Source organism: Rhipicephalus sanguineus, chromosome 6 (assembly GCF_013339695.2).
Source record: "Rhipicephalus sanguineus isolate Rsan-2018 chromosome 6, BIME_Rsan_1.4, whole genome shotgun sequence".
Classification (NCBI taxonomy): Eukaryota; Metazoa; Arthropoda; class Arachnida; order Ixodida; family Ixodidae; genus Rhipicephalus; species Rhipicephalus sanguineus.
Genome location: NC_051181.1, coordinates 138,723,956 through 138,839,270, shown reverse-complemented (window position 1 = coordinate 138,839,270; position 115,315 = coordinate 138,723,956). Strand labels below are relative to the sequence as shown.

At 47.7% G+C, this 115,315-nt stretch overlaps 2 protein-coding genes across 2 annotated transcripts; one reads left to right on the top strand and one right to left on the bottom strand.

Moving 5' to 3' along the window:
- The first annotated feature begins 15,410 nt into the window (after positions 1 to 15,410).
- On the top strand, positions 15,411 to 16,621 carry LOC119396539 (pyridoxal phosphate homeostasis protein). Its single transcript, XM_037663794.2, has one exon. It carries the CDS (start codon positions 15,727 to 15,729, stop codon positions 16,492 to 16,494), a length of 768 nt encoding a protein of 255 aa, XP_037519722.1. The 5' UTR covers positions 15,411 to 15,726; the 3' UTR covers positions 16,495 to 16,621.
- A 1,483-nt stretch (positions 16,622 to 18,104) lies between these two features.
- Positions 18,105 to 111,135, bottom strand: LOC119396537 (plexin-A4-like). Its single transcript, XM_037663792.2, is given in 37 exon segments — positions 18,105 to 22,462; positions 23,521 to 23,595; positions 23,717 to 23,792; positions 25,661 to 25,873; positions 27,546 to 27,715; positions 28,342 to 28,431; positions 28,557 to 28,654; positions 29,386 to 29,482; positions 30,272 to 30,375; positions 31,449 to 31,767; positions 32,583 to 32,649; positions 32,749 to 32,826; positions 32,984 to 33,043; positions 33,846 to 33,976; positions 34,753 to 34,895; positions 36,293 to 36,542; positions 44,184 to 44,360; positions 45,839 to 46,096; positions 47,188 to 47,281; positions 47,956 to 48,147; positions 48,774 to 48,910; positions 49,048 to 49,177; positions 49,545 to 49,723; positions 50,393 to 50,574; positions 51,441 to 51,534; positions 51,685 to 51,792; positions 51,910 to 52,041; positions 52,958 to 53,072; positions 53,816 to 53,909; positions 54,242 to 54,404; positions 54,964 to 55,093; positions 55,793 to 55,893; positions 69,334 to 69,462; positions 86,344 to 86,526; positions 108,982 to 109,386; positions 109,388 to 109,960; positions 110,819 to 111,135. Coding segments are annotated over 37 exon segments (5,937 nt in total). The 5' UTR covers positions 111,107 to 111,135; the 3' UTR covers positions 18,105 to 22,360.
- Positions 111,136 to 115,315: the final 4,180 nt, after the last annotated feature.

Sequence of the window (115,315 nt, the reverse complement as noted above, 5' to 3'; positions counted from 1 at the left end):
GTACGTCGTCAAACCCTTTCCACTAGACACGTGTGGCACATACCCGTTTACCACGGGCCGCGGTGTACGGTTATGCGCCACAGGTGATTGACAGTTTATATCTACCCCAAGAACGACGAGAACAGACATTGTTAACTTAAATGCTAGAGCGTTAAGGAAAACCAACATCGGCAGCGTTGACTCAACGAATGGAAAGAATGAAAATTAGGATCCCAGCAGGAATCGAACCCAAGCATTCTGCGTGGCAATCAGGTATTCTACCACTGAGCCACGCCAGGTCTATAAATTGATTTGGAAAAACAGCCTACGCAGGCGTAATATCGGTGCAACGTCAACTGTGGTCGTGGTGCTGGCTATCTAATTTTAGAAGAAAGCAATAAACACTACATAATACTCCTGCGATGTCTACTCCTACGATATATACAGGCGTCATATCAGATTAACGTCTGTAGTTCCAGTGTTGGCTCCGCTTTTATAGCAGTCTAATAAACATTACGTTTGTATTCCTATGATTCAGCAAGCTATATTGAAGCATTGCTCGACCCCGGAGGAATACATTAACGAAAGTTACATATGATATCCACATCACCGCACCGTAAAGTGCACTTAGTCCGCCAGAACGACGCAGTGTCCTCTTCATTTCTTACGAGGCTGGACGATGGCCTCATGCTGACCGAGGATGATGCTAGATTGATTGACAGCCGCTTTGTAGACTATGCTACGTAGGCCACATACGCCCAGGTAGTCTACAAATACGACAAACACCATCCACTGATGTTGGTCTACGTAGCACTATCCAGGCCTACCAGTATAGTATTCTAGTACACTATACCTACCAGCCTCGATGGCCTATATATATTCGCACTTTCCAGCACCTATAAGTGGCGCGGAGAACGTTTCAATATGGCGGGACGAGAGGTGATGGAAGCGACACGAAAGCGTGCACGTCTCGAGAACCAGGCGGCTTACGAGCCTCTGGTATCTCTAAGCGCGATCCTTGACCTTGCCAAGGAAACACAGAGATGTGTTGTCGAAGGAGAGGCGGCGTTTAACGCTGGCCATATAATTTGTGGAGTACGCGAGACGACAGGCGCGGCCGTCCAGGTGGTGTCCCTCTGCCTGCAGACAAGTGCCATAAAAGGCCCGCCGCATAAAATAAATGCTCAAGTCTGCAACGCAACCGGTGCCGTAAATGTCAGTATTTCTTCTTACGTTTTGTAATCTATATATGATGTACGAGAATTGACACCAACCAGCGGTAGCGCTTGTGTGTAAACAAAGCGCCGTCCCCCCCCCCCCCCTTTTGCGCTGCCTAAAATGTAGTGTGTGCGTTCACGGCGAGATACATGGTTCCCCGCGCCGGTATGGCTGTGAAATGATTGTTCAAGAGTGACACGGAAGCAGTTATGCAGTGGCGATTCAGCAGATATGAGCGCGATGATGAGGTATGCCAATACCCAGCTTCCCGCACGATTGGCGTTTTCCCGTGCCGTGGGGTGGTGGGGAGACACTGTCACTTCTTCATTCTATTGTTATAAAAGTAGCATTATGTTGCTTAAAGCTTCCCGGATTCATTATGCATGTGGCAGCTGTCGCATTTTACCCCGCGAAAATTACCACAGTTTTAATGTCATCTGCATGCTTAGCATTGATTTCTTTATCTTCAGGGAGAATGCACATGCAAGGCCGGTCTCTCTGCTCAATGCAAACATGTGTTTGCCACACTCGTATATTTGAACAGGTTAAAAACCTTTTAACGACATGAATTTATCATATTTTGTTGGTTGTCTTCTACTATGTGCACCGAGGGACTAACAGTGAATGTGTGCGATATGCCGTACTAAAAGCTTCAATGTAAAAACAAACATAGAGGCATCACTGCAATAAAAGGAAGTGAAATTGCATCTGGCGTTTGTTGTTGCACTCCCAACCATGACTTTTAATAACATGTTTCTACTTAAGTCACATATTAGTTGTCCTTGTTGAAGTACACACGACCATTTGCTAACTTCTTTCCCAATGCGGAGCTTGATTGTCCACAACTTCCGTCGTTTTTTCTCTTTTGGAAAGCGGTGCAAGCTGACTTTTCCAAATATTGCATGATTTGTGCATTGTGGCACACTGCACATGCGATTGTCCATCGCTCTTAGCCCGTTTTTCTCCGTGGCGCACTACTACGACGCTCCGGCAGCCACACAAATATGCACACAAACGTGGCGAGTTGTTGTTGTTGTAGTGGTTCTGGGGGGGGGGGGGGGGGGGGGGGGAGACGCTAATTTCTGCAGCCCTTGAGGGAGCACGGCGCAGCGTCTTGGGGAAAGGGGAATGGGAAAAAAAAAGAAGGAGGTGGGTAGATACCACCACCGTCTCCTGCCTTCCGAAAAAATCCGCGCGGTGGCGCTAGCGCATCTGGAAAGTGCGAATACCTCACCAACGCGAAGAGTGGCTTCAGGTTCCGACATGTCGCGGGCTCTGTCGACAGACAATTTGTCGACGAAATGACCGAGGCATCCACGAATTCCAACAGCTCTACTATACCACATACTTCACTACACATGCACCCCTCGTCACCACGATCACGACCGGATCCTATAACAAGTCATGACCAGCTGCTGGTGCTCACTCATCACGGTGATGATGTCCTTGTTCAAGAACTGTCAAGCACTTCTTGTACACATGCACACGGGTTCGTGAAACGTGCGTGCGTTCTCGGGACACGTATAAGCACTACATGTCAGCTTACCGCTTCTGGTGTTGGTGATACCCACGTTGCCATTGGCAGCGTTACCCAACCGTAAACAACTGGTTATATAACACATATGCGGCTCTTCAACATATATAAGTGTGCGCATAAAATTTATGCAAATATTTAGCGTCATTTTGTAACGTGTCGCTCAGCAAAAAAAGTTACGCCACAGTCACCTACCCGCCGCATGCTTCGCATAACATCGACTCCCACGGTACGTGGGATCTGCCGAATTTTTTTTCCCTTAGACTGTAACGCACGAGAAAACTTTTATTTTATCTCCAACCAAAGTCACGTAAACACGTAGAAACTCGACGTTTCGGAACTGGCTTGGTTCCTTCCTCAGAGGGGACTGCGGCGACTTTGCAGCGGCTTCTTCTAGGCACTCGCGCTGCCGTCAATGACCACAGGCTTTGCCATGACCCCACGCATACACTGGGGGCAGGGTTCCGAGGGAACGATTGATGTTTTGAGCGGTTCGCTGAATATGCCTCAGTTTATTTACCCAACTAGACAGACTTGTGTCTAATGTTTACCTTCAGTGTAACACATGTAGTGCACTTTCCTGCTCCTACATGTTTGTTTATAGTTATACACTACTGCAGAAGAATCGACATTTGGGCAAGTTGGAATTGGTTATGCATCTTTGAAATAGGCAGCGCAAAAACAAGGATGCGAGAAAAAGTACAACACACCACACAGCGCCTCTGTGGTGTGTTGTACTTGCTCTCGTGTCCTTCTTGAGCTGCCCATTTTAAAAAAAAGTATACTACCGATCGACAGATCATGCACTTGATCGATCAACTGAGCGATTCATTGGCTGATAAGGTGTTCGTCGAACGCAGTTACGATGCAGCTGCCTAAGAACAGGTGTAAAGGGTCGTCCAATCTAAGGTGAACATGACATTAGTATTCAAGGCCTCACAGAAGCTGATGTTAAATACATAATTCAGAAAATCTTTATTGCGTTTATCGATACCATGATTAGACATCATATAACGTACATTTAACTCGTGAGATGGGATAAACATTCCAGTTTTACCGGCTCGAACACTAATGAGGGTTTCACCTTAGGTGCTTCAGCGGCGCGCTGCAAGTATCGAGCTGCTTCTAGTTCTTCGTGTGGCATTCCAATGTCTTGTTATCGCATTCATTGCTTCGCCCTTGCGGCGAAACCGGGACTTTTTTGCAATTTTTCAGTGACTCGTCGCTTTTGAATAAAATTTCTTGTAGATGCTATTTTCTCGAAAGTGGTAAGCCTTTGCAAATCTCGTTTTTGCGATTTTTCAATGTCTCGTCGCTTTTTAATAAAATTTGTTGTAGATGCTGTTTGTCGAAAGTGGTAAGCCTGCAGCCTTTGCAAATCTCGTATTTTGCGATTTTTCAATGTCTAGTCTCTCTTGAGTATATTGTAGACGATTTTTCAATGTCTCGTCGCTTTTTAATAAAATTTGTTGTAAATGCCTCTTTGTCGAATGTGGTAAGCCTATAGCCTCTGCAAATCTTGTATTTTGCAATTATTCATTGTCTCGTCGCTTTTGAATAAAATTTGTTGTAGATGCCTTTTTGTCGATAGTGGTAAGCCTTTGCAAATCTCGTATTTTGCAATTATTCATTGTCTCGTCGCTTTTGAATAAAATTTGTTGTAGATGCCTTTTTGTCGATAGTGGTAAGCCTTTGCAAATCTTGTATTTTGCAATTATTCATTGTCTCGTCGCTTTTGAATAAAATTTGTTGTAGATGCCTTTTTGTCGATAGTGGTAAGCCTTTGCAAATCTCGTATTTTGCAATTATTCATTGTCTCGTCGCTTTTGAATAAAATTTGTTGTAGATGCATTTTTGTCGAGAGTGATTTTTCAATGTTTGGTCATTTTCTAAATAAAATTGTTAATAGATGCTGTTTTGTCGAAAATTCGAAGCCCTTTTTCCCGTCTAGATTTAAATCTACATTTTCCGTCTACATTTTTCCGTCTACGTTTAAATGCATTTAAGCCAATGAAGCGTTGGTGCTACACTCAATGGTTAAGCGCAAGCCTTCGGACCGTGAGGGACTTGGTTCGAATCCCAGTGTTGCGATGAAAGTTTTTGTTTTTTTCTTCAGTACGACGCATTGATATGGTTCAGATTCATTCGAGGCAAGCGAGCGTTGGTGCTTAGGGGTCTTTCCGACCCCTATATCCCCACCCCTGTGCAGGGTAGCAAACCGGTCATTCGCGCCAGGTTAACCTCCCTGCGTTTCCTTTTCATCTATTTCTCTCTTAGCTGAAGTACATCGTCGGGCCTCACCAGACATGTGGCATCAAAGGGCGATCTATTGTCTTAAACATTCATAAAGCGCGGAGCATACTGGAATATTGTGATTTTTCATATGAGCAGGTTGCCATATTACAGTTAGATCTGGAAAAGGCTTTTGATTGTGTTGATCACAAAATTTTGTTTGCTGTTTTAAATCACGCTAACCTCGGTTCTGTCATCTGCGAGGGAGTGGCCCTGGCGTACCGAAACTGCACGACCAGGTTGATAGTAAATAAGAGTGTGGGGGCCCCCATTAGTGTGCAACGTTCGGTTCGGCAGGGTTGCCCCCTCAGCCCCCTGTTATTTTGTATTTATATTGAAACCTTGTGTTTGAAGGTAATCAACAACAACAGAATCAATGGTTTCCGGTTACATGCAGCTGAAGTCAAGCTGCTTGCGTATGCAGACGATGTAGCCGTTTTCACAAAGGACCAACACAGTATAGAACTGGCTGTCAAAACTGTGCGTGATTTCAGTCAAGCTACAGGGAGCGGTGTTAACTGGTCCAAGTGTCTAGGGCTCTGGCACGGATCGTGGCCATCGAAACCAGACCACTTTGCTAACGTGCCCTGGGTGACGACCCCGGGCAAGTACTTGGGCGTCCCGCTGGAGTGTTATCGCGACAGCGATCACTATTGGAAAAGTCAGGCTAAGGATACGCAAGAGAAAGCAGAGAAGTGGAAAGCAGGTGCCCAATCGATCTTTGCCAGAGCCACTATTTGCAACCTGTTTTTCATCAGCAAGCTCTGGTACGTTATGCAGGAGCTGCATTGCTCACGGACTAACGTGCAAAAGTTCCACAGTATATTTGCCACGTTTGTCTGGGCTTCTGGGTTGGAACGGTGCAGCCGTACCAACTTGTTCCGACGGGTAAAAGACGGGGGGCTCGGACTGGGTCACCTCTTCTTCCGTCAGCTCGTTAACAGGTTTTTGTTCTTTAGGGATGTCACTGATCCTTTCTTGCGCACCATATGCCAATTGCGATTAGGTAGACTGCTGCCTGAGTATGTTGTCTCAACTGAGGAGTGTGTAGGAGGGATTGGTGGCTTTTATAAAGAAATAGTGTCGAGTGTGAGATTTCTTACCGTACGGTTTTCGAGAGAATATCTCGCCAATGTGAAACGAAAGGAACTTTACTTTGCTCTTTGTGATGTTGTCTTGCCTATGCCGTTGTATAGGTCATTGTACAGTGGAGGCCCAGGTAGCAATGTGTTAAAGAGAGTTAAAAAAATGCACGTGCAGCCCGGAACAAAAACATTCTTCTTTAAGGTTCATTCAGGAGCGTTACCGGTCAAAACTTTTTTAGAGCGAAAGGGATGCTTTTTGCCGTGGGGTACACACTGTTTAATTTGCAAGATACCAGAAACAATAGATAATGTTTTCTTGCATTGTTGGGAAGAGGTTTATTTTTGGGACGTGTTTACAAAGAACTATCAAGAAAGACTTACCTCTGGACCCGTACGGCATTAGGTTTTTGAATGTCGACAATGAATACGGGGTTCCTCTAGACACCATCATGCTCTTGGGCCTCCACTCTTTGTGGCGATCGAGAATGGCGGGTTATCACTTTGATAAAGATGCTCGGCCTGCACGAGCCTACTTTAGAGAAAGTATTCATTTGTTTCTAGAAATTCATAAGGCAGCACCGGAACCACCAGAGTGGCTCCCAACAGTAGAGCCGCTGGTGACATTACGCGAATTTTAATATGACGAAACCAGCGTGATGCTGGTTGACAGCTCAGTCACCGTATGTACTGTGTACATTGGGTGTTTTTACAAGTGTTGATTGTAATATAGGTTGTGTACCTAAGAGAGGTAATAAAGAAAAAAAAAGTTGGTGCTTAGCTGAATGGTTAAGCCGCTCGCCTTTGGAGCGTGTCGGCCTGGGTTCGAATCCCAGTGTTACGATGAGTTTTTTTCTTCAGTACGACGCGTTGATATGGTTCAGATTCATTCGAGGCAAGCGAGCGTTGGTGCTTAGCTGAATGGTTAAGCCGCTCGCCTTCGGAGCGTGTCGGCCTGGGTTCGAATCCCAGTGTTGCGATGAGTTTTTTTTTTCTTCAGTACGACGCATTGATATGGTTCAGATTCATTCGAGGCAAGTGAGCGTTGGTGCTTAGCTGAATGGTTAAGCCGCTCGCCTTCGGAGCGTGTCGGCCTGGGTTCGAATCCCAGTGTTGCGATGAGTTTTTTTTTTCTTCAGTACGACGCATTGATATGGTTCAGATTCATTCGAGGCAAGCGAGCGTTGGTGCTTAGCTGAATGGTTAAGCCGCTCGCCTTCGGAGCGTGTCGGCCTGGGTTCGAATCCCAGTGTTGCGATGAGTTTTTTTTTTCTTCAGTACGACGCATTGATATGGTTCAGATTCATTCGAGGCAAGTGAGCGTTGGTGCTTAGCTGAATGGTTAAGCCGCTCGCCTTCGGAGCGTGTCGGCCTGGGTTCGAATCCCAGTGTTGCGATGAGTTTTTTTTTTCTTCAGTACGACGCGTTGATATGGTTCAGATTCATTCGAGGCAAGTGAGCGTTGGTGCTTAGCTGAATGGTTAAGCCGCTCGCCTTCGGAGCGTGTCGGCCTGGGTTCGAATCCCAGTGTTGCGATGAGTTTTTTTTTTCTTCAGTACGACGCGTTGATATGGTTCAGATTCATTCGAGGCAAGCGAGCGTTGGTGCTTAGCTGAATGGTTAAGCCGCTCGCCTTCGGAGCGTGTCGGCCTGGGTTCGAATCCCAGTGTTGCGATGAGTTTTTTTTTTCTTCAGTACGACGCGTTGATATGGTTCAGATTCATTCGAGGCAAGCGAGCGTTGGTGCTTAGCTGAATGGTTAAGCCGCTCGCCTTCGGAGCGTGTCGGCCTGGGTTCGAATCCCAGTGTTGCGATGAGTTTTTTTTTTCTTCAGTACGACGCGTTGATATGGTTCAGATTCATTCGAGGCAAGTGAGCGTTGGTGCTTAGCTGAATGGTTAAGCCGCTCGCCTTCGGAGCGTGTCGGCCTGGGTTCGAATCCCAGTGTTGCGATGAGTTTTTTTTTTCTTCAGTACGACGCGTTGATATGGTTCAGATTCATTCGAGGCAAGCGAGCGTTGGTGCTTAGCTGAATGGTTAAGCCGCTCGCCTTCGGAGCGTGTCGGCCTGGGTTCGAATCCCAGTGTTGCGATGAGTTTTTTTTTTCTTCAGTACGACGCGTTGATATGGTTCAGATTCATTCGAGGCAAGCGAGCGTTGGTGCTTAGCTGAATGGTTAAGCCGCTCGCCTTCGGAGCGTGTCGGCCTGGGTTCGAATCCCAGTGTTGCGATGAGTTTTTTTTTTCTTCAGTACGACGCATTGATATGGTTCAGATTCATTCGAGGCAAGCGAGCGTTGGTGCTTAGCTGAATGGTTAAGCCGCTCGCCTTCGGAGCGTGTCGGCCTGGGTTCGAATCCCAGTGTTGCGATGAGTTTTTTTTTTCTTCAGTACGACGCATTGATATGGTTCAGATTCATTCGAGGCAAGTGAGCGTTGGTGCTTAGCTGAATGGTTAAGCCGCTCGCCTTCGGAGCGTGTCGGCCTGGGTTCGAATCCCAGTGTTGCGATGAAAGTTTTTTTTTTTCTTCAGTACGATGCATTTATATGGTTCAGATTCATGCGGGCTGAGAAAGCATTGGTGCTTAGCTCAATGGTTAAGGTACTCGCCTTTTGAGCGTGAAGGACTAGGTCCGAATCCCAGTGCTGCGATGAAAGGTTTTCTTTTTTTTCTTCAGTACGACGCATTTATATGGTTCAGATTCATGTGGGCTAAGAAAGTATTGGTGCTTAGCTCAATGGTTAAGGTGCTCGCCTTTTGAGCGTGAGAGACTAGGTTCGAATCCCAGTGCTGCGATGAAAGTATTTTTTTTTCTTCGTCAAGCCTTATCGTGGGTGATAAGGCCTCAACTTTTTCGACTGCTTTTGGGTGTCTGTTGTGACGAAGCCAATGCATCAGGGGACCTTTAACTCGGAACGAACGCATAGGAGGCCCAACGCTGCAAAGGGCGACCCTGATGTTTTGGCTTCACGGCAATAGACGGCCAAAACCAGTCGAAAAAGTTGAGGCCCTTATCACCCACGATAAGGCTCAACTTTTGTCTGACGTCACACCCTGCAGCCGTGGGCCTACTCCACGTTCATTCCGAGCCAAAGGTTCCCCTGATGCCTTGGCTGCACCGCAATAGACGGCCAAAACCAGTCGAAAAAGTTGAGGCCCTTATCACCCACGATAAGGCTCAACTTTTGTCTGACGTCACACCCTGCAGCCGTGGGCCTCCTCCGCGTTCATTCCGAGCCAAAGGTTCCCCTGATGCCTTGGCTGCACCGCAATAGACGGCCAAAACCAGTCGAAAAAGTTGAGGCCCTTATCACCCACGATAAGGCTCAACTTTTGTCTGACGTCACACCCTGCAGCCGTGGGCCTCCTCCGCGTTCATTCCGAGCCAAAGGTTCCCCTGATGCCTTGGCTGCACCGCAATAGACGGCCAAAACCAGTCGAAAAAGTTGAGGCCCTTATCACCCACGATAAGGCTCAACTTTTGTCTGACGTCACACCCTGCAGCCGTGAGCCTACTCCGCGTTCATTCCGAGCCAAAGGTTCCCCTGATGCCTTGGCTGCACCGCAATAGACGGCCAAAACCAGTCGAAAAAGTTGAGGCCCTTATCACCCACGATAAGGCTCAACTTTTGTCTGACGTCACACCCTGCAGCCGTGAGCCTACTCCGCGTTCATTCCGAGCCAAAGGTTCCCCTGATGCCTTGGCTGCACCGCAATAGACGGCCAAAACCAGCCGGGAAAGTTGAGGGCCATATCACCCACGATAAGGCCTAACAATAGGCGTGCGCGGGGTTCCCCTTCAGAGGGGGGGGGGGGGGGCGAAGGTTCGTCGCAGCGCCCCCCCCCCTCCCAATTATGTCAATCTACGGCGCTGGCATTGCGCCCCCTCCCCCGAGTCGCAGCGCCCCCCCTCCCTATTATGTCAATGTGTGGGGCTGACCATGCGTCCCCCCCCTCAAACCCCCCCCCCCCCCCCGTTGCGCACGCCTATGGGTCTAACGAAGAAAAAAAAATGATGCTTTCATTGCAGCACTGCGATTCGAACCTAGACCTTCACGATCAGAAGGCGAGCGCCTTAACCACTGAGCTAAGCGCAACCACGTTACTGGACCGAATTAATCTTAACCGTATAAATGCGTCGTACCGAAGAAAAAAAAAACTTTCATCGCAGCACTGCGACTCGAACCTAGACCTTCACGATCAGAAGGCGAGCGCCTTAACCACTGAGCTAAGCACAACCACTTTACTGGGCCGAATTAATCTTAACAATATAAATGCGTCGTATACCGAAGAAAAAAAATGCTTTCATCGCTGCGCTCGAATTCGAACCTAGTCCATCGCGCTTTGAAGGCGAGCACCTTAACCACTGAGCTAAGCACGAAAGCTTTGTTGCCGCGAATTAATCTGAACCATATCAATGCTACAAATTAATCTTGGGTGCATTTCTGATGAAAACGGTAAGCCTTTGGAAATCTGGAATTTTTCGAGTTTTAGCGTTTCGTCGCAATCCGACAAAATTTGGGTGCATTTCTGATGAAAATGGTAAGCCTATATATAGCCTTTGGAAATCTATCTTTTTTTCGATTTTTCATATTTCGTCTCAATTCGACAAAATTTATTTTGGGTGGACAACTGATGAAAACGTAGCCGCATTTGGATATCTGGTATTTTGCGATTTTTCACATTTCGTCTCAGTTCGACAAAATTTATTTTGGGTGCCTTTCTGATGAAAATGGTAAGCCTATAGCTTTTGGAAATCTGGCATTTTTCGATTTTTATCATTTTGTCGCAATCCGACAAAATTTTTTCTTGGTGCATTTCTGATGAAAATGGCAACCTTATAGTCTTTGGAAATGTGGTATTTTTCCATTTTTTAACGTTTCGTCGCAATCCGACCAAATTATTTTGAATGGATTTTTCATGAAAATGTAGCATTTGGAAATCTGGTATTTTTCGACTTTTTTAACGTTTCGTCGCAATCCGAGAAAATTTGTTCTTGGTGCATTTTTGATGGAAATGGTAAGCCTATGGCCTTTGGAAATCTGGTATTTTTCAGTTTCTCAACGTTTCGTCGCAATTCGACAAAGTTTATTTTGTGTGCATTTCTGGTGGACAGGTAAGCCTATGGTCTTTGGAAACTGGTATATTTCCATTTTTTAATGTATCGTCTCAATGCGACAAAATTAATTTTGAGTGCATTTTTTGATGAAAAGCGTAAGCCTATAGACCTTATGCAAAATCTGCTGCCATTTAGCGGCCGCACAGTAAACCACTTTACACCCTTAAGGGGGTTTTGCCGTGTCTATAACTAACACCCTTAACCCTAGGAAAAGGGTGTTTTCCCGTATCAAAACACCCATACCATAGGGTGTTTCCAATGGCCTAAACACCCTTATCACTGAAAAATGTGAAAAAAAATCTACCAGTCAGAGAACATGCAACTACAGATGACATCAGCATAGAAGGTGTACGCACGCGCCACACCGCACACACAACAAAGCGTATCGTAAAATACCACATGGACGGAGCGCTCGTGCTGCACAGCCTCACTCTGACCATCTGGTATATATGCTATCCATAGTGTGCCGGTGGAGATATTTCTGTTCCGTATAAATGAACATTAAATATTACAAGAATAGGCGTAAATTTAGGGTACGCTTGTAGATAGCCCTAAAAGAGACATATCTTTTAATCTAAACTCGCCGAAGAAACAACGACATTTTAATCAGCGAGTCCCAGTTATCATCTGGCACGCTGTGGTATGGGCGATGGGTGTTTCGATAACACATAACACCCTTAACTCCTAAAGGGTGTTTAGTTAGAGCATTACCCCCTAAAGGCTGTTTTGGGGAAGGAAAGCACCCTTACACCCTAATTTTTGCAAATTTTGGTTAGGCAAAAGGGTGTTTTGCTTGCTTGAAACCCCCTTAAGGGTGCAAAGTGGTTTACAGTGCGCCGTGCGCATTTCCGCCATTTGAAGGCTAAGCGCGCTCGGCATGTGCACACACGGAGCGTACGTATCGACGTGTGGCTAGTGTGGCGGCTGAAAGAAACGGCAATGCCGACACATTTTCGTGTGCCGTGTAGCTGAGATTGAAGAAATTGGGATGCTGAAAAAAAGTTTGCAGGAAACTAGCCTCCATATGTTATAAGATTTCCTTGCGGCCGACGAGAAGCGGCGCAGATCGTTCCGTTGCTCCGGCTACTGCTTACGACTAACGCCGCGTTTCCGTTGGCCGTTTTTAATAGATGCGGTATGTGACAGCATCGGCACTCATCAGAGAACACTCTTTCGTGTCATTCCGGAACGAGACAGTTTTCGTGCAGTGTACTTGCAGGCACAAAAACCGGCTTCGTTTAGCTCCAAAGCTGCACCGCGGCTACTCGCGCGTGCTTGCGTAGTTGGTGACACCATTACTTTGTTTATCACATTGCAATAACAGTTACATGTTAGGTAGCTCGTGCGCGTCATCGATTCTCATCGAACGGACCGCACATGTGTCACATTCGACCGTGGGTGCGACAGGTCGCGGGATCGAATCCCGGCCGCGGCGGCCGCATTTTTGATGGAGCCGAAACTGCTTCAGGCCCGTGTGTTACATTTAGGCGCACGTTAAAGAACCCCAGGTAATCGAAATTTCCGGAGCCCTCCACTATGGCGTCTCTCATAATCATATCGTGGTTTTGGGACGTCAAACCCCAACAATCAATAATAATAATAATAATAATAATAATAATAATAATAATAATAATAATAATATATATTATTATTATTATTATTATTATTATTATTATTATTATGAGGCTGCGCTATCGTTGGTTACGCGCTGAGATAGTTTCTCCAGCGTTCAGTCGGCGACGCAAAACTGTCTTGCTGCAACGGGTTGAACTTGTAAGGCGCCAGTAGGTCCCGAGAGCGACGATGAGAGCGCGAATATTCTTGGCAGATCGTGTTATGTACGAGTCAGGCCCGTAGCCAGAAATTTTTTTCGGGGAGGGGGGGGGTGGCACTTGCTGAAAACCTTGACTTTTTGAGAAAGACACCTATTTTTATTATTTATTTTTGGTAAAAACACCTACTTCACCAAAATTTCGGAGGGGGCCCGGGCCCTTAGCCCCCCCCCCCTGGCTACGGGCCTGGTACGACTATACATGTCGGAACGATATTCAATAAAATACCAGCTAATCGGCGCCTACTTCTTGGAGCAACTAACGCTTTTCATGTTCACTTGTCACGTGCGTGAGAAGCGAACCTTTCTTACATTTTAACCGTGCGGTAATTATATGCAAAACATACATGGGTGACTACAGAAGCGAAATATTTCTTGTTTCAAAAATAACATACAGGTCAACGTTTTATTTAGAATAAGATGCACAATGCATTAGGTCGACGTAGGTTGTCCCTTATGAAATACTCTTTGAAATAGGTCTTTTTGTCATCGCTGTGCCTAGCCGCGTCGCGCGCTAATGCCTCCTCCCAACCATCCTACACTGCATATTGCACTGCACACTATTCCGATAGCTAACAACGCTTCATTCGCTACATGGAAAAGACAACATTTATCACCAAGCGCAAAGCTTCATTCTCAACGACGACAGACGTACATGTAACTCGGTGACAAATTTGTACCTTCTTCTCGTTGCGAGGCAGTTATTCACACGTAATAATTGTCAACGTAAAAACTAGGAAATGCCGGTCACGTGTACAGGTTCGAGTGACGTTTTTATGCCCCGACTGCCGACTATAAATACAGGTACAAGCAAGAAGTTAGAGCAGCGACAGCAATACGATTCGGACACAAGCCTCAAACATGGCGCCGAATCGCTAGCTTCGTCAAACCTCCGGCAGATGGCAGCAATCTTGCGCCGCGAGATCGGGCTATAGGTGGCAGCACCGTCGCCGCGCTTGTGTGGATAGGCGGTCGGTGGCGCGTATACAAATGTACGCAGCGGCGCTTCTCCGTAGGTCGATTGTCGGCGAAGAAAGTGCATTGACTGCAGCCTAATGGTGATGTATGCCTCCAATGCCACATGGATTCACGAAACCGGCCAACGTTCCTATTACGTGTGAGAGAAGCGCAATCTGCCAACCAATGGGGTACTGGCCTTTGGTGACATTCGTGTTCTGCGCTGTGATCGATGTTTTTTCTTTCTTTATTTGCATGTGTTTAAATTGTGTTTCGCTCCTACCACAACATAAACAATGTTGCGCGACTGAGCCAATTAAGTATTTAATTATTGCTCTAGCGGCTATAAAAAAAAGAAGAGAAGCTGTATTTCTGCATAATTAGATGAAGTAGAACTTTGTGCACCCTGCTTTTCTGTTTGCACGAATACGCGTATTGCTATAAAAATGCGTGTCTTCAGGTCTTTTTTACCGCTAACCGGCATCTGCAGACGCTAGTTCATGCTTTGCAGTATCACAAGGATTTCCAAATCGCCAACACTTCACAAGATGGTGTCGCTAAAATTCTGCATTCACACCTCGAGATTTAGTACTCTTTTTTCGTTTAGGACGACGCCAAATGCACTATGTGATGTGCGTGAACGACAAAGTGGTACCCACATTGAAATGATTTTGGCGAATGGACGGTACGATGGTTAGACCTAGCGCCATACCGACAAGTACATGCACTCATTTATTAGAGTGCACGCAAGTCTCGTAAGGCGAAACGCCTATGTATACCGTGTATGCATACGTACGCGCGTTTGATACTGCGCTAGCACAACGGAATAAGTTGTAATCTGACGACGTGCATGACGTACGCACACATGCGAACACGGTGTGGCTAGCAGACGACGCAAAGATCCATCCACACCGCGGGGTCTCGTCCGCTCGCCGCTAGGTGCCGCGATTTTTTAACGTTTGTCGCAATCCGATAAAATTTATGCTTGATGCATTTCTGATGAAAATGGTAAGCCTATAGTATTTGGAAATCTGGTATTTTTCGATTTTTCATTGTTTCGTCGCAATTCGTCAAAATTTATTTTGGGTGCATTCTTGAAGAAAATGGTTAAGCCTATAGAAAATACGAAGTCTTTTTTGTCGCTTTTCTTTCCAACTTTCGCAACCGATATGAATCCGTCTTTTACATTTTCCTCTGACAAACATTTGGTAAGTGGGCGAAGCTTTGCAGGATGATCCGGCTGGTACGATCGGGTTTACTGGAACTCAAGCTATGAAAGCAAAGTGCAGAGCTCTTTTTTTCTTAGCATCGCTTGCGACGGCAGCGCTGTAGCCGCCCCTGCTTCACTAGCTCTACTAGCGCCTGAGTGCTACAGTGTCACTACGTGGCACTAACATACCGGCTTTCGCGGGTTTTGAATCACGGAGGATATACGTTTTAGTGAATACGAACATCGTAACGTACGCAACGGAAGAAAAGAATTTATGCGATGGTGCGAACACAGTGCCAGTTGGATGTAGGTGTTGTGTTACACAGCTGCTGGCGGCAACGTTGCTTAATGCAGGAGATGCACTTTTAGCGTGGGCCGGATCAACAACTGCGGTCTCGGAACTGCAGTGCGCTGTCTTATCTCCAGGCTGTTTATTCCGGTAGTAATTGCTTGTGGCGTTCGTGCTGTGCGTTCGGAAAGTGAATGAATTTCTTCTGAATACTTATGCGAAGAATAATGAGTGAAGTGGACATTCCCAAGGCATTGCAGCTCGTGCGCGAGAAGATAACGGCCGCCTCTGCGGGTTTGGCTGGCCCAACACCACGCCTTGTAGCCGTGAGCAAAACGAAGCCCAAGGAGCTTGTGATCACTGCTTACAACGAAGGTCAAAGACATTTCGGTGAGAACTACATACAAGAGCTTGTAGAGAAAGCAAACAGCGCCGAGTTACTGCGCGACTGCCCAGACATCAAGTGGCACTTCATCGGCCGCCTGCAAAGCAATAAAGTACCGAAGTTCCCAAAGATACCAAACTTGTTCATGGTGGAGACATTGGAATCGCAGAAAACGGCTCATGCCCTGAACAACGCTTGGGCTGCGAGCGGACGTTCACCACTCAACGTCATGGTTCAGGTGAACACAAGCGGCGAGGAGCAGAAAAATGGCATCGAACCGAAGGATGCGAGCCGGCTTGTAAAGTTTATCGTAGGAGAGTGTCCTAGTCTAAAGTTCGCCGGCCTGATGACCATTGGCATGGCCGAGTACGACAAGAGCGGCCCAAATCCAGACTTCCTGTGCTTAGCGAAATGTAAGGAAGAACTTTGCAAGGAGCTGGGGTTCAGTGCGTCGGATGTGGAACTCAGCATGGGCATGTCTGGCGACTTCGAGGAGGCGATTCGGATGGGCAGTACAAACGTTCGTGTCGGCAGCACCATCTTCGGGCACAGAAATTACGCCCAGAAAACGCAAAACCTGGAAACTGAACAAAATTAAGACGAATCGCTGCCTCCGGCACCTTCACACGGATGCGATTATTATTACTTTGTAAGTGATTGTCGTCCCTTTTGCAATAATAAATAGTGCGCACCGTGCACGGTATTGCCTTTCTTAATTTTAAGTATACGAGCATCATCCCCAGAAACATGAATTAACAGGGCCATTTCTTTTACTTGTACATTGGTGCTACACGGCCAACAAAATCTTCTTTACCTTGATTCCTTGCAATGCCGCACATGCATGAAAGGTTGTATGCAAAATATGTAGGCTGCTTCATTACAAGATACATTATTCATGACGCGAAAAGGTGCGATTAGAAGGAAACACAATAGAAGGACACAGGACAACGCCTTCTATTCTGTGTGCAGTTTTAATCGCACCTTTTCACATAGTCAATCAAAACAAACTTGCCCAACTTCTTATTGCGCTGGTACATTATTCATACAAGAAATTTTTAAGACTTTAAAACCCCTGCCATTACAGTGCATCTTTCTGGTCAGTCTCTATGAGCTTTATTCCAGTAGCACAGTACTCATTTTTCGGTTTGTGAGCCATTAAGAAAGTGCTACAAAAAAAAATATTTTTTTTACATTGTATACGAAAAATGGTATCCTCCAGCAGGAGTTCTTAGGGTACCCGCCATGGCGGTATAATGGTTAAGGTGCTCGACTGCTGAGCCGAAGATTGCAATTGAATTCCAGCCACGGCGGCTGCATTTTTGATGGAGGTGAAAATGCTTGAGGCCCGTGTACTTAGATTTAGGTACACATCAAAGAACCACAGGTGGTCGAAATTTCCGGAGCCCTCCACTACAGCGTCCCTCATAATCATATTGTGGTTTCACAACACTAAACCCCAACAATTATCATCATCAGGAGTTCTCAGACAGTTTAACTGCTTGTCAACTGGTTTGTTACCACTGCCAGGGAAGGTAAGACTTCATCACGTTGCAGAATAATCCCTAGTGAATGAAGTGTGAGAAAGCAGTGGGAAGAAAAAAAAACCGATATTTTCTTTCCAACAAAATTCATGTATGCGTCCATGCATCTTCGAAGTGCTCCCCGCAAAACTCGTTACCTTTGCACTTGGTCCTTCAGTAACGAAGCAATCCAACACCATTCCCATTCTCCATGAAAGCATTTAGACAAACAAAACATACATATGCCATTCTTTGATAATGTGAAAGTGAATCATGAATGTAACATTTAAATCTTCCTTCAGACATTTCATCGACATGTACTTACCAGTAGTCAACACGCCTAATAATGCAGCACCTGCAAACGCTGGATTCTAAAAATATCCATGGTAACATTTTTCAAATGCAGCAAACTTTAGAAAAGGTATTAAGCTTGTAACCTTCCTATGTGATATAGCTTCACTGAACTCATTATTTTGAGATATAGACTGACTATTTACTGAACCACTGTGTTCTTCACTGCATACAGTGAAGAACATTCTTTCAGTTTGCAAGCTAGTCCACACATGCCGTGCTGGTGAGTAAAGGAAATCACCGTTCAAGTCAAAATGATAGATAAGATGCTGCACAAGAAAAAAGGAAAGGCTCGGTCTTTAATGACTCACAACTGAGAGACAACAGTAAACGCACAGCAGTTTTTCATACACTGTTTTAATGAAAGAAATCACTTGAGCAAGATAGTGAATTCTCTAAACCAATACCATAATAAAAATATGTATGCTATAAATATGTTACAAAGTGAGTTTCTTGTACAAAAGTCTGGTTGCTTTGTTTTCACACCTTATCCTTAGCACACACGTCCTTTCTTCATCTGTATTTTTTTTCTTGTTTTGTTTACAAGTGCGACTGATCACTCACGTCGCGCAATGGGTACACATTCTCGCACACGCATGCATACACGCTCACATAAAATGTGGTAGCAGAGAAAAGGGGGAGCGCAACGTAACTTCTTGTCACATTCTTGACGTCTGAAAGAACAGCATCTCCAGAGGTCCGCGAAAATTACATACACACCACGTAGATTCAAAAAACGACACATTCAGAAATGGGTGCAAGTGGCTATGTACAAAAAGCGGGGCTCGCGCAGAACGCAGCCGCTTCGTGCCCTGTTGGCTCCACGGTAAGTGCCTGCCTAGGTAGTGCAGCAGCTTCAAGACAGTTACGAAGGAAAGGGGTTGCTTCGGAAGATGTACAAACACTGTTGCGACAAAGTTACGGGGTGCGAGACTTGCCGGAGAAAAACAAAAGCACCGGTTGGACAAATGAGGTGTGTAGAAGCTGAAGTAGCAAACAGGCGGGTTGCCCGACCTCCGCGCGAGGAGAGCTTAGGTTGAGAATGCCTTCTGTGACAATCATTTAAACATTATTGGCACATGGCTAAGTTGGGATGTTATTTTGATTGAACAATGGATACTGGTGCCACCTGTGCTGATGGGGAATGAAAACGTTATGACTGAACACAAAAAGGAGTAGGCTGCCAGCATTATTATGCTCAGTGAAGCAATTGAAAGGAAGCAATCTCTTTACACGACTGTCTGGCAGGCTGCCAACATTATGCGTTTTATGGCCGAAGCCCTTTCGAAACAAAGCTTCTTCTGTAGTGGGAGCTCCTTTAAAAACACGTGCTTGTTAAGGTTTGCTTCGCATGCAGGAAATAGAATACTATACAGGGCTTTGGTGCCTAGAGACAAGTTGTCTATCGTGTTCACAAGAGGGCCTTGCCTGCCAACATCATAAACTGGAGGCATGCTTGCCAGACCACAAAAAATAAAATGGACAATCTGTTGTAAAATAGGAATCAATAAAATCCCCTGAACACATTGTCAGACACAAGAACCCATGAGTGACTACTGAACGACTGTTATTGCAACAGTCCTGTTAAACTATAACTGAAAGAAATTCTAAAAACTAAGAAATGCTGGGTACTTCAATACTTTCAGATCCGGAAATCAAGATTACTTCGGGATACTCGCGAGTGGAGTACTATATTTTTAATGTTTTGTTTTCTGTGTGAGTAAATGCCAGTTATGGCAGTGCCATCTGTTAATCAAATGGTAAACGCCGTTGGCGGGGATATTTTTAGAAATACTTCCAGTAGGCGGCTCTCGGACACAGCCAACCTCATCACTACTACACTCGAGACTTAAAATGAATGCGGATGAGAAAGAACCTTTTTTTTTAAAGCCCGTCCCTGGCTTTCTTCCTTTTGCCAATGAGCAGGCAAAAAGGAGCTTTCGCAACAGCACCTTTGCAGTTCTTTATGTTTGTTTGTTAAGCCTAGTGAGCAGAGCACACAGTGAAGTCCAGCTTTCAATCTCCTCAACTCCACTCACACACGCACACACACAACACTCAAAGAAGTTTTTTTTTCTCGCGATACCGCGCAGCACTAGTTGACACAGTTTTTCTGAAAACAGTCCCGTAGCAGTTCTTTGCTAACTTCCAGAAGACGATGCTGTCAATCCTGCGGTGTTCTTCGGCGGAGTGAGCACGCATCCGCACACGCACACAACACACGCTCAGTCACGAGAGTGGCCTTGAAAGGCAAGGTCCGCACATGAGTGAGAGGTTTTGGCTGAGCCTTGCAGGTGCTGATATGTAGGTCTAATAGACGTCATATCCACAGTGCAGTGTTGAGGAGGTGGGGAGGGAGGTTGGGGGCAATCGAAACACATTCAACACGCACAAGTCTTGAAACGACACATTTCTTCCCGACACAGTTTCACGGCGCATCTCCGAGCCACAAGGCTACTCGGATGCAACAATGTTAAGTATTCCTAAATGACAATCTAAAAACCGAAGGCCTAATTCTAAAATGCAAAAAAAAAGAAAGCAAAAGAAGTAGTCATTACCACAAAATGTCTTTCTACAAAGTACTAGACTGAACTAAAAAACTAACACAAAACAAAATTAAAATCACATATGCCTTAATATTAAAGCAGGGCTGACACCAGTCCCTCTGGCAGTATTGTTAATTCACATAAAACAATTTCGTGCATGCAATCACAGCCTGCATTGTCTGGGTAAAATAATCCTTTTCTTTTGTATTTGAAAAAAAAAATAAAGAAAAGACAATCACTCTGAAAGAATTATTTTGGCGTATGACCTCAACAGTCTCTCCTACGGCGTTAGATAGTGGACAATCACGATATATAGCACTCAAACTAGCGCCATCTCCTTCCTAAAAGAAATGCACAATTAACCTAAGTAACAATAAGTCTAAGTGGCACAACGATGACCATTAAAAGCAATAAAAAAAAGACGAAATCTTAACAATGCTGTTCTTACGAGCAGCCTTTCACCTTGTGTACCTCGCAAAATTCGGAGCGCTGTGTAGAGCTGCGCGAAAGCAATATGGGAAAAATGAGTTCCTTTTTCTCCAAAGAGCCCGCTAGGATTGAGAGAGAAACGCAGTTCTGATGACACAGCTCGCTTTGGTCAATAGTGTTATTACTGTGCCAACTCCAGCAGATGGCACTCGGAACGATCAGCAGCTGTTCCACAAAAGGTTACAGACTACTGAATCAGCACTGTGTGAAGTGTCGGAATCTGGCAAAGTACAACTGCAGCTACGAACAGGAAAGCTCTTGATTAAGTCTTCAAATCAATTAAGCTATGAAATAGGCCTTAAACTTGATTTAGAACTTACACAAACACTACGGCATGTCTGATCATTAGAATACTCTGCCCGATGCCAAGTGCTCATAGTTTGTGGTAAACAAAAAAAACAGGCCCTTACATCTTGACGTGAACGCATCGTCAAACACAACATGACGTCACACATTAGACCTTCTTCTCGCTGCTTGCATGGTCTTTAGAAGTGCAAGGATAGCTAACTGCCAAACAGTACAAGGTAATGAGAAGGCAAGCTGTGGTCAATGTTGCCACCTTCATTGTGTGATACATGGTAATGATTTGCTAATCTGTTTGTGAATCATTACACATGCACTTTAACCAATGTGATGTTCATTACAAAGGTGCAAGCTTTTGCAGTCAAGAGTAACAGCTGTATGCTTGTTCCGATCTCTATATTCTGTCTGCCCGTGTTGTAATGTAATGTTGATAAAGTACAAACATTTACGTGAGGAATTCACAGTCGACTGGTGCCATACAAGTCATATAACATGCGACATGATGCTTCGCACTGCAGTTCAGTGTAAATTCCTCCTCCGATCGATGTTACCTGCAGACCTTATGAAAACCAACTGGAATATCAGAGCCAGCGCAGCTGTTATGTCTAAATGCAAAAATGTGCACCTGATAAACGTCACTGCAATAAGATTGCGGGCAGGACACCTCTGGCTCGGACAGCTGCAACCACACGAGATACAACACACACACGAAAAATAACAGTGACCTTCAGAGCGTTCAGATCTGCCTACGTGGCAAGTCACACCATGTCGTCAAAACTGCCGTTTGCTCTCGCTCCTATGTTGGGGCTATCCAATGTCACTGACGACCCCGGTCATGGCACGGCTCGCACACATCATCCGGCACGGGAACCACAACACAAGGAATGAACGATGTCATTGTAGGAGGCGAGCGAGACCACTCTGTGCCTTGTGGCCCTTGCGTCGAGAAGGGTGACCTAAGGGAGGCCTCGGGGGGAACGGCACGGAGAAGTAGACCTTGAAAGAGGGTCGGGGGCGATCGGGGGGGGGGGGGGTCAATGTTGCGTGGCATTCAGTGGAGGGTTGACACACACCATCTCCAGACGCTCGCCGGAGAAGGGGCCGGGAGAAACCAAAAAGCGCCGCCGCAGTGGGAACGCAGGTTGCCTGCCGGGGACCGAGTGGCAAGCACGACGCGCGCGGGCGCCGCGGAGAGAGGAGGTGCTTGTTGAGGTCCTTGCTGGCGTCACACGTCCACCGAGTGCCAGTGCAACCGTCATGCTTCCGACTCCCCGTTCATGATGGCATTCACCTGGGTCAGCTTCCGGGCCAGCTTGTTCTTCTGGGAGAATTCGTCCTCCTCTAATGTCTGCAGCAGCTGTGTGACAAATGAGCAAATTCAACGGATTAGCTACGATGCATACTCTTTCGTGCCTATATATATAACTGCCAGGGTTTTACGTGCTAAATCGATGATATGATTGTGCAGCACACCGTGGTCGGGGACTCCAAATAATTTTTACCCCCCCCCGGGGCTCTTTAACGTACACCTAAACATAAGCACATGGATGTTCCTTGCATTTCGCCCCCATTGAATAGTGGCCGCCATAGCCGGGAATCCAACATGCCCTCAAGCTTAGCAACGCGACACCCTGCTAGTCAAGGTACCACGGTGGGTACTGCTTCCTGCCTGTGGCAAAATTAATGCAATCACGTAATCATAGCCGCCAATGTGCAAAAGAGAGACAACTGCAGACACTTTCTTAGTCTGTGCTGAGCATACACTTCTTGTGAGATACACATCCACTGAACACACGTATGCCTATTATTTTTTAAAACTGCTAGAAGCAGTTTTAAAAACAGCTCAAGAAAATGCTCTATGAAGGTGTCACTCAAACGCCTATTGTGTAACATCTTAGAGATGTTGAACAGTTCTAGACATTCTTGTTTGTTCCAGCTATTCACAGACATCTAGAAAATATTTTAGTTCAGTGGCATACAAATTTTAGCATCGATTATTTACATTTAGATGTGGCAGCCAGCCGCAGCAAATTTGCAGCTGTGGAGACTTTCAGGCAACACATTAATTTTATATTGCAGTGCCTCTTTCAGTGACTATCTGTGTATTCTAAACACCGCCTGGCTTCGAGATCTTGTCCGTATATAGTTGCTCACAGCGGGCACCCTTACAGTGCCCTTTCACATTCACAACACTTCCAAGTCACAAATTGATAAACTAGGTAAACTTTTTCACAAATGGAGTTCACGTTTTCAAAACTTGACGAACATTCATTGAAAAAAGGAAAAAAAAAGCTTTATCGTAAAAAAAGGAAGTTATCATACAACACCACTCAAACTACTTGTTTAGTTACATTTTCGTGCCACTTCTATAAATGAGTGGAGGGCTTAAACATGTTTGCAACGAGAATAACTTACTTGATCTGTGTACTTGTAGGCATACTTGTACAACTCGTGCAGAGCCACATTTGTGTTGAACTCGTGAGCGTGAAGCTGTAAGCAGAGCAAGAAACAAAGTGAGCAATTACACTCCATAGCTGCCTCATTAAAATTTGCCTTGCATAAATGCTGAACAATTAGGCTGGATATACAGAAATGTGATTTTTCAACGTACCCTAGACTCTTCTGCGAGCATGGCATTCATGTCTTGATCACTGATGGCTGGCATCATTTTGATGTCCTGATAATACCTGCAACGTATCAGGAAAAGCCACATTAAGTACAGAGGAAGAGTAAATTTATGATGAAGCAGGTCGTACACTTTCAATGTAAGAAAGCTTTAGCGCCAAGCTAACTTCACACTTTTTCTTCATTGTTCAAGTATAATATCTGGAACAACTGAAACGCTTGCCCTTGAAAAACAATACGACTGCTTTCGGTAAAATTCACTGCATTCAACTAAGAATTTTAAATTCTGAACACCAATGACATGAACACCTTTATTTAAGGTGTCATTTTTTTAATGAATATTGCAAGGAAAGGAAGTTAATGTGTTATGTTTTGCCTGTTTTGACAAAAAGCATATCATAATGATATAAACGAAGTCTCACAGCATTTTGCTTGCAAAGCACCTTACTAGTTTTCAGTTCTTGTTAAACAGTTAAATTGACAAAGTCTGCAATGTCTCAATTTTCTTTGCCTTTGAACATCGTACTAATCGATTCCCTTCATAGCATTTTGACAGCTGTTTACACTGGAGTTGCAGGGGTGTAAATGAGAAGATCTTTTCTATTCTTTATTACGGTTCGATAATTTAAAAAGAAATAAACGAAAAGAAAAGTCAAATGTAGTTTTAACTTTAATTTTAAAAAAGTAGGGCAGTTTCGCATTAGTGGTGCCAAGCCTGAAGGAAGTGCGGAGCTGGGCAGCCTGATTTGTTTCTCTTTAGCATTCTCTTCCTTTCTTTCATTTTTTCTCTCTTCTCTGTTTTTTTTTCTCTTTTTTTTTCTCGTTTCATTTCTTTCTCTCTCCATCTATTCCTTTCTCTTTCTATCTTTCTTCCCTTTTTTCTCGCTCTCTCTTTCTCGCTTGCTTCCTCTTTCTTTCTATCTTTTTCTCTCTCTTGTTTCTTTCTCATTCTTTCTATGCTAAGCTTTACTCTCTGCCCTCCTCCTTTCCCTCCTCCTCACCATCACGTCTCTCATCCTCACCCTCGCTTCCCTTTCCCACACCCCTGCTATACAATACAAGGCTATGCTATGCTCTGCTAGCGTGCCTGGATAGCCGAGTGGTTACAATCCTCGTCATCGGATTGTGGGTATGCGGGTTCAAATCCTGCCTCGCCCAGAAATTTTTTTTCACCAAGAATATTTCTGTTTATTTTGCTTTCTTTCTCTCTCTCTGTGCTCGTTCTCTCGCCCATCAGAGTTATTGCATCCCAGGCCGGACAAATCGGCGCACGTGTTCTGGAAGCGAAGCAGAAGGTGACGAAGATGAAGAAGAGGTTAAAGAGAGTAGGTGCCGGTTCATGATGATGATAGTTTTCTGTTCATGCGTCACAACCCAGCGGCAAGCTTAAACAACTCTACTGCTCAAAAGAAGGGGGAGTGAAGGGGGTCATCATTATCAGCTCATTGGATAGTAAACAAAGCGATTGCTCTGTTCCATTCTGATTTGATAGTAATTGTTTGAGTGTACTTTGATAGAAAACAAAGGTAAGATGGTAGATTAGAAATAAAATCCAATTAATGTGGTGCCACCCCAGAAATTTTCTTAAGGTGGGTAACCAGGTTTAGAAAACGATGTTATTGTATATACTGTATTTACTCGATTGTAATGCGAAGGTTCACTTTTCATTGCATCCAAGAAGAAAAAACAGTAGTTTTGGTATTTGATTGCAACGCGAGTGTCGACGTTAGGTAGCAAACATCTGGAAAAAAACGCGCGTTACATTCGAGTAAATACGGTAAATCTATTAACCCCTTAAGTAATAGCCCATGAGGGGTCTTTAAGGTGACAAACTGAAAAATGAAAATGAACTGATTACACATTTCTAGCACATGACATCAGAGTGACCTGACCAGTTGACTAACGAAGATGCGTGAGCGCATGCAAATACCTCTCCACCCAGTCCTTGTAAATGGGAATGTCCTTGGCATAGAGCAGCTTGCTGCTGGGGGAGTCCTTGCCCAGCCGGTGGTCGGACGTTGAGCAGGCATCCATGAAAGTCTGTGCCACCACTGACAGGCACGAGTCCACTATGTTGGACTTGACTATGTCGAACACAAAGTTCGGGTTCTTGATCAGGTTTACCCAGAACCGCAAGGGAAGGCTGCAAACCGAAAACCGTAAATTGGACTCAGCTGCTGCACTCGTCCTCAAAAGTGTGAACATCTACAAGATCATACGAATCTGGATTGCCATATTTACCTATTTCCAAATTGTACATGTTAACCCCTTCTGTGCAAAGCTGTAATCCTGAATTCTGACCAAAAAATGGCAAAATTTTTATATAATGTGCCTCTTTTGCCCATCATGGTTATATTCCTCCACACAAATGAACATGCTCCTGCTTTTGCTTCACAAGGAGATGTGTGCAGCCATCAACTATATGTGCAAAGTGTTGAGACAAAGCCAGCTGCCATGGATGGAGCTAAAATAGGGGGTTGTGCGACACAATTACACATGCCTAAGAGATATCTTAAGATGTTGTAACGGCAAGAAACTCTAAGTTTGGACATGTTATGCTAGCTTTGAACTGTACAAATACTGCAGATTTTGACCTACACAAGAAAACTTCTTACACCGTGACTCTGTCTCACGAACTGTTCCAAGCAACAGTTCACTAACACAGGAAAGCAACTGCAACACTCAAGGCTTAGATATGTTAAAGAGTCTACTGTAACACAAGCACACTTTGTGTCTCAAGCTCCTGTCAGAAAAATCACTCTTCGCTTGCGAAACACCACAAGGCCACATTGATTTATTCCAAACCTTTGCCCCACTGAAGGTCCACGAATCACGCAGCAACTCATACGTAAATTGAAAATTTCTTTGACTACAACTACATACATGCCTGTCAAGTTTTTTTTTTTTTTTTTTTGCGACAAAAGTATAACTGGAAAAGTGCAGAAAGATGCCCAATTACGAACTGCAGAAGGGGAAGCAATAAATTCAATGAAAAAAAAAAAAAAACAAGTAACATGCACGCAGCACTTGCCATGTCAAGTGCTACGTACAATCGTTAACGTATTGTGTATGCTCCCATTTTCAGTGCTATAACATAGAATTTAGCTGGCCTGGGTGGGAAACACTGCTATGTACTCTGAGTGAAAAAAAAAAAAGAAAAAGGGCAAGATGGATTCTGGTTGTTGGCTATGAATGTAGGATCGAGATCGAGAAAGACAACTCAACTGTTGAACTAAGATTTAATGAAGACAATTTTGCTGTTCTAGCAGCATATACAGTAGACTCTTGTTAGACAGAACCTGAAGGGACCAGGAAAATATGCTCCATTAAACAGGCGTTTCTTTTACTGAGAGACGAACAGGGGTGCAGAACTGAGGTGCAAAATCAATCATATTAGATAGGCAGTGATTCCATTTAAGCAGCAATCTGCCTTTTTCACGAAGCCATGGCACATGGGCCCTTCCCTAGCGGAAAAGTCGCGAATGGTCTCTTCATCTCGAAGGCTTTTTGTTCGGGCAATACAGGTCTTCCCGGTCCTGATCAGAACCCTACCAAGACGGTAGAGGACAGCACAGGAAAATGTAAAAGGCGGATTCCATTTAAGAGATTTACGTTTGCTGAGAGTCTACTGTGGTTAGCATTAGCTGACATTAGCCAATACTGGAGGTACGCAATTAAATACAGTGGGCTGAGACACTGCCGTTCACAAATCATGGAAGGAGTGTTCACTAAGATATGCTCTTTCATGAGAAATTAATACATTCACACCATGACCGATTAGTACTGCAGACGCGTTGCGGCAAGGGACTACTGACCTGTTGGACTTCCACGTGTGAACCACCTCGGGGTCGGTAATGCCGTGCTGTAGCGCCTGGTCATCCAGGAAGTCGAACATGTACTTGATCGCCAGTGGCAAGGCACTGCCGCGGTGGGCCGTGCTGAAGATCGTCTCAAACAAGTCGTCCACAAACTTCTGCAGGGTGCCCTACAGGAAGGAGAAAAAGTGTGAACACACGCAACTGTCAGTCGCTGCTAATCATGAGTTCACACCAGTGTGTTTCATTTAGCTGTTCATTTAGGTTGTGACAATATATGTTAAAACTTCGAGTGCTATGGACAAGCTATATTGAATGTGCTACGCTGCCTCAATAACAGATGAGCTTGTCTAGGCACACCAGTACACTGCTTGGATGTTTCAGTATCACCTCCTGGTGCAAGCATTTTAGACGATGTAAGTGGAAAGACAGCTTGGTGATAAATTCAAGAGATACTCGGACTATATATTGGACTACGTATGGTTCCTGGTCAGTCTAGCACACGAGGCTGTGAGGGAGTTCTACTTGAATTTCATTCTTCTAGATATAGCTTATCTTGTCTTCATTCACACGCTGTTTCTGCTTCTAAGAAGGACTACCTGGTTTCTCTTGTCATCTACTGCACATGCTGAGCTTGTGCTTGTCCTAAGTACTTTCTCTTGTGAATGTATCGAATTATTTGTGCTATCTATAGTTTTAAAGAGCTTTGGAAGTTTGCTCCATGATGCAAGCATTTCTTACTAGGAAACATAGGTTCAGAAGATATACCAAAAATCAACAAGGAATCCAGTTTTACCTTTGTGGCCAGTAGCCTGGTGAGGTAGATCTCAGAGACCATCTTGTTTCCACGCTCCCCTTCTTTGTTCTCACCATCATGATGCTTCACCTACATTGGGCGGTGCGAGAGAAAAGGAACATCAGGTGCCTATTTGTACAGCAAAAAGTAATAAAAACTTTAAGTGGAATGCAATATGCAGAACACGTGCAAGCGAGTGTAAGCAAGGTGCTCACCAAGTGCCAGTACTTGTAACCAGTCTCTGGATCATGGTTCAGTGGAGAAGTTGCCCGGCTGAGTGGTGGGCTCGTTTTCAACGAGAAGTTCAGGGTCTCTGTTTTAAGTGAGAAGAAAACATTTTCACAATGCTGGCCAAGACGTTATACAGTTTTCAGACTTTGTTTTGACACAACAGACTAAATCTGCAGAAGCAGTCACTACAGCTGACAGCCGGGATAGTCCTTAAAAATTTAACTATGCATTCACTGATTTCAAAAGCAAAGACACGATTAAAGCTTGAGTGTGACTCAAGTCAGTGTGACTCAAGCCAGTGGCCAGTGACTCCGCCTTTGGAGAACACTGCAGAGTGCACGAGAGGGTAGTGATGTTCGCCATTGGATCGTGCGTATGCGGGTTCAACTCCCGGGTTGTCAAGAAATTTTATTCACCAAGAACATTTCTTTCTTTCTCTCTGTATTCGTTCTCTCACCCACCCAAGTTATTGCATCCCACGCCAAACAAATCGGCGCAGCGGAAGAGTGCGCACTGGGAGCATATATTTGGGGAGCGAAGCAGGAGGAAAGGATGAAGAGAGTGCGCACCGGCCGAGTTGTTGTACTGCATGTGCTAGAAAGGTAGAAGCCGTTGATGATGATGATAGTTCATGCAAACACGTAATGGCATAACAAAACGCATAACAGCTCCGTTGTAAAATAACAACAATATTGTATCAATAAATAAAGTCTTGGGATTCTTAGCTGTTCACAAAAGAACAATTTCTCGCAAGCTTGATTGAGAGGGTGATTTGATTTGTAGGGTGACAACGGTCACAGCATATAAACTGACCATATTTGTGAGACTTCTCCATCTTCTCGGACATGATGGAAAGGTTGTACATGGACGACTGCTTGGGAACCAGGGTCAGGTTTGCCCCATCATTCACCTGTCATGAAAACATGCAAAGCCATCAGGCATAACTGCAAGACAACAGCATATGCCCCTGCATACAGAACAAGCTGCCTGCTACCCAGCACTATTGTGGACAAAAGAAACATAAACAGGACAGATATGAAGTGACACACCTCTCACATGTATAAACTTAGGAACACAATTTTGCATTATTACATAATCAAAAGCCAAAGATAACACAGCATGCATCTCAGGATCATGCATTTCAGTTAGCTGTAGCTACACTCAAGCCTCGATATAACGAACACGGATATATAGAATTATCGGTTATAACGAAGTAAATGAAGAATAGTGTTGTCATATATACAGTGTTACACATAAACACATAAACGTTATAGCATATTTTCGGATACTATAACAAAGCTATTATCGTGACAGATGTGACTGTTATAATGAGGTTTGAGTCAGGCCCGTAGCCAGGAATTTTTTTCGGGAGGGAGGGAGCCCACTTGCTGAAAACCTTGACCAATTGAGAAAAACACCTATTTTCATTATTTATTTTCAGTAAAAACATCTGCTTCACCAAAATTTCGGGGAGGGAAGGGGGGCTAGCCCTCCCTCCCCCAGCTACGGGCCTGGTTTGAGTGTAGTTTCATGTTTGCTTAAATGTTACTCAAGATTAGTGAAATAGCTGCTAGAGCACACATCACTAGTGATCGCACATATCTTGATGGTGCGAGAACACAAACTCATGCACGTGTTGACACACATAACTAGTAGCAAGGTGTGTACTGGTTTGATAGAACAAGAACAATTTGCTAACCCTGTAGTGGGCCAGGGTGTTCATCCTCTTCCATTCCCCTTCGGTCTTGGTTGTAGAGTCTTCGTCCGATAAGATCAGGCGCCCTGAATTGCCCGTCCTCCATTCTGCACACAGAAAGTACCATGCAGTGTGACTGGTTTCTAAACACTACATTATGTGCTGAGCCTGAAGTTGCTAAAATCAATGTGCTCATAAAAATAATGAATAGCACTGTGAATAGTTCTCAATTGTGCACATATCTGCTCCTTTTTGCAAGTCGGCAAAGAGAACAGCATTATAGAGGAGAACTGCTCATTGTGAGACAAGGGAGCATAGTAAGGAAGCAGAGCATATAACAACATTTAGTAAACCGGCAACCTGCACCTTAGTTTATTTTTTTAGATTGGCCAGCTTTGGTAGAAGCACGGATATTGGAAGTGATGACACAAAACTGTTAGGAAAATGGCAATCGTTCCAAGGACTAGCACTTTGGTTCGTAAGAAAGCCCACACGATGAAGGGATGCACGCTTGTAATGTGGAAATGCCTTTGCTACACATGACATCGGTGGTGTCCTCTTCCCGTCCACATCTAGGAACTCTCTGCCGCAACCTCCACAAGACGTGCGATGTCTTGGTTACAGATGGTAAGATGCAGTAATTCTCTTATCCCTTGCCATGTGCTATAATGCACATAGAGATTGTAAACCAGAAAAAGGAAAATAAGCGATACTGGCCACTGCTCGCTGTCTATAACGAATTGCCATTACAATCCAGAAAGTTTGCAAGTAAACAAGGAAAAAGTAGGTCCTCATTACAGACAATAGAGACCACAAACTTGTTAGCGTGTAGGGTTCCCCATTTGAGGTAGGGGGGAGGCAAAGGTTCATTGCAACTTGCCCCCCACTTCGTTTGTAGTCCAAAAGACAATGTGCTTCACAGGGGATGAAAAAATGAAAATGAGGCGATTACATGCTTCACACAATGGCCTGCCCTTGGTCCCTGGCTTCTCAGAAGTAAAGATGGGAAGTAAAGAGTTCTTGGAATGCAACATCAGGGGTCTCCGGCCGCCTTTACTGTCAAAAACCTCTGTGACCATAAACCTGCTATTATGACCATAACCCCCCCCCCCCTTGCTTCCACTCCATGCTCATGCCTATGTATTCTACGTTAGAAATAGTTCCCCAGAGGAGCACGCACCCAAGTCCAGGTCATCCTTGCTTGGCCGCTGGGAGGAGGGCATGTTCTTGTAAATGGCGTCCAGTCCTTTCTCCTTCACCTGGGACACAGTGTCACAGTCGAGGACCTTCACAGGCGTCTCGTTGTTCTCCCCGAGCTCGTAGCTCAGCTGTGCTATCGAGACGTAGGCCGTCATGCTCTTGTAGTCGATAGACTGCCGGATGAGCTTCTCTTCCGAGAGGGAGTAGCGTGCTTCGCTTGTGATGGCGTCCACTGGGCCCTTGTCCACTTGCTGCTTGATGGCGCGGTACAGCACAAACAGCGGCTCTCCCGCGCACTCCTGTGTCGAGGAAACAAAGCGCGTCACCGACACTGCCACGCAAGTGATGCATTCCCACAGATAATACGCCAACTTGAGAACTGAGAACAGTTTACCACAGACACGTGTGGACGGCACAATATCAAGTGCATCGTCCATATGCAAATATGCCACAGCCAAATTGTAAACGTAAACTGACAATTTAAAGAAGAAGAAATCATTACAAACTATATAGTGTGTTGGAAAAAAAAAAAGAATCACAGGAACGAGGACACTGTGAGCATTGGCATTTGTTAGTGTGGTAGAACCATCGTGCCAAATATTAAAATCCAATGTGAAAGTGCATCACTGTGAAGATGTAATGGTACATCTTCACAGTGATGCTGCACCGAAATGCAAAATTCATGTTGGCATAAAGCTTCACCGCACTTCTACAAAGCTACAGTAGCAGAGATGATAACTATCAAAACAAAACATGATTGCTCCTGAGGCTCTTCAAGTATGCAGTAATTGCATTAAGTTAACTCTCGCACAGATTTGATGATGTTGTGGTCGGTTATATTTGCATAGGCACGTCTGGAGAATGCTGTTCACTCTCTCAAAAGTTGTTTGTGTTGGTCAGTGATGAGCATGAAGACAGGGTACATTTTGTTGCAGCGAACGGAATAATGTCCACCTCATTATACCAAATTAAAGGAGGGTAGACAAAAGTGGGTGAGTTAATTTTGAGGAAATAAATTTTAAGTCTGCATAGTCATAGGCTATCATGTAAGCACGAGCTGCGTACGAGTATGCAAGCGTTAAATATGTTCAATGGAAGAATCAATGCTGCTTACCCGTAGGAACTTATAGAGCAAAAATGTGAACCACGCTGAAAGCATTTTCTCCGCTACGGACTCGGTCCTGCAAGGAAGAACAATAAAAGCATTGAAAACATTGCCATTCAGAGCCAACTCTTCATCTGCAATGTCTTGTAAATGTTGCATCCATCTGATTACATACCTTCGTAGAAGTAGCTTTGGATGACTTTTGCCTTCTATGCACTTTTCAATGAGTTCCGCTAACAGTGTCTTGAGAATGCTGTTTAAAAAAGAGAGAGAGGGTGGGAGAGACAAGAATGGGCTGTTTAGTTTTGCCGAGAGTTTTAAAGAAGCTACAAGAGACGGTGATCCCTGAATCTATCAGAACTGTTAGTTACGAATTGATAAGAGTTATGCAGACACGAGGATGGACTCACTCTGTGCAATACTCCATCTTGCCCTGCAGAGTCACCATGATTAACGATGCAACGCTCACCCTGAAATAAAGAAACATTGACAGAAAATGTCAATTACAGGATGATAGTGCAACAGACAAATAATGTTCCTTAAGTAAGCGAAATTAATGGCTTGCCTTGTCTAAAAATAGCCTAAAACAAGTGAAACATTTCAGTCAAAATCCCTGTGAAAATTTGCCTGAACTCAATATACTTTGCTTTTGCATATTATAACACCAAACGAGCAATGAGCCCGACACAGTTATTTAAAACTTAACAGCGCTATGTTTGCTACAAGGCACTTTAGCAATGCAACTAGTTAATCACCATAAAAATCACATGAAGTACACGAAATACTCTTCAATTGGCCCACAGACTCCATCAGACTTCTACATTACGGTTCTTTTATTGTACACTAATACTGTTGTGTGTTTACTCTTCAAACTGCCTTTGCAGCAAACAGAAAGATTAATAACAGCTTTCTCACTGTGCTCACCTACCAAATTTCATCCTTAACCGTGTTGTTACTTTCAACACTGAAAACAGGTTCTAAAGCACTGTGCAAAAGCAGTATTGTTACAGTGTCCCCAGATCCACATTCTATACCTTTTTTTCTCTATCTTTTGCAGAAATTTGAAACAGGTTTTTGACCGTGACAGCGGTACAGTATACAATGCCAGGCGGAAAAGAAATCTCCACAAATCACAACACAGTCACATCATAAAAGTCTGCATCACCCACATCACGTTGACAAAACGATTTGGTGGCACCGCCTGACCAGAAACCGGTGCGCAAGCGTTCTTTTACGAAACTGCATTCAGAGTCGAGTGAGAAGTATGCTCACCTGTCACGCATTGAGAAGTACCGGTTGGACTCTAGAGTTCGGATGAACAGTAGGAGAAAGGTCTTGTTCATGACGAGCTGGCCAAAATACCAAAGCCCCTTCTCCATGTACTGTTTCTTCACAGCGTCGATCTAGAAAGAATGAGATACCACATGACATTGTCACTACTTGGACCCAACATGCAAGAGTTTCTTGCCGGATATTTATTATTACTGGAGTCTCATTCATGTTCCCGATTCATTCATATAGCAGCAGCTATATGAATGAATACTGAGCTTAAATGCTCTGTTAATTATATTAGCCCGACAATAGCCAGTTTCTTATATAGTATTAGGGCGCAACGATTATTCCCATGGAGCTTACAGCGTTGGCAATGATATGGCAGTGCCTTTCGTGTTCTTCGATATGCAACAACAAATGGCCCTCAAAATGAACTTTGTAACAAGCTTTTAAATCTGCTCCTCGAAAAGCTCCATAATTTATTGTTACGTAACAATTAATTCTTGAGCTATGTTATCTTGAACATTCATGAGTGAGACCATGTCGAGCTGGGATTTCACTAATGAATGTTCAACATAGCATAACTTTGGTCCAAGTGAGTTTAGAACATCTACTGTTGTACTGCCCACATTACTGATTCCAGATCATTGTGATATGCTGATTTACTTTGTAACTCACTCAGTTCAGGAAAAATCGTGCACTCCAAAGACACATGAAATATATCATATTTTAAAATCCACATATTACACTAGAAAAATAATTGCGTATTTGAAATCAGCACACAAATATACTTAAGCTCACTAAGTTTCGTAAAAATCGACCAAGAAATAAAAAAGTTTTGAAGAGCCATTTCCGAGGAAAAGCCATTTGTACGCGACTATACAGCTAGCAGATGTGGCTGGCTGACCTGCATGTCTCGAAGCACAGGGTGATCCTCCACATTGGGGAACAGAACTTTCATCGTGTATGCCCTGTAGTCCAGGAATGGAATGCCCCCTGCTGTCAGGTCGCTCGTGAGGTCGGTCATCTCAGTCTGAAGCTCGGCAAAGGCTGAAAAGAAAACAAAAAATATGAGTTAGGTCGATCAACACAGCTCGAAAGTTGGTTACGGCAAAAACCTGCGCAATACGAAGACTTAAGAAAACAAGTGAAAACGAACACGTGGCTTCTAGAAGAAGACGTGGTCATAATAATTGTTGGGTTTAATGTCCCCAAAACATGATATGATTATGAGGGATGTCGTCGTGGAGGGCTCCGTAAATTTTGACCACCTGGGCTTCTTTAACGTGCACCTAAATCTAAGTACACAGGCCTCAAGCATTTTGGCCCCCATCGAAAATGCGGCTGGCACGGCCGGGATTCAATCCTGTGACCTTCGGGTCAGCAGTCGAGCACCATAACCACTAGGCGACCGTGGCGGGTAAGAAAACCTGGTCAGAATTCATTCGAGGACAGCTGTCAGAAATAAGTTAATGTTCCAGTAGGTTTTCCAGAATTTTCCCGATATATTTTAAATTCCATATAAAAATCTTAAACAATGGCTGCACATGGTAAATAATTCCAGTTTGTATTTGATGGTTCACTGTCAAAGCGAGCACCTAATTAGCATTCTGCCATCGCAACATTTCACTTGTGCAGCTATGACTTGTAGATCATATTCGCACATATGCATGTTTGCATGTAACTTTGTTAGCTAATTTTTCTAAACAAAGAAAAACTTGTATTGTAGCTGTACATTGGGTATTCTGAACCAATTATGCATGCCAATATACAGGTTGACTTGAAGAATGCTACCTTTATTTTCGCAGCCATGCTACAGGTGCTGCGTCGTTGTGGGGGGCTTATATATACTGTGTTTGCCCAGCTCCAGGCCTACATTATTCTCAAGGCAGACAATCTTAAAAGGACATCAGAGAGAGAAACTATTTTTCTCATATTATTAAATTACTCTCTCACAATACAAAAATCACCGTGCTTGCCACAAGAAGACACTTGCTAAGCGAGATAACGTGCTAAAAGAAAATGCGGGTGGCTACACCACCTTGAAATTCCCGCACCAAACATCACGAATTCATAGATTTTGACTGCACCTACTAGGTCCTATGTAGTTCCTAATCGGCAAAAATGAAGTACATTGTCCTCTGAGGGGGCCATAGACTTAACATACCAAGCTTCATGAAATCTCGTTGAGCCAAAGTCGCCAAAATACAAAAAATGCACTTTGAAATCTGTGATGTGACATGTAGTGATTTTGACAAGAAATTTAGAAATGAAACTTCGACCTCGATTTTCTCCTCCATTAATAAACCTACGATAGAGAAATTAATGACATTAGAGTTATCAGGGTACAATTTATCAATCTAAACCGATTCATTGTTTCACTTGAGTGTCCCTTTAAAAGCTAGACTTTGCTGGCATCTTCCGAGAACTTCGCAAGACGGACTCGCCTTCTTTGCACTCGCTGGCCACGCGCAGCTCGAGCACATCCATCTGCTCCTGCATGGTCTTGAGCACGCGGCTGCTCTCGGTAGACTTGCGGCGGTATGCGATGAGGATGACAAACACAATGACCACGAGTACGCCGACGCCCACGCTGACCCCAATGATGGCCGGCACAGGCACTGCACTCTCGGGCCCCACGGGGATGTCATAGCTCAGCCGGCCAATCATGAACTTGAGCTTGTCACCGACCTCCACCTGCGTGCGTTGAGTACACTCAGTAAGGCATGACAACAGGGTGACGATGAATGCAGCTACTAAGGTTGCAATATGGGTCTGTTGGTTTGCCATTAAACTGCACAAGGTTGTGCGACTGAGACACAAACAGAAGGGAGACACTATTAGACACACAAAGTGCAAACATACAACAGCATAAAACTGTTATAAGTTTGCACTTTGTGTGTCTAATCGTGTCTCCCTTCTGTTCATGTCTCAGTCATGCAACTTTGTGCATACGTAAGGGGCTATTGGTTTTGACATCTTCAAAGAATGCACCGAGTTAAATCCACAAAATAAAGAAAAAAAATGAGAACACAGGTGTATAGGACAAAGTGTGTTCTGTGGACCTGCATTCTTGCCTTTTTCTTCCCCTTCGATTTGTGAATTTAAGTAACCTCATTCTTATAAAATATCGGAGGAAAGAGCCATATTACAAAGGCAAGCCAGAAATGCGCGCAATAGCAAAATGCTGAAAGCCATCTTGAAACGGGTAGTGAGCACCATTTCATGCAGCTGAAACTGCTGACTGCACAGAATGTCACCTGTGAGGGTTGCCATGAAATGTAGTACTCAAGCTGTATGACACTTATAATATGAATACGGCTACAATAGTTCCTTTTTATGGAAAACCAGTGTGCTGAAGTGAAATGTGAAAAGTTCTAACGAAAAGTGCATGCATGCACATGAGTGTGCACACATGCATTAGCATGTGCAAAGCTTAAATCACTCTCAGCAACATATTATGCAAAATACTATGATGCAGTCATAAATACCACGCTTCAACTTTCTAAAGAATCCTGAAATGTTATGAAATGCTATGAACACATCTATCTTGGAAATCCACCCAACAGAAAAAAAAAACGTACAGAAGAAAAATAAAACTAACCCTAGTAGATGTTTACAGCTACAGTGCATGAAGCTCATGCAGTAATTCATAATCTGCTTGCACAGAAATTTGTGGCAAAAACACTCAGTAGGACAAGCATTCAAACTAATGGTGTTTATCTGTCAGACCTGTTTCTCTATCTGGCTATAAAAAGAACTTGAATCGAAGCCAAGAGGAAAGAGGCCCTAGACTACCATGAGGAAACAACTGGTGTGATGACCCTGACACATGTTGAAGTGCTTGTTTGCCACTAGAAACCTGCTCTGCTCAAAGACGCAAATCAGTACCAGCTCTTGAGATTTATCAGCCAGACATATACGCTGCCAACAAGGGTGAGCTAGGCTGTGCTACTTGTGCTATCGGCCGAGCTTGAGAGCTGCCTCTGATACGGACATCAATAATTCTGACCGGCAGACCCTACTGCAGTCACAAAGTAAAAGGTCTCACTAGCAGTTGGAAGTGCGCAGCAGTGAACATTCTTCAGGACTTAACAGCCATGTAAGTGATTTCCCCATGGAACTGCCTAAAGAGGTAAGGCATCTCAACTTTTTTGCATCTGTTTTTGCAGGCATTGCAGCTCATGAAGTCAATTCACATGTGATGTCAACAAAATCGATGGGTGAGTGCCGATTTCAAATGACGTTCTTGGACAGCTAATTTCAAATGGCAAACTTCTAAGCACCTAGGCACGAAGGAGAAACTTTGACAGCTTATTATTAACGTTCTGAGTGATCATGGAATATTTAAACTGCGTAATGCTGGTAGCAAAAGTGATAATTTGCTCTGAAACTGAACTAGTGCATCATAGCATATTGCATGCATGGTGAAGAGATGAAGCATCAATGCATGCTGTCCTTCTAGTAGAATGCATGTTTTTTGCCATGTGTACACACAGCAAGGGGTAGAGATTAGATGGATGTTGTGAACAAAGTACCACGAAATCAGGTGTAGGCTCAACTCGCCAAGACATTTGGCATGTTTACATAACATATTACGGCTATGTTATTTGAGTCCGATGAAACACTGATGCATAATCTCTATACACAGGTAGTTGGCACATAGTTTATTTTTGTAAGTGCAAAGTTCATTACTGACAGTGGCAAACACATTTCAGCTGTGTGCACTGTGCTTAAGTTGTACGTATTTCACTGCATGTCTGAAAGTGTACAGCTTTACCAATATAAGCCCTAAAACTATGTTTCATGCTGAAGAAGTGAGCTTGCTATACATACTTTCAGAAAATGTTCCCAAGATTCACGTAGCACAGTTAATATGAAATGTGAATACCAGGGCCATCTTCACGCACGTTTACAGAACAACGTGTTGCAATTTTAGCTAATAAGCATGCGTAAAGATGTCAACGAATGGAACAATGGAAACTTCACAATGCTTGCATACATGGCTTTGTTGAACATTTGAAACTTCATATTTGTATGCTATATAACACTTAGTTTTTGCTAGTGCTAGTCTCATTTAGAGATGTCCTACTACCAGTCACTTACGTATCTATCGCAGCAGATAGGTGCGTCACGCACATTTGAATTCCAGTGCTATTTGTAACACTTCAATGTCGCTCATCAGCAGCAATACTGTTTTTACTTCAGCTGTACCCAATCTTAGGTCATCGTATCTTTAATATCATCTAATCATTTAAAATGATATTTGAAATAAACATTTGGAAACTAATTACTGTTCCCAGCAAAACGGAAAATCTACGTGTACAAGGCTCTAAATAAACGTCGCGACTATCTACGAGCACCAGTGCAATCTCTCTGCACCACTTTGGCCCTCCCTTAACCATGCTGCACACTAGACCTCTATTATCAACATTATACATTTAGACTCCAGGCAAGGAGTCCTTATCATTAGTGAAGAAACCTACGTCTGTGATTTGATAGGTCACACTGTGCTGTCCCTTACAAAAATAGATTTAGACAGTCTATGGACTGTCTAAATCTGCTTTTAGATAGTCTATAGGCTGTCTAAATCTATTTTTCTAAGGGGTGGCTATGTAAATGGGCAAATTCTACTACTTACTGAAGCAGAGCCTAACCTGTATTGTCAGATAAGAAATATTCTCTTTAGGTGTTCTCGTACATTACATACACTCTGAACTTCTGAACCAAGCTCTCTATCAGTTTTCCTTAGGGTGCGACTTGTAGTAATCAAAAGTGAGCATTCGGAACATGACTGGGAACAAATTTTGTGGTAAGGATACCCAAGTGCTTACTCAAAACTTCGATGCTTTGTTTTGTAGCAGAGTACAGGCCTAACTTGCGTTTCGCAGTGACTAATGTCTTGACCATATGCATGCGATTCCTCATAATGCCACACCTTCGTTGTGTGGACTCATGTGTAGACAGTATTGAGGCACATTTCTAAAGTTGTGATGCCTACAGTAAACACTGGTGTCCGCATCAACTGACATCAGCTTGTAACTGTGCTGCTTAGTCTTTATTGCTTCACTAACACACACCACACCACATTTGACACACACATGACGGTGTGCTGTTCACGCATGTTATGTGCACATTTAATGGTTTCACATCCCCTGCGCTTGAAATAAAATGCACAATTTTAGCCCGTTCTCTTTCTTTTAGTTCCAGGAGTGCTACAGTAACTTGTTACGTCTCATGGAAAGCTTACGTGATCAAGAATGTGGTGGCCTGTACTCAAGGAGGAGAGGTAGTATTTATGTGTGAATATACTCATATGTGAATAAAGTCTTTATTTCTGAGTGCTTGTGCTTCTTTCTCTATTTATTCAAAAATGTTCAGCAGCCAAGAACAAAGAGTGTTGCAGGCTGTATTTGTATTTGTACAACCTGTGTTTCGAACCAGATAATGCAAGCAACAACACAGTACAAAAAGAAAAAGCACACATTTTATTTCCTTTACTCGGCAAGCTCTGGGAGCTTACCTGAGTGATCTTTCTCAGGATCCAGGCATTAAATGTATGTGCACTCAAACTAGTAGCCTACAATAGCCTTACTGTGTGCTAGAAACACACTCTAATGTGCAGACAACTAAAATAGAAATTAAGAACTAGACAAGAACATTGTTCTTGCAGTAGTTAAGGACCTTTCTGCTACTGATCCCTGTATCATTCTGGTGTGGAAAAAATAGTGCAGGTTGGTTCAAAAGCTGACTAACCTTTTGTAGTTTAGTGACGTTAATTTATAGGGGAAATGCACGTTCCTCTGGAAGTGTTAAGAACTGATGGTAATGACTTAACTGGGCAATCTCTATGCTGGTGAATAAGGAGATAAAGAACTGCACAAAAGAAATAACCCAGATAGGGAATCATCAAATACTGATGAAGCTTTGTTGCCTGCCGTTTTTAAACTGCGAAGTTTCATTTACATGCGGTAGTTTTAAAAATTTATGAGGGGACACAAGTGGACACTCTGCTCTACTTATGTGTTGCAAGCAGCTACATTAACTCAGACTCATTGGGGATGTTTCCATGTGTACTGTAATGACAGCACGGGAAGTCTGCTTCACTGAGTGTAAAGTTTAACGATTGCCTGAAGTCTGTGTTGTACACTGATAACCTCATGCACAATGCCTCGATGGTCAGTTCCACGTTAAAAATACTGATTACAAAGACTATCACTGGTAACTAAGCCACCAATTTTAGGTGTTTCTACACTTTATTTTCGTGCACTATCCACGAGAAAATACGGCATTTTCAGTTATTTCACTAAGTTTCGATCTTGTTTCTGGCAATCTGACATGCCCAACCATACCATATACTTGTAACTACTTGTAAAGAACATTCTAAAGTTTGGTGCCTCATGCTATTTCTTACTGCTGATGTAACGCCAGTGCTGTGCTGACGTTGAAATGAAGTCAACTTCTGTTTCAAGTTGACTTCATTGAAATGAAGTCACTACTGCTTCAACTATGCTACGTTATGTCACGTTTCTGACAATACTGGCAAATGTCACAAAGCCAAGAGTGCAAGCATTTATTTCGCACAAGTTCAAGGAGTATGTCGGTGGAAACCAAAACCATTGTTTTCTTGTTATACTTTATTGAGTATCAAAGAGAAAAAAACAAGACATGCAGACAAATATATAGGAAAATGCAAAAAAAATGCTGAGAAAGAATGTAGGATGACATCCCTGACACACTTTCAGGTTGTGCCGTAGAATTAATATACCAACACCAGTTGTTGCATTAAACCTTGCTCTCATTTGTTTTCATCAATGTTCCACAACATCTGGGAACTTGATGGCCTTAATCCGGTGACATCAGTGCAGACAGTGCAGTGTGGCCACGCAGACGCCAGCTGCAGGAGTCTCTCCAATGAGGATGCTACCTTGACATTTCCGAAACGATGTCTTCTTTTGTTTCACAATCTCGCTACAGAATTGTTCCACAGTGACCCAAATCGGCGTCAAACATACTTTCTTGTGATCAATCCCGCACTAAGGCATTCAACTTACGTGTCTTGTAACGTGTCAGTAGAGGCCAGAGGGTGTTTGAGTTGTGATCACTAACGTATGCAAACATACCGTGACTATTACGCGTTCCATGAATTGGTTATAGCCCTTTGTCAGGTATTGTAATGAGTAAGCGAAAGAATTATGCTTTCAAAGCTGCACAATAAAAAGCCTCTGATGTACTGCACAGTGCAGTAAGACAGGGAACATTCACTCCATGATCAAAAGCTAAAAATGTGTTCCAAATTTTGTGTGTAACGAAATTCTTGGAAGCAGGTGGTTCTTGTTCGTTCATGTACAGTTAAAGAGTATTAGCACAAGGGCAGTGCCGTGTTGTAGTCGTACGAGGTTTATGTTCCCTGCCACACCAGACTGCGTAGTATGCATCACGACCACGTGGACCTAGCGTGGCTGTTCTTTCTAGCTGTTTTGTGTCTCATCGGTTGTGGAGACGGGGGTGGTTGTTGGGATTTCGCTGACGTAGCTGAGCCAACCGATCATGAACTCGAGATTGCCGTGCGTCACCTGAAACAACATGTGCCATGCTTTCACACAATTCACCGGACCAGCAGGTCTGCCAAGGCAGTGCAAACCGATGCAAGCATCAACTAGTGTCCGAAGGCCTACTGCAGAGAGAGAGCAGGGTTTCCCGCTTCAATAAGACCAAAAGAAGGAACCAAGTTGTGTACTGAGTGGTTTGCAAAATGAAATGAAATGATTGCGAATGTCATGAGTCAGCAATGAAAAAAGAAGGGGCAAAAGAACTAACGTAATGACAGTGTCATAAAGGCACTTGTGGTCAGAATATAGCTCAATCAATTTAGCCCAATCAGGCCTGCATTTTTAAATGGCGAGTGGCTCCTTTGTGCAAGCTGTAGAAGGAAGCCAATCGCAGTAGTGTGTAACAGGCAGGGAACATTTTACATTTCAGTTCTGAAGCAATGCCTTGGTTACTATTTTCATTTTATGTAGAGCTGTGCAAATAGCAAAATTTTGGGTGCGAAGCGAATTCGAATAATAAAGATTGAGTGCGAATCGAATCGAATAATTTCGAATAATTTTCGAATATTTCTCAAACATTTTTCGAATAATTCGAAGTGAAATTACAGAAGAAGTTGCAGAGAATCCCTAAGTATGTTCTTGTGAGATAGCAACATGAAAGTGTTTCTTTTCGCTAGGTTGATGAAGCGCTGGTGGGGTCATGTTTCATAGTTGCCTTTCTTATCAAGAATGAGGCAATGTAGAGGCCGAATTGTATTTATGTACATGATTTGGTGCAACCAAAGTGTTGCCAACAACACTTTACACGTGATAGGCAGAGATGCCATTTCCTCAGCCTCTCCTTTTCTTTCAACTTCTGTGGAAAGCCAACTGATGTGGCAGACAAGGGTGTGCTCTCTTCAAGTCCGGAGTTCCAAATCTGCCTCGTAGACGTCGATATATAAGAACATCTGAAATTTTGGATGCTAAAAAGATTCGGCGTCCAATTTTTCGGACTTCCTGCCCAAATTTCAGGTCCAAAACAGCATTAATTGAGCCCCCAACCCTGCCACATCTTTCATCTCCATATTGGAACCAGCGTTTTCTTGAGTTAATACATTTGCGACCGTAGCGGAGCGTGAAAGGCAGCTTTGCCGCAATACGGGGGTGTGATGAGGTGAAGCATATTGAAAATATAGGGACCACTTTCAAACGGACGTCGACTGTCTCTTGGCCAAGTTCGACCGTAAAGGAGCTTGAAAAGCAGCTTTGCCGCAATACGAGCGTTATGAGGTGAAGCATATTGAAAATCTGAAGGGGTCACGTTCAACCGGACGTCGACTGCATTTGTCTTTGGGAAGTTCGAATAGTTCGAATAGTAAAATTTCAGTGCGAATCGAATCGAATAGCAAACACTATTAGAAAAATATTCGAAATTTCGAATATTCGCACACCCCTAATTTTATGTTCTTCCCCTCAGTTTTACAGCAACTTTGTGAGCCAAACTCACAAAACAATCAAATAAATATTAGGATAATCTCTAAACTAAAAGTTGGCATTGCAAACAATGTCTTGACGGCATATCATGCTACAGTAATGTACTGCAGAGAAAGAAAAATTTGTTTGCACAGAGCTTTTTCTTATAACGTAGAGAAGCATTGCTCACATCAAAGCTGCAGATTAAAGAAAGGGTACCTTTTTCGTGTAGACAGAAAAGCAGCAAAAAAATGATGCAGGAAGATGTGTTGATAGAAGATGCGAGAAAAGAATGGATGAGAGAAGCGAAAAAAGAAGAAGGAGAACGTACCACGACTTGTGGGATCTGGTTACGGTCAGGGTTGCCATTCCTGTCCTGGGCTGGCGGTTGGTCCGTCGGTGGACGGCAGGTGAGTTGCACCCGCGACAGCGAAGTCACATTACAGATGCTGGTCCCAATGCGCACAATCACGTCAGACTCCTGGCATGCCCGGTCCAGGTTGTTACCCTGAAACAATCGGGAAATATTCAAGAGCTCTTAAGAAACGAAGAACGGAAGAGATTGGGAGAAACGCTTTAAGAATTAAAGAAAAGAAAATTGGCGCAGTTGGCAATAGTGGTGCAAGGCTGGGACCAACAGTGGAGCTAACGTTCGGACTTCTGAGGAAGAAGCTGCCGTCCTGATCCTGCGTCCTTGCCCCACTTAAACGACACGAGTTGCGCAGGAACATGTCACATCAATAGTGTTACGTTATTTTACATCACCTGGCTAGTAATAATAATAACAACACCAACAACAACAAGAACAACAACGACAACAACAACAACAACAACAACAACAACAACAATAATAATAATAATAATAATAATAATAATAATAATAATAATAATAATAATAATAATTTGTTGGGGTTTAGCGTCCCAAAACCACGATATGATTATGAGGGACGCCACAGTGGAGGGCTCTGGAAAATGACCACCTGGGGTTCTTTGACGTGAACCTAAATCGAAGTACACGGGCCTCAAGCATTTTCGCCTCCATTGAAAATGTGGCCGCTGCAGCCGGGATTCGATCCCGCGACCCTCGGGTCAGCAGTAGAGCACCATAACCACTAGACCGCCGTGGCGGGTTATCAGATGGCTAGTGTTACACGATTTTGGTGGGAACATGTCACGTGACTAGTGTTACAAGATTCTGGCAGGAACATGTCATGTGAGTAGCGTTATGAGATTTGGGCGGGAACACGTCACTTGACTTTTCGTGTACGCTACGTGGGGTTAAGGGGAGCATAAACAGCTCTGCTGTTAAAAAAAATAAGCACCGCAGTAAGTTTTAGCTGATGTGCGGAAAGTATAAAAAATGATCACAGTAAGCCACTAACCTGTAAAGTTAAGATGAGCTGCTGACCGTAAGCAAACTCTACAGTAGCCTCTATTAAGGCTGGGTCAGCGATTTCTAAAAAATTCATCTTAACCGTTAGTATTTAAGCAGGTACATATTAATGAGCTTACCCTGCTACCCTGAAGTCGTCAAAAGCTCGGGATGCTACGACCTAGGGACTACAACTAAGCTCCTTTTTATTTACAGCAAATTTCATCTATAGTTGTAATGAAAAAAATTATAACAAACCAATTACGACAAACTGATTTTTGTAAGGTCATTCTTCACTTCATTGCTTCGCTCCCCTCTATTCAGTGAAAATTAGAAGCAGTGACAGTTCCACAATATTTCGAGTGACGATGCAGCCTGTGGCATTGCTCGTACTAAGTGTACGGTCGCTGCACAAACCAAATTTGGGTTTGCCCCTTTTCTAGTATACTTTTAACCTTTTATATATGATAGCCTACCAACACCAACCCACTTCCAATCTCGCGAAGTTTCCGACCAGAGAAGCTTGAACAATATTGTAAGCACTGTTAACGTACTTCATCGTTTTCATGGATTGCAATGTTCACAGTTGGCACACCACAGTGCATGCCACTCACGTTGATGGTAAGGTAGTCGCTCTTGTAGTACTTGATCTGGTCCTTCTCCGTGAAGGGGAAATACTCAGGGTCTAGGAACATCTGGAAAGGTGGGAAGCCCTTTGTGGACCACAGATTTCGCACTTGCTCGACGGCGTCCATGCGGAAGCCGTACTCCAGCTCCACGGGGACGTCTGGGTTGCCCCCGAAGGAGAGCTTGTCCTTGGGGACCGCCGGGCTCTTGCATTTCATCTGCTGGGCCGAGTCTGGGATGCATCTCTGCGTTGTCGTCAATACAAACACAACAGTCAGGCAGGATTACGGATCACACTTAACAGTGACGGCCAGTTCTCAGAAGAAAGGCAGCGTTTAGGTAGTTCTCAGAAGGAACGTAGATTTTTAAAGGGACACTAATGATAACTTATTTGAGAAGTGTTAGTAAATTAACTTTTTACAGCACCAAAAGGTGGCTCTTACAATGAGAAGAGGCTTCTCTAAGTCATAAAAAAAGATGCAAATATGGTAGTGCAGCCATGAAGTTCCTGCCACTGTGGTGTCATCAATTTTTAAGGCTCGTACTCGGGCCAAGATTAATTGTTTTTCGTTAAAAAACATTATATATGGTATTTAAAAAAGACAGCGAGAGAGAACGAGATTGAGCTAAGATGGTTTCAAAAACTTTCGTTGAACCAGTGAAACCTGAACGTGAAAAAATAAGACATTCGTGATGACATACTGATGCACTGACCCTGTGTTTCGGCGCAGAATTGAGTGCTTTTATTCAGTGTTTCATTAAAAAGCAGATTCACTTCACTTACAGAGGTGGCATTGACCTTAATCTGGATCTTAGTTAAACTAATGCCCTTTCAAGCAGTGTTTTATCCTTTTTTAGCCATAATTTTCAACCATGTTTGTGAGTATGAATTGTATGAAAGTCTTTTGAAACCCTAGTAAAAATCTAATTTTCCAAAGAAGCTTGAATGGACACTTTGCTTGTATGCCCCCACACTTAGAAGAAGGTTATGCCACCTGAGGCACCTAATGAGAAGCGTATACTATATCAACGTGTACGAAAAAATGAGAAACCATGTCATTGCTGTGAAGATTGTGAATGCTGTACAGCTTACCGAAGCAGTGCTGATTTAATTGCACTGTTAACCACCTCCCTTTAATCTTCGATTATATGTCATACCTACTGAATGTCTCAAGCTGTACTGTCCGTTTACAATTACACCCTCATTTGTTTCACACAGTGCTGCCTTTATGGCCAACCATGGTTTCACGCACCACAAAGAGAAGCCAGAGTCAATACTTACTAAGAAAGACGAAGGTGAGAAAAAGAAAAAGGATGAGATAGTGCGGCCACTCACACTGTAGTGTTCCTCGCCGTCGAGAGTGATGTACATCATCGGCTCCTGAACTGCGTTCAAGTTTCGACCCTTGACAGTCACCGTGATGCCACCACTGCAAATAGACAAATCCTGTAAGTACTCACTTTATAACTTCACTTCTACAGAAGAAAGTAGAGACCACTGCTTGAATGTCTGTGTGCAAGAGCCTACATTAATGCCAATCAAAAGATAGCTAGTTTGCCAGCAGCTAACGTCGTTTGTGTAAAGCACCATTGAGCCTGCAATCTTGTTCCTTTCTCTATCATAATGGAATGGCCTGAAGGAACACGCCACATCAAGTGACCGTTACAAGTACATATAGTAACCTGTGCAAGACTGTTGCCATTTGGTGTTTCTTTCCAACATCAGCTGTCACTGAATCATTTAGCATCAACACAGGGTAAGGCAACAGATGAAGCCGAGGCAAACTTAGAAATTCGGACATGTCAATGTTGAGCTGGCCCGACTGATGCTGGTGACAGTAAAAATGCTGAATGTGGGTCTTTAGTGAGCCGTTGACATGCTTCTTAAAAATTTCACAGCACAGCTACTTGACTTGACCATGCAAAGATAGAGCATAAAGTGCCTCTAAAAGGTTAGTTACAACCCAGAGCAATCAGCCTAGCAGTGTACTGTGCATTACTATTCTTGTTTTTCCAGCCAATTCATAAGTTTTGCTCTATTTGCAAGCTTGAGGTCCTAGCATCTCTGCAAGACTGTGTGGCCTATACAGGAGTTGGCGCTCACCTTGGAATTCCTCGTGGGACGCTGGAGTGCCTGGCAGAGCCAGACTCCACCTTCTCAATCTCGGGATCCTCGACGTAGAGGTAGATGTAGTCCTCAAAAAGACGCAGCCCTTTGTCAAACTTGACCCTCACCTTGCCCTCGTTGAATGTGGTGGAGGCGCTGGTGTTGCAGCTCACCACGTTTGGCTCCCGCCTGCCCGGAAAGAGAGGAGAAAAACCACTCAGCGTTACTTTTGCTGAAGTGCTACACACAGTGAAATCTACAGAGCACACATTAACACTGAATGCACGGATACGGTGAAGGTGAATAAAATACCACAGACAGGAAGCTATGTGCAAACAAAAAATGTAGTACAAGGTATAGATGTATACCGCAACACTAATACGCTCTGAGAACAAGGTGAAGGTTTCAGCAGGCTTAAGACGTGAGCACACTGAAACACATACCCGAAAACCACACTAACTTAACTTTCAAATGATTATCTTAAGAGCAACGCTATGGGGGGTATTACATAAGGGGTGGGCGTACAAATATCCATATCATGACATGAAATGAGCTCTTGCGCCTTCGATGAAAGCCTAAGGACCAGCAATAGCAGCATGTAAGCTTGAAGTTCCTGCAGCTGCGTTTCACAATTTCCAGAACATTACTAAAATCAGCTACGAGCATGCTTCAATACTCGGCTAAGTAAGCCAACACACCGACTTCAAGCACCTTTCCTATCGTTTGGGCTGTTCCCTTAAAAAGGCGTTGCCTTTACCAACTGACTTGGGCCTTAGGCACCAGGAAATGGGTCTCCGTGTAAAATCGCAACTTACGTGATGATTTGGCAGGGCATTCCCCCAACAAACGCTTCAGCATGACTGCCAGCGTCCATGTGCAGACCCCAGATGAGCAACCTCGTGCCTCCAGACTTCGGCCCCTTGCTCGGGTTTATCGAGGTAATTCGTGGGTTCTGTGAGGACATTTCAATGGAGCATGTAAAATGACATGACCACTGAGGGCCAACAGTGCGCAGAGAGAGACTTTTCAACACGATTAATGACGGTCTCTTTTAGGAATGCTGAAAAGCAAAACAAAAAAGGCACTGACCACGAAAGAGTAATTCTGCCTCGACTTGGCCGTGTAGTCGTTGAGGACCTTGACAATGACGGGTCCCGAGATGGTGCCACTCGGGGGGCTCGTCGTCAGGTTTCGAGGGCTCTCGATCTCGCACACAATTCTGTGAGAAATGAGCATAGCAGTAGGCCGTAAGCCTTTCTGTCCTAATAAATACATGACAGTGAACATTGAAATGTACCACCAACTTCCCTAAAGATCCCGGAACCTATCAAACATATTGTTTGATAAACACCTATGTGACAATACGCTCTGTATATCAATTAACTAAACTGTAAACCACAAACAAAGATCTTATGTTCTTTTTATTGGCGGTCGGCACATTACAAACAAAAAACAACGATGAATATCTTGTGACTCCTCGCACTGCTTTTGTAATGACTCTAAATTGCTTCAATTTTCCTTCTTGCAATGACATGAGATTACACGAGTTACCAGACTGAAATATATCTAAGTACACACTGACTGACCTAGTAGTCTTGACATACAAGTCCTTGTGGGGGATGCAGGGAATTTGGGCAAGGGAGACTCCGTTGACCTCCTTGGACACGTGGATGCCGTTCTGGATATCCTGGAAGACTCGGCCGAGGTTGTAGCCCTCGATGGTGATGTTGGTGCCACCCTCCCAGGGCCCCGAGGTTGGGTAGATCTGAAACATGATTGATGAAGCGCATCAGTGAAGAAGAGCGGGCAAACAGAACGGGTGCGATGCCCATGGTTAGCTACGTACTTTCCGCATTAAGCAAGCTTTGATAGAACACCCACAGCTGGTTACAGGCAAATGCCGGTGGGCAACTGGCCCTAAGTAATTCGTGGTATCAAATTTTCCTCTTTGTTTTTTATTTTTGTAAATGCGAGTATGAAAAGAGCAAAACAAAACAAGCAAAAGCTATGGAATGAGTCTTGTACGACTCTGGAACCATGAAGTGGCGAGACTGAAACCTGACAGAGTTTGCAACGAAAATCGATCTGACAGAAAAAAAAAGAGCTATCTTTATTAAAACAAACATACCCTTAAAAAGATGCATGATTAAATAAATAACCATACAAGTGTGATAACGAAAAACCTGCAAAGACCTAATTAGTGCAATGCCACACTCATTACAAAACAGTGCATTTTGCACGCTGATACTTTCTTACATGAACTCTTTCTTTGATTTGTTTACCCATTAGCCTCGAAGCTGCCCATGACCTCTAAAGATAAAAATAGGGCTAACTGCTTCTTGATCACGAGATGTTGCAGTGCAAGACAAACGCTGCGGCCAATAATGGAAATGCAGCATAAGGCCGTGTCCCCAATTCCAATATGCAAACTCACCCTGGTGATTTGCGGGTCGGGGCAGGTCTGCGTGCGCTCCAGCCACTTGGTGGCGTGGCCGTCACACTGCTCCTGCACCTTGCACGAGTTGCTCTGCTGACACCAACCACACGCGTACTTCTCGGGGAGTTCCAGGCAGAGGCCACAGTTCTCCGACATGTTCTCGCACCGGTACACGAGAACTGCGCGTGGCCAATAAACATGCAGCACTTTCGTAACACACCTGCAAAACCCATTCCGCTCAAACACACTAGCAGGTTCTTACACTGTCAAGGAAATGTCCCGTAATGACTTAGGCCACGCTCAACCAAGCTATCGGACATTGCAGCCAACGTTTGCAATGCAGAATTGAGACTGTCTTGGTCATGTGGTCACGTATGGCCATGTGACAATGATTATCATGTCACCATGGCAATCAATGCCCTGAGATTTGACTATTTGACTGGTGTGAAATTCCTCCCAACGGAGAGCTGTGCTACGGATCAGAAAAAAAAGAAGATTGCAGACAACTCAATAGCTCCAGTGGGATTGAATGAACATAATGTTGTGATTATAACACCTAAGACTAACACTAGGCAATGGTAACACAAGACATTAGCTAACACTAGCCATGATTTAGCCACACTACCCAATATTCATGATGTAAATACAATAAGTAAAAACAGTAGCTGAGGAAGGCCTCTATTTGAGACAAGGTAAAATTTAGTCAAAAATTTTTATCGACATTATTGTGGACATCGTGGACATTATCATACCTTGTTGCATAAATTTAGTCTTCAAAAAATGGCAAAGAAATGCACGTGGTCACTAACATGTTAACTGTAATAGCGAGCGCCATCTCAGAACAAAGTGGCTAAGACATGAGCAGAGGGGGTGCGGGAAGCATGGCAGAAGTCAGACGGGCAGAAAGAAGAAAACATTATACAACTACAACTACAATAAAATAAAACTACAAACTACAACATGCCAATCAACACACTTGAAGGATAGATACTTGACGGTCTCATAGAAAACAAGAGCGCACGCATAAAACACACAAAGGACGTACCGTGGATATGCTCGGGGTTGTCCAAGGGCTTGCTACCTTCCCAGATGACTGCAAACGCAGCTGTGATATTAGGGGCTTGTGTGCCGTAGTTAAACTGCAAAGGAAGAAAAAAAGAGCAGTGTTTTCTTGATGAGAATGCCCAGTGTTTGTTTTCAAAATGCAACAGACAGATGAACGCCATGGAAAAGAGAGAGAGAGAGAGAGAGAGAGAGAGAGAATTGAATTGAATGCAAAGGTACGTTACCTGCATGTTTTCGCAATATATCGTGTCTCCTAGAAGTTGAGCGTTCACTTGTTTCACTCTGCCTTCAATGTTGAACTGGCACACAAATCTTGTAGAGGCGATAAAAGGCTGGAAAAAAAATAAACATGATGATAAGAGTTCAAGAGCACTTTAATCTAGGGGAAAAGAAAGGAGTGCGTGGAGGAACTCATTCAATGCATACAAAGCTACAAAATGATGGCTCACCTGAATATTTTCAACCTTGACTTGAATGCGCTTGTTGATGCCCATTGGCACAAGGATCTCGGTGGAAATGCCGGTGGTCGCATTAATACGTGGGCAGAACCCAGGTCCTGACCGAATGCTTGGTCCCACGCTCTGCAAAAACATGTGTAATGGTATCGAGCAATTCATTTCATGAAGTAATTCAAGTGGATTCACTTATTTGCTAATACAGCGTAGTATTAGTTGTAGTTCCAAATGGGATCTCTTACAGAAATTAACCCTAATTTCGAGAGAGCGTCTGGCACAATAGTCGGGTAATTCGGTTCCGCATTAAAAGAATGTCACAAGAGACTTCACAATGGGAAATTGTGCAATACTGGTTTGGGCAATCGGATGCTTAGACTTGCACATTTGACGATGTGCAGTAACCCCACAACAATTAAAGAGACATTATAGTGAATCACAACAACAGTTTGCACTATAAATTATTCTTTGAGAACTCAATTGCCGTAAACATTGTCATCATACGTACATTGTCAGAGAAGAAAATGAAGGTCAAAGTATCATTACTGAATTTTGTGTTGTAACTTCAGCACAACGAATGTCAGTGTAATGTCACAAATGTTTTTTCAAAGTTTTTTTTTGCATACTCTGCACACATCGGCTGAATTAAATTTCCTGAAACTTGCCATGTCAACTTTCTGGCTCCCTTAGAACATAATGCTATCTATTTTTATTGAAAAAGAATGACGTATACCTTAATAGACACAATCAAAATCTATGACATCACTGTGGCTTGATGCTGGAACCTGAAGGCAGCGTTGTCACTCATATTTTTTAGGTGTGTGTGTTTACTCACTTAAGAGTTGTATCGTGACAAGACTGGTGCTTTCGTTATCATGCAAAGGTACTTTACTAATACGATTTCTCCTATTAGTGTCCCTTTCATGCATAAGAAGGTTATCGGAGACAAAGCATTCACAGTAATGGCGTAAGAAAAAGGCACAAATCCATCCACGAATAGTAAACTTGTTTCTTGGGCAACGAGAATTAGCGGGGCATTTCTCACCGATACACCCGTGACGAGGATGTCGTTGCGGCAATTTTCGCCCGTGTCATGAGTGCAGCGGTGCCCACCGACACACCAGTCGCAAGGAAAAGGACTGGAGACACACTGGGTGCACCTGCGTACGTCACAAACCACCAAATGCTGTAGCCAAGGCTGAGCTCACAAGCCAAAAACCTAAAGACCAAACGGCTTTGATTCAATCTGTCTGAATGTAATGTGCAGAGGATGCCAGTGCTGCATGCAGCAGCTCTCCATTGGGGTGCATTTTCTGGAACTTAGATGCGGTTGTTATCATCAGTGTAAGCGGAAACCCTCTTGTTACGTTACTTGGCAATATGCATTGTTACCGACCCTGTCAATTTTTGATGACTCACGATGTTTTGCAGTGGTTATAACAGAACATCTTGAAAACCGCTGATGTGGCCACCAATTTCTACAGGCTGTCGTAGAGTAGTTTCACGATAGTGTACTAGATTCGAGACTAGGAAGAAAGAGCTATCTCTTCATGCTTCATCTGCTCTTACTCGACGCTGAGCAATCGTTCACAATTTCACGATTTTGTGCAATATGGTAAACATACAATTTTCCCTCTCACTGTCAAATAAATCTCACTGTTTTTTACATTTGTGCCATGGCTACATGTGCATCAATGTCAACATTAGCAGGCCTTCAGCAAAGTATCTAGTCCTATGTGATAGGCAAAACGTAAACGCAATAACAAGCCAGCTTACGTGTTAAAATGATGCTGGAAAGCAAGAGAGAAAAAGAGTTCACATCACTGGTCTTCCAACAGCTCAAAGATTGTTTCCTGTGCAAAGTTTCTTTGGGTGAAGCATACAAGTGAGACGGGGCACTCACGAAGTGTAGGTACTGCAGTCGTAGAAGGTGAAGTTGGTCGCTACAAAGTCCGGGTTGCTCTTCATCCTCACAGACAACTTGGCCGTGAAATGATCTGCAGTTGAACAGTGACACTCAATAAGAGAAGAGAACAAAGAAGTCACCAAAGCATACATAAATAAGGCAAATATAAACTAACAGACAGGGCACCTAACAAGCCTTGACACATTTTAAACAATATTTATATACAACCATTCCATGTAGTGAAAATGCTTAAAATGAAAGAGGTGCAGAACAGGAAATTCTACATTTGCTTAGGTCAGAAGACTATGTACTGGGAATAAAACGCAATTGCATTGACTTATGTTTCACCTCGGAGGGTAAGGCATTGCAGGTATTACAACTGGGCTTCCTTAAACCAAACAAAAAAAGGAATAGGATGCTCACGTTCGCCCGGAGGGATTGGCGGCAGAGAGTCCGTGTGCGGGGTGGGGCAGCTGACACCGTTGGTCAAGCGTGTGGCATTGGTCTCCAGAGTCTTGGAGAAGGCTGTGAAGGCGCAGAAGAACTGGCCGTCCAACACAGGAAGGTTGCCTATCACCAGGCTCAACTGGAGTACGACAACGTGGAAACAAGGTGAGCACAACCAGTGTATGTGTACAGAGGACGTAGCCATGATGTTCTGATTTGCAATAGTAGTAATGTTAAGAAATGACAACAAATATAAGCTGTTCAATTTAAAAGCTTGCATGGTTTTCCCAGATTCATAACAAGGAAGCATGTTATATACTACAAGACATCTAATGGTGACATACTTCATGTTGTGTCAGTTTATACTGAAAAGAAGTTAAATAAAATATTAGTCTAGAGAGCCTGAACACCACACTTTGAGCAGCATGGGTGCCACCTATTGATAACTGCTTTTTAGATACCTCGCCTATGCACAACGATGACACACGCTATAATCTTGTTCGTCTTACTGCTTGCAGGGCCTTCAATAGATGTGATCTAGGAAACAATTATATAAAAATTTTCTGAGACATCAAAACCAGTACTGCCTCGACACATGCATTCCACTTCTATTAGCGTTTTCTTGTCTTTCCAATTGCGCTTTGTGACTCTACAAGCGTGTACTACTTGGCCAAGACCATGAAGACAATGCCACTCACAATGCGGGCAGTAGTTCTTTGAATCTGCGCGGGCTGCACACTGGTGATAGTGGTGCACTTGCCACTCTTGTACGAAAGCCAGTACAGCGGGTCCTGGGCAGCCTCGGCACAGTTGCTCCTAAGGCTGCACCTGCAGGAAAAATTTGTGTCACGTGAATAAACAATAAAGTTGTGACCAGACAGTCAAAAGTAATTAACGCTCATTGCTATTTCGTTTGATAATGACCTGCCTCATAGCACCAACACACAAAACAAGCAAAGGAAACATTAACTACACCATTAATAAATTTTGCCTGCATAAAAAAGCAAGGTCAAATGAACAGCGCTATTTTTTTTTTTAGCATGCACTAGTGACAAGCAAATTTATGATCAATAATAAATAGTTATCGGTAACTGCTGACTTCATGGTTCAATCTTTTCTCTATCACGTCTAGCATAAAGAATGACATCACAAAGTATAAGAAAGGAAAGAAAAAGGACACAGTACAGATGAGAAAGCTATAAGGGTAGCACAAACACACACTACATTTGTTAAGCTATGAATACATGTACAACAAAATTAGCAAAATCTCACAGCACAATTGCGCTGTGTGATTTTTGCAATTGTGCTTATAGCAAAGCTGCAATAATTCCAATAAAAACACTAACTGAACTGGTTAACAACCTGAAGTCTTGCCTACCACGAATGCTCTTTAATGTCAAGCCCTTTTCTTTCAAGAAATTAAGGATGTTGAATGAGCAACAGGAAACCTAAAGAATTTATGAAAAACAAGGCACTTGTGAAAAGGAGTTCGTACATTCTGCTGTACATAAAATACTGTTTCCATACTTGTTTTCTAGGGAACACCAGCCGCAGTACGGGTCTTGAGCACCAAGACAGTCTATGCAAGTCTTGTATTGGTGGCACTCCTGGACTTTCACCCTTGTCACCTGCAGAACGGTACACATGAACAAGCAATGTGAATATGGCTAGTAATCAACAATACATGATCACAATGCAAAATTCCTGAAAAAAAAAATAGTGGCAGGACAATACGCCGCCAGAAAAATAAAGGTCTCAACCAAACTGACTGATAAGTAGTAGTAGTAGTAATAGTAGTAGTAGTAGTGATAGTAGTAGTAGTAGTAGTAGTGATAGTAGTAGTAGTAGTAGTAGTAGTAGTAGTAGTAGTAGTAGTAGTAGTAGTAGTAGTAGTAGTAGTAGTAGTAGTAGCAGTAGTAGTAGTAGTAGTGTCCTTATTCTACAATGGTAACAAGAAAAAGGGACAGAAGCAAAAGGAATTTTAAAATACAAGTACAATAAAACACAAAAATAAAAGTTAGGCAAACAAGATGAGGTGAAACTGATTACAAATGGCTGAAATCAAGATTTTGATCGAAAATGAGCAAACTTATTTAGTCTGTGAGAAAACGTAAGTCAGCAGCATTGTCATGACACTAAATGTACATGTAAAAATTGAACATAAAAAATAATGAGCAGGGAAGGTTGTCTGTGATGGTTGCTGGATTGTTACAATGTGACTGTTCCTACCAGAAGTAAACGCCAATGTATACAGTAAAATACATTTACTACTGAAAAGCCCACCACGCGTTTTCTCGCCAGAGCGCGGCGTCGATATCGAAGTCTAAATAGAACAGCGCCAGAAATCTGCAATGATCCGGAAAAACATTGCACGTGTGCAACCGTTCAAGCGCGAGAGAAAGGGAAAAAGTGGGGGGGAGGGGAGGGGGTGGACATGAAGAAGGCTGTTGCCAAGGCGACCAAACATCGAAAACAACGGGGGATTTATATAAAATCAACGAAACCGAGAGCAGACACTGGAGACAAATCATCGAAATCGACAAAGGAAACGCGCCACCGACGTCCACGCGGTTGCCATGGAAACGCATCGCGCTCGCGGAGGGGGAAGGGAGGAGGGAGCACCTGTGGCCGCGTAGGGGGATAAAAACAGACTGCCAACGCGGTTAGCGCTGCATTTGCAGTATTTACTTTATAGCTTTAATGAAAGGAAAATATACCGTATTTTACGGCTTTTAGTACACCCCTGCTGCACGATCGGGACAGGCCGGCATTATGCATAAGAAAATTTTTGTACGAGTAGCGTTCAGATAGGCTACTGTACTATGGTTTTGTAACATCCATTTGTGGATTTTATTAAAAGGAAAAGAATACCGTAGCTTACGGTCTGCAGTTAGCCTTCGTTGCAAGCTATGAGCTATAGAGTACGTAAATGTGCAAGTTCCTCTGACGATTGATCTTTATAAAAGCCGCACGCGTTCTGAAGCTTCGCTTTTTTTTTCAACCACGCCCACAACAAGCGAGTCTCTAGAGAAATCTTATTGATGACAGTTTCGCTCGATGGCTTTCGTGGCGAAGAAAAAGAGAACCAAGCCAAGGCTGCTGCCAGCAAGAACGCGCAGGATGCTTATTCGAAAAACGCGTACTATGCGTAGGAGAACACGGTACAGCAATGCGGACGCTATACAAAAGCAGCGGCGCGAAGCGGGTGAGAATGCCCTACAAAACCGGGAAAGAACAAAAAAAGGAGAAGAAAGCCGACGAAAGAGAGAACGCCGCGGAAAGCGAACCCTGCGGCGCGGTTGCGAGCGTAAGAACGGAGCGCAAATGAGATGCGCTCCGCAGAACAATGACAGCAACAGCAGCACCGCAGGGAAGCGGGAAATATCGAAATAAGAAATGAAGAAAGAGAAGAAAAGAAGAAAGGCGGCGGAACGGAAGCGTCGCTACAAATCTACGCCGTTCGAGAAACCGAGCGGCGGCCGGGTAATTGATATGCCACACGCTCCTCGTTTTCCAGCAGCTTCCTCCATCCCGTTTAGCGCAGCGGAGGGATGCGCCAAGCCGCGCCCTTCCACGCACGCAGCCGCCTGCGTGCGCGTGCGTGTGTCTGCGCGTATACGTATAGCCGTATACAAGAACGCGGGCGAAATGCGTAGAGAGCGACGAAAAGTATAAAACCTTGCAAGGAATTTGATCGCGCACGCAGGAGCGGGCGGCGGTGGCTTCAACAGACCCAGCGCGTCGTGGCATTTCCGCCCCCCCACCCCCCCCCCCGAATGCGACGAAAAAAAAAAAAAAAAAACGCGTGAGGCCACGGATGAAAGGGAAGCATCACGAAGGTTACAGAAGGCTGCAGTAGAATATGGCCGCCTGAACGCAACTCAACTCGTAGCCGTTTTCACTGACGGCGACGAGAAAAAGTGAATTTCCCGGATGGAGGGAGCTCGAGCCACAAGACGTTCGCGGCGGCGGGGCGGAACGACATTTTTTTTTTTTTCCCTCACGCCACAGCCCCCGCCTCTTCCAGCGGAAGTGCACGGTCGTCCATGGCGGGGCCGACGGGCGACGTAAGGGTTGATCCAACGGGTGCTCGTCGAACTAATATAACAATATATATATATATATATCTATATATATATATATTTTTTTTTTTTTGGGGGGGGGGGGTCTTATACGTCCCAAAAACCACGATATGATTATGAGAGACGCCGTGATGGAGGGCTCCGGAAACTTCGACCACCTGAGATTTTTTTTAACGTGCACCTAAATCAAAGCACACGGGCATCTGGCATTTCGCCTCCGCCGAAATGCGGCCGCCGCGGCAGGGATTCGATCCTCCGACCTTGGGGTCGGCAGTCGAGCATCATAACCACTACACCACAGCGGCGGGTATATAAGGGCGCTCGTCGAACGAGACCGCGTATTCGACACGTGCGTGCATATATAATTTTTTTTCTCTTTGTTATGCCTCGACGCGTCATTCCTGCGTACGACGCTACAAATATACTGCGTCGATAAGACGAGCATGACAAATGCGACGAAACTCGGAGGAATAAACATTAAAGAAAAAGTAATCTCGAAAGTTGAGCTCTCAACGCTGCTTGATGACGACGACAAACAATAAAGCCGCGCCTCACTCCCCCCCCCCCCCCCTCCCCCCAATCTATTCGGATGTCATCAAGCAGCGGCAGCCCGTGTATATCCGGTGAAAAACAATAAAGAGAATGGAAAATGGAAACAGACGCGCCAGTAGGACTGCTGTACTAATGACTTTCCAGCAGGAAAGCTCAACGAGCCAGCATTGCGACGATGCTGCCGTTTCCTCTTTCGTCTTTTTTTTTTTTTCTTCCCCGACGCATTTCGCTAGGACCGTTATTCATTTCGGGATAACGCATAAAAGGAGGGCTCGCACTTTCCAACGCCGTTGTGCGGGAAGTCGCAAATAAAAGACATGCACGAAGCACATCGACTACAGCAGTAAGAGAGAGAGAAAGAAAGAAAAACGGAAGGAAAAAGAAACCACATCAGATGAAAGCGAGAACACGGAGAACGGAGGAGAAAACACGTGCAACGACGTGCTGTTTTCTTTCTTTTTTCTTCTTTCTTTCTTTATGAGCGTATGGGACCAATCGTGAAAACCGCTATCCCATCCATCATCAATCGATTGATGTTTTCTCCGAAGCAAACGCTTCCCCCGAGGTGACGAAGAACAAAAGCAGTCGTAAAACAAGCCATTGAATAACAAAAAAATAATAAAAAAAAAGAAAAGCGATACGAGCGATAAACATCTTGACACCACCGACTATAGATTCCAAGACAATAAAATACATTAAAATCTACAACTATGCTGTTCTAGGGTATATGTATGCAGATAAGGAATTGTATACGGCTCGCTATAGCCACAAGTTTTTTCCTAGGGATGGGGGAGGGGGGGTTGACTTATCGTTTGTATGCTCGTGCATATGCTTTTTTGTATGCGTGTAAACTTACACATATACCCACCTACCCCTACCCCTACCCCTACCCCCCCCCCCCCCCCCCTCTGGCTACGCAAATTGGGCTCGTTTGCAACGAGCGTGGCACTGCATCAGAGAGTTTGAGCTCGAAATGAACGGTTTCGAATGAGGGGTAAAACAATTGGAAATATTGGGGGACAGCGGGGGGTACGTACGTACGACAACCACGATTTGGTCACAACGGCATCCTGTAAAGGGAAAACTCGGGACTAATTTTCGCCACCCGAGGCGCGTTAACATGCGCCCAAGGCAATACAAGCATACGTTGTGTGCACATGGTCACAAGGCGGCTGCCGCGTCCGGGATCGAAACGGATCAGCCACGCAACGCCATTTAGGACAATGATCTACACTGCGGCGGGTGATCGCTTGTCTATCCTCTGAAGAATTAGCGACAAACAAACAAGATGCGGTGAATTTCCTTATGACGAGCTATCGTAATGTCTCGAGCATATAACGGAGTGAGGCAAGGCATATAGAGAGCGTACGTTCTAAATTATTACGTTGTTATAACAGTGGGTGCTGAGATAAGTGAAAAGTGGTCAACAGTAAGGACACTGCATGGTATTACGTGAGTAAGTATTCACTTCAACTTCTCGATTAATTAACGACCTAATGTGCCTTTCGTCCCGATTACATTGTGACGTGATAGCTTGTACATCCTACTTAACACCCCATGTCTTGCCCCCGCCCTCAATTTTAGCCCCGAAAATGGAGCCATCATTTTCTAAGATAAACTCCATGGTTATTAAAAACTTATTTACGTCGAATACACCGCTGTAAAACACCGTTAACATACTCAACATTATCCCGGCCATAGAATTAGGTGAAAGAGAAACAAGAAGAAGAAAAAAAGGAAGTGTGAAAAGGTCAGCAGGGCCTATAAACAAAAGTATATGGGCAGAGAACAACCCGGAAGTTTGCTCAGTGTCATGTCCAAAAGGCCGCCCGCGCGCGTCAGGCCGTCAGCGCGAAAAGGAAGAAAACGCGAGCTGCAGAGGGCAGAACGCCATGCACGCGAAAGAAGCGCCCGCCGTCCTGCACCATCTTCATCTCTCAAAGTTGCCCCCCAAAACAGCGGTATTATATACCACCGCAGGCGGCGCGCGCATTCGACTGGGCCGGTCGCTCGCTTCTGCTGTTCCTGAAGGCCGTACAACATGCGCGGCGCGTAAACACAACGGGAAGACTGCGAAAAGAAAACGAACAGCCTACCTCTACAAAACGCCAAGAAACACGAAGCCCGAAAAAGGAACAATAAAAGCGAGGAAAAAACAAACAAACAAAGAATGCCACGTCGAGTCGAGCTCTCGCCACCCTCCGGCATCGGCATGCGCTAGGTAATCGGGGACAGCTTGCACAAAACGCCGGCTCACCGAAAACCAAAATGCATGCGCAGTTTTTCGGAAAGTACAGGGTCGACGGTGACCCTGTACTTTCAAGATTCGTATTGAAGCCGGTAAAACTAGGACGCTTATTCTATATGTATACATCACGAGGGAAGTGTCCGTTATATGACGTATAATCATGGTGTCCATAAGCACAGTAATAATTTTCCGAATTATGCATTGAACATCAGCTTCTGTGAGGCCTTGAATATACTAATGAGGTGTTCACTTTAGATGTGGTCGACCCTGTACATTTCTATAGCCGATGTAAGCCAATCAGCGGAGAAACTCGCAAGAACAGTGATATATATAGCAAAGACGCGGCGTGATTGTCGCGCGCCAGCTCTCGTGTGCAGCCAATCACGCAACATACTATGATAGAGAGATCCAAAGCGCTCCTTCCAATCACGAAATGGACTGCGAGCGCAGGGCCCCGATTGACTGACTTTGCACCTTTCATAACGGTGCACAGATTTATTGAGACGCGTCACAAAACAGGACGGTCGATTCACGAAACGCGGCAGAAAGCAAAAGGCGAGCACAGAAAGCGCCCCGCGAGCGTCAACTAGCCTGCCGGCGATTTTGAAAGGCCAAGCGGCGAGCGCCGGCGAATGTCCATGCCATCCTCGTTCCTTGCCTCATAATATGGTGCAGCGTTGAAGGTGGTGTCAGCTAATCAGGGGCAGAGTTCGCAAGACTTGCTTGATCGATCGACCAGGTTAAGCGTTCAAACGTTAGGACTTCTGAAATGACACAGACCGTAGTGGATGGCTATGTGTTAATTTGGCCGCCTGGAGATCCTTGGTATCACGGTATGAGCTAATGGCGCATCCAGAAATATCTTTCGGTGGGTGTTATACGCCACCGGTTAATAAATAAATAAATCAGTAAATAAATAAAATAATAATAAAGGAAGGCAGCCCGCGACGTAACAATATCATAGTAATTTTGCTGCTTTAATAAATCTGAAGGGTTAGTTGTTTCATTCACTGTTATATCGACATGAAAAGAATGCCTAGGAGGATGGAGAGAAGGTGTGCAGCGCTCAGAGTATTTCGGGGGGTGTTCTCTGCTGCCACAGTTATCACAGTAGGGATTAGTGGTACACGTCCTTCATGCGATACAAATAAATGTTCGTGTATGCCACGTGCAGTTGAACTCCGGATTAGCCGAGGTCCAGGAAGTTGAAAGTATCTACAGCGCTGCACGCATTTCGCGAGACAAAAGATGCCGCCGCCTCTTCTATTTTTCTCTGCCCTCCCGGCGGGCAGCGGCTGCGTCGCCACTTCAATCTTCTGAGCGGCGGCCACCGCCGGCTGTTCCTCGCAGACAACAACGACAGTGGCACGACGAAAAATTCGGGACGCTCGAAAGAGGAACAATTGAAGAACGAGAACGAAACGTAAGTACAAAGGGCAGGACAACCAGAGAACCCGAAGACGCCTCTCAAACACATCAAGGCCACCACTGGCGGTGCACGCGGCCGGAAAAATGGACATCAAGCGAGCGGCTGAGCGGCGGTCGAATATTGTAAAGCGGTGCCGCCTCCCTTGACAACTGTCCCGTCTTTCTTTCTTTCTTTCTTTCTTTCTTTCTTTCTTTCTTTCTTTCTTTCTTTCTTTCTTTCTTTCTTTCTTTCTTTCTTTCTTTCTTTCTTTCTTTCACGTCTGCCTGGCAGGCGTTTCCTCGAGACTTATTTTTTCGAGCGGCTACGCGAAATAAATAGAAAAAAAAATCGAGGAAGGCTCGATGATGGCTATTGAAGAATTGACCGCGTCTTTCGGTCAAGAAAATCGAACGCAGGAAGAGTCGCGAGGATTTTTGGATTGGAAAAACTTTATTTACGTCCTGCAGAACGCGCTCAGCGCGTAGCGGGCGTCTCCCACGTAGGGACCGACAGAGAATACCTGGCGGCCGCCTCGTGGGCCTGCTGGACAGCCCATTGCTGGTCGGCGAGAAGCGAGCTTCTGAGGGACGTCTCCCACTTGTGTGAGGTAGAGCCGGGATGAGCGTTTCTACACTCCCAGAGCATGTGTGTGAGTGTCGCCGTGTGTCCGCACGAGGGGCACGTGTCGCTGGGGTACGCGTCGGGATAGAAAACATGAAGCTTGGCGAGGTTTGGATATGTGTGCGTTTGCAGTAAGCGTAGGGTTAGCGCCTGCGGCCTGTTAAGTTTCGGATGCGGGGTCGGAAAAATGCGGCGTCCAAGGTAAAAGTGTTTGAACGCCTTTTTTTTTTTCATTGCGCATAACACTCGTGATAAAGCTGTACACGCGAAAAACCGAAACTTAACAATGCCTTATTTCGAGAACAATTGCATAACAGCGTCACTGCCGCAAGCAGCTGCACAAGACATAGGTACTCTGTCTTTCCTGCTGCCTTTCCAACCCGTGTTCGATGCCAACACTTCGATGTAGACAGAGCAGCACCCCGGGCGCTCTTATTGCAAAATGGTCCATAAATAAGTTCCGTCTTCTCTCCCTCACAGTGGAGCGTATACAGAGCAGGTTCTTCGGACACTATACCGGCTTTCGTATAAAGTTCAGTTTGCGCACGTACTCAACCCGCTTCCGCTTTTCCGGCGACGTCTATCTGCTCCGACAAGCCGCCCGTGCGGTCACAAACAACGGTCAGTCACTCAAGCGGGCACCCGATTTATACCTCAACGTAGAAAGCACGGTCCGTACTAAAAGAGTGCCGTCCCGTCCGGACCTGTCAGGAGCGCAAAACCGCGCCGCGCGCTGCTTCATCGACGGGACGAAAGCTGGGCTCGCCTGGCTGCCTGCTCCTTCTTCCGGCGTGCGGTTCATCCGCTTGTCCATTTATCTCCACCCGCCTCGAGTGCCCAGAAGTACGGTGTAAGAAGGAAGAGGAGCGAGTGAGTTAGCGCGCCGCACCGGGCGCGACGTCCCCCTCGTTCGAGAGAACGGCGGCTCGCGGTACACAGACCAACACAACCGAAGAGGCTTGTACGATAGTACGCCGCCGCGGTGGAGGAGATAGAACGGAAAGCCCGAGGATGATGGATGGAGGCGCTGCCGGCGGATGTCTGGGAAGACGGGGCATTATGCGGTCTTCACCTCTACATATATATTTTTTTTCTTTTTCGAGTGCAGCTTGCGGCGTTGAGGGCTAATCCGGTTGACCAAAAAGCCGAACCGGACTTCTGACGTGTGGGGAACTAATTACACGCGGAATATACTTGAAGCCACGTTTAAAGCCGCCTTTTCACGGTGAACGATAGCGTGGTTAGGATGCGGAGCGAGTTACGTAAAACAAAGAAAGAAAGTGTAGGAAATTGCCAGCGTTAAGGCATTGGAAAGAAAACCACACGCCTATCACGGTCTTATAAATCTTTATCACCCCCCCCCCCCTCTCTCTCTCTCACTAACCTTCCTTTTAGAACTGCGTAGTTCGGAGACACTTCATGCCAGAGAGGAAGTACAGGCAGGTCTTCGCACAGAGCCTCCTTCGAGAGGTGCCACGGACTTTTGATGCCGATGGCGGAAAAACGTCGTGGGAAAAACGGCGTCTCCTTGTTACGTGCGCTCGCGCGAGAAGTTGGGTAATGGATCGCCTCCTCTGGGATGATCCAGGAAGGATCCGCAGAAGGGTTCTTAAGCGCGTGAACGGACACGTCGAGGGAAGTTAATTACGTACGGCCACCGACACGCCCGACTGTCAAAAAAAAAAAAAAAAAAAAAAAGGCATCCGTCTAGAGACATCAGGTACAACAGGTTAAGAGCGGAGTCGGCCTGATGGCTAACTAGTTCAACGATCAATCACAGATGCGCCGGTGCAGCGCACGGGTAAATGTCTCCCAGCTGCGAACGATGATTGCGCAAGCATCTGCAGGAATGATGTCAAAGGGAATATGACGAATCACTCCAGGCAAAACCGACAAAATGTTTCCTAGGGACGCTCGCGTGATTAATGCTGATTACCCGAACGGTTCGACGCGAATTACTGGCCGCGCAAGGCGTAGCCAATTGTTGCGAACCCAACCAGAAGCCACAATCGTGGTTATCCAACGTTTAGTTAAAAGACTGGTTCAATGATCAAGATTAATTATAATACCTGGGGTTTAACGTGCCAAAACCCCGATATGATTATGAGGCACGCCGTAGTGGAGAGTTCCGAAATTTTGATCATCTGGTGTTCCTTAACGTGCACTGACATCGCACAGCACAAGGGCCTCCGACATTTCGCCACTATCGAAATGCGAGAGCCGCGGCCAGGATCGATCCGCGACTTTCGGGACAGATGAAGATTAACACACGGGCTCAGCTCAAGCAATCAAAGTTACAATTAGTTAACCTGCTTGGTGTACAGAGGTACGCAGCATGATCTGCATCGTCAACTACAACATTCAGGAACGTGGTGGCAAAATAGATATAGACATTTCCATCAGAGAGGGAGCACTTCCTTTTTGTATTATTGCACGGGAGTACAAAGGCAGACGCGGGTGCCTCGGCACAGCCTTTCTTTTTTGCGCGGGGCCACGCATATTTACAAAAAATCCAGAGGACAACATGGCGGCGCCCTGGGCTCAGTAAAGCTCACTTCCATGACGTCACAGAAGTGACACCATAAGCTACTTTAAACTATGAATCGGGATTACTAGTTATTCGTATCCCTTCGGCGGCTGTACACGCCTATTACATGTGCTACTGTATTATATCCCCTGCCAAGAGCAGCTAGGGCCCCTATACAGCCACTCCACGGTGGTCTAGTGGTTATGGCACTCGTCTTGAGATCGTATCCCGGCCGCGGCGACTGCATTTTCGATGGAGGCGAAAATGTTTGAGGCCCGTGCACTTAGATTTAGGTGCACGTTAACGAACCCTAGGTGGTCGAAATTTCCGGAGCCCTCCACTACGGCGTCTCCCATAATCCATAAACCCAAGTATTATTATTACTAGGGCCCCCATACACGCAAGACACTAATCAGAGATTGAGAACTAATTTTGCCAGCACAACTACGGCCGTTCGGATTCGAGGGGCTAGGGGAGGGTGGGGTCTTTTCAGGGCAAGTTTCCTCAATACGCCATGTGAGCTCAGCGATTGCAGTCTTGAAACGCCATCCGGCGTGGAGCGGCCGAGGTCCGGGAAGGACGTCAAAGGCACCAAAACGAAAAGTTGCCGAACGACTTACTCCAGAACAGTTCCCAAGAAAGCCGAGATTTGTAGCGCACGAAGTCCTTCGCACAAAAGCGGATCGGAGGAGAAGGAAAAAAAAAAGAATACCACTAACGCTGACGAAGACGCAACGGACTCAAATAAAGGACATTTCTTCTCATTCATTTCTTTTTTTCCTGGCCGGGATGTCGAAGCAAATACTCGGCACTCGGCCACCTAAGAAAAGACTAGACGCATGGCTGGCGCGAAGAGCAGAGGGCCAATCCTTGCAGCGAGGATTGCCAATCCGTTTTTGAAAGGCCCTCGATCCTTCCAGCTTTTCGCCTTCTATCAACAAAGATGGTGACGCAAAAGCGCGCGGAGCGGAATCTCTAACGGCCGCACTCCGACCGGTGCGGAAAGGTCAGTGACGCAAAAAAAGAAAAAAAAAATATTTCCTTTTGCATGCGTTTCAGTTGAAATCTTTGAAACGCGCGAAGCCGGATTTCTTTCTTCTCTCACGATGAATCCTTACCAACTATAGTCGGTACAGATTCATTATGAGAGACGTTCAGACGTGCAGATGCGGAAACAAGAGAAGAGAGTCCGTCACGATGGTGCAGTGGGTAGCCAGGCTGCTGACCCGAAGGTCGCGTGCTCGATTCCGGACGCGTGGCGGTCGCATTTCGATGGAAGCGAAATGTTAGAGGCCCGTGTACTATGCGATGTCATGGTACGTTAACACAGCCCAACTTTTTGTCGTTCTTTTCTCTCGCCGACATCGGTCGACATCAAGCTGTTTCGGCAGTACCCGAATTGGAAGTCAGGAGCGAATAGAAACTCTCCTACCGCAATACCACACGCCTACGTGTGTGTGTGTGCGGCTATACATTGGGGAAGAGACACGCGATCCCGTAGCGGGATATTCGGGTGAGCTAACGTTGGGCAGGCGGCCTGCGAACTCGCTGACGCTCCAAGACCGCCGCAATTCTTCCTTCAACACTGGAACCAGTCGAGCAGAACAGCACCTGCACAGCCGACTTCTCACCGCCCTCATTTTTTCTCTTTCTTTTTATCCCCGAGGAATTGATTTTCTTCCTCGGCAAAAGGAGGCGCCCCGGGGCGCATCCGCTGCCCTCCTTTTCTCCCTCCATTCCGGCTTCGCATTCCTTACTTCCCATTTTATACTTTCCCCCCGTCGAGAGACACGGTTTTTTGAGCCATCTGAGTGTAGTGAAGTCGTGCTTTGTCGGGAGTCGTGGGGCGAAGAAACGGGGTGCACTTTAGCTCCTTTCCTCCGTCTCGCTCAATATTTATTTTTTTAAACTTCGTTTCGAGTCGATTCGACTCGCCTTCTCGAGTCTTCCGTGTTCGACCGATCATGCAGCACAACACACGCCAGCGTGCGACGGCAGGCTGCACACGAGATTCCCGCGCGGAGCCAACCTCGACACGCTTCGCGACGCGGCATCGAGTGGAAGGAACACCGGTACTGCTCAGTGTGTGTGTGTGTGTGTGTGGTGTGTGTGTGTGTGTGTGTGTGTGTGTGTGTGTGTGTGTGTGTGTGTATAGCCATGTGCGCACCCTCTCCGCACACACAAACACACACACACAAACATACAGAGAGAGAGAGAGAGAGAGAGAGAGAGACGCGATGTGTCAAAACGTTGTGTTTAAATTCAAGCCTAAAACGAAAGCGGTTAAAAGATCGATACAACGGTAGGTGGAGCGTCGGAGGTAATTGAATCCATACGCGGGTCCCGAAACAGGCGCAACTCAATTTCTAGAAATTAGCTCTAACGGAGGAGAAGGGGAACCCAACAAGCACGGCATTGAAGAAGAACTGCGGCATGGGCGAGTTGGTTTATGCACATCTTACAGAATCTGCAGCGCAAGTACGCAAGTGCTGGAAGAAAGGTACGACGTCGAAGCAATGAAGGCATACATAGGCGCACACGAGCGCTGCAGGTTCTCTAGGATGCACGGTCAGTAAAACCACGGGCATTTCTGCCCACGAAAACTCCGGCGCGAGACACGCGAGCAGGTTAGCAGGCACAATTAAAGAGTAGATATTTGGGCTAGTTGGTTCTCTGCGCATGTCCTATCGTATTTCACGTCCTGTCTTTCCAGCGCTATGGCGTCATTTGTAGCAGGCAAAGAACGACGACTTCAACTCCATTCAGTGACAACGAGAGAAGCGACAGATCGCCGGCGCAAAAACGAGAGAGAGAGAGAGACGTGAGAGGAGAGAGAGGGGCGGATGATGAGTTTACAGGAGAGCATGCCACGAAAGAGGAGGCATGTACAACGACGACCGGTCCGAGATAGCGCCGCTGACAGGCTTGCACGAGCGCTGTCACGGGACGTCGGAAGCGGACGCGTCCGAACGACGACGCCGTGGCACGCATCACACGCACGCACGCGCCCGGCTACGCGTCCTAGCTAGACAGTGCCCCTCACCCGTCCCCTCCTCCGGCATCCATCCTCCGCCGGACTTCCTAGTCGACCGGCGAAAACTCGCACGAACCTGCTCCTCCTACTCGTCTTCTATCAGCGAGCAAATCGAACAGCGCTCGCACGAAACAAAAGGGGAGCCGAGCGAAGAATGCCGATGGGGGGGGGGGGGGGGGGGGGGTGCATGCTCGCTGGGTGAACGGCGAGTTAGTTGCTTGCCCAATAGACCACGTTCAATCCGCGGCGGATGGGAGGATGCGCCGGGCAAGAAAAATGGGACGCCGCTGTGTAGCCCTCTTATCACGAATACCTGACTTCGAGCTCGGCACGCAACGTGCCAACGCTGTAGCAAGTTAGAGCGCATTTTTTTTGTGGCTCTTCGTACTTCCTATATGTACGTAGGTAAGTTAATTGGTATGCGCGCTGAGAATAGAAAAAAACAAACAAACTTGGAACTGTAGCAGTTAACGCGTTTCAAATAGGTTGTGAGAAGCACCCGTACTGTCTGCTGAACAGCCTTCCCAACTTTTCTTTCCTCCGTGGTATGCACGCCTACAACCGCGCACACACACAATGCTGAGACGCCAACTCACCGTTCGCTCGGTCATGACGTAGAGGTGCTCGCCGTTCTTGTCAAACAGCATGTCCGAGTTGACCGCTTTGCCTTCTTCGATGACGCTGTCGCTGTACTCGAACGCGTTGGTCACGGATTCCACCACGGCCTGTGAAAAAGACAAATACACGATCGATAAACGACAGATGTTTGCGCCGTGTGCCTCGGGACGAACAACTGTAACTTGGCCGCCGAAAGCGTTATGACGAAGGCCCGTGACGTCACAAACCGCGAACGCGACTCCCGCGTGTTCACGTGACGCTGAAGTTTGCACGAACACACTCGACGATTCCAATGGAAAATATATTGTTAGCATACAGAACGACAAAACTCAATCTCTTCTGGTTCACTAAATGTGCAATGGACGACCAGACCTCAAGCTTAGACGTCTATAACGGCAAATTTTCGTTCCGCATGGAAAGCCGTTACGAATGCTGCCACAGTAATCAAACTCTCAAACTAAAGAACGGATAACCTCTTTCTCTCTTGTCCTATTACAACTCCTCCCCCTCCCCCAATATAGGATAGCAAACCGCATGCTCATCTGACTGTCCACCCTGCCTCTTTCCCTCTTGCTCTCTCTCTCCCCTCTATACGCCGCAAAAAAAAGCCTGTTTATATATATATATATATATATATATATATATATATATATATATATATATATATATATATATATACATATATACACACACACACACACACACAGGTCAGTCTATAACTCATAGCTTCGTGGTTGAGCAGTTCTGTACAAAGAAGAAAAGAGCAAATACAAAATTAAAACAAAAAAGTACGAGCCACGCTGTTTCATCCGCTGATCGGACAACCAAAGCAACGCTTTTTTTTTTTTAAGTAAGAACACCCCAGTACTACACAACACGTGACATTACCGCTACCTTCGTTCTTTGAGCAGATGTGAGGATAAAACTAGTCGAGGGAGCGAGCGTCGATAACCTCATCTAATACCAAGGCAACGGAGCACGTCCACCTGACCAGAAAATAATATATACAGCAGCTAAGTTCAAAGCGGTGATGGTTTTCTCCTGCTATTTCTTTCCCGTAACCAACGCCGTCAGACACAAATCAAACCCGGAAGTCAGCGTCGCGTCAAGCTGTACGCCTCCAAGCCAGGTGCCGTCACGTTGCGTATGGAGAACGACACATCAACCAGTCGGGGTATCAAGCACGTACAGACGAGAGAGAGAGAGAGAGAGAGAGAGAGAGAGAGAGAGAGAGAGAGAGAGAGAGAGAGAGAGGAAATGTCGCAATACCATGACTCACGAATTCGAACAAAAGAGACCTCCGCACCGCGCGCGCGATAGCGGCGGCACCGGCGTAATGAAAGGGAAGGTGTGGGCGTCGTTAGCGGAAAAAGGGGGGGAGTAATCAAAATCACGAACGGCGCCGGTCGCTGGAACGTGATCGTCACTCTGGGCGCGTCGCGCAGCTCTAACAGAATTCGGCACAGCCGCCCACCGGCGCGAAGGACGAGGGGGGAAATCTGTTGTATAGGAACAACGGGAAGGTGATGGGCGTATAGCGCGAAACTTTGCTGGCGACAGCTACAGTGAGCAAACGTATCAGCGTGGCATGCACTCAGACCGTTACACGAGTGAAAGCGAGACAAGCGTATGTGTACACAACGTGACAGTGGCTTCGTCGCACAACACCGACGGGACATGACGAGCACTAAAGGATAACAAACAAAGACTCGCGCCCGAAAGCTATGCAACCGCTTTTGGACATCGTATCGACAAAAGTAAGCCAAACAATCGAAATCCGATCAGCAACAACGCTGACGACGCGCTAAGTTTAGGCACGAAAAGCAACCTACAGAAACTGTTTAACTGTGGTCAGTTCAGGTTTGTCATGAAGTTAGGTGCCGTATGTTTCTGCCCATAAGCGACATAAAAAACAGGGATACAGAAGAGAGGGGTAAAGCAGGATGGTTAACTACATTAAGAAAAAGAAAAAAAAAAGCCCGGTACACTATATACCAAACGTCGGCTATACGTTACACTGCAGCGCTAAGGCGGGTGGTGACACCCAACGCGTTATCTGAAGACACCACCGACAAGAGCGATAAACGAAAGTCGCGATGGCGTCAGAGGAGACGCGGTGCACTAGCTATAGGTCGAGGAGCACAGCGCTGCGGTTGGTGTTAGCGAGAAGCCGCACAGGAGGGCGGCTGGCATCGCGCGAGGCGACAGCGGTGCCGAAAACGAAAGGGGGAAAGAAGCGCGGGGCGACTCGAGCCTAATCGGTGATCAATATGCGCTCGCAGGGCCCGGGAGTACAGCGCGGACGTCGCCGCTAGCCGCGCGCGAGCACACATGCGCCGGACACCGGTCACGTCGGCGGCAGAGGAGGCCCGTGGCCGGCGCGCTGGCTGCTTCTGCATTAAACATGTTCGCCCGAGCGGTCGCAGCCAACGTCCCGACAAAGACGCGCCGTCTCCTTCTTCTCCTTCCTTCGGAAGACCGCGGCCCTTCCACTCGGAACTCGGATGCTCTCCTTGAAAGCACGCGAGCGCACAACCAGAGATGAGCGGCGGCGGCGACGAGTGAGGAGAGACTGCCTCTGTCACGCGTCCCGCACCGCAGCTGCTGAGCGCGATGGCTGAGCCGATCTGTGTGTTTGTGTGTGCGTCTGTATGCGTCTCGGTTCCGGCGGCGAGCGTCGTCGTCGTCGGCGTCGCGGCCCAGTGACAGGCGCGATGACAAATGGTCGTCGGAGAGGGGGCGACGGCGGCTCGAGCGGCCCGACACATGCCGAGCTAATTGCGCGAGCGCACGCGCGGCGTGCCCAATCACCGCGTCGCTCGCCGCGACATATCTCAAGGGCGCACTGCGAGGGACGAGTTATGCTTATACGTGCGCCACGTCGGACGAAGCGCTCCCAGCGCTAGTCCAACGTCGATATTTTGTTCATTCCTCCCATTTGGTGGTAGAACAGTTACCATGCGGTAACGACGCTCCTTTTATACTTTTGCCTATCGCCGCTGCCACTTTTGCATCTAACACTCGTTCGTTGGCCTGCCGCCAAGTGCAAGAAATGTAAATCCAACCACCGATTGCTTGCAGGAAAGCTGCTGCCGTCAAGAAAGCGCAAACGTACAAATTGAACGCATTTGTCTACGTACTAATAAAAAGCCATTTTCGCAACGAACAGCGTCGTTTTATTTGAGTCGGAACATGCGCACCTGATTCTTTTTCTTCGATAAGTTTAACAAAATCCTGAAGCTATATCACTGCTGATTTTAAAAGATAGCTTCACTGCAGCACTGCGCAGCCCGAAGGAGAAGCGACCGCGCGAAACAACGAACACAGGCGTTCTCTGTCCAAGTACGATTTTGACACCGAGGTAGCAGCAAACCATCGCATTCAGCCGCTGTCAGATCAATCCAGCGAGCAACTATATAAAACGAATATAAGCGCACCCATTCTTCTCTAACCAAGAAAACGCTGTTGTAGCCATTCTCGAAGTATCGCTCCACTGCCGCACTCATCCGCTGCCAGGAGAAGTCAGCGCACAGGGAGCAAGAACGTCGTTTACGGTACATGCGCACAACCGCGGCCGCGACCGGTGATGGGCGTGGCACAAGCGACAGCAGCATGCTGACAAAGCCGAAGAAACTATAGACTCTTTTACTGATGGGTTTCGGTGCCGCCATATTGGGCTGTAGCCTTGCCGTTTTGTGCCTTGAAATAATAAACGAACAGCGGTACGGTAGACGCATACGCATGAAAACGGTCGGGTTGGTGCATTCGACGCTTCGTGATCTTCTCAATTCACGTCGCGATATACAAAAATAACAAAACATTCTTTCAGCAGCCCAATGTGGCGGCGCCCGAGTGTCTTACGCAGAATCGTCGACTGCAGCGAGTGGCGCACAAAAAATGGGTTTTGGAGGGGGGGGGGGGGAGAGAGGGCGGGGATCAGCGTTTTATCAGCTTTTATGCCGGTCCCCAAGGCAACTACGTATGCCGGCTGTCTGACTTAAATATGATATGATAAGGGGAGAGAAGTGGACCGAAATGGGACGCCACTGGAAACGGAACGGGTGTGCGATTAAAGAACGTCGCTGCATTTATGGGAACGTACACGTCGGCGCGGAAGCAGCAAGGAAGGAAGGCTGGACCGATGGAGAAAGAGAAGCGAAGCGAGTTCCATCGTACTCTCTCTCTCTCTCTCTCTCTCTCCCTTTTACGTCCAGACCGCGTCGTCGCAGACACGAAGAGGGACGAGGATAACATTAGCGGCCGCGACGTCGTCGTCGGTCACGAGAATGCTCGAGCGAGTAAACCTCGGCCGCTCTCCGTGGCGCGACGATTGCGCTTAATGTCGTACGGGAAAGCAACGCGCGACCCGAAACCCAGCTCTTCATATATATAGAAGTCGAGACGTTCGTTTCATCAACGACGGTATACCCGGGACATACCGCCGGAGGAATGCGGCGCGCGACTGACCGACGACGACCACCCCTATAAAGTACATTACGGGAGAGAAGCCTCTTTCAGAAATATCGGGGGCAATCATTCATTTACTTGTGTGTTATTCTTGTCCGCGCCGCCTGTTTTGCTTCATGATGTATTATTTAATTTGTCTTCCATACTCAGAGGTCATTTCGAGGAGCAGCGGTGCAGTTGCAATGTGTATAGGCGGACTATCCGCAAGTAACCGTGCGCTGTCTTCAGAGGATATCTTTGTGCGAAATCGGTGCAAGACGTTCTTGCTTTTAACATATGAAACTATAGGGGCACGATTTTAGTCACGCACACATGCGTACACGTAGATATGGTACGTTAGGCAAGCCGTAATAATTCAGGCAGGCAAGTCACGAATAAGCTATAAGCGTCACGGCATCAGTTCCCGCTGTTCCAGTAATCATGCACTCCGATGGCCGTCCTGTTTTTCTTCACTCGTTGTGAAAGAGAGTACCCATCATGTATGCTGTACCTGCTTTTACGAAACTTAATTTTTTTTTATAATGTTCGTATTTACCTGCAATAGTCTGGGCGGTGTGAAATCCACTGCCTGTTGCTGTCTGTATCAAGGAATCGCAGATCTTGCCAATACGTGACAGTTCTTTTTTCTTCTTTTTTGTTCGTGTACGTGTGCGTGTGCGGGCGTCCCACCAATTCGGATGTTGGAAATCAAGTGGATTATGAAAGTCCTGCACGCAACCATCCGTGCACGTGTAACCATCAAAACTAGCGGAATCGTTGCCCCTGCACGCAAGGCTACAACGCCAGCGTGGCAGCCCCTAACGACGTTCATAGTTCCCGATTAAGCTGCGAAGTACCAGGCCAAGCAGCAGCTCCAGCACGCAAACTACCATTCGCCCATTCCAATAATACGCGCTACAGATCTAAATTAACGCGTTGAAATCGGTTCGTAATTCTCGCTTTAGAATTGCACAACGAAGGTGCTTAAACCTCCAGTCGATAATTCGACACTGCCGCGACAGAGAGAGAGAGAGACTCGCTGCGCCTCTCGTTAAGGACGCCATGTTCGCAATGGTGCGCTTAATAACGCAACGAACTGACTCGCACCGGCTGCTCCAAACGCCATTCCAACGCCTCACGCAAATGCGAGCCCACCGTAGCAACACGCGGACGCGTTCTTCTTCTCTTCTTTATTCGCGTTACACATTGGTACGGGCGACGCAATTACACGGATATCCAACTCTCGTGTTTCCGTCTCCCGGGCGACCCGAACTCGCCGCGGGCGCGACGCACGCGATGGGCGCGTTCTGTCGCGACTCCAGCGCGAGCGCGGAAAGCGATTTCCGCACGGAATGGGAGGAAACACAGAGGGACGTATACGCCTTCGCTCCCATGCGCAGCTCGGCCGCCGCGCGCCCGCTTTAATGAAGACACAACAAACACTCGACGCGCTTTAATGACCTCCCCGCGATTTGGAAAAACGACGGAAAATGAAGAAGAGAGAGAGAGAGACTGCAACGCGAAGCGGCGAGAAAGCCTGGAGCGCGAATTCGAGGCGGGGCACACGGCCGGCCAGCGCCCCAGGGAACGAACGAAACGCGCTCGCACGCGACTATATACTCGGCGAGATCGCTTTCCGGCTCAAGAGACAGACTCCGACACGGAAAGCGCGACATAGAAAGAGTGATAATAACGATAATAAAAGAAGGGGAGGGCGGTGAATCCGCGTTCTCATTTATTAACGAGTACGCAGATTACTCCCAAGGCGGCCGCAGCACGTTCGTGATCGCCGCAGACGCATTTGCCCGCGGGAAGTTCGCGCGAGTTTCGTCGTAGCGATAATTCTCGCTTCGCGACGTTAAACAAAAGAAAAAAAAAAAGGGAAAAAATTGGAAGGTGGTGAACCCTTAGAAGCCAGCTATCAATCACCGCTCACGTATACGTGTTCGCACTGGTCTGCGCCGTCTATAGAAGCATATGCACGCACGCATACTATATCCGCGGTAATCGTAGTCTGCGCGGTTTCCTCTTTCGGTCGGTGCGACGTGTTCACAACTTCATACTGCTTTCCAAGCTCGCGTCAATCGATTGGAAACCTCGGAACTTCCGCAGGAGAGAGCACGACACCGCGACGACAAACGTGTCTACTGATTAATTACCATCCAGAGAGCAAAAATATTCGATACATCTAACTAACTAACTAACTAACTAACTAACTAACTAACTAACTAACTAACTAACTAACTAACTAACTAACTAACTAACTAACTAACTAACTAACTAACTAACTAACTAACTAACTAACTAACTAACTAACTAACTAACTAACTAGGCCAATCCGACGCCTTTGCATTTCCTTTTCAGCTCTTTCCCCCAATTCCTATGCGGGCATCCCGGGCTAAGCGCGCATGCTGGTTCTTGAAACAAGCAGCGGGGGAAAAGAAAAAGAAAAGAGAGAACGTTTACCGAGACCGGCGCGAACGCGAGAAAGCGGTTGCAGAAATGAAGTTCTTTTTCTCGCGGTCCAAAGTCAACGGCCGCTACCGATGCGATCTTCAATGCGCATATATAGACGATTTTCTCGAGTCAACGTCCCGACAAAACGGCAAACTCTTACGGCACGAATGGGACTCCGGTGTTCTTGCCTTCTTAAGAGCGCGCAATTTAGCTTTACCAAATAAAAAAAAAACGAAAACAGAAAGAGGAAGAGAGGGGTGGGGGGGTGGGAGGGAAGTGGGCATAGAAAAAGCCGCCGCTTCGTCGAAAAGCAGTCAACGTTTCTTTTCCGGCCAGAAAGCGGCGTCGACGTGGTACATACAAGGGCATAGAAAAGTCGCTACCGCCCGGAGGAGAAAAGATAGCGTCTCCTACTGCAGAAGCTCCGAAGAGAGCGGCCACGCCCGCACGGCCATTGCTCATCGTAGACAGTGAAGCATCTAGGGAGGTAGAAGAGGGTGAGAGGGAGGGCAGCCCAGAGTGAAAGACACTGGCGCGTAAAGGGAAGGCACAGAGCCGCGATAAAGCTCTAGCGAGCGTTACCCGCACACAGCCTCCCGTATATACGCAAGTTATCTCGTGCTTCTTGTCCGGTTCCCAGCCACACGCGTGAAACAGAAGCAGCGCGGAGACAAGAAAAGAAGCTGTGTAGTACTGGTATAAGATCGGAGAGTCGTGCGGGAATGCAGCCGCGCGAGTACGCAGCCAGAGCGACAGATAGCAACGCCGGCAGCAAGCAGTGAGTGAGAGTGAGGAAGCAACAAAACTCGCCGGAAAGGGAAGAATAATCACGTCCGTAAAAAACGCTCGTAAAATACCGCCACAAGAGTGAAAACCGAAGAAACTCGACTCGAAGATGGCATGCATCCACTTCCGTGCGCTGAACAAACGGTGCTAAATAGAGAAAGACAGGAACGAAGAATGACAAGCCGCGGCGGCGCTTTTGTGTTTCTCCGGGCTTCGGGATCTTTTTGTCTTATCGCGTTGTTTTTGTTCAGACGGAACTCGTAAAGAAAACCAGCTGCCCAACAGAAGCGGGTCTCCGCGTTCGTCTCCTTCTGCGAGCGGACACACACAAGTATATAACCTCCTTGGGCTCACACCAGCGGCGTAAATAAGTTCTGTAGTATCGACGGGGCTCTAGAGACAAAGACACCGCGGGCTCAGCCCGTATCCAGTGCCAGACAAGAGAGCTCAACGACCGACACCAGCGCCATATAGGAGATCGGAGCAGGGATCCCCACTCAGGATTGATTGACCGATCGCTTCGTATGCCCTCACCACCACTCCCCACGCACGTTCGACGCGGGATATATGTTTCCGCCAATCCTCGGGACGGAAGCACCGCGGCGATACATTCGAGAAATCGACAGACGCTTGCAGTCATGTATCGAGCAATCGACAGACGCTTGCAGTCAAGTCGAAAAAAAAAAAAAGAAAACGCAGTACAACGGCCACGTCCCGGGTTCGTACGCCAGACGCGCCGTGACGCGTACACGAGGAGATGCAGACAATGGGAGCGCGGAATGTGCCATTCATTTCCCGAGTAAAGTTGCCAGGAAAAAAACACGCGCGCAGGACGAACGAGGCACGATGGGGCCGGCACACAGCCTTACCGAAGTCGAGCCAAAGCCAAAGCCGCGGCGTAGGGGGCGAACGTATTTCACCTATAATGGAGAAGCACCTGCGCTCAACGGCGCGGGTCCCTGTATAAGCAAGCACATCGCCCAGTCATCACGCCATAGGGGCTGGACGACCGACAGAAACTACCAAGAAGAAGCCGAGTGGCGGTGCAACGATTCGCGGCAAAAAAAGACATTCGCATCCCCGGGGAACGCGAAGGCAACAAAAGAGAAGCCATGTGGTGGCGCAGGACTGCCATCCCTTCGTTTTGCGGTGTAGTTTGTTTTTCGTTTTTGTTTATACTTCCATGCAATCACAGGGAGCGAGTGACTGCGGTGGCACAGAAAAGAAAAGAAAGCGAAGAACGCTATATATGTGGCGGGGGTCCCATCCATCAAAGCGGCGGCGGCAGTCCCATAGCGGCCACCCAATTTCTCCGCATTCTTCCTTTTACTAGGAGTAGTGATTCCGGTGGTCGACGAAGACGCTTGCACCGCGCGCCAGCGCCCTTCTCGTGACGTGAGGGGCGGACGTATATATCTACCGCAAAACGGCGCTCGCCTAACGACACTTACCAAAAGGACGAGTCGAAGATGCGAAGTGCACTGCGACTCGTATCACTGCGACCATTACGGCTTTCGGTTACCGGCTCAAGCACACAGGTAAAAGCTGAAACGCGCTCGGCGGAGACGTTATACACGAAAAAGATGGAACTGTAGATGGCGGTCGGTAGTATATATGCGTGTCGAAATAGCGTTGCTATGCGTTTTCCACTGAGCGAGCATGCGCTCCGAAACATATATTGACAACGCGGAGTGCAGCGGGCTTCTCTAGGGTCGGATCAATCAGCCTTCGCTTCGCCTTTAAATCTGACTGCCCAGTATTTTACTTCAAACATACCCGTACATAAATTCTACAGCCATAACATGGAATCGTTAAATACCAGCGCACGCTGCGCTTAGGTATTCAAAAAGCGGTGTCACAGATACACATACAAATTTGCTTCGCGTATGAAGTCTAACAGTGAGCGGTGGAACGGCCCGTGAATCCAGCGATCAAGGTCGGGCCAGGCCTGCCTGACACTTGGCCGACATAATCCAGTACAATTTTTTTTCGTATGCCATTCATGTTCCTCTGACCCAGTGCTTACGTGTTACCAGAGTCATTTGTACTACTACTTCATTTGCTTCATTTGTAACCACTTCTTACATATCCTTCCTTCTCTTCCTCTGTTACTCCACCATTCCAACACCCCCCTCCCCCTTCGTGTAGAGTAGCTAACTGCATGCAGGTCTTTTCCTTCATTCCATCTCTCTTCTGAATAAGGAAGGTCGCGGGCTCGATCCCGGCCACGGCGGTCGTGTTTCAGTGGAGGAGAAATGGTAGAGGCCCGTGTACTGTGCGATGTCAGTGCACGTTAAAGAACACAGGATGGCCGAAATTTCCGGAGCCCTCCACTACGGCCTGCCTCATAATCATATGGTGGTTTTGGGACGTAAAACCCCAGATATTATTATTATCTTCCGAATGAGGTGCGCCGCTGCATCGCTCGTCTTCCCTCGTTACCCATCGCTATGGAACGCTACATGCGCGTCTGTTCACGTGATGTATACCTTTAATGAATAACAAAAATTAATAAACAAAATGAAACTGTACATTCTAGAACCCGTGAATTCATTTACTGTGGCATAAGCAAGCGCTCTCGCGGATACTGCCACCCTTATAAATGAACATCTCTTATGCGACGGCCACTAGAATGAGAGGCAGTTCGGAGTTTTTCAACTTCTGAAAAGTATAAAATAAGAAAGCCTGTCGACCCAGTACAACAAAGCTCTGTGCCCTAAAGGTACCCGAGAAAAGGGAAAACGACTGCACGTTCACCGAGTGAAAACGAGAAAGAAAAAAAAAACAATACTATATATAGAAGGATGAAAAGGAGTGATTAAATGCGCGACTACTCATCAAGCCAGCCGCGCTCAGAATGGCGTTCAAGTCCGGGGGGCCGACCCGCGCGCCGGACACCACCACCGAGATACGAGGACTTTCCCGGACCAAATGTACGCGCGCTCCGAGTCCCCTTTCCCTAATGAGTTGAGTATGCAAATCATTTCAGCCTTTCTCGAGTCATTGACCACTCCGTTTTTTATTTGTCCTCCCCAAAAATGCCGCTGGTTTTTTGCTGCTGCTCCTATACATACCCACTACTGTATACACTACTCTGAGCACTCCGAGTTTGCATTTCTTTTTACCTCCCCCGCTTTACACGCTCTCCTATTTAGTCGCCGGCGGCCTCTTTTTGAGCGCAGTCATCGTTCGTGTCCCAACGCAGAAAGCGGCCGGTATACCCCCCCCAAAAAAAGGCGAAGCCGGCTGGCTGCTGGCTGAATGCGAAAAGTCGTTTGGGTAATGAACTCAGCAGAACCATCTGCGCGGTCTTTTCTTCTTCGTTCCCGCTCGCCCCCAACTTTTATTTCTTCTTCTTCTATTATTATATCCCTCCCAATCCTGCGCGACAAATGGCAAATAGCTCCTCGGACGGAAGCTGCTGATCTCCTCCTGATTATTCAGACAAGTGAGGTCTACTTCAACTCCCTGCATTCTCGAAAGAGCCTCCTTCGTTTTATTCTTGCCCGATGCGAGTCACGAATCAAAGGAAAGAGAGTAAGAAAGTATGAGCTCGAAAACTATCGAGCGAGCGCGCGAGCTCTGGTGCCTAGGTAAGCGCAATCAAGCGTGGCATTCTCTGGCACAACACTGCGGGATACGCCACGGAACTGAACCGACTGTCGAAAATAAAACGAATACGAAAGCATTGGTTGGGGTGGTGCCAGCGCGCACATAAGAAAGAAAGAAAGAAAGAAAGAAAGAAAGAAAGAAAGAAAGAAAGAAAGAAAGAAAGAAAGAAAGAAAGAAAGAAAGAAAGAAAGAACGAGGAACGGAGAGGGCAAACTGAGAACTGCCCGGACACTGTGAACGTTTATGATGAGAGACGAGACCAGGGACGTGTTTTGCGTTAGAAGAAGCGTTAAAAAGAAGCAGACTTCACAGAGAAAAAGAGTAAACAAAACAGAAGCAACTTGCTATAAGCGTTGCTTCCGAGTTGCTCCGCTGTGACAGCCGACCCAACGGGGACAGGCTATAAGAACTAGGCACAGCTAGCCGCCGCAGCTTGACGGGGGGAAGGGGAACGCACGTACGCAAATTCAAGACGGCGACAGCGAAGGGTGACGGAAGAAGGAGGAAAAAAAAATGAAGAGAAAAGAAACGAATCGAAACGCAGACAGGCGTGGGTACACCGGTAGTGTGCGGAATCGACCTACCCAAGCAAAGCGGGTAATTCACAAAAGAGCCAGACGAGAACGAAACAGTTCGCAACCGCGTTAGCGAGAAACTGGCGATGAAGAAGAACAAAAAGAAAGGACAAAGCGAAGTGTGAGTAGTGTGTCGAGGACGAATCTGCTCTCGAAAGCGAAACGTGCTCGGATTTGTCGAGCGTCGCGTCAACAGAAGAGGAGGAAGTACGGAAGAAGATTGGGTAAAAAAAAAGGGGGGGGGGGGGAAGGAAGGAAGGGAAGCGGCTGTAGGGAGCGAGTGCGTGAGCGCTGACGCGAATGCACACCGCATCCAATTGTGTACGCACGCACGTACAAACGAAACGAGCGGCGGTCGGCACTCGGAGAGACAGCGAGCGCGCCGCCGACGACGCTGCGGCGACGGTAACGTCGCGCTAAGAAAGAAGAGCGGAAGAAGACGGGATAGAGGGGAGACGTGCTGCGGTTTTTCTCCAGTCGTCCTCGTTTCCCTCAGTTCTATCCCCGCTGTTTACGAAAGATGAAGGAGAAGAGAAAGAAAGAAAGAAAGAAAGAAAGAAAGAAAGAAAGAAAGAAAGAAAGAAAGAAAGAAAGAAAGAAAGAAAGAAAGAAAGAAAGAAAGAAAGAAAGAAAGACGAAACGAAACGGAAGGAGCTGCAGGCAAGAAGAGGTGCTGCAACAACGATGCCAGAGCGCTTTTGTTTCTTTTGAGCTCGTCCATTTTCTTCCGAGTTTCTCTGCAATTTTTCTTTTCTTATACCCGCCTTCTTTCCGGTGTCCTTTTGTGCCAGGCCCAATCTCTCCCGCCTTGTTGACATTGCCGAAAAAAAAAGAAAAATCTACCCACCGTTCTCGCATCCTCCATAAGCTCTCCCCCACGACCACACCTCATCGGTTCGCATCGATCATGTTTCGTGCTTCCCTCGATGTTTTCTTTTTAAACCTACTACTTCCCCGTTTTTCTTGATTACGAGTTGATAGAGTGATCGAGTTAATAATTACGTGTCTTTTTACTCCTTTTCCCTCAAGACGTTATCCGTTTTACAAGAGTATAAAGAGGTCTTGTTTGGGGGGTTTGCTTCTCTTTTCCAGACCACGACTTCAGCCAATTTCCGCTGCACTGCGTTACCTGTCGATGATACGATCAAGGCTTAACGAGTTGTGCTTCGGTGCTGCAGTGATCGATAAACAAAAAAATGTGAGCGCTTTTCATTCCTTCGCTGCTTCAAGACGTCGAGTCTGGCACCACGCTGCCTCATCACGCCTGAAGAGGCTCAACATTTTTTTTACTTTTATTTTTACACTGAGCTGTCGTGAAACCTAAGTAATCGAGGACCGTTTTGAAAAGAAGGAGAAACACCTGAGAGTTAGGGAGCGAAAAACAAAGAAATGAAAATTGTTAACTTCGTAGAAAGAACGGCTTTGAGTCGAACTTTGGTGCAGCCGCGGTAGTATCGGAATGTTGATAACCTAACACGATCCCTTCCTTGGTCAGAGGTTCGAAGCGTTATTGAATTGGGTATCGTCTCCAGGGGAGCCAGCAATCCTCCCACCTCGCACTGCGTTCCTTCCATCCTTCTGTCCTTCCGTTTTCGACGTTGCTTCAGTTATACAACCACAAGATGCTTTGACCGAGCGATGATCGTTATTTCATAAATCTCGTTCCCTCTCGTCGAAGAATAAGGCGAGCCTCTCGACAGATTCGGCCCGGTCCGCATTTCCTTTGCCACTTACGCCTTCTTTTTTTTTTCCCCTCTCGTATCAGAGTGCATGGCCTACGCCATATTTCAGCGTGTCCTTCAGTTTGTCGAGGGTGCGTGCACAGGTTCGTCGAAAGACAGAGAGAGAAAGATATAGTAGAGAGAGTTCACTATACGCATGGTGAAGGCGCGTGCGCGGTTGGGGAGCGGAAGTGTGACAAGTGCCCTCTAGCGACCATGCCCGACAACCGTTTACTTCCGCCAGGCTTGCGTTTTCTCGCTACCTTCGCGAGTGACCGCCCCGGACATTTCGTGCGCGTTGGCCGCTAACGTCGGCCACTACAGCCTCACGACCTATCCCTGAACGCGTCTACATTCCTATGCCCCGTTACGTCACCCCCCTTCTTTCGGCAGAAGCCTCTCATAGAGCGCAGGTGGTAGGCGTCGATAAGTGTGTGTGCGCGCACACGCACGCGCGCGAAATGGGTGGAAGCGGCGGTAGGCAAGGGAGGAAAACGAGCCCCGGGCAGTCGCCAGCCAAATTGCGTTTGGTTTGGGGCCGGACCCAGACAACGACGTTAGCGTGGAAAGGAAGCACGCCACGCAGAATGTGCGCTCGGGAAAGCTCTCGTCCGGAGAGCCCGGCGGTCGGTCAGCGCGGGCACAGAAGCGCTAATGCGCTCGGTGTACGGTGACCGCGCCGACACACCATCACGGCAGTGATGTGATGGCCCCTGGTCACAACGGAAGCATGAGCCCCATTCCTACCCCCCCCCCCTCCATTTTTTATTTGTTTTTCAGTTTGCTCTCAACGTCATCGACCTTTAGCGGGAGAAGACATTGGGCGCAGTAGACACACGGCCGCGTCGGGCAGGCGGGTGTGGCAAAAAGCGCCGCAAGAAAATAAACAAATATTCCTACAGGTCATGTCGCTATTTACAAGCGCAGGCCATGACAAGTTCCCAGATTTTATCGGAGAAATAGATCACGGGCAAGAAAGAGAAACGGCGAGCAGATGTAGTTAGCAAAAACAGAAGTCCGAAGAACTTCGAGTATTTCCTCGACAACCAATGACGAACTAGCAAGTCAATTTCGCCGGAAAATTACGAATATACTATAGAGTGAATCTAAACAGGCATTCTTTTTATCCGGAAACATGGTGTGCTCTACCCTTAGCCAATCAAGGATAAAGGAGGGGGGGGGCTTCTTCCTAGAGGCGCAGTATAGGCTGATCGCGGACGCCTGACCGGAAGTTTCTTGGGTGTGAGAGGCTCAGTGAACAACAAAACCACCTACACCATGCAGCAGTCTCCATAGACGTTTCTTCTCACTTTCGCAAGGAGTGCTGTCCTCGTTCGCCGATTGCCCGAGTGCCGAGAAAGTGCCAAGGCCTGTGCGTGTTCTTCGGTGTTGATCGTCTCCCGTAACACGAGCTCGCTCCAGCGCCACCAAGAAACACCGACGAAGACGCCGAGAGGAAGGCAGGGCTTAGCGCTCGATTGCTTCGCAGCCTGGAAAGAGCTACCCGATGACGGGGCGGGCGCGCTGGCGCAACGTTACGCAACGACCGCACGCGCACTTCCTCCGCCGAGCACCCGCGCGGAGGTTTTTCTAGATCGAACGAATATCGGCACCATGATGCGAGCGAGTGGGCACGCATCTTCCGACGATCGAACGCACGTGCGCTTCCCTTTACGCAACGCCCGCCACTCGTACACAGCGTCAACCTTCGGCGTCAGTCGCGAGGCGTTGCCGCGCCCTATCGCAGCCCTGCTCGCGCAACCATGCAGCCCCGGTGGACCCTGGCTTCGACGATGCGCGAAGACTGTACGACGTTGAGAACACGTCGCAGGGCGGTGGTGCATACCCCCGGTAACAACCTAAGGGTTCTATATACGAGAACGCGATGCACCTGCCCTTCGCGTCTGCACAGTAGACCCGTGCCAGGTGGAATTAGCACTCAAGTGTTTTACTCTGCTAATTTAAATGACAGAATTACTATACCATAAATGTTGGTCGGGATTAGTTAAACTGATATCGTTGATTGAACACTGATAGTTATGATACCTATCTGGCTCTCGTGTACAATTTGACAGGACGTTCAAATTTCAGTTTAGGACCAGCGACACAAAAATATATCTATTATATACGGTAAAACTAACCGTCTTCAACAACGCAAGAGCGCTTGATGTCACTCACGGGAATGAGCGAACGTAACTGGCGGTACGTGCACTGTATAATCTTACGTTGTCACCGACTATAGGCGCCGATTATCAGTAATTCTTAAGTTAATTGTAACCTGCTATATAGTTCCGAGGCTAGTACTCATCACGTGCAAAGAAGAAAAGAGAGACAAAAATCCGCAGCCAATTCAACCATAGGTTTGAAATTGAATTAACACACTGCCGCTGTTATAACAGCGCATACAACCAGTGCTGCTATATGCGAGTAAATACGGTAGCAAGAAAGGCTTCTTCTCGAAACAAGTTGTATTCGGTCAGAAATTGTAAACAACATCATACTCCGTTGCCGAGCGTTAGTGTCTTCAATAGGCGCGCCCCACATTGTACTCATCGTCAGCTTACGTATGTCGGTTTAAACGCTCCTTTATAACCACCGCTTCACTTCTTACTTCTATAACCCGACCTATCCAGCAGCCTTGCTTCTAAACCAGCGGCTAAACGCGAACAGGAATATAGTACACGGCGTTACACGCCGCCGTAACGTGTATCAAGTCGCTGAAAAGACGCAATGAAAAGGATTAGACTGAGAGCTTGCAGTACGCGTTGGGTCGCGACGCAAAACAAAGTTCACAAAGGCAGCGACGTTCGCACGCACAGGTGGCCTATGCAGGCGCTCTGGATCGAGAGCAGTGGTTTACCTTTGAACATTAACTATATCAATGCCTTCATCAGTTAATCTTCATCTGGTTATAACCCCGCTGACTTTTCTTTTACTCTCGTTCGGTGATTCGGCGGTTACCGTGGCTCTTCTAGAGCACTTTGGTGAAGGAACGGCGCGACGTATGCATAATTCGATACATTGGTAACGCGTATATCGCGGGGGCATCGGCGCGCCGTCGCGTAAGCCGAACGGCGTAACGCACGTTGCAATACACTATACAAGACAGATCGAGGCTATACTCGCGCATCGGCTTTTCTGGCACGCACTGCCTGTCCGAGAGACAGTTCTCGCAAGGAGTTCGGAGATTGTGATCGCGAAGGCGAGGGAAGATATATAGGAGGCCGGGTTTATTTAAAGCCGCCGCTGCGTGCAGGTTGACGCGTCAGGTTTGCATGCACGAAGTCTGCTCCTCGGCGCACGTATAAGTGCGGCTTACGTAACGTCGTATGCAGACACGACACGTGCGCGGGATATGCCCTATAGAAGGAGCGAGGATGTACACACGTACCTTCTTGAGGTGTCCGTTGGAGGTTCCGAGGAAGGCGACCGTGTAGTCGTGAGTGGAGACGGCCGCCACCGATGTGAGCAGCACGTTGGAGTAGGTCAGCACGGGCGTCGCGTTCACCGGCTTGCTGCCGTCGAGCGGCGTGTTCACGTCCATGCCGCAGAAGTCATCGTTGATTTGCACTTGCTGCAAAGGAGAGAGAGAGAAAACGCAAAATTAAAGCGGGAGAGACATATTCAAGTCTGCGTATAAGGAACAACGAGGGGCGTGGGGGGTAGAGAAAAATTGCAGAACTTGCAGATAACGTAAGCGAAGTTGGAACGGAATGAAGTGCAATGAAAGCTCGCGCGTCGTTACCTAATTAGAGTGGAAATCACTAGAGCGATATTAGAGTATCGGCCTGCATATTCTAAGCAATATATCCACACAAGTCGAATGGCCGTATGTATGAAGTACGCGGTTAGGCTGGTACGATTTGTGACAGACCGGCAACAGCAGCTTTCACGCCACGCAGTGCTGTCTCGTGGCGTTTTTAACGTCAGGCTCTTTTAACTTAATGAGGCTGCACTGTCTGACTTTTATCTTCAGACAGTGTGCAGCCTCATTTTGAGCCACCAACATTCGGGGCCAATCCTACGCGAGTACCACTATGCGATTGTCTATATAGTTACACAGGAAACCCATGCAAAACTGTCACGAAACATATCTGAACCTGAAACTGCAGGATTCAGGTGCAAGGATTATTCACAAAAGGTCAAGCCGGTCGTTTAAGACCCCTCATACCTAAGGGTTCTACAAACGTTGCCTTAAGGGACCAATTCAGATTGTGCATTCGAATCTGAGCACGGAGCAGCATTCATTCAACTTGGTGATTTTGCGACGACCTTACGAAGTCGCTGAACGCGACTTAAACAGTTCAAATGACTATGTGGACATTGTTCTGTCTCTAGCGTGCCGTTTTAGTTTACAATTCTGCAACAGCGCAATCTACAGCGGACGAAAACTACAGCCCCTAAACTTCCCGAATGAATTATAAGGAACAGTACACGGTAACGCGAATAAAGCGCACAGCCAAAGTGGCAGCCGCTACAAACGTATACCACTGTGCGTGCCTGCGCCACCTCTGGCCCCGAGCAGTGAAGCAGCGAGACGCCCGAGCGAGTCATCAAAGAGCGCTAATGTCCTTGGGTTGGGGAAGGGAGGCCCGCGGTTCCAGATCGCAGGTGCCGTTAACGGCTTCCTCGTGACCCCGCGTTGGGAGCGAGAGTCGGCTGATCGAGGCGACCCCGAGAAAAGTGCCTCCAAGACGACAACGTCGCTGTGCCACCGCTTAGCGCCTGCAGGCTACAGTCCCTTGCCCTCCGCGACGCCACACCTCTTCGACGTCCGCGCTGCATCCTCTTATCGTCACAGACGCAAGATGCGGTTGTTTCTGCGTCTACTACTTCGTAAAGCTGCCTCCTGTCATTCAACCCTATCAGGGAAGTCTCTGACATCTTCAGCTACGGCCGCGCTGGCAGTTACTTAAATTAGAGTTCCCGGTGATTCAATGCCTCAGCACAATACCACGCGCCGGTGTGCCTTGTACGCCTCAAACCTTTGTTTTCAACTATATATACCCCGCGTGCGTCTTGTCGCCCGCTTCGGCGTTTGAAATCGCAGCATCGTCCACTTTCAGTGCGCCATTAATATCACTCGAGCCCGCAACCTTTTCCTCGCGGGCGTCATTTGCACGCATGGGTCGACTGTTTCGCCGCCTTGCGAGAGTGCAAGGCATAATATACGCTTCCCACGCAATTCAAGTCGCCGCTAAGCGCAGCATAAGCTACGACCTGTTGCGGTGTCGTAGCTGGAAGGGCTCTCCCTCTCTCTAACATGGAGGAAGGATAAAAACTAGAAGGGAGTGTCACGTGATTCCGCTAGCATCGTTAAGCCAACCTCCTTTGACGCCAGCCCTTCAGATTAGCGCGCGGTGCCTTTTGGGTAGGATTAGGCTTTCGTATATAGCGACCGCAGTACACGCTTCTAAAGCAAGCCGACCAATATAGTGTTGCCTATCACATTACCAGGGGCTATTTATTTATTTGTCCCTTAAAAATTTTCATGACTAGGCTTGAAGATTGTCTTAGAATGTAAAACTGGGCTAGTTGGTATGGATTCATACTTAAGACTGTGCAGCGGCCACAAAAGAGCCGAAGGACGAAAAAAGTGCACATGGCAGCGCATGTCATGTGCACTTCTTTCGACCTTCATCTTTTCTGTGAGCCCTGCACAGTACTAAGTATGAACTTAAGACTGTCACGAGGCACTCCCTCCTAGTGTTCATTTCCTCCATGCCCATAATACCCGGAGGCCACAGAGAATGAGAGAGCCACGGTACTCCTGCAATTTGCAGCGGCACGTGGGACGTCCCCGTGACAATTCGGCATCATTCGCGTCGCTTCTGTACAGCTTCGCAGGAGGCGCCGTTGTTTCATGCCGGCGGCGCACAATAGCCCGGTCGCGCACAACAGAGACCGCATCTCCCGCCGTTCCGCACGCGGGCAGAGACAAGGAGAGCCGCTTTTGATTGCGCGATGTATACGGTACTTGCGCAAAGGGGTCACCCTGCAGCGGGAATGGCACCACTTCGTGCGACTAACGACGACCACAGCTCGAGCACAGGAGCTAGCTGGCTCAAGGATGTGTCGCCCAGTTCCATGTTGCCAAAAAAAGGTATCTGCTTTGCGGTGTTGCGATTGGGTATCCGTAGCACGTAAGACGTATTATGGCAGAACTAATAATAATTGTTCGATTTTTACGTTCCAAAAGCACGATATGATTATACGGGACGCCGTAGTGGAGGGATCCGGACATTTCGACCACAGTCAAGCACACAGTCACACAGAATAAGGCACACAGTCAAGTTGTGGAAGAAGAAACGCGTAAAGCTCGATGCTCCAAGGCATGTGCCCGCGTGGAAGCCACCAATGCCTTTTTCTGGTCTACGGTAAATGCCCTATAGGCAAGAGACCGTACGCGGATAAACTGGTGCCCTGATGAGTGGCGGTACGCGATTGGGGACTCACAATATCACGTCGATAAGCTGGCCTTTAACCAGACTCGCAACCTCCAACTTCATTCCCGGAGTGCTGCGCAAGCTGTGTGGTGCGGGTGACCCAACATGGCGTTCGTGACGTCACGTGCGGGCCATATATTGCCCATCTAATGCGCGCGCGCTACCCTGGGTAACGGTTGCGTTATGTGTGTGTGTGTGTGTGTGTGTGTGTGTGTGTGTGTGTGTGTGTGTGTGTGTGTGGTGTGCGTGCGTGTGTGTGCGTGCGTGCGTGTGTGTGTGTTATACTTATCTATATTAGATACCATTTTGTCAGTGCCCCTGTTGCTCTGTCACCGCGGCACACTTTCGCGCTCTGTAGTTACGGCCACGCAAGTGCCGTTGCATAGTCACAGAGAGGGCAGGAGTCCGGAAATTCGGGCATTACAGAAGGCTCGTTTACGGTGCTATACGTGTGGCCACACACCATCGAAAGGGGCTTCGAATCATCATGGGAATCGGGTGGCAAGGTGCTTACAACAAGCTGCCATAGGGTTGTGTAATCCGTCCAGCCAACTCCGTGCAGCGCGGCGAAGACTACCTATCGCCTCAGCCGATAGTGTGAGGAAGCTAAAGGGCTCAACCCCACGATCACTGTAGCTAGTACGTGCGAAGCTGACAACGAACACTGCAGGTGCGGCTTTATCGACCTTCAACTGGTGCGGAGTGAGCGGTGTTTCCTGCAGCCGGGTATAGTCTAGGCGAGACAAAGAGCATCATGGCGCTCAAGGCACGCAATACAATGCACTGAATGGGCTTTCCGTGACGTAGCCAGGGGGTGCAGCAACCTTGTAAACGAAGTCCTTCCAATCTGGTCCGATGGTGCAACCCCGTGAGTTTGTCAACGCTACTTAGAAGACTAATTATGCCGCATCACGAGCGCTATACAGCTTGGGAAAGAAAGACAGATAAGGTATAGAAAGTAAGAAGTACCGCAGAGACATTAGCGGCACGTAATATGAGCCGCGGACGCTTTGTTGCTATACTCCCTGGAGAATACGTTGTGTCGGTCCTCTCTTTCCCGATTGGTTGATGCTACACTTGTATCTTTTGCCGTGCTGCACGGAGCTGTATATAGCATCCACGCGCGCTGCAAGTGACCGGGGAGAGCGAGCGAGCGAGGCGTGCGGTGTCCGCGTGCGTGGCCGTTCTGGCGGATCGATGAAACGAGCCGTCGGCCGGCGTACTTCCGGAGAGCCCATTTGCGCTCCGCGAGGAGCAAATGCCCGACAGAGCGTGTGCAAACGGCCGCGCGCAAGCTACCCCCTCCGCGCGCCCTACGCGCAGCCGCAGGAACCGGTCGTTGTATGTGGTCCGCGCTATCCGTTCTTGGCGGTTCTGGGCAGGGACGCATGTTCCCGCCAGGCCCGTCCGCACAGAACCGCAAAGAGCACGGCCATGGCCATAAGGGATAAATCACAAAGCAATCAAAGTGCTCCAATGTTTTGTTGAAGACACTACTGTTTTTTTTATGAATACTGAGCGAACTATACGTCGAAACTGTGCACCGTTGTTGTACGTTTATTGTGTGAAAACGAAAACTTTTGAAATCACCAAGTGCAGGACTGTACAGTATGTCCTGTACAGTATGTACAGAGTCTTTCTTCCTTTTCATCTTTTTGTTTTTAATCCTAAAACCAAAGCGGAAAGGGGTAGCCGTCGCCAAGAAATGACGACAACTACTCAGATTTTTTTTAATCTAAAAAAAAAAAAGAATAAGAAAAGAGCATGCCAAGGAGACTTCACTCCCCAAAAATTAGGCTACGGCGCCGCGGCCGTTCAAAGGACATATGAGCGATATGATATGTAACACTGAAATTACCTTCTAAATGCCATGGCAGTTAAAAGCAGCTGGCAAGCGCAAAAGTGCTCACAATACTAAATTTTTGCGCACCATACTAAATGCCCGAGCGGAAAGGTACCTCTGGCAATTGTCCCAATGACATCGGTACATTACAAGTAACCGTTGATTAAACATAAATTCGGTGTTCCAGCTCATATTGCTCAAGACAGTAACTGTCCAACTGTGAACTTTACCGCATATTCAGGTGGTCGTTTTCGAGCGATACGGCAGCGCCTACAAGTGTATGGAAAACTGCAAGTAAGGCTATGCTGAAGACGAGGAAGCAGTACCACTGTTTCCATGCCCGGTTATTCGCGATCTTCAAAGCTCAGCGCTCTTCTCCGCAGCATACATAGCACTGCCGTAGCGTTCTCAAAACGACAACCCCAATCACCTTGAGCCAAACATCGTCAATAAGCCGACCCAACTGAACGTCCGCATTCGCGCTAATTAAAGCGCCCATCCTTCTTTAATAAGCCTAGAGAGATGGCCAGCCACATTTACCTCTACAGGGCAAGCTTCTAAAATCTATACTTCGATCATGCCGACGACGGTGGTGGTGGTTTCGCAGGAACTCGGGATCCACCGTCAATTAAAGCGACCGGCTCTGTGCATACATCTCTCGTTGGCATATCTTCGGCGTGCATTGTGGAAAAAAAAAAAGCGCATCGTCGTGTAGCTACGCCGCGAGACCGAAATGGAAGGAGGCCTGTCAGCCATGATCGACCAAAGGAATGCGAGCGGTTGCCCCGGGAAACGGCGAGCAATCTCGGCCTCATACTGTCTCAAATAAGGAGGTCGTTAGTCCTCTGAGCTCCCTTGCCCTCCTCCACGTCGCTCATCCCTCCTTTTATAATTCAGTACTTTCGGCAGTTAATCTCGACTCTACTCGAGTAGGGTCGGAATGATTGCCCTCTTTTTTTCCCTCTCTCCGTTATGCAAAGCTCCTCGTCCCCTCCACGCGCAGTGGGAAGGCTGGAATACAATTATAGGATTTCATTTCTCAAATGTTACTGGCCTCGATAAGCTGCGCGCTGCAAGACGTTTCCTCAGAGACAGCGGGGTTTGGTGAATGAGAAACTAAATGCACGAAGCGGAGCTTTCATCCCTGCAGCACTGAGCGACCCGAAACTTGGACGGAAGGCTGCCGTCGCTGTCATAATTAATCAGTGGAGGCTGCTTGCGATTATAGAAGCCTACGCGGCTGCACAGCCGAGACATTCGTCCGTATTGCGAGAAACGCGAAATGCAGCCTAGAGGTTGCACCGTATATAATGAATTTTCCTTTACTCATCAGAACTCTAAATATATATGACGGCATGACCGGTGCGGACGCATATCGCGAGACGATGACAACGAAATGGTAGAAAAAGAAACGTGATGAAGTGACTTGTTGATTTGTCTGTTAATCAAACGAACGAAAGCGCGAATGAATGAATGAATGAATGAATGAATGAATGAATGAATGAATCAATCAATCAATCAATCAATCAATCAATCAATCAATCAATCAATCAATCCACGCCATGGAATGACGGCCTATTGTCATAGAGCTGGACCGTTTCGTATACACTGCCTCCGGTCAAACTGCTGCCACAGTGGCCACACGGGAATCGAGCCCGCTACCTCACAATCCGCCACGGAACGCCACTGACAGCTAGGACGTCGCGTACACGGTAAACAACGGAATTAAGCGAAGAGGTCGGGCTTGCGAACCGTGACACAGCAGGCGGGGAGAAAAAGAAAACGCAGAACGAAACAACGAGAAATAATAGGATCACGCAAGTCAGATACGACAAAACAAAGGACAAGCGAAATCCAGGCCCGTGTACACACGGCACACGATTCAGGAGAGCGCAACGTTGCCGGGCAAGAGGCAGCGGCCATACACAACGGCGCTGTCGCGGGCACGATCGGCGGGTATTAATTTTCGGTTCGGCCGCCACGGTGTACGGTCGTGCAGGCATTGCAGCAGCAGCAGAAGAAAGTAGGCAGCAAAAAGGAACAGCAGCAACGAAGCCAGCCAGGCAGCGAGGAGAGCCTCCAACGCAATTAGCACGCTCGGATGCGCGCGCAAGACGAAGCGATGCTCGACGACCTCTTGTCGGGGGAGCACGCCGCCGCGTAATGTCACACGCTGCAAAGCACAACAAAGCGCAATGAATGGCGTGTGCGCTTCTGCCGCAGTATGCGCGTTGTCTGACGCGCTTGGAAACTTCTGATGAGCAGCAGTGTATGCGGAACCAATCGGCTGTTCTATGTTGATTCGACTGGTTTGAAGTTCAAAAGCAACAACGCAGGACTGAGCTACGAAACTGACGTTACAGTAGATGGCTCCAAATAAACTTTGACTTGAGGTCGTTGAAGCCCACCTATTTGAAGGGGAGCCCGAATGGCGATATTGAGACCGAGTCGATTCGAATATCAAACACATTTCGAATATAGTTCTGGAACAAGTTGTATGGTCGTTTCTCACAAGTGCTACAAAATGATGTTTAAATCTACAGTGCTCGTAATTTTGTTGCATTGACACTCCAAATGGAACATCAGGAACAAGTAAGCACACTATTTGCAGCCCCCAAGTCTGCAAGTCAGTCAGACTCTGCGCAAGTGCGCATGAAAACTAAACACTGCATGGTTGAACGAAGACAATGCAGACCACGCAAAGGAAAAAAAAAAAAGTAGAGGTAATTGTATAGTTGTTAAGAATGATTTGAAAAACAGCGGCCATGCAGGTCTGTTTTTAAGGGATCAGGAATCGAACACTATTTACAAATGTTAAACAACCGGGTCAAAGAAGAAATAAACAGAAGCGACGATGTGCGAACATGAATGTTTCTTAGGTGGTGCAGTTCGCCATGTGTACGCTCACGGCTGGGGGGGCCGAAAATACGGTCCTTTGCTATCGGAATCCCTCCTTTTTTGAAGGCAAGTGTGACCTTGCAAACTGCTGGCATATCGTATACCAAGACTTGCTTAGAGGTATAGCCTAACGCCAAGAACGTTCTCGGTAAAGCCCGGTAACTCGCTTACATTTTCCTTTAGCATTGTTAAAGTAATAACGCGGAGTTACTGCGCGTTTTATAATATCGGTGCGTAAGAAACACATAATACGTGTGAGCTTATGCGGCAGCATACGTGAATCGTCCACAAAGAGCAGAAGAGAACTCTCGCTGCGGCTTCGTGCACTTAACAGCCTCCGCGCGGGAGTCTATACTGTCACGTGGTCGTGACGTCGACGAAGATGTCACGTGGTCGTGACGTCGACGAAGACAGCAGTCGGCGTTTGCAGGATGGAACTGTTTATTTGGCCGAACTTGTGGCCGGAAAATGAGAACTAGAACTACAGCAATACACGCTGTACGATGATAGCGGCGAACAGGGCGTCGTCCGTCGATCAACTGACCAGCGGTGAAGCGCGTCGGCATTTAAACATGTGCCGTCGAATATTCCAGCGTTATCGCTGGCTATTGTGCAATTTCTAGAATAAGCTCGAGTGTGCGCGTCTTGCGCGCAATCTTAACAAAATGATCTACAATGATCGTGAAATTTCTCGAACAATGAGGCGCGGTTCGCGCTGAGCGTTGCTGGCAGTCTTTGTGGCCGAAAACCGAATATAGCAAAAGTGATAAAGAAACGCGCGTGGCAATGCCCCCCTCTGAAAAAGCATCGTCCCGATGCTTAAAAACAGAACATGAATACATGCAATACTAAAGAAAACTAATAAAGAAAGCAAACATTAGAGTCCTCTGGTGCGTTTAACGTGCATAGTACGGTTTAAGGCGCACCACATGCACGACCTCGGGTCGAGCTCGGCGCCTCTGAGAGTTCGTGATGCCGTCGGGGACAACCTCGTAGTCGAGTGCGCCGAGACGTCGAAGTACCCTGTACGGTCCGAAGTATCGACGCAGAAGCTTCTCGCTCAGTCCGCGTCGTCGTATTGGTGTCCAGACCCAGACACGGTCGCCGGGCTGGTACTCCACGAAGCGTCGTCGAAGATTGTAGCGACGGCTGTCGGTGTTCTGCTGGGTCTTGATGCGCAGGCGGGCGAGCTGTCGAGCTTCTTCGGCACGTTGTAAGTAAGCGGCGGCGTCAAGATTTTCTTCGTCAGTGACGTTCGGTAGCATGGCGTCGAGCGTCGTCGCCGGGCTCCGTCCGTAGACCAACTTGTATGGCGTCATCTGTGTCGTTTCTTGTACGGCCGTATTGTACGCGAAGGTCACGTACGGAAGGATGGCGTCCCATGTCTTGTGTTCGACGTCGACGTACATGGCCAGCATGTCGGCGATGGTCTTATTTAGACGCTCGGTGAGGCCATTGGTTTGCGGGTGGTAAGCGGTGGTGCGGCGGTGGCTCGTCTCGCTGTACTTGAAGATCGCCTGAGTTAGGTCCGCAGTAAAGGCGGTACCTCTGTCTGTTATGAGGACTTCTGGGGCGCCATGACGCAAGACGATGTGCTCCACGAAGAACTTGGCTACCTCGGCGGCACTGCCTTTGGGCAAGGCCTTTGTCTCGGCGTAGCGGGTGAGGTAGTCAGTCGCCACGACGATCCACTTGTTTCCGGTATTGGACATCGGGAACGGCCCCAGTAAGTCCATCCCGATTTGCTGGAACGGCCGTCGAGGTGGCTCGATAGGCTGTAGAAGTCCGGCTGGCCTAGTGGGTGGTGTCTTGCGTCGCTGGCAGTCCCGGCAGGTTTTTACGTAACGGGTGACGTCGGCGGAAAGGCGCGGCCAGTAGTACTTCTCCTGTATTCTTGCTAGCGTGCGAGAAACACCCAGGTGTCCAGACGTCGGGTCGTCGTGTAGAGCCTGGAGGACCTCTGGCCGCAATGTCGAGGGTACCACGAGAAGGCAATCGGCTCGAAGCGGTGAGAAGTTCTTCTTTAGGAGAACACCGTTGCGCAAGAAAAACGACGTCAGTCCCCGCGTGAATACCTTCGGAACGACGGTGGTCCTGCCCTCGAGATAATCCACAAGGCCATTCAGTTCCGGGTCGGCTCGCTGTCGTTCGGCGAGGTCGTCGGCACTTATGGCTCCCAAGAAGCTGTCATCATCCGGGTCGTCGGGCGGTGGTGGGTCGACAGGGGCACGAGACAGGCAGTCGGCGTCGGAGTGTTTCCTTCCGGACTTGTACACGACGGTAATGTCAAACTCTTGAAGTCTTAGGCTCCACCGTGCAAGGCGACCTGAAGGGTCCTTCAAGTTAGCTAGCCAACACAAGGCGTGATGGTCGCTCACAACTTTGAAGGGCCTGCCGTGGAGGTAGGGGCGAAACTTTGACGTAGCCCAGATGATGGCGAGGCACTCCTTTTCTGTTGTGGAATAGTTCGCCTCTGCCTTAGACAGCGACCGGCTAGCATAACTGATAACCCTTTCCAGTCCACCCGTCCGCTGCACAAGGACGGCGCCGAGTCCTACGCTGCTTGCATCGGTGTGAATCTCCGTATCGGCGTATTCGTCGAAATGCGCAAGTATCGGAGGTGTCTGCAGGCATCGTTTGAGTTCATGAAATGCTTGGACTTGCGCTGTTTGCCACCTGAATTCGACGTTAGTCTTCGTGAGAAGCGTCAGTGGTTCGGCGACCCGTGAAAAGTCTTTGACGAATCGTCTGTAATAGGCGCATAAGCCGAGAAATCGGCGCACGGCCTTCTTGTCGGTGGGTGGGGCGAAGTCGGCGATGGCAGCTGTTTTCCGCGGGTCTGGGCGCACTCCAGACTTGCTGATCACATGACCCAGAAACAGGAGCTCGTCGTATGCGAATCGGCACTTTTCTGGCTTCAGGGTCAGTCCGGAGGTCTTGATTGCTTGAAGTACTGCCTCAAGCCGCCGGAGATGCTCGTCGAAGGTCGAGGAGAACACGACGACGTCGTCCAAATACACAAGGCACGTCTGCCACTTCAATCCGGCCAGTACGGTGTCCATGACGCGCTGGAACGTCGCAGGTGCCGAGCAAAGACCGAAAGGCATGACCTTGAACTCAAAGAGGCCATCGGGTGTTATAAAAGCGGTCTTTTCTCGGTCTCTTTCGTCTACTTCGATCTGCCAATAACCGGTCTTGAGGTCCATCGACGAAAAGTACGTCGCGTTGTGAAGTCGATCCAGGGTGTCGTCTATCCGTGGGAGGGGGTACACGTCCTTCTTCGTGATTTTATTCAGGCGCCGATAATCAACGCAGAAGCGCAGTGTCCCGTCCTTCTTCTTCACTAACACCACGGGTGACGCCCACGGACTCTTTGAAGGCTGGATGATGTCGTCGCGTAGCATTTCGTCGACTTGTTTCTTTATGGCCTCACGTTCTCGCGTCGAAACTCTGTAGGGGCTCTGACGAAGTGGTCGAGAATTTTCTTCTGTTATAATGCGGTGCTTCGCAAGGGGCGTTTGTCGGACCCGCGATGACGACGAGAAACAGTCCTTGTATTGCAGGAGCAGGTTTTTTAGCTGGTCTTGCTTGACCTTCGGAAGGCTCGGGTTGACGTCAAAATCCGGTTCGGGGCCTCTATTCGTCGAAGCAGGTTCGGCAGCATCGAAGAGGGCGAAAGCATTGCTGGCGGCTACACATTCGTCGATGTAGGCAACCGTCGTTCCAATGTTGAGGTGCCGATATTCGTGGCTGAAGTTCGTCAGCACTGCCTTTGCTTTACCGTCACGCAGCTCGGCTATACCTCGTGCGACGCATATTTGACGGTTCAGGAGTAGGTGCTGATCGCCCTCGATGACGCCTTCAAGGTTCGCAGTTTTTTCGGTGCCGACGGAGATAATGACGCTGGAGCGTGGCGGAACGGTCACCTGCTCTTCTATCACATTCAATGCATGCTTCCCTGGCGTCGTATGGGGCGGGAGCGCTTTGTCTGAGGTTAGTGTTACCGACTCAGACCTCAGGTCGATGACGGCGCCGTGGTCACTTAGGAAGTCCATTCCAAGTATCACGTTCCTGGAGCAGTTTTGTAGGATTACAAAGCTCGCAGGATAAGTCCGGTTTTTGATGGTGACTCTCGCCGTGCAGACACCGATCGGCGTTATCAGATGGCCTCCAGCGGTCCGGATCTCGGGGCCTTCCCAAGCAGTCCTAACTTTCTTCAACTTTGCTGCGAACGGCCCACTGATAACGGAATAGTCGGCTCCAGTGTCGACGAGAGCGGTGACATTGTGGCCGTCGATCAGAACGTCGAGGTCGCTAGTCCGCCGTCTTGCGTTGCGGTTACGTCGTGGCGTCGGGTCACGGCTACGTCGGTTTGCACCGCTGTTTCCGCGTTGCGTCGTCAGGTCTCCTTCCGGTCGCAAAGCTTCGTCTTCAGGACGTCGTTCGGCGTGCGGCGGGGGCTCGGAACTTCGTCGCGGCGTCGTCGTCGACGGCGGAGGATCTTCAGAATTTCGTCGTTCAGCAACCGCACCTCCATCGGTTGCTGCCCTTAGTTTTCCGGATACGGGCTAGGCGACCGGCCCCGGTTTGGGCCAGTGTACTGCCGGCGGTGCGGTGACATGTAGCGGCCGGGCGACGGCGAGCGGGAAGGTCGTTGTCCTTGCCACTGTGTTCCGGTGAGGTAGTCTTCGATGTCGCGAGGCCGTTCGCCTGGCCGCGGGCGCGGCGCGTTGACGGCGAATCCGCGTAGCCCCATCTGTCGGTACTGGCAGCGTCGGTACGTGTGGCCGGCCTCCCCGCAGTGGTAGCAGAGCGGGCGGTTGTCAGGGGCACGCCAAACGTCGGTCTTTCGGGGGGCACAGCGTTGTCCTGTCGGCGGGCGGTATGGCGACGGTTGTGGTGGCGGCGGTGCCTGACGGCGAAACTGCTGCGGCGGCGCGGCGTCTTGACGTGGGCGAGGAGGAGGGGCGTTGCGTCGGGCTGCAGCAGCATAGTTCATGACTTCCGGCTGAGCCTGCGGTGCTTCGGGAATTCCAAGCGATTGCCGGACTTCCTCGCGGACAACGTCGGCGATTGAATCCACTTGATGCTGCGGCGAAGGTAACAGTTTGCGCAGCTCCTCCCGCACAATCGCTCTGATCGTTTCGCGCAAATCGTCGGTGGCCAGCGAGTGCACTTCGGAATAGGTTGCAGCCAGCGGAGAGCGGTTGTATTGTTTCGTCCGCATGTCAAGTGTCTTTTCGATAGTTGTGGCCTCGGTGAGGAATTCGGTGACTGTTTTCGGGGGGTTCCGCACCAGTCCTGCGAAGAGGTCTTGTTTCACTCCCCGCATAAGGAAGCGGACCTTTTTTTCCTCAGGCATGGCAGCGTCGGCCAGGCGGAAAAGTCGCGTCATCTCTTCCGTGTAAATGGTGACGCTCTCATTCGGTAGCTGCGCTCTTGTCTCCAGCAAAGCAGCAGCCTTTTCTTTGCGGACGATGCTCGCGAATGTATTGAGGAACGTCGTCCGAAAGAGGTCCCAGGTTTGAAGGCTCGATTCACGGTTCTCGAACCACGTCTTCGCGGCGTCTTCTAGGTAGAAGAAGACGTGGCGCAGCTTCTCTTCAGAGTCCCAGTGATTGAAGGTGGCGACTCGCTCGTACGTCTCCAGCCAGCTCTCCGGGTCTTCAAACGACGATCCACGGAAAGTCGGTGGCTCCTTTGGCTGTTGCATCACGACCGTTGTAGGCGGCATGGGGGCTGTCATCGTCTCGGCGGTCGATGTGACGGTCTTGGGCTGCCTGGTGTTTTCGGGAAGGAGCCCGTACTCTGGGTGTAGTCCCTTTTGCCGGCGGCTGGTACGACGATCCGGGTTGTCTGTAGCGTCGTCTTCTCCGCGGCTTGGGCTTGGGTCAGCGCTCCGCGGTGGCGTCCGGATCATGAAGCAGCACCTCCACCAGATGTCACGTGGTCGTGACGTCGACGAAGATGTCACGTGGTCGTGACGTCGACGAAGACAGCAGTCGGCGTTTGCAGGATGGAACTGTTTATTTGGCCGAACTTGTGGCCGGAAAATGAGAACTAGAACTACAGCAATACACGCTGTACGATGATAGCGGCGAACAGGGCGTCGTCCGTCGATCAACTGACCAGCGGTGAAGCGCGTCGGCATTTAAACATGTGCCGTCGAATATTCCAGCGTTATCGCTGGCTATTGTGCAATTTCTAGAATAAGCTCGAGTGTGCGCGTCTTGCGCGCAATCTTAACAAAATGATCTACAATGATCGTGAAAGTTCTCGAACAATGAGGCGCGGTTCGCGCTGAGCGTTGCTGGCAGTCTTTGTGGCCGAAAACCGAATATAGCAAAAGTGATAAAGAAACGCGCGTGGCAATACGATGGCGGGAACAAAAGTGGTAATCCCCACACGTCAATAAAAACTTACTGCGTTCCGAATTGATACAATTTCAGCCGTACAACAGACACAGCGAAAAAAAAATAATAGTATTACAGGGATATTACAGCGTTAAGAATGTCGACGAAGGATTCTGTACTTATACAATCCGCCCTTTTCATTTTCCTGTGCTGCTCTCTGCAATTTTGGTAGGGTCTTGATGGGCGCCGGGACAATCGGTAGTGCAAGAACGGAAGCTTCCGAGCTCAAGAGGCGTTTCGCGACTTTTCTGCTCGGGGAAAGGCGCATGCGCAGTGGCATTGTGAAAAAGGCGGTATGCGCGTGCTAACGCGAAAGGGGTAAAATAACGCGCCGAGCCCTTACTGACGCCCCGCTAATCCGACATGTTCCTTTCGTAACAACAAACACATGAACCCGAACGCCACACATGCGAGCTTCTTCGAGCAGGCGAGGAGCCGCGAAGCCGAGGGCCCGCTTACCCGCGGCCTCGACGCTAGCGACTTCGTCCTTCTTCGCCCAGATTCCTCATTCTTTCTTATTATCGTTTTTCTATTTATATTCCTGCAATCCAGCTGCGCGGTTCGTCGGCAGCCTGTTTTCCCGTTGTGATTGTTTCTCTTCCGCACCGTCGCGTGCCGACGCCCGGGAAAAGTGGCATGCGCTCTCACGCACGAACACGGGGTCCAGATCTCTCTCTCTCTCTTATGTTTACTCTGTCCGCGAGCCCGGATGGGAGTGGGGGAGGGATGGAGGACACGCAACGATGGATGGGCCGCCACGCGCGGCGATGTAATAAAGCGCGGTTCGCTGCTGCCCGGGAGAACCTGCAGCGTCCGCGGGCGGCACCGGACGGCCGAAGTCGCTCTTTGCATGTACGCCGCCAGAGAGATGAAAAAAGCAAAGAAAGATGAGGGAGAAACAAAAAGAAAGGCAGAAGAACGAGGCAACGACACGAGCGAGCGCGCACCGAGAAGGCATTGTAATGAAATTAGCGCGGCTACACCGCGGTCGGGGGTGTACGACGTAGCACTCGCGTGCGGCGGCGGCGTCGCTAGCGACTGAGGACGACGACGACGCTAGCTATCTACAAACACACACGCGGGCAGCGCCTTTATTGGATTACCGGCTCTTTCCTCTTCCCTACACCGCGCACGTGCTTCGCGTCGAGCGTCCATTTTTCTTGATACAGGCAGGAGCGCGAACAACGCCAGCAGCACCACAACCTCCCGTGTACCCTCCCCATCTTTTGATTGCGCTTAAAAACACGCACAGCGGCATCCTGCGAACCCGCGGACGGGCTGAGCGCACGGCACGTTGCATTCTCGATACCCCGCGAAATCGCGACCGCGTCGAGGTTCAAATTGCCAGCCGGAGGGACACTCTGAAAAGCCGAGAGTTTGGGCATGGGACAGGCGCCCTCTGGCGATGAAGTGTTGCTGTGTGTTGAAGGAATCTCGTCGACTGCGACGTGGGTGGAGGTACTGAGAAACGTATCTGCGCGCCTGTGCCCGCGCTAAATGAAACCACGTTACATAAACGCGACAGACAACCAGTGTGACAGACCGCTGAGTGAACCACGTGATGTAAGTATGAAAAACGCACAAAGACCGCGTTTCCGCAGCTGGACCGTACCGGAGAGGTTTATGCGAGGTAGCGCGTTACTCGTGGATTCGGAAGAACTCGCCTGTGGACGCCTAATGACGATGTCTTCCTTTGCATCATTACAATTATTTTCATTCATTATTTTCTGTCGAAAAATCAATTCTGGAAACGGACCAATACTACAGTGCAGGGAATCCTCCGTTCACTTCTTATAAAATGCTTGGCATATAGAAAATAAAGAAAATAAAAATAGAAAAAAAGCAGGCCACAACTATGCGAGAGTTCGCAAAACTGCAATGTTGCCAGAAAAGAAGGAATCAGTGGGAGGAGACCTGGCGGTCGACGGTGGCGCGGCACCCGAGCTGTTGCGTCCGCGAGTGTGGGGGGTTTGTTTCAGCGTAGACTCGCTACTTCATTTTTTATTTTCGTTCTTTCTTTTTTTTTTTTTTTTTCGATCTGCACGCGTGTAGACGTTCGGCCCGTCGCGCGAGCGAGCGGCGAGGCGAACGAGAAGGCGGTGGTCTCCGCGGCCAACCCGCAAACGCAAACCGCTTGTCTCGCCCGATCGACTTCGGGGGCCATTGATCGCAGCCGACGCCGAATTAACGACCTCGCCCGGCTGCTGGCCGCCCAGCCGAGACCGGACGGGACGAGACGGGACCGAGAGGATGTGGAGGAGAAAGGTTCGGCGGCGGCTGAGCGGTGATATGGCGTGGCACACAACCAGCACTGCGCGTGCGCCCGGTATATTGGCCAAAGGCAAACATGAAATAGAGGACGAGGTCCAAAAAAAAGAAAAGAAAACCCAAGGTGCTGCAGAGAAAAAGAACGACCACAGATGGCGTGCAGACAGCGAAATGGGAGGAAACGAAATGACGCGAGCATTCGCACACTTGGAAACGTCATCCGGCGCGGTTTGCCGATTGCTGCAGCAGTATAGCACCCTGCTTTTCTCTCCACTCTCCCGTTGGTCGGGGTGCTCGAGTGGCACTGCTGTCGGACGAAATAGAGGGGGCAATGTCCGGGGGCGTTATTTATCGAATGCGGGGGGGGGGGGGCAGGTAATGAGTGCCAAACAACGAAAAGAAAGGAGGCTTGTTAGTCTCGGGTGGAATAAGCATTGCCCGTAAACCAGAAACGATCGAGACAGAAAGGCGACGTGAGAGATTGCATATACCTAGAAATACTTATCAGTATACGGGAAGGCGATAACTACACAAGAGGGATCACTTGTGCGCCGTAACCACAACCACCACAAGCACGTAAAAAAAAAAGAAAAATATAACACTCACATCTAGAACCACCTCCATTCACGCTTCTTGATTACAAATTTTCGGTGTCTCTGTAGAAGTAATTCAGTTACGGTCTACGCGCTCCAGCTAGGTGCTAATTGCGGGAAGGTGTTCGTACAACTCAGGAAAGCAGGCTTAAACGCATTTGAAACAAAAGCGAACACCGAGCTCAAGGAAAGACACATCCACGAGGCCGCAGTGTCTTCTCATACGGAACTTCAGCGTCGTTTCTTCCAGCCGTCGCAGGCAGGCACAATGTACGAACACACACACGAACACACGCACGCTATTTTACATTGCTTTTCACTATGGGGGGGAGGGGGGTGGGAAGGGGCCAACAGCACGCACAAACACAATAGGGACTGCAAAAGGGAGTTCATAATTAACGATAAGGACGAAGCGGAATGCTGCCCCAGCAGAATGTGGGTCGCAATTACGGCGGACGAAGCCCGAAATTCGGGTCATCGCTAGTTTAAGGACTCTTTTAATTGGCCGCGTTCAGCGAAAACGACGAGCGACCGACCCCCGGATCCCCTCGCAGCGAAGTGCGTACGAAGCAAGTCACGGCTGTTCGTTTTTCCTTGCTTTTTATTTTACTCTCCAAGTTCGGCAGGGCCGTGCGTAAAGTGCGCCAATGGGGGAGGCAGGCCCCGCGCAGGTAGACGACATTCCACGGAAACTTTGCACGGTCATTAACGGACGGGCGTGTCGCCAAATGCGCGCGGAGGCCACCCAGACTGACTAGGTTATAGAAGGTGTACGTATAGATAGCTATGCGAACTGCGGAGAGAGTGGAAAGCGGTCGTTAGCGGCGCCCTTTTACCACATTCCCCTCGGCGCGTAGAGAACATTGAAAATGACCTTAACCTCGCAGGAACGCGACGACGTAGCAACAGTAATTTTAGCCTGGTCAAGTTTCAATTATTTTTCGAAGCTGAGTTTTATAATAATTTGTGGGGTTTGACGAGTGAAAACCACGATACGATTACGAGGCATGCCGTAACGGAGGGCTCAGGAAATTTAGGCCATCTGATGCTTTTTAACGTGCACTGACATCGCACAGTACAGGGGCCACTAGCATTTCGCCTCCATCGAAAGAAGCTAAGTTTTCATGCAATTGGTGCGAAGAGACTGGTTATTCCCCAAGGAAATCAAACGTTTTGAAGTATGCCCCAACCTCCAGTGCTCTGCAGGTTAGTGTGACGTAACGAATTTCCAAATCTATTCGCTTAAACAGCTTCCGTACAAAATAACAAGAAAAGACAGCAACAATTATTAAAGATATACTGCTCCGCAACGACATGAGTATTGGCAGTTGGTGATGGTGCCATAGAGAGCAATCCGTGCTGAAGTCGAAAGCATTTAAAGGAATGCTTGTGTCTTGAGGTTTCCTGTCAGCACGGTCAAACTTGTAGGAAAGAGAGAGAGAACAGTGAAAGAGAAAGAAAGACAATGGAGCAAAATCAATGAACAGGAATTTACATACAGGCTTTATTCGCACGCGAGCGTTAATCCCCCCTCAAAGCAATGAAGACACGAGAAATATTGCGTTGCCTCGAAGCAACGATCACTCCCCCCTTCACGTAAATAAAATTACAGGACGACACGAGCGATCTCCGAGAAGAAAAAGACCCCTCCCCCCGCCCGCTTCCCCACTGTATCCTCCACAACAGGGCTGAAACACTCCACGCAGTCCTGAACCGCTAAGGACACCGAAAGTCAACAAAAGCAATCGATGCGAAGGAATAAGAATTAACAAAAGCTGGTCGACATAGCAGCGCTGTTCTGGCTCTCAGGCAACGCACTCAATGAAGAAAGAAGCAAGCATCGAAGCAGAATGAAGTGAAGAAAGAAAGAACGGTGCAGGCCGAAGCGATGAGGGCCCAACCAGAAGCGTGGGGGGTGCGCGAGGGGCAGGCGACGCGGGCCAGCTGGAGCGGGCGTGACCGTACAATCGGGAGAACCGATTCGCAGCGGGAATCAATGGCTGCTCGGCGCGCTGGACGTCGATAAACGAACACAAGCGACGGGATCTCTTTCTCGACCCGTCTCTCTTTCGCCCTCCTCCCCGGTCAGAGAGAAGAGGAGGCATGGATCGGAGAAAGAAGATGAAAAAAGATCGAAGGAGCAATAGAGAGATGAAGAAGAAATAAAAGAAGACGGGGAGGAAAGAGGAGGAAAACGCCACCATCCCTATATCTGTTTGGTCTGCTCATCTCTCCCACTGAACAAGAAGAGACCAAAAGCCTCGGCGTTCCCCGCCTCCCAAGGCCAGTAGAAACCGGTTTCGGTTTACGCCGGCACATCGGGCTTTCCTGCCAAACGCGGGAGGTATACGGAGAAGCCCAATAATCCGCCGGTCTTCTCCAACAGCATGTCAAAAAAACGCTGGATAGACAGAGTGGGGAAAAAAAAAAACGGCAGCAAGGTGAAGAAAAGACCAGGTGAAAGGACGATAAAAGAAGAAGAAATATTACAAAGATGTTTGAATGGGGGAACACGCTGAGGCCTGCGTTTGGAGAGGCAATGCCGCAAGGCGTTTCACGCACCGGTGTCAGTGCGCCTTTTTGGTCGATTTCTGGCTGCTGTGTGGAAGCCCGCTCTCGAGTTTCGAGAGTTTTCCGGCTTTCGTTCATCTGATATTTTTCTCCGGTTTGCAAGCGTCCCAACGTTTCGTCCACGCGGCGGCAAATGTAAAGAACGAGACATTCGAGACAAAACATTGTAACGAAACAAAATATTGTAAAAATGAACCTAGCAACCGAGGACACAGCGAAGCGAGAGACTACGTGTGCGGTGGTTCAGGAAGTACTAGGAATAAAAACGCGCTCGACACATCTTATATTTCGAGTCGCTAACCGAACTTTTATAGTCCTCGATTATACGAAAAAAAAAAGTGGACAAAAAATAATGAAATATACACGTTTGAGAAATCGAGCCGCTAAACGAAATGCTGCAGCAACGACGCTACAACATTCGTTCTCATGTTCGTTTGTTTTTTCAACTTTTTTTTTCTGCGGATAAGCATAGACGTGCACATACATACGGCAGTAAGAGAAATTTTCCTGATATCTCGCATGTCCGGTATCCAAGGAGGGAGAGTGATAACGCTAAACCGCGCTAGAGGAAGCAACATTCCCGACACGGCGTAGTCGGCGGACATGGAGTTCCGGAAGCAAAGAAAGAAAGAAAAAAAAAGCAGAAAAAGAAGCCAAACGTCAGCGAAAAGGAATATCGCGAGGCGACCAGCCACCACTGAAGTCCATTAACACACAAAGTATCTTTCCGGCTGACCACGTCGTATAGCCAGCTAGCGGTTTATCGATCCCTCAAACCGTCCCGCACAATTAGATCGTGTACCCGAAGCGTGCAACACGCCAAGCATATATAGCAAACTCGTCAAATCCCGAAGGAGCCCTGTCGAAAAGATAAGCGCAAAGACGTCGTGAGTCGTTGGCCTAAACGTACACATTCTGTGAGATGGGCTACAGGGAAGCACCACACACGTCTCGCAGGAGCCCGAACGTTGTATATACAGTACATATTGACGACAATGTCAACACAGCAGTGACGTAAGAAGAGCCAGTCAGCAGGCGAGGGAGTCGGCGAGTCTTGCGGATTTCAAGAAGCGTCAGTTGTCGCTTCTTTTTTTTTTTTTTTCCTCGCGAGGTGTGGCTGCTTATTACGGTATATATACAAGCAACGACATATATATGTACACGGGAAGACCCGAGCGATATCTCTCGTCTCGCAGGCTTCGCAAACAGCTTGGAGCAAGCGCCAAGCGATGTTGTTGCCACTCGGCTTGGCCACACGCAGAGCCGTCGTCCACGCGTCAAGGAGCGAGCGCGTCAGCGAAGCTCTCTTCTCTCTTGTGTTTGCTTTGGGACTGGGAGCCTCTTCTTGCGACGGCGTTGTCGTTCGTGAGCGGTTGTTGCCCGTAAGACCATATATATACGACGTGTGTTAACGTATATCCCTTCTTACCCTTAAGGCATTCTATAGCCGCTCGCTAGCGGGCGTGGCGTGGATGCTCTGCAGTATACCCGGATTAGACAGAGACTCGGGGGAGGGGAGGAGGCTGGGCTGCTTAAGCGCAAAGACCCGAGCTGTTCGCTGACAAGGCGTCGGTCTGGCGACGTCCCCTACTTACGTCGCCCACAACTTTTCTTGTAGAAAAAAAAAGAAAGAAAGAAATATATTAGGATCCCTTCCCCTACTGGGAAAATGGGGGCAAGGGAAGCTTGGCGTGCGCGTGACTGAAGTACTATTTTACTGCGATTTTTTTTTTCTTTCTATCGCAGTGCGCAATGCTCCCTGCAAACTTTTTCCTTCCTCCGTGCCGGGAATTTGACCTTCACCGACGTGCTCAGCAACGCAACATTTCTGTTGCTACAGGCAACAACGACGACCATGCGTGAAATAAAATGCGACAATTAAAGGCAATTAAATTAAAGGTAACAATTGATTAAAGGCAACAATTAATGAAATGAGGCAACGTAAAATGACGAGGGACCGCGATAAAGTACCAGAATGCCATGTCACAAACGGCTGATCGCTGACAAGCCCCCCGACTGAGAGAGCATCAGTTATTGGAAAACGGCGCAGAGAAAAACACCGGTGACCGGCACACCTTCGAGGGCCTTATTTGTGCACACCCGCATCTCTGTATACGCGCCGGCGCCTGGATTTTTCGCGAACTACGCCGCCACCGAAATCTGTAACTCATAAAAGTCTCCCTTAAAAGAATGGAGAGAGGTTTGAATGACGAAGTGAAAGTATACGAGCGGCTCCACCACTTGCCTGGATGGTCACATCAGAAACGGATTACGGGAGTGACGTGCAACGGAAACGCAACAAGGGACAGGCAGATGAACAAAGGAAAGAAGGAAAGAGATCAACTACGTTTTCCAACTCAGGTCAAGGAGTGTCCATCAACCTGGACATCACAAGGAAAAAAACACAACACATCCTCAGAAGATCGCGCGACAACACCGCTCTTATAATCCAAGGTCCAAGGAAATTACCCTCCTCAAGAGCATCGCGATTGCTTCGAGGAAGACGCATTACGTTGGCAAATGAGCGGCAACGAGGAAAGACACTTACCGTTCCGCTTACTTTATGCGAAAGCTTACTATATAAGGCACAAGCTTTCTCGCTTTTATCTTTGGTTTTCTTGATTCACATATCAAGCACGAACGGAAGGGAATTTGAGGCGGGCATAATACGAATGCAACCATAACGCAAGGCTCTGCTAAAGTTAAATGTTTAACAAAACGCAACAACGCGCAGAAATAAACTGGCTCGACCTGGCGAAACGGAAGACATATCGGTCCACATGGTCCTGAACAGCTGAACGAACGCTTTTCCGAGTCGTCACCGCATGTAAACGTGGGTGTTGTTTATCCCAGCATAGATACATAATCGGGTAAGAAAACAAGTGGCCAACTCGAATTTCACGAACATAAGGGAAACGCCAATGACCCAACTATTCGACGGGACGGTCAGGCGAACAAATTAAGACTCTAAAGTGCAGTTTAAAAAGAAGAGCTCACCGTGTCCTGACACGGGTTGCTGGGGTTGATGAAGTCCAGTCCGCGCACCCCCTGGCCGTTGAAGCAGTCGTTGATGTTCTGCGTGAACTTGCGGTGCACGGCGGTGAGCGCGTACACGCACAGCGCCGACTTCTGGCTGGGCCGGTTGTACACGTCCGTCTCGTCGCGGCTCTTGGCGAACACCACGAACAGCACTTCGTCCTGGGCGGTGATGCCGAGCGAGACGGCCAGCTCGGAGCCCGGCTTGCCGACGAACGCCGCCTGCGCCAGGTTGTAGTGGATGCCGTCGGGCGTCTGGCACACCAGCGCCACCTCGGTGTACGAGTAGTAGTGCACGTCGTTCTGACAGATGCGCACCAGCTTCGAGATGTACGGCTTGGGCTCCTCGGTGAACTGCTTCTGCACTGGTCAGGAAGTAGGAGAAGCCGCGGGAGCTGAAGCCGAACACGTACGTGATGGGGTACACCTCGCGCGCGAGGCTGTTCACGAACACCTTGGTGCCCGTCGAGACGCCCGTCACGGCGATCGAGAAGGTGTCGTTGCTCAAGTCCAGGCTTCGAGACGACACCGCGGGCACGTCCGACCTGTAAGGTCCGTTGCCCGTGAACGTGACGCCCACGTAGAGGACGTGCATGCGAGAGAGCCGCTCGGGCCCGTTGGCGATGAAGGCCACCGTCGAGGCGGTCGCGTTGTTGGCCACCACGGACTCGTTGGCGGGCGTCCGGTAGTTGGTGATGTTCTCCAGGCTGTGCACGGTGCACACTCCCTGGAAGAGCGAGCCGCACGCAATGAGCCGGCTCTGCGGGTAGTCGATAACCAGCGCCTTGTTGTAATAGTCGTGGTACTTCTTCGTGATGGACGGGCAGAAGCGCGTCACGGGACAGCCCGGGTCGTCCTTCTCGGGACCCATGACGGCTCGCGCCTGAAGCTCAAGCTTGCTCGACAGCTGGTAGATGGCGTTCACGGCACCGATGTACACCTGCAGCGCGCAGAGATAATTTTGAATGAACTATGCATGCTCTCTAACAGGCGCAGTCACTTATTCCTCACTTAAAGAGAGATTCTCTTCACTGGAAAAACAGATTGTTGCCGGCGTGCATGTAACCGCTGACATGCTACTCTGCAGCGGTGGTGAATGAGATTCAAAGATTCCAGAAAAGAGGTAAGAAAGCAAAAATAAGAAAAAAATATGTAAACAAGGAAGGAAGGAAGAAAAAAACAAGCGGGAAGACAAGGGAATAGCCGGTTCTTAGACCAGCTGGCTACCCTATGCTGGGGGAAGGGGGATCAAAGATGATAGAAAAGAGATGTTACAAAAAAAAAAAAAAAAATGAAGAGCAAGAAAAGCAAGAAAAAAAAAAGAGGATATGACACTGCTTAAAGTTTAGTCTCTAAGACCAGTTGTCCGCAAGAAACGCAATAATGCTTTCAAAGCCCTCTGTGCTGAGGACGGACTCAGCCAGTGTCCCAGAACCCTTCGTTTTGACAAAGGGCGATTATCAAGTCTAATGCATCGGAAAGTTCTTGTCTTGCCGCAATGACACGGGGACACTCACAAAGAAGTGAACCTGATACTAATATTTACAACCAGGATGCAGGTAAACTTAGGCTTTTTGATATGAAATAGTCATCATTACAGCTTTCCGATGCAGCTAATTTCTAATAGATAATTGAATAGTGACTACGGAACCCGCCGCTGTTTTAAAGGGGCGTGCACTGGACCTATTATGCCGTGTAATATTAACGGATCATGGCAGCAAACGGCACCATTTCAGCAACCGCATCTCGCAGGTTCAGAACAGGAATGCCTATTCCGTTCCTGTCACGGTACACTCACCTGTCCTGTGTAGCTGTTGACGGCCATGTGGATGAACCTCTCGGTGGACGGGTCGGTGAAGATGGCCGGCTTCTCCGGCACGGTGCTGTTAGCCGTGCCATTGGCCGTGGGCGCCTGGCGCAGCTCCTGTGCCGCGGCCCCCGACGGCGACGACGCCGGCGAGCCGGGCTGCTGGCGGAGCGCCGACGGCCAGAGGCCATGCACCGAGGGGGGCGCCGCCGCCAACAAGAGCAGCAGCAGCGGCGGCAGCAGCGAGCAGGCCGCCCACCAGCGGTCCCGCCTCGTCATGGCCGCCAGACACGGGCCAGCCCTTCAGCCTGCACACGAGAGCACAGCACGTTGGAGCAGTGGGACGAACGTCGAAGTGAAAAATGCACCATCCAAAGTGAAAGCGGCTAAAACGTGATACATGGGTGGCTGCTGCCAGTTTGCTGATAGCTCGTTTCTCTTTACTGGAAAGAGATTAAAAATTCGTGAACACGGGGAGTCGCTGGAGCTGGCGTTTTGAGAAGCGGACTTGTCTTCTTCAAGGCTGCTTCAAGGTTGCCGCCTCGAAGAAGACAAGTCCGCTTGTCGAAACGTCGGCTCCCCCGCGTGCCCGCAACACCCCGCGTTCACGAATTTTTTTCATTTCTTCAAGCTTCACATCTTCCCCTGAACTTCTGCCTTTCACTAGAAAAAGGGGTCCTCTCAAGTATTAACATATTTAAGGAAGGACGAAGTATACATGACATAAAAACACTCCATCTTCACCACTCTCCTGCCGCTGCGGCACCACGACTGCCCGAAAATGGTTCACTAGTTGTACCATACACAGTCAAGTCGGTTTGGATTGCAAGTAGAGCACTGCACGGGCCCGGGCCGGCCCGAAAGCCCGGGCCCGGCCCGGCCCGCGGGCCGGGCCGGGCCGGGTAAGGGATTGTTGGATCGGGCCCGGGCCGGGCTCGGGCCCGTGATCTTCGGGCTCGGGTCGGGCTCGGGCCTGAGCCAGGCCCGTATTAGGCCCGGGTCTCATACGCATCTGTATAATCGCGCTCCGGACACCCGACACGTCACGTCGACGGGGATCGCTGAAGAGGGCGCCGGCTGGTTCACTTCGGCGCTCTAATAGACAGTTGTTTTGGAAGCCCTTAGTCCGGTCTCGCTTTACGGCGTAACATTTTCCAAGACCGAAGGCGGTCACACGAAGACGACGAGACAGCCATCTTCAGGGAACAGCGAGGACGGTGGCTCGCTCTCTAACGGGTGTGCCTCGCTTTGACAGATCTATGGCACTGCGGTGGCGGTCACTCGGGGAAGAAGGGTGGGACAAAGAACGTTCTTGTTTTGAACACGAAAACGTTGTGTACGTTGGGTGCAGTTGCCTGCCGAGGAGTCAACACGACAGCTTTAATTTATGTAATGCGCTGCCCAGCCCCGTGTATTCCTACCAGAAGCAGCTAGAGCACGTTTTTTTTTTTTAAATGCGAAGCATTTCTTAGCGAACTTCTACGACTTTGAGCGTATCTATCTATCTATCTAGCCGCCTACGACTTTGTGCTCTCCTGGCCGTTTTATTCATGGGGTGTATACCAAAATTGGTATGGCACAAGATGACTGTACGGCGAACATAAATGACTGGTCATAACATGAAAATCATGACAGGCATGCCATGTACATCATGATTTATATGCCACAGTCTTGGGGCTCTTGCGGCCGTTTCGTTAATTTGATATATACCAAAATTGGTATGGCTTGGCAAGAGTGTATGGCGAACATAAATAACAGGAGTTTATGTGAAAATCATGACACGCATGTCATGCACAGCATGACTTACGTGCCACGCTCATGGTGCGCTGGCGGCCGTTTGGCTAGATTGATATTCACCAAAATTGGTATTGCGCGACGTGACTGTGTGACGAGCATAAATAACAGGAGTTAATGTGAAAATCACGACACGAACATCATGTACAGCATTACTTACGTGCCACGCTCATGGTGCGCTGGCGGCCGTTTGGCTAGATTGATATTCACCAAAATTGGTATTGCGCGACGTGACTGTCTGACGACCATAAATAACAGGATTTAATATGACAATCATGAGCGCATGTCATGTAGGGCATGATTTAGACGCCACGCTCGTGGTGCGCTCGCGGCCGTTTTGTTAGCTGGATATATACCAAAATCAGTGTGTCAGCTGAGTGCGTGTCGAATATAAATAGCAGATCACGAATCGTATATATGTACCAGAATGCACGTTTCATTAGCATGGCATATGCCAGATTGTACATCTATCCATTCATGGCAAACTTGCAATATATAGTGAACTAGATGTCACAACATGAATGACTTCGTTTGCCTCAATGACAAACAAGACAATATATGCAGCTCTTTGCTGGCTGCTTCGCATTACTTCGATTCCCAGATTGCGTGGGATCTGCCGGCTTTTTTTTTTTCATTGCATTGTGCAATAGATGAAGTTTGCAGACTTGCTACTTTACTCAACAGCCCTAGCTCGTATGCAATTGATGTAAAACAAACTAAAAATGTCTGCCATGGTTTTTTTTTTTTTTTCAGTTTATGGAGGTATATTTTGTAGTCGTTCTTTGAAATGCAAAAATAAGATTGCGTGGTTAGCACTGCGTGCGTACATAAAACAGCCAGCTATGACTCCAATTATATTTTATATTGCCCTGCAATTATTTCGCAAGAGTGTTACGGGCGTAATTAACCGAAAGTATACACAGTACCAGTGAAAGTCGTGACACTGAAAGGAGTCCCCAAAACAATCTCTAGAAAATATCTTGTGTGTGGCAGGTATCTTCACAATAACCGAAGGTTAGACAGTGCCTCCTTTATGCTCAAGGCATAACTAGCTGAAACGGGTCGGGCCGGGCCGGGCCGGGCCGGGCCGGGCCGGGCCGGGCCCAAACCTTTCGGGCCCGGGCCGGGTACGGGCCACATTTAAGAACACCGGGCCGGGCTCGGGCGGGCCGGAGCATGGCGTTTTCGGGCCGGGCCGGGCCCGGGCCGGAAAAATCGGCCCGTGCAGTGCTCTAATTGCAAGTGTCAACACGTACTCCAGAACAATTGCAGGAGCACGGCAGCTGCACAGCTACCGTTGCTTATATATATATAGCACGACTAGATCTACACCCTCAAGTGCGCCCAGAGTGATTACGTTAGCACGTCTACACGGGATAAATGGGGTTAACTAATACGCCGATCTATCGTTGCATACCGCCGGCGTGTGCCCTACTTGTAAGCCTGTAGAGTCAAGCCATTAAAAACACGCGAAAGATCTGCAAGTGCAGTACACGAAATTTGACCACCGGTAGTGATAAGTTCTCGCACACTGTCACGCAGCTACTCCGCCCTTATCTACAACGGTCGTGCAGATCAGTGGAATTGTGCCTCACATCCTGAGCGAAATAATTGCGAAATACAATCAGCGAGACATGCAAAAAAAGCTTGCCTATACATATGCGCCGCAGGACGCTTTTCCCAGAACCTCGCGGTTGCCTTATCAGGCGTCAAAACGACGCGAGAGTCGTCGTGAATGGGACTCCCGGAAATGTGACTAATGCCGGCACGCAAGAGCTCCGGCCGGACTCGATAAGAAAGAACGGGAAAAAGAAACAAAAGAGAAAGAAAGACATTCCCGGTGCGGAAGCAGCAGCAGCAACAGCTACAAGCCAGCCATGGGTAACGACTGTTGCGCAAACATGACGAGAAAATAAAACAAATAACATCTAAGCAGCGTCCCCGGACGCATATGACGAGAGAAGAGCGCATGAGGCGCGGCTGTGAGCGAATACTGGGGGGGAAAGGATAAATAAAACGAACAGCACCGGGCTTTGTCAGCTGTTTTGTACATGCCTGCCACACTGAACGGTGCGACGTTGAACACGTGGTGAATTCACGGACGGAGATCTTACTCACTGCGAGCTACGGCGCCGCTATAGATCTATACGAGACGTGAAACGCAATCGAGCCCTGTTTGCGTGCGACAATGATCACGAATAGTTTGGCCATTACACAACAGCTTGCATTAATCAACGTTATGTATACAGCAAGGCGCGCAACAGTTGGACGGGAGCCCACGGAGCCTGCATTACGCAAACGCTGTTCTGCTTTTCCTTCAGAAGCCGTTTTAAATTATTTACACCATGTGCAAACGAAAGAAGGGAAATTTTTCCAGGTGCTCGTTCCTTCGTTAGACACAAGCAAATGGATCCAAGTGACAATTAGGCCAGGGAAATCATAGAGGGGTATTAATTGGTGTCTTTAACTGGACTGTAGTAATGGTGACATCAACTGAAATGAACTGAAGTGGACGAACAATCACCCTAGATGGGATGGGATTCGTAGATGGGATTCGAACCAACAACCTTCGAATTACGCGTCCGATGCCATACCAATTGAGCTACAACGCAAGGAGCTTCTCCGGACGCGTAATTCGATGGTTGTGGGTTCGAATACCGTCGACGGAAAGGGTGACTTTTCGTCCTGATCAAT

Excerpts from the sequence above, each read along its gene's own strand:
- LOC119396539 (XM_037663794.2), top strand. The coding sequence starts at position 15,727 with ATGCGAAGAATAATGAGTGAAGTGGACATTCCCAAGGCATTGCAGCTC.